Raw genomic sequence first — 144,179 nt, forward strand, 5'->3', positions numbered from 1 at the left:
GTCGCGGCTGACAGCTCCGCCCACACACGATCTCATTCAATGTAAATTCTGCACCTCATGAATATTAATCGCCAAACGTGGATGGGGTCAGGCTATTTACGTTTGATTACATACGTTTAGATTCTGAAATCACAGCATAGCGTCCGGTGAGGCATCACTGAAGTCATGAGAACAGGACGCATCTCTCTGTGTGAACTCTTCAGCTGCAGCGTGCGAGGCTGCGTGGACGGAGAAAAACTGTTCTGATTGGCTGTGTTTTGTGAATGATTGTCGCGTCCCGCCCCCTTTTCGTGTTCGGTATGAACAAACAAATTGCTTATCGCAGAAATCTCCTCGCGTCGTGTTTGTTTAGGATGCGGTGTAACATTTGCTCTGATCAGTCACTTTGGGTGAGGCTCACACTAATGAAACATTTCATTCAACTGCTCTGGAGTTTGTGTTTTTACATAATCCCATTTCTTTCTGTTTTATTATTCTGCCCTAAAACAGTTTGGTTGCCAGAGACCGTAAATCACAGAGACACCAAATCCCACTCAAGACGTCCAATCAAACATCTTCCTGATGTGAGGTTTCATGTCTGTCTGTAGTTACTGTATGGTTGTGGATGTAAAGTTTCTGGCCTTGGTGAGGTAATAACCCAAGTCCAATGGAAGAGAGATCATTGTACAATTTTTAAAAAAGTTAATAAAACTGTATAATGTAGCTTTAATTTTGATCAATCACCAGCTCATGAATAACAGAAGAATTTTCTTCGATTCTTTTAGGATGTGAATTTAATGTGACATGCATTAAATAAGAACGTTTGGCTGGCGAGCAGTCGGGTGAAATGTGTTGGAGAGTGTTTTTATCTGCGAGCGATGATATTAACATCGGAGCAACATTTGCGCAGAAGAGTGCAGAGATGAATACAAATTGATTATCATCTAAAGTCTCATTGTTCACATGAAGCGTTAGACATCATCGTCGAATTTAAAAACTACAGGTGAAAGATGATTTAGCCTACAGTATTAGGATGTGGTCAGATAATTTGACAATATTAACATAATTACAGAAATCATGTGAACCAACATTGATGCATTGTTATATCTGAAAAGCTTTTTTTTACACTTTTCATGAACAGGTTAGTGATGTCTCTAATGTACTGAGTCTTAAACAGACTAATCCTCAGTTTCTCTATTCTCTGAAGTGAGTGCATGGCTGTAATGCTCGACTTTTGTCTCTCCACCATCGTCTGTTTGAAACACAGGTTACTTCGTGTACATACTTTATCTTTACAAATAATCCTTCTGAAAGTCTTTCTGGGGAGTCTTGAGAAGACATTCCACACTTGCGGTGTTCAGTGCAGAGCTGAATGTGAACAAATAGAGTTTGATGACAACAACACTACTCAGAAACGAAGGGAAAACACCTCGCAGCAGTTTTTGTGGCTAATGTGTGTTATCAAGCACAGATACTGTGAGAACTGAATGTGTTTTAATAGAAGAATGACTTCAGAGTTGCTATAACATCATCTTCAGGCTGGGCGATATATCGTGCGATTCTTATGCTCTCAGTTTCTCAGTGAATTACGGTTAAACGCCGCCACATCCGAAAGCCAGAGGGCGCTCTTGCGCTGAAACTCTGAATATGGGAAACAGAAGAAGAACAATTAGTTCCAGGAAATGCCAATGGTGATATTCTTTCGCTGTTCTTCAAACCTTTTCAGGTATTTTCATGATAATGAAGTATATTTATAGTGATGATGTTTGACGAGTGTTGCTTTTTCAAATGTACGTTTTAAACGACTCAATCTCGTAGTGATTTTAGATCGAGCAGTACTTCCTGCTGATCAAAGAGCCGTAGTTCACGGAAGAGCTGTGCAGAAAACACAGAATCAGTTTGGACATGTATAATTAGAGTGAATCGCGATATATTGCCCAGTTAGATATTTTGACACAAAACATAGGACATGTATCACAAAAACCAAGCAAACTCTGGTATGGCCCGATGGGTTATTCTATTCAGTCATGTGCTGAATGTCCACCCTGTGTCAGCAAACATCTGCCTTTAGACCTCTGAGGACCACCAGACACTAAAATACTGATGTGATGAGAGACAATTCTATAGATCTCTATACGTGCTATATAAATATATATAAGAGGTTGTTCTAAATATCTGGGAGAATTTGTCTCAGTTCTTCTGTAAGTCCCTGACTGACTGTGATGTTGAGATCAGGGCTCTGCGGGGGTCTTACACCATCTGTTGAAGAACTTTTTGCTGACAGTAATTCTCTATGACTTGGAAAACCATAACTGACATTTCCTGCTGAAAAGACTCACTGAAGTGTCTTTAAATGTGCAGTTTTATTCAATGTGCCGATGTAATTTCCACTGAGACAGGAAGTTAGGGCGGGACATATTAAGTGGCCCCTCCCCCTTTTAACATAGCCAATGGTGTTTAGTTTACCTCACAGCCAGAAATCAGGGGCATGTTCAATCTCAAACCGGTGCGCAACGGTTTGCTACGGTTTCCGGGTTGAACGACACGTTTCCTTGAAACGGTTTTCAACGGTGTGCAACAGGGTTTGAGATACGTTTGCTCTTGTTTGGTGGGCGTGTCAAGAATGTCGGCCCAATCAGCAGCAACATGTATATAACCAACACGGTGTTAAAGAGACAGCTCGCACAATGGGTCCAAGTAAAGTCGTTTAAATGTGTCCGCTGCAGCTCGGTATACGCAACAATTTAAGATATTAAAAGAGATGTATTTTGCAGTATTAAACACATATTTATACCGATTTCATCAGGCTCCAAAAATTATTCAAAAAGAACTCAAAGAATGGCCTTCTCAGCTGCCATAGTTCAACTCTTGCGTCATCACAACAGGGTGTCTAATCGCACCACCGTTTCCGTTTAAAAAACGTTTTTTCGGGGCTGAACGCAGCCCTGATGAGAAGCTGAGGTGCAGAATGATGTCATAAACATCATCGATCTGTATTGGCCGAAGTGAGAGACTGTGAGTTTTGAAGTCTTTTGCCTTATAAATGTGAATTTTGTCGTATGTTTGTTTTAGAACAAACTCGTTTAGCCTATAGATTTTTTACAGACTAGTATATTTTACTAGAAGACACAAAACTTTCATTCTGATTTCACGAGGACTTGAACAAAAGTGTTTTTGTGGCTGTTTTCTCAGAACTGTAAATATATGATGAGAGGTTGAGAGATTAAGACATCGGGTGGTGAAGACGCCTCAAAATTTCTTAAAAATAAAGGTGCTTTATTGGTTCCATAAACAACCATTCAGTCAAAGGCAGTGTTGGGTGTAACTAGTTACTAAGTAATTAGTTACTGTAATTTAATTACTTTTCCCTTGAAAAAGTAAAGTAAGGGATTACTCTTATTTTTTTCTGTAATTTAATTACAGTTACTTCAGATGTAATTAAACTAAATGCTGTGTGTAATATGTGTGTGTGCAATAGTGGAATTGACATCAAAGTTCAAAGTTGAACTTTAAAATCTGTTCTTTAACGTATAATTCTCACATTTGTAATTAAGAATACTACTTTATGTCGTTTTGTTTTATTTATTTGAATGAATTAAAAGAGCCGTATCATGTCTATCCTTGAATCGCTTAACTAATCAAGGATATAGAAAGTAATTAGTAATACGTAATTAAATACTTTTTGGAGAGAGTAATTTGTACAGTAATCTAATTACACTTTTGAATATGTTATTAGTAACTAATAATTAATTACTTTTTTAGAGCCCAACACTGGTCAAAGGTTCTTTAAAGAACCATCTCTTTCTTACTTTTTTAATATCTGAATAACCTTTTTTCGCCACAAAGAACCTTTTGCGAAACAGGAAGGTTCTTCAGATGGTAAAGGTTCTTTATGGAACCAAAAGGTTATGGCATCGAAGAACCTTTTGAAGCACCTTTTTTAAGAGTGAAGGCACCACACAGTGAAGGAGTCTTACCATGAACTCTTTATCCCATCTAAGGTCTCTTTATCCCTGTCTAAATGTCCTGGGACCTCGTTCATGAAGATTTGAATAATCATCTTAAATATTAAAGAATAAATGCAAATATCGTAATGTGAGACTGTCACTATAAATGCATTCAACTCTGTCAACACCTACAGTTTGACTCAAATATAATTTCACTAATTATACTTGCTCATATAAATGAGATGATTTGTTTTTTCAATATATTCAGTTCTTTAATCAGCTGTTAAAAATCTCTTTAATGTCTTAATTATTTCTCCTAGACAATGAGATTACATAGAAACTTTATCTTAAGTCTCATGTGTGTCTCTTAGACATCAGTGACATTCAATGGAGAGAAAACGAGTTTCATGTGCATCTCAGATATTTCTCTTGAGAAAAAGAGTCATAAATCTGACAAATGTGTCCGTTATTAGAGTTTGAGAAGAGATGTCAACAGTGTGTCAAACTTAGCTCAGATTTGTCAAGTCTGCAATCAAAAGTCAATACTATTCAAGATCTCAATATCAACTCAAACATTTCTCATCACATTTACTCAAATCCAGATTATTTGACCTTTACAATCTACATTCATTTTACACCTCCACTCTCTTTGCAGATTTGTATTTCTTTTAAGCAGTTTTATAAGAAACTAAACTGATCTCTAAATAAGAAATCCACCGTGTCTCGTTAGCTCTGAAAGAAAAATCTCTGAGCAAGAGTATTTTATTCTGGTCAGCGGGATTCTTTTTCATTTATTGGAGCTGTGGTACAGTTTTATCATCACACAGATCGGTGTGGAGATGAATTGATTCATGTCTGTATAGTGATGATGGAGTAAATGGACAATGAAGTGTTGAATGACATGTGTTAATCTCTCAGTGTAGACATCAGATAAAGACCACAGTGATGTCATACAGTTTCTGAAGACATTGAAACACTGTTCAAGCCTGCATGAAGGTTCTTCAATCCACTTGTCCTTCATCTGGTTTTTATTCAGTTTTCAGATTCTCTATCATCTCGACCTGCAGACCTGATAGCCGTCTTTTATTCATACATTCAGACATCCTTGTTGATGTCGTTGTTATAATGTTGTTTAGCATGTTTTGCAGTTTAAATCACCACCCAATCATCTCATTGTATTAAAGACCGGCACTTTTATCTTTATGGTACCTTATAATTCAAAGAGAGAACACTCATTCATTTGTATTTATTTGTTTTCTTATTTATTTAGGCCTAACTGTATTTTGTTCTACATTTTGCTTTCAACCAAAAGTACAAACAACAGCAGGTGTATTTTCTCTCATTGAGGTTTGTGGGGATGGATCATTGAAACAGTAACTTATGTTGGTGAGGAATGATTTTGTTTCACAAATCTGGCAACCCTGCCAATCCGGTCCGTTAACACTCAAGCGCAAGTTGACTGTGTATGATTATGAAAACATATTTACTGTTGTGTAAACTCAAACATTATATTTGCTACACTAATGCATGACAACAACGAAAGGTTATCCCATTTTTCAGGAATTTTAGTCCCCGTGGTTTTCATAGCCATGGCTGCAGAGTGTTGTGGCATTCTAGCAAACTTTGAGTGACGTCAGTGGACCGTTCCAAGATGGCGGACACGTCTACGTGCCTGGAGTGCTTGAATGAGGCATTTAGTTATATATGAAGAGTTTGGTTCCAACTCTGTTTTTTAAAAAATCATGCTTTTTTATTGTGCATTCCAATTAATATCAATCAAACTGCAGTTGGTTTGTTTTGATTTATGCCATAATAACTCAAAAAATACAGCTAACTAACACAATAAAAACTAAAATATGATTTTTGATTTTTTTTAAAACAGAGTTTTGGAACCAAACTCTTCATATGTGGTCGCTACGGTGTTGTCTGTGGTTTCCAGTGTGTTGCCATGCTGTTACTAAGGTGCAAGTCATATGCAAGTTTTATGTTTTCTTGAGTTGTTGCTCACTGATTCTTGCCCAAGTGCATCATATTGCCCTTTACAAAAAACATGTATACTTCAAGTTCATTTGATTAAGTATTTAAGCAGTTTAAGGTTATGCATTCAGTTCTACTTGGGACTCAATTGAATCACAATGGCCCGGTTTCACAGACAAGGCTTAAAGCTAGTCCCAGACTAAAATGAATGTGTGACCTTAACTGAATATAACCTGCACAGAAATACCTTAAAATATAACAGTGCCTTTGTTTTGTCTCAAGATGCACACTAGTAATATATTCTTTTAAGGCATTAATACATAAAAGCGACATTAATATCTAAATTCAACTAAGGCATAGTCCTGGCTTAAACTAAGCCTTGTCTGTGAAACCGGGCCTAAGTGTATAAATGTGTACTTTGTACTCTAAGTGTAACAGTAGTAGTAGACTTTATTATTTTTTTGTTTAAAAGAAGTATACTAAATGCACTCTTGAATTAACTGCTTTTGTGTAAAGCTGTAAATTTCAACTTTCTCTGTTGCCAAGAGATAAAATCTCCAGTGAGTTGGGTTTTTTTTGAGGGAGTTTTCAGCTTTAAATTGAGTCTGGAGGTTTAATCTGGTCCAAGTCTTATAATGATAGCCGGACCTTGTAGACTTAATCATTTGGTGTTGGCTGTCAAACACACAGTGAACTTTAGCCGTGCTCTTTGACAGTCGAGGAGAAAGTGTGTGCCTGTTATTCCCGGAACAATTATTCAAAGTCTCTCTCTTTAGATCTGATCATCAGGGGCCCATTCATAAACGCAAAAATCCACGGCAACGTTCATATTTATAAAAACATTCTTTGACGTGGAAAAGTGCTTAGCGCCGCGTCAGGGTCTGAGCAGACGTACGCACTTTTGCTTCTGCGAGTGCTGAAGGTTTTTTGAAAAATAAGCCATTCCTGCCGCTTGTAAAATATTCGTTGATAGGCGCTCTTTCATATATCAATGACATTAATTAGACATCGTTAAAAGGCGGAGATCTGAAACTGTTCAGCTGCGAGCAACTTCACGATCATTTGCGATTTATAGACTTCACATCTGATAGAGAGGCGTACACGCGTATTCTGTGCGAATGGTCGTTCTATGAATCACACTTATGCGCTTTAATGAACGTAAAATCTAATTTAGGACGGTTTCTATGCAACATTTTATAAATAAGGTCCCTGATCGCCATTGATATCTGTGGGTGTAACAAAACCTGACGAGAACACAAGATTAAACACGACTGTTACACAGTGAGGAGAAATTCATCTTCAGAATTATTGACTGTCATTATGTAAAGTCTGGTCAAGAGCCGTCACAGTTTCTTCTGTTTCACTGTGATCATTACTACATTCAAAGCTATTACAAGTCATTCGCCGTGACATCACGATTAATACAACACTAGACCAATGCTGAAATGACATTGTGCACCATCACTGACACCTAGAAACATCTGTCAGCTTCTGATAATGAGTTTGGTTCTCAGGATTGAGCCTCATTATCGGGTGGATAAGCGTTTTGTGTCATTTCACATATTACAGCTATAAAGATATTACGGGCGGTCATAAGATTTTAATGACTACAAACATTAAGGGAAACGTGAATTGGAAATATCACAGGAGGGTTGATGTCGGCGTAACGGCATTAGGAGAATCTGTACAAGGGCTTTGATGTGATGGAAATAACGCCACCTAATTGATTTGGATATTGTAATTACATTTCTCCCGTATCTCATTAGCAAATGTAAAAATAGAGGGCGAGGAAACGTTGACTTTAATTCAAGAAATCTACCCACGGGATTGTGTAAAATCTCAGCAGCTTTAAACGGCTGACTCAGCTTTATCATGTTTACATCAATTAGCCTGAGCTCGCGCGTCTATCTCGCCCCGTGGGATTGTGTGTGGGTGTGGGAGGGGGTTAGGATGGCGTGTCGCGTCTGTGCAGATCAGTGACTGTTGACCGACCCTCGGGGATTGTGCACATGTCAAATCCACTGGTTTTTAAAGAGAAAATTAGAGACTGTGCTGTCAAATCTGACCTCACGATGACACGAGGAGATGACCAGCACTCAAGAGTGCACTCTTAAAAATAAAGGTGCTTAAAAGGTTCTTAACGGCGATGCCATAGAAGAACCATTCTTGGGTCCACAAAGAACCGTTCAGTCAAAGGTTCTTTAAAGAACCATCTCTTTCTTACCTTTTTATAATCTGAAGAACTTTTTTTAAAACAGAGATCCTTTTGTGAAACAGAAAGGTTCTTCGGATGTCCCCGTGAACTGGAAGTTGCGACCGTTTTTACTTCCGTATTCTGACGCATTTCCGAATGAAAAGGAATTTCAAAGGAGAAAATAAGTGGGCGTGGCTTGCGTTTTTCACTGCGAACTGATTGGATGTGTAAAAAGAGCCATTGCATTTTGAAATGAAACTGGCAGCAGACTGACAGTTGAAGGGGAGGAGTCAACGGCTGCTCCGCCCTTGCCGTCTCATTTACTTAATTTGAGATGGATGGTCATTTCAGGGCGGAAGTCCATTTTCAGATTTTAACTGAAGGTTATGAGGGCACATGAATTTTAAAACGAAAGTGACCCACATTGATAAGCTATTTACTATAAACTCTGCAATATTTCATGAAAATTAAGAAATTTCATTTTTGATTTCACTGAGACTTTAAAGGTTCTTTATGGAACCATTTAGACAAAAAAGGTCCTTCTATGGCATCGTGAAGCACCTGTAATGATGAGACAAAAATATCCCATTGAAACATGTATATGTACTGTATAATGCAGGACTTTAGTGCTTGTGTTAGCAGCTTCTCTGAAATAAAACATGTCTGTAGTTAAATATATTGTTATGAAGCTCGCGAGTCTTTCATATTAAACATCATTTGCTCGATTGATTCTCTCTACAGTCCGGTCCACATCCACATTCAATTTGTGCATCTGTACACATATTTTGTTTATGATAATGACGTTATCGGCTCGATTCCTCGAGACTCAAATCCTCATCCCATCCGCTGAGTCTGACGGTTAGTCGTGTTTGTTCGTCTGGTCCTCAGGGGATGCCGGATTATAGTTTAATTAATAATTTGGTCAGATTTGGAGAGAGCACAAACCCTCTATGGGTTTACTTTTTAACACAGATGTCCAGCTCCATCTAGAGGTTCAGCCGGTACCACATTGCTGATGTTAATATATGCAATGTTTGTGTGAGTGCTGTTTTGATATTCATAGAAATTCAAAACAAGGGCGGAGCGACAGCTCAAAGCATAAGGAAAACAAATTGCATTTACAGTGCGCGTGATGTGAGCCTTCCGCTGTATTCCAGACTCCAGCGTCTCATGCCAAATGATGTGTGTTATGTAGTTGGAAATGTCTGGCTGCTTTGATTCAGAGAGAAATTAAGTTCTCGTCTCTGAACACTGAACAGATCCGCTCGCTGTGATTTCGATTCAGTAGCTTCCTTAAATCATTCATGTTTTTATTCATGTGGCTACAGAGTTCCCCTAAACAAAAACAAGTATATTTCAAGTTCATTTTAATAAGGATACGTAAAAGCAAGATTGAAGTATACTTTATGTAGTAAGTACTAGTACGGTATACTTGAAATATATGGGACTTAGTTGAGACTTAAATGAAACGCAACAGAGAACTGAAAGAGAAAGATCTGAACATCTGTGTTGATGTCAAACATCATGTCTGTTGTATAAACAGAAGACACAGATGCTGATGTTGGTCGTCACAACGGTGACACACTTCATTCATGAACATCAATTAATGCTCTTAAAACTGTCATTTATTGATGTGGAGTTCACTTCTCCTGTTCCTCTCATGAACCGTCTGACAACCTGTCAACTGATCTCAGATCAGACTGTTTGCTCTTGTCTTGGTAGTACAATTTACACAGATTTCTGAATGTTCTGTGATTGAACAACGTCAATAAGAGCTCATAAGAGATGTGAACAGTGCTTAAAAACCATCTCGGGACGATCAGACCTCAAGAAACTGCTTGAGTCCAGAATGACAAAGAAAGACATTTCTGTAAAGTCACAACATTTCATACGTTTATGTTATTTTGTAGTGTTTTATGTACAAACATTACGGTAAATATTCTAAACGGAGTGTTTTTATGTCCACATGATGCTGTGTGATCAGATGACTAGCAGAGAAACACTCATCACTTTAACAGAATAACTAACAAACTCTCATAAGAAGGGCTGTAAAACTAAAGTCAATGTTCTCTAAATCTGTTATCATGATTTTCCTGAGAGGGTTTATTCAAATAATCCAGCATGAATGAAAGATGTTTTGGGATTAATTGAGGTGTTTTTGTTTGTTTGAAGGGGAAATAAACTCGTGATTTTACAAATCTTACAAATAAAACCGATGTATAGGGTTTGTTTCTGACACTCATTAAAATGAAACAGAAATAAATTACCATGAGATGGAGAGGGTTTTTTTGTTCTAGAAAACACAATCCAGCATTGCTATATGGTTGTCAATGTAAAAAAATCCATTAAAAATGGAAATATACCGTAAAATATATATATATTTTTATAGGATATAAGGATATATATTCAATTATTTACCCCATTTTTCTTGTAAATTAGTTGTCTTTTTCTGTTATTTTTCTAGTTTTTGACCGTATATCAAAAATAAACTGTAAAAAATGAAATCTTGTAAAAAAAAAGAAATTTTCTGCCGCAGGGCCCCCCTACAAAAACTGTAAAATAACATTTTTTCCCCCATTGTAATTTTACAGTTTTTTTTTACTCTATTTCAGACAAAAATCTGTAAAAAAAATCCGTTTTTTAATTTTATGTGGAAAATCTTTATAAAAAATAACAGGAAAATTCTGTTAAATTAAGGTTTAGGTTTCCTAAGCAATATTAATTGTGTTCTCGTTGGCTTTTAAGGGTGGTTTCTTTTGACTTGGGCTAGTAGGCCTAAAAAACACCTAGCAACACCTTGGCAACCAAGCACTGACCAGTTTTGCATGGTACTAAATAAATGAGAGAGACTATGGGATGGTCAGTGTAGCTGATGGTATGGCGTCGTTGCCGGTTTGACTCTTAAACATCTGTCTGTAATAATGACTTTAACATCACCCCCCCCCCTACATGACCCCTGAAAGACAATTTCACCACCTGCTACAGTACCATATCATCTCTTTCTGTTTCATTCTTTCAACATTTGCAGTTTATTTCAGTACCAAGCTTTGTGTTTATGTTTATGGGCACTTGCGATCATCAAGCGTGTGTCATCATAACACCTCAGTAATTGTTTTTCTTCTGTTCTCGTGTTATGGTGGAAATAAACCCCTTGACGTGTCATCACATTCCAAACATGAGGGCTATTCAAGAGATTTCATGGTGCAATTTCATTTCCATTTCATATGAACATTTCTTGCTAAACATGTCATTTGGTCTTTGATGTCTATGTTGCTGTCTGATGGAATATGTCTGTGGAATATTCCGATGTTTATTTTGCTCTTGGGAAGTGCAGAGATCATGATGATGTTGTCTGTCTGTTCTCGTTGAACTGTGAATCTTCACATTTATTTTGTTGCTTTTCCAACCTGTGCCCATGATCCTCATGAATATGTAAAAATAGTGTATATAATGTAGTGCCCTTATAAAATGAACCACAGTTTCACTACGAATACAAACAAAAACGATAGTTTTTATCATTTTACCATGGTATTTATAGTAAACCGTGATTATACAAATATTAGTCAATCTGCTAAAGAAAACGTGGTTGGTTTTCATAAGGCTGTCATGAACTCGTTAAATAAAAGCAAATGAATGCTATCTTTTCTTATTTCTGTTATTCTTGTTCTCATTTATTATCAGTAAATCTATATCTACACTGTATTTTCTGTACAGCTCCGTTACGACAATGCAAAACTGTGCAAAGCGCTATAGAAATCAACTTGAATGGAATAGAAAAGCTCTCTGACTTCTCTCCTTTCACACGCCTGCTGTTGTGTTTCTGCTATTGAAGTGTTTGAAGTTTCCTCAAAAGACAAATCGAAATGTAGAGCTTTATTTCTGTGACCTCCGTCCGTATCGTAACTGTAATACATCAGCCGGCGTCGAGCGATGTGTTTGTCTGTATTCACTGTCAGAACAGAAGATGGTTTATACAGTAGTTGAAGCAATCTGAAATGAAATTGCATGTGTCAATGAGACATCCTGCAGTTTTTCAGCCAGGTGTGAGACTTACATGTTTACTAAAGCACCTCGCGCAAGCCATGAAACTGTAAACACACGAGATGTTATCGTGAGAAAAATATAGAGCTGTCAAACACTGACATATGTGCTACATACGTATGCAAGATGGATGGATGGATAGTTTACACGTAAAATGCCTCATTGCACACATTGTACTGTGGGCTGGTTTGTTCTATTATGCCTTCTCTATGCATTTTTGATTCACAGTCATGTTTGTAGTGCTTCACAAACTGACAGGTCGTGACACACATGAGAAAAACAACGTAAGAATGGACTTGTGGAAAAAATATAGGCTACTTTATTGTCATGAAAATCATGTCAGAAGGCAAAACATGTCGTGGGTTTCATTAAAATGTGAACTTTTCTGAGATTTACTTGGAGACAGACGATTGTTTGGTTTGAATCAGTTCTGACTTTTTGCAATATCGCCATTTTATTTAAGTGAAATTTTACTAATGCAACAAATAATATATATTTTTTTGCCATTTAAATCATCTAAAGCTTTGCCATATGCACCCTTGGCACCAGTACAAAACTGTACGTTTGTTCAAGTTAAAGTAAAATGATTCAAATCTCAATAGTGTAAAAGATGACTGGTAAAATACTGCTCGTCTGGTTTTAGATGTGTTATTACAGTTTTAGCACAGTCCATTTTCTCACAACTATAAACACATTCTCAGAACAATACACCAACTTGTACAAACCCCACACAAAAACGTCCTCATTTTGCAAAGGTTTAACGCACAATATAATGAACTGCAGTGTCAAGGTGTAAACTCAAATAGCACACGTTTATCCATCAGTAAACATTCAGTAACAAAACTGACGACACACCAATCAGAATCTCAGGATACTATCAATAGGAGCACATCCTAGAATCATCTACAGGGCTTTACACTACTTAATACAGTATAATTACAGCACACACTTTATATGAGAGAAATCTCACTATTCCGTATCCAGTAAACTGAATTGTACGTGTACACCCTCAGATCTGTGATTGTCAAGTTTATTTGTTGCATTTTTTTTTTGCAGAACTACTACGCACAAAAAAATATTTTGACCAAATTGCTGTGTGTATCCTGGTGCACAGAATGCCATGTTTATCTATATATTTATGCTGCATTGTGTTGCATACCCAGTTTATAATGTTTTTTTTTTTCGTTTTTCAAACTTTTATTGTCTTTTATCTACTTTCATCTTACCATAACAGTAGTGTAATTTTTATTTTTTCCTAAAGCTCATTGTTGCATTTTGCTCTTTCTGCACTCTTTTAGGATGTATATTGTAATAGACACTGAGCTGACAAATTACTATTTTCTTGAATACCAATAAGAGGTTTTGGTAACAGTGTTTTGAATTGATCTCACCAGTGTCTACGACTATGTTGTAGTGTGAGTGTTTCTGAGGACTTGTGGGTCATGTTTGGGGGTAAAGTTTGCTTTTTCAGCAAGTCAGGTCAAGCATTTTGACCTGAAAATAGGATGTTGAGGGAATTGGGTGAAAAGTTATGGTTTCGAGAAAAGGAGCCATAATTTCAAGAAATGTGTTTAAGCAATCGAGAAAAACTGTAAACAGAATTGTAAAAGTCTGCTGATGTGCAGAGTTATTTCGCTAGATGGCGTCATTTCACGTTTACTGATGTGACTAAAGTGTCTAAACAGTACGAGTGTTTCATTGGAAATGGTTGAAAAGCATTTTATTAGAAATGCAACATGTAAACTTTGGAGCTGCTTCAAACTTATAGACATAAATACATTTTTAAGTGCTGTTGTGTAATCAGTGTCCATGTTGTGTGAAAATAGTCGGAACAACCTTTTTATTTATTTCATTTGTAACATTAACACAGTTTTATAAGGGTTATGGAAAAATATCTTTGAAAGGGAAAAAAGATCTTTCCAAAACAGCAGAATCGGACAATATACCGTAGAGTAGCCTTCAGTACATTTAAATTAAAGTATAAACGTTAAATATAATTTACTGGCGTTTATAAATATTTTTAATCGTTAAACGCCATGTTTTCTTTTAATACATGATTGTTGTTTTTTTCACGAAGTATTTGTTATATTAATATTTACTTTATTTGTCTTTGAAGAAGCGACCATTGTTACGTCAAAACAAAACGTCATTTCCTTAGTCACCTAAACACGGAAGTGGCGCGTGAATGAACTGAACTGAAAATAAAGGTTCGTCCGCAGGCTTCGAAACACAAACCTGTTCGACTGATTTAAAAACAATAAACTTCATTCTTTGTCAACGGGAGGGTTCCTCGTATTATCGGTAAGAAACTTGGTTTTCTTTACCTCCTGATCATATTTCTATTTAACGTTGAGTGTTTTCTGTAACGTTACGTTAACTTACATAACCTTTGGCACATTATTTAAGTACTAAAATATTCAAAGTAATGTCATATTGTAAGGTAAAATTAATTTATTTGAGCTTACCTTGCTCTTTGATCCCATAATTTATATATTTTTAAATTCAATTATTTTTGTATTTAAACGTCGCAAAATATCTGTAGCAGTAAGGGGAAATATGTAAGCCATTATCAGATTTAAAGTTTGCCACGTGGAAACACATAAAAACAGGTAACGCAACGGCAGAAGTAATCCAGATATATACTGTCTGCATAAAGAATCCTCACAAACTTTAACTATGTAAGTTTGTATTGTTTTGCATGCTCTTAAATGCTGATACATTTATTTTGAATGATTTGTCTATTAATGAATAATTATGCATATTAAAATGCATTGTCAGTCATTTATGCACAAATAAAACCCCCACATATTTTGATGTCTGTGCGTAGACACACGGTTTTTGCATTATGATGAATGTTTTTCCATTTCTTTCACCCACAGGACATTATTATTGTTGTAGGGTTGAAATGACTCGAGTGTTCGTGTACGGCACCCTGAAGAAGGGTCAGCCCAACAATTGCAGAATGGAGGACAACGGGACAGTAAAGCTCCTCGCGAGAGCTCAAACCGTGGACCCGTATCCCCTCGTGATCGCTACCGATGACAACATCCCCTTCATGCTCAACCTGCCCGGGAAGGGTCAACAGGTCAGAGGAGAAATCTATGAAGTGGATGATAACTTGCTGAAGTTCTTGGACGTGTTTGAAAGTTGCCCAGAATTGTACCAGCGTACTCTGGTCCAGCTGGAGGTGGAGGAGTGGGCCGGTGAGGATGAAGACAAACTGAAGACGGGCAGTATCGTTGAGAGCTTTGTCTACACCACGACTACATACAAACCTGAATGGCTTCAATACCCAACATATGAGAACTATGACACGTATGGAGACCACGGGCTGAAATATGTGTGTCGTGAAGACAGATGACCAGATGTGCAGTGATGTGTTGTAGAGTTATCAAATTAGCAAAATGTTATTTTTTCTAATTGTAGTTTCAGATGGAGAACATGGCAAACCATAGCCGTTCGACAGAGACATTCTTCTGGATTTAATGGTCATAAGAGGAATCGTATTGGTTTTAATGGGAATTATAATGGTTTTTATGGGAGTCTACTGGTAATGTGTTCGATTCTTTCTGAACCAATAGAACACCATTAAATCATACTGGAATAAGACCCAAAATGCACTACATAAAAAAAGCTGATGGTTCATAATGGCATTAGTAATGGAAACCATTAGAATTTATATTTTAATTTACATGGCATTAAAGTACTTGAAATACTACTGTACTGTATTCTCTTAGGAAATAGTCATTGAAAATGTTGATTTTATTGTATCTAATGAAATGGGAACAAGTTTACCTGTGAATTTTATTTTATGAGAAAATAATTGACCAACAACCTTAAATATGTACTGAAGTGCAATACCGTATATGTGTTAAACGCTCCAATATCTGTATGATTTCTGTATGTCTCTATAAATGCAAGTGATCAAACCTTTGCACTTTTGAAAAAAAAAGATTTCAAGTTGACAGCTTCAGTTTCATGGTTATTGTAAAATGACACAAAATGCAATGCATGACATATATACATATATATGAATTTATTCTGAAGATATTCAATTACCATCAAACATTTTTTGCTGACAATGCATGTTCTTTTATAGCTGTATTAATAAAGAAAAGAGAATAAAATGCTCCAAAATGCATCAATAACGTAAAAAAGATACAAAGATTCTCAAGAGAAACAAAATGTGAACGTGTTTGGCACTGGACCAGTTAGACAAAGGCAGCTGGGATCCGTCAGAAAATCTTCTGCACCATGACAGAATGATGACCACCTACTCACAGATCACAAAACCACTGAGGAGTGATTCACAGTTCAGTATCAAAATCGTATCAAAATCACGTCCTGGAAAAAGAAATAAATGTAGAAAGGCAGCGTCTGTCTGTCAGTCTCATGCCTGCAGAGAAACTTTTCTTAAAACAGTACAAATCCAGACTGCATAGACATCCGTCTGTTGATGCGGGTTCATTTCACGTGTCATTCACTTCACCCCAAAGTCAAACGCAAATAAGATATTATACTTTGCATATAACGCAGAACCCCATTTACGGAACAAAGGTTTTTTTACACTTTCAGACAATTAAGCACATTCACAATTCTGATTGCAGTGCTATAAAAAATCTCATCTGTTCGGAGTGTTTTTTATTGATTTATAACAACTATTACCATTGTGCATACAACTGTATATTACATTTTTTGCATTCCTGTAGTGGGTATTTTTCCACTAGAGGGTAAATGTGCTTAATTGTCACAGAAATGTCATATTTATTAAATAGTTTTGGAATAAAATGTACTCATGTTCCATGAGATTCAAACCAAAACACAGATGGAAGGGTTTATTCTTATACATTAAACATCCGACCTGGCTTCTCAGAAAAGTTTCTCCGTCTAATCTTTTGGTGTAAAAAGTCTATAAAAGCATTTTTACATGTCGTATTTCATTCACAAACTCCTACATACAGTAAATTGACGCATTGGTTTTCGACTTTCGACTGGCCTTAATAAAATTGTCATTCACAAATGTGACCCATGGTGTCTTTGCTAGGACAGTTTATCTTCTGTAGATGAAAAAAAAAACGGAAGCGTTTCATTTTGACCTGATGATGCTTACACCTCCGTTGTCAAATTTTGGAGCTTGGCATTGACGCGAACCTTTATTCTGTTATTTTATGACGTCACTTTACACTCCAACCCATTCGAAGTCTACTGAATCTTTTGATAAAGTGAAGCAAGAACGTAGCACACAAAACCGTTTCTGCTGTAATAAGATACATCTTGTAAGAACCTGATTGAGAACCTGATGTTTCTGCCCGTTGTGTGTGTGTGTGTGTGTGTGTGTGTGTGTGTGTGTTACGGGCGGTGTGTTTGTGTGTGTCATCTCTCTCTCGCTCTCTCTCTCTCTCGCTCTCTCTCTCGCTCTCTCTCCCTCGCTCTCTCTCTCCCTCGCTCTCTCGCTCGCGCTCTCTCTCTCTCGCTCGCTCTCTCGCTCGCGCTCTCTCTCTCTCGCTTGCTCTCTCTCTCTCTCGCTGGTCAGTAGATGTGTGGTTCTTTGCGGATGGTGCGCGTGTGGCTGGACGAGCAGGTGGCACTGCGAATCACCTCCATCCACCTGTGACATCAGACAGACGAGAGAAAACCGGTTTGAAATACAACTTCACATCTGAGTAAGTAAGCAAATAACATCTTGAAACTGGTGTGATGCGTCACATGCCTCTCAAATGTGTACTCGCTCTCTGATCTGAAGTAGTACACGTGCGATTTGAAATGAAGCTTGAAGACGTAATCTTTGTGAATGTTCTCAGATTCCGAAGGAATGGTGATGGAGTATCCCAGCAACGGAAGGCTGGCGAGAGGATATTCATCCTGCAGAGCGACACCGGACGTTCAGTAAACACTATTGAAAACGATGTCAAATGAACATGTTTGGTGGATTCGTCTCACCTGATGTGTTTTGTAGAAGAACAGACTGAAGTTGGTGAAAACCACCCAGAGTTTCTGCCATCCGTTGCTGTTTTTAAACTTTCTGAGCAGATTTCCAGACAACTGATTCTGAAGAAGAAAATACAATGAGAAAGACCCACGAGTCAAGTACAGATACAATAACCAGACTTCAAAACTCACAAAAACACTTACTGACATTATAACATCGGAAAGATACGTTTGAGGATCTGTTCGATTCCCTCACATTCTGACATTGATTTAATTACAATTTATAACTTTATCGTCTTTGTTTCAAGGCACACTTCACCCAAAAATGAAACTTCTGTCATCGAGTTGTTCCAAATTCTGTATAAATGTCTTTGTTCTGATGAACACAGAGAAAGATATTTGGAAGAATGCTTATAACCAGACAGATTTTGACTCCCATTGACTCCCATAGTAGGAAAAAAAACAATGGTCGTCAAAAGTGCCCCAGAACTGTTTGCTGTCCAACATTCTTCAAAATATCTTCTTTTGTGTTCAACATAACAAATAAGTGATCAAGTATGTTTTCCTACTATGGGAGTCAATGGGGGGCATGAACTGTTTGGTTATAAGCATTCTTCCAAATATCTTTCTCTGTGTTCATCAGAACAAAGACATTTATATAGAATTTGTAACAACTCGAAGGTGAGCAAATGATGACAGAATTTTATATAATTTTGGAGTGAAGTATCCCTTTAAGCAAGCAAGTTTCTCAAAGTGAGTTTTCGCTCATGTTTGGCTCACAAGTGTTAATGTTGGACCCTGGCTTCATTTACAGATCCCTGCGAATATTTAACCCTCGACAAACTGTTGATCTGAGTAGAACGTCTATGACGTCGTTCACACACGACGAGTTCAAGACGATAAAAAAAAGCTAAAAACATCTTGTGTGAAAGCCCTTAAATCCTTTTCAACCGGATTTCAGAGCTTAAAACTATGCCGTAACTTCATCTGTACTCTTGGTAAATATACCGTAACGGCGTGTCTACACCAGACGTGCAAGGCGTTGTGTTGCACCGCTCGAGCTTTGTGTAGACATCTCATCATCGGCACCAAAAGTTTACATGTAAACATGTTAGAAAGAATCATGACACTCAACAACACAGAGAGGAAGACACAGAACTGAAATGACACGACAAACCCAAATCACAGTCAGCATTCAGAGGTCTCTGACTTTACTACATTCTTGAATCTGTAAGACTAACTAGAATACATTTGTGGTTACTATGATTTTACTACGGTACAAATACAACCAAAAACTATGGTTACTGTAGTAAATGATTGTGAAGGTTTTACCTCTCTACTCCTGCAGGTGTCAGTAAAGGAGAGGCTTTTGACCCGGTACCAACACACCACAGACAGAGAGACGGGCCCTTGAGCCCTGACAGCCTCTGACACACTGACTGGACAACACTCGTCTACTGAACCACAACACACAACAACACACACACACACACAGAGCAGGAAAAAACAAGAAGAAGAGAGACACAGAGGAAACATGACAGAGACGCACACAGAGGGACAAGAACAGAAGTCACGATCTCAAGACAACCATGACAGAAAACAGCAGACAACCTGAACGCTGAGGTAAGAGAACACGAGTCCACCCGCACGGAATCTGTGTCAAACCTATTCCCCACAAACATCATCGTGAGAATATCAGGCTTGGTCTTGTTTTCAAAACATTACACATTCCCCTTCACCACATGCTTGATCTTTAGTAATAATTTGATCACGCTTTTAGCGACCAATAACGCCGTGTATATATCCCGGTTTAAAATCCAGAAAATGGAGATGGTCCTCACTGCAGAACACAAGTTCCTGGGGGCGAGGTTGGATCTAGATCCAACTCCTCCCACTTTATATACTTGGTAAGCGCTGAAGTACAGTTCCCTTTTTAAGCGTACGCGAGGGACAGCGTACAGTGCGCGTGACGCAAATTTCCTCATCAAAATAGTACGCGCGTACTGTCTTGTTACAAAGTACGCATATGTCGCGCATTCCATTTCTTGCAGTAATTAGTTTAACCACCAGGTGGCAACCGTGTCGATTCAAGGTAGTAGAGGGAAACCTGACCCCTGTAGGCCCGGAGAGGTATTGCTATTTGTCGCAATGCGCATGCGTCAATATCCTCGTACGATGTATGCCACAGGTTAAAGTTGCAACTCGTGGTCGCCAACGTTTGCACTTATCAATGTCATCATTTAAAGTACGCCTGTAAGTAATGATCATAGTTAAATATTTGTTAACCCAAACCCTTATTACCCTAAACCTAATAAAAAACGTTATTAAAAATACCCTAACACCGTGTCTACAACGGACGCGGCGCGACACGACACACGGCTTGTTCTAATGGGATTGTCACGTCGCACCGCATCCAGTGTGGATAAAATTTTAAATTCTAATGCGTCTTTTTGTCACATCGTGTAAACCTAAATCTAATAAAATACGTTGTTAAAAATATGTTAATGGATAAAGTTTGTCTTCAGCAAGTCTGTTTTCTGTCAAAAGAATAACTTTAGTTACGACTCGATGTGGAAACGGTAGAGCAACGACACGAGTGTGCCGTGTGTTGTGGGAAAACTGCTGCAGAAATCTGTCGACCAATAAAAACGCAGTGTAAAGAGCGTCGACCAATCATAATGCAATGGGAGGAGACTGGATCTGGACCCAACCTTGCCCCGTGGCTGTCGCGTTCTGCAGTGAGGAGCTACTGAGAAAATGTGAGCACAAATTCCGTGCGATCATCGTCTGGAGAAACGGCGGGAGGAGAGAGGAAAGTTAAAGACAGAAGACATGGACTACACGCTGGTGTACCTCTAAAGCTACGCTAAAATCCACCATAGACACGCTGGTGTTACGATGCCAGCACACGTGAACCGTGGTGTTACCACGGTGAGGTGCCTGTCGCTCCAGAGAAGTTCTTGAAGAGCTCAGATCGTCCTCGGATTCCTGATCTGCGCTAGACTCGTCAGGGCATTCTGGGAAATTTGGGAAGAACAGCCGTTTAACAATGAACAAAACAAATGGTGATTTTTGCCGCATTATAAAAAACGCAAGTATTGTGGGTAATGTGTGTTTCTACCGCATAAATACCATGGTAAATAAATGTCAGTACCCTGGTTTATATGATAGAAATCTACAGTACATCTCAAAGCACAGTACCACCACAGAACTATGATGTAAGTCCATTATTCCACAGAATACTCCATAGAAACAGGTTGGATGTGCAGTAACCAGAACATCAGACAAGACAAGAGAATCAAATCAAAACTTGAGATATATCTATTATCTATATTCAGTGCGGATGTTAGCTCCTGCGCTGATGCACAAACCCTTCAAATGTTGTTGTTGTTATTTTTTGATGGGCTGTTGATGTTTTATCATTCATTAGTAAAAAATCACACTTGAAGTGATCATAACCATATTATTCCTCGTTTTCTTTAATGTTATGGTTTTGGTGTTGACGACATTAAGAATGATGACTATATTTTTAATTTGTAAAACTTTAGAGTAAACGGTAAACATTAACATGACACAAATGAAGAAACATCTAACTTCTAACATTATAATAGTCCATCATAATCACAGTGTGTGTGTGTGTGTGTGTGTGTGAGATATAGTGCACTGGTTTGACCTACATTATAAGGACGCACAATCCTTACAATGAGGTGTGTATTCATTTGTTTGGTGACGCCCCCTACATTATGAGGACATGCCGATGTCCTTGTAATTCAAAACGTAAAATAAACATACTAAAAATGTTTTATTGAAAATGTAAAAGTTCAGAAACTTTTAATGATTCTTAATGTTAGGGGATAGAATATACAGTTTGTGCACTATAAAACGCATTACGTCTATGGAATGTCCCTCTATCCCACCAATACCAACATGTGTGTGTGTACTTGTACATCTATATTTGTGAGGACCCGTTTGAGTTGTAGACCAGCGGTGTGAGGACAAGGAGAGTAAAGTGAGGACATTTTGGCCGGTCCTCACTTCCAGAGACCCCTTTAAAGGGCTGTTTGAGGGTGAAGACTTGGTTTTAGGGTTTAGGTTATAATTATATGGTTAGGGTAACGGGCTAGAGATTGCATTTCGCCAATGTAGGTCCTCATAAAGATAGATAGGAAAACGGAGGTCCCCACGGGCATAAAAGCTTATGAATTGTACGGAACGATATTTTTAGAAAATTTAATAATGCAAAAAGTCTTCTATGATCTTAAGGTTTAGGGGTAGGGGATAAAATCTACTGTTTGTACAGTATAAAAATCATTACGCCTATGGAGTCTGTCCCCACGGAGATAATAAACCAGACGTCTGTGTGTGTGTGTGTGTGTGTGCGTGCGTGCGTGCGTGCGTGCGTGCGTGCGTGCGTGCGTGCGTGCGTGCGTGCGTGCGTGCGTGCGTGCGTGCGTGCGTGCGTGCGTGCGTGCGTGCGTGCGTGCGTGCGTGCGTGCGTGCGTGCGTGCGTGTGTGTGTATCAAATCACCATCTACACCTAAGGAAATAAAATCTGTTAAAGTGAACGAAGAGATCAACTTTATATCAGCTCTGGAACCCTGTGGAAAAAAACATCCGCAAACACTAAACCTCAAGACAAATCTGCTCCATTAAAGGGACAGTTCATCCAAAAATGGATGTCATCATTTACTCACCCTCAGGTGGTTTCAAACCTGTTTATGCATTTAAAATATTGTCTTTTTTTGTTCTGTTGAACACAATGAGATATTTGGAAGAATTTTGGAACACAAAGAGTTCTCGGGCACCTTTGACTACCGCTTAATTCTTCCTACGATGTCCCGGAACTGAAAATGACTTAACATTCTTCCAAATATCTTTCTTTGCGTTCATCAGAACAAAGTAATTTATACAGGTATGAAATGACACGAGCGTGAGTAAATGATGACAGAATTTTCATTTTTGGATGAACTATCCCTTTAAGACATGAAGTTATAACAGTACTAGTGTATTTTATTTGTATTGATTTACTCCGTGTTATTTATGAAGACTGGTCATTCCCGTACGTGATTTGTGTCAGATGAACGAAATCAGTTTTTGTCGTTGAAGCGGTTGAAAAGAGACAAATGAGTTTTTGTCTTACTGGTGTCAGTAAAACTGCTGGAGAGAATCTCGGCTGAAGATCCGTTACAGCCGTCTGACAGTTCAACGGCCATCTTAATGTCCTCCAACCACTTCTCCATCTCTGATTTGGAACTGCGGAAGACGAAAAGGGCTCTTCGATATATCCACACAGTACATCCCATCACCTCATTCTTCTGCACTCTTAATAAAAGTCAAGATTCAACTACCTTGCGGCCACGACAACAGACTGACGCTGTCCAAAAAGAGTGAAGGAATGAGGAACACCCCACTCCTCCTCGCTCTCACGGATCTACAGAAACACACAGATGACCGTGAATATACATCACAACTGTCACCGCCCGTGAATGCATTTGATTTACTTGTCGAAAAAAGTCTTTTTCTGAATAATTGTGTGATGATTGCACAATTATTCACAGGAGATGAATCAATAAACGCAGACACTGCTCACACACGTTCAGACATTAAAACAAACCTCACACTCGTCTGGAAGGTTTTATGAACGCAGATACATCTAATATATGCAAACGATGTCATTTCTATTCTCAGTAAACAGACTTTACAGTTGAGATGGTTGCACTCACTGTCATTCCATAGAGAGGAAGCTGCCCGTGAATCTTGAACTGATTTGAGGACGTCATGCCTCGACTCGTGTACATCAGAACATCATTGAACTTCAGTCGCATTGAGAAGACGAGAAAAGAAGACATGATTAGTGCGAAATAAAACGGTCGAGTAATGGATTAGGATGCGTGACGCGTGAAGGTATAATCATCTGACAGAATCACATACAGACACGTGAGAGCAGACGTCTCTTACCAGAAAGAACATTCTCTGCTGAAGACCTTTACCAGAGAGTTTACTCAGACATCCCAACCTGATGAACTCCTGACAAACAAAAAACAACAAAACCACATCAACACACATCTCGTACTAACATTTCAAATCTGAACTGTTAATAAATCATCCGAAACACAAACCCTTCCGGGAACGGCAAGATTCTGGATGCCAATGAGATCTTTCTTCAGCTCGAGAAGTTTCTGGAAGTTTTCCATCTTGACGAGGGTCCCCTGAAGCTGCGCGACCGTCTCGGAGACGTCTGCGAGCGCGGCTGGAGAAAGAGACGTGTGATTCGCAAGAACGTGAATCTCGGAAGAAAACGAATGTGGCTTGTTCTGCGGCGTACCTCGTGAGTCTCTGAAGTCGTCGTGTGTGGGTGGATAATGTTTACACAGCCGCTCCAGGATCTGTTTGTAATGCATGAGGCGATGCAGCGGTCGCAGGAAGATGATGTTGAGCGGCAGATAACAAACCTTCTGAAGCTCAAAGTCTCGACACAGAACCTCCAGCTTGCGGGAGGAGCGACACGTCTTCTCCAGCTCCAGTAACGCCTCAGAATGCTTCTGAAGATGAGCCGTCAGCAGCTGAGGAACACAACAACAACAACACAATGAGCTCATCGCAAACTCCACATAGAAACCACTCCACAGAGATGGTCGAACTCTGCCACTTTCATAAGAGTTTGGCTCCAAAATGAACAAAAATCATGTTTTTTTATTGTGCATTCCAATTAATATTAATCAAACTGCAGTTGGTTTGTTTTGATTTAAGCCATGATAACTCGAAAAATGCAGCTAACTAACACAATAAAAACATGATGACATTATAAAAAACATGATTTTAGAAAAAATCTCATTTTGGAACCAAACTCTTCACAAAAATAGAAAAATGATCTAAAACCGGCAGAATATCCATTCATATATTCGTATATATTCGATATAAATATGGTGTGTTTATAATTTATTTAAAATTACATGCTTCTTTCCTCCTACGTTTCTATACATATGTTTATTACTTTTTCAAAATATTGGGTTATTTTATATTATATAGGTTATAAACTATATTTATTTAAAATATATGAAGAGTTTGTTTCCAAAATGAGATAATGTTTTCAAAAATCATGTTTTGTATTATGCTATCATGTTTTTTTATTGTGTTTTATTGTGTTAGTTAGCTGCATTTTTTTGTGATTATGGCTTAAATCAAAAACCACCAACTGCAGTTTGATTGATATTAGTTGGAATGCACAATAAAAAAACCTGATTTTTGATTTTCTTTTTAAATGGAGTTATCTCATTTTGGAAATAAACTCTTCATATGTTTGTATGCGGTGCATTTATTTAAATTGACATGTTTTTTCCCCACATATTTATTTATTTATGCTATAAATAAAAAAAATAAGAGACCATTTTTTGTTTGTTTTTCTGAACTTACTATTTCTAGGTATGTGTTCATCATTTTTGTTTCGTTCTGTGAACTACTAACAATATATATATGTTACCATTTGCATTTATTTGCAGAAAATGAAAACTGGAGAATCAGGTGAAAATAACAGAAAAGATGCTCTGTGTTTTTCAAAACATCAAATACTGCAAACAAAACAAGTGATGAACAAGTAATTATAAAATAAAAACGTTTTTCTGCTTTCTTTCTTTCTCCCATCTTACCGGTACAGTATGTCTATAACGATTGTTGAATCACTGCATTGTAGTATTTATCATATTATTAGGACATGACAAGATGAATTGCTTTGTTGTTCTTCACTTTTCTATATAATTGAATAAAAACATCTGCTATATCTACAATATTTACTATATCTACAATATAGTAAACAACAGACATTTAAAACAAACATCTCCCAGCTGTGAGTGATATGATGATGTTCTGACCTTCAGACCCTGAATATTCTTCAGCATTACGTCTCCGACACGCTGGTAATCTCCTTTAATGTGTGCGTTCGATCTTCCTTCCCTGAAGACACACAAACACACAACACATTCACTGTGACATACACACATCATTTCTGTTCATCACACAACACCTTTCACACATGACTTCAGATAAATCACACCAGCCATTTTATTGTACTTTGTGAGGTCTTTTTGGTTTTGACAAGCCTCGAATACAATATTATTTATACTTGTATTGTGTTATTTTATGTTCCACAGAAAGTCTGCTAAATGACTAAATGTAAATGATGAAAGTGAAGCTGAAGTTCTCAAGCTTTCCACCAGATGTCTCTGTTGAACATCTACACAAACAGAACGTCATTTATCAGACACTTGAACTCTCACTCCAGACACAGCACAAAACACAAAATGAATTTATCTTGAACTCAAGCCGTCTCCCTGCAGGACACACTGAACATCAGAACGGTGCCGAGAATGGACCAGTGACTCTGAGAGAGGTCTAACAGAGAATGTGTGTGTGTAAAATCAGACATTCAGAATCAAAATAAAATCTTATTCTTTCTTTTCAGAGCAAATGTGAGCAATGCCGTCTGTTTCACCGCTAATATTAACACACTATACACCAACACTGCACTTCCTGTTTGACAAACAGTACGGGAGAGCACAACCAACAGAACATTTACAACTAAATCAAAATGTTAAACATCTTTAAAGTCCCAGTGAAATTAAAAATAACAATGCCTATTTTTTCATTAAATATTGCAGCGTTTATTGTCAACAGTTGATCAATGTGGGTCATTCTCTTTTTAAAATCGTGTGCCCTCATAATCTCCAGTTAAAATCTGAAAATGCACTTCCGCCCTCTAGTGACTATTTTATGTCAGACGTCTTGGGCGGGGCATCTGTTAACTCCTCCCCTTCAACTGTCAGTCTGCTCCCAGTTCCATTTCAAAAGGCAATGCTGTTTTTGTACATCCAATCAAATTGCAGGGAAAAGCAAGCCACGCCCACATTTTTTTCTCATTCGAAATTCCGTTTCACTCAGAAATACATCAGAATACGAAAGTAAACAAGTTCGCAACTTCCGGTTCACGGAGACTTTAAGGCTTTATTATATTATGTGACATGCAAAAATAGGCCTAATAATAATAATAATAATAAATACAAATGTGAAACAGGAAGTGCTTATGGATCAGTGTTTACATTCAGAAGAATGGTCTACAGCATTCAAACTGAACATGTTGAGCTTACTGTTTCTGTAAAAACATTCAACAAAATCTTTTGTCAAAGTTTGTATTACAGTACATACATTCAGCTCATGTCTTCAGTGCACACACACACTTGTCTGATGGACACACTATCACACACTATATTTGTCTGACACATACACACTAAATGCAAAGACACAGAACACACGTGTTTGTCTAAAGGACACAAATCTGAAGGCACACACACACACACAGAGGTTGAAATGTGTGAAGTACACACCACTGTGCCAGTCTCTGCTCCATGTCCTTCAGGAAGTTCTCGTGGAATTTGTAGACGGGTTCAAAGTTGGCAAATATGAGATTCCTCAATGACTGTGGCATGGCTTCATCTCTCCCCACATACTTCTGAAAGTGCTGTCAACACAACAACCAACAACATATCACAACACAGCTCAAGCATTCAATACAAACACACACTGGAATACGGCAGAACTCATCATAAGCACGTTTTTATCTGAATGCTAAAGGTGTGTTTTGGACTGAGGATTCACACAGAAGATGTTGAGCAGATGTAATAACACGATGGGTGTGGTGCTCTCGGACGCAGGAGCCAAAGAAAATATTTACAGAGCTGTAAACGTGTCACCCTGCTGCTCTTTTTCCTCTAGCCTGTAAAAATCAAACAGACCACTCGCGCCGTCAGACAGACTGAAGGAAGCGACCAAAACAGAGAAGAACAAACACGGTCTGAACCTTATCTGAACCTGTTAACCTTCATCAACCAAAAAAACATCTTTTAAATAATTCATTACTTTCCTTAACGCTACATTAAACACTCTACTCAAAACAGAAATCACACGGCACTTTCCTGTTAGCCATTAAAGTCCCAGTGAAATTAAAAATGACCATTCTTATTTTTTCATGAAATAATGCCTCTAAGTCCGTGTTCTTTTAAGTCAGAAGGCTACCTGTCTGGCAACCTTATGGCCGTTCAGACACGGTCCTTCGGATTCTCGCTGCGGAGAGTCCGCTCAGGTCACCACCTGACAGCTACATTCAGACCATCGCATTTATGGTGAACAGCTTATCAATGTGGGTCGTTTTCTATTTAAAATTCATGTGCCCTCAAAATCTTCAGTTAAAATCTGAAAATGTACTTCCGCCCTGAAATGACTCTCCATCTCAAATTAAGTAAATTAGACGGCTTGGGTGGAGCATCCGTTGACTCCTCCCCTTCAACTGTCAGTCTGCTGCCAGCTTCATTTAGTGAAAAAGTGAAGTGAAAGTGACCTATTAGTCAGATATGGTGACCCATACCCGAAATGTGACCTCTGCTTTTAACCCATCCAGAGAGAAGTGACCACACGTACACCCGGAGCAGTGGGCAGCTATCACTGCAGCGCCCGGGGAGCAAGTAGGGTGCCTTGCTCAAGGGCACCTCAGTCGTTACCCGCCGGCCCTGGGGATCGAACCGGCAACCTTCTGGTCACGAGTCCGACTCTCTAACCATTAGGCCACGACATCCAATCAATTTGCAGTAAAAAATGCAAGCCACGCCCACATATTTTCTCCTTTGAAATTCCTTTTCACTCGGAAATGTGTCAGAATACGGAAGTAAAAACAATCGCAACTTCGGGTTCACAAGGACTTTAAGAACACCTTAGCAACTGCCTAGCAACCACCCAAAAACATTAGAATGCTAAGAAACACAATCTGGCGATTTCTGCCAAATATTTTATGAGGTTGCCGACTCATATCTCATGCGCGTTCACCCCCTCATGACATGAAAGATTAGAGGCGGGGCTTAATTACCGCTCATTTTTATTAACAATACATCTTTGTAGGAATCACATCGTACAAATTCATATGCAAAATAATGAAGGATTCCCGTGACATCAGGCCAAAAATCTGTAGCAATCACACTCAATAAAATCCACACCTAATTTTATCAAATTAATGCACACGTGACAGCTGTAATGTCATAGATAATCCACACAAAACTTTGATATTTATAAGTATTTAGTGTAAACTCCCTGCTGACGTGACAGATCTGACAGACTGAAATGATGAGAGATAGTTACCACAGTGATGACCTCCAGATCCTTCAGATACGTCCTCTCTGTGGTCAGAAGCTCTTTGGCGATGAAGTAAGCTTTATCTGTGGGGAAGCGCTGTCAGGAGAGACAAACAAAACAAAACAAATGTATAAGAGACAAAAACAAAAGAAAAACATTTACGTTCATTACAAAACCCATAAAGTCAAACTTTTGTGGCCATTTGTTGCCCAGTTTTCTTTGGTCCATATTTGTAAGCTTTTGCCATGATATAAAACGCAACAAATGCATGTCATGTATGTAGATGTGTATCCGTGTTTACATCACATACGTGATGTAAACTCAGCCCAATGACACACATGACAACTATATGACACAACACGACCAATGAGATTCAATGTCATTGACGTGCCGCCATATTTAATCTTGCCAGGGTTTATTCAAACTGAAATATAAAGCAGGGAGTTACATGTTCATTTATTTTTTTAGGAGAAAATGTATGTTTAAAGTCCCAGTGAAATTAAAAATAAGGATGCCTATTTTTTCATGAAATATTGCAGCGTTTATTGTAAATAGTTGATCAATGTAGGTCACTCTCTGTTAAAAAATCGTGTGCCCTCAAAATCTTCAGTTAAAATCTGAAAATGCACTTCCGTCCTGTAATGACAATCCATCTTATGATGTATGTTGTATGTTAGACGGCTTGGGCGGAGCATCTGTTAACTCCTCCCCTTCAACTGTCAGTCTGCTGCCAGTTCCATTTCAAAATGCGAGGGCTGTTTTTATACATCCAATCAATTCGCAGACAAAAGACATAAGCCACGCCCACTGTTTTTTTTCATTAGAAAAACGGTCGCAGCTTCCGGCTCACGCGGACTTTAAGCACAAAGCATAAAGTTAATCTTGATGGATGAAATCGCAGTGAGGTGAAAACAGATGTGACTGAATCACATAATCTGCCCTAAATAGACTGGAATTGAGGTTGACTTTATCTAGGTCTCCTATTCTGAGACGTCCACAGAGACACTTGACCATAATACAGTGAAAACACATCTCTCTTCATTCCTCGGTCTGAGTTTATGAAATCTTCCATTCAAGAGCGATGAAATTCAGAAACACAAGAGGAGGTGATGGGAGAACAACAGTTGCTTTTGACACATGAACACAGACGATAAGACCCTTCAAATAAAACAAGTTTAAGTTCACTTAATAGAAGAGCATCACAGAAACACATGATCTCAGTGCACATCTAACCGTTTCCGTCCCTCCCTCCCCAAAAGACAAACCTTCCTGCGAACCTCGTCCTCGTCGTCCGTGCGGACGAATCCTCCGTCGGTCAGTAACGGGCTGGTGAGAGGAGACGGCTGTCGTCCATCTGGACTGTGACCGAGGCTGAGACTCTGTTTCTGTCCGTTCACCATCACCCTGATGGCCGATGGAGACTCGCTGCTGCTCACAGGACCTGAAGGAGAACAGGCACGTTACACTAAAGCCCCGGTGTTTCGTTGTTGAAGGGCAGTGAATTTGTTAGTCCTTTTGTAAACGTATCTAAAATCAAATATTATTTTATACTACGGCACGAAACGCACATGAACCCTGCTGAAGAGGCGAGCGTAGATGGAAATCGATTGCATCTACGCTTGAGTTTTCAGCAGGAGGTTTTAAAATCTCGTTCTCAAGACTATTGTCAGGGATGTGACGCTGAACATCGCACGGACAGACGGATGGACGACGGCTGACAGCATCACATTAGGATCCAGACATGAATGAGTCACTTTGTCCCGAGGACTGCGGGGCGGGACACGTTTCATCTCCCGTCCAGAAGATGACTACATCTACAACTGCACAATCACTACACAAGTACATTCACATACTTGCCCGACAAAGTCCCGCGACATTTCAAATGAACCGAAGATCCACAACGCAGGAGGATGGAAGAGTCGCAAAGCTGCTGATAAACACAAACTCATACGGACATGCAGGAACGTCTTCGTCATCAAACATGCCACACAAACCACTACAACTAGCTCTATTCTAACACACAACAACACGAACCGGGGGATCTAACACATCTAGGGGGACATCATAAGTCATCGACGCAAACATCTGGAACAACCAGTTTTTATTTCTAATAATACACATTCATGTACAATGTTAAAAAAGAGGAGGAGTATTGAGGGTGGAGTATTAAAATAACATCAGACATCCATCATACAGAAAATACCCCAAAAAAGACTTTGTTCAAAATTGCTACAGGATAATAAAAACATGAGAACTAAGGCTGTGATTGTTTGTCAGACGTGATGTGGTTGTGTAGTTTATATATATTATATAGCATACACTTTTGGGTTAGTTTTGCATACGTGCCACAGTCATGACACTGTTAACTAAGTATTTCAAATATTACATTTATCATATATCAGAAACATTCACACAGCTCAGAAATGTACAGTTCATACTGAAACAAACAGAAGATCACAAGGGTCAATCATTCAATATTCCCTTCATTATCAAATGTTATTAACAATTACATTTAGGCATAATTTAGTCAAATGTACAAAATGCTACACGAAAGGTCAAGACTCTACTTTGGTCACTGATGATAAATTACAAATGACTGGAAACTCTGGCTGGGTAAAAATGACATACATTCACATTAACAGTGACGTAAACACTCGATCTTTCTTCTTGTGAAATAACTGCGGTGGTCTTGTGAATGGCTTTAATAACACTTTCCAAAACTTTTCATTGACGTAGTTCTTGCCGTCATTAACGTAAACGGTCTTACTCTGGATTCACACCAACCGCGATTTAAGGATTTGCGCGAGTAAATTACATACAATGTCAATGCAAAGACGCATACAGACGCGAACTCGCGGTTAAAATATGTGTCAGATCGCGTCACTCACGCGAAAATAACGCACTTTTCCCGGTGAGTAATAAAGAGCGTGGAACGCGATTGTTCGCATTTGGTGTGAACCCAGAGTTAGGGGCGATTCACATTTCGCGTCTAAAAAATGTACACGAGCCGCACCGCTTTCTCTCGGAAACGGTCTAGGCACGCCACATCACTCCATATTTGCGCGCGCCCGCTAGGTGTAAGAGAATCTTACGGAGCGTGATAAGCTGTCAGCTGTTGTTTACAGATATCGACAACTCATTCAATTTACCAACCGTGTGATTCCAAAGCACCTGTGTTTATATACACTAAAAAAAGGTGCTTCAAAAGGTTCTTTGATGCAATAGAAGAAACGTTTGGTTCCATAAAGAACCATCTGAAGAACCTTTCTGTTTCAAAAAAGGTTCTTCCGATTATAAAAAAGTAAGAAAGAGATGATTCTTTAAAGAACCTTTAACTGAATGGTTCTTTGTGAACCCCAAAATGGTTCTTCTATGGCATCGCTGTGAGCAACCTTTTAAGCATTTTTAAGAGTGTAGAGTACATAGAGTTTCTTTCCAGATCCATAACTATTTGTATAAGTCTTACAACAAATACTTCGGATTTTATACTATGGTTACTGTCGCAAAACCATGGTTTAACTATAGTAATGTTTTTTTGTAGTAAACAAATACAAAACAAGCTAAAACGTGGATAGAAAAACATAATCAGTTAACAAGCATTTTTTGCACATGCCGAGTCTTAAAACAATATGTTCGTCAGTCTGTTCAAATCTCACCGATGTCTACTTCCACTTCAGAAGACCACTGCGTTATCAAAGACTCGTATACACATATGAGAGGGAAGAGACAGAGACCAGAAGAATAGAAACAGATGAAGCATTCCAGAGAAACACATGCTGTCATTGTGACTCGAGCACAGGTTCAGCGTTCATCGAGCGTCACCGCAAACAGATGACAGTGATGAGGAGTGCCAGACGAACAGAAAAAAGAAGCTGAGCAGCAAAGCAAAACAAAATCTGTATGATGCCACTTATGTTTTTAAAGGAGTGATGCATGCTGGGAAAACAAACAATGCCACCAGATCAAGCCCAAGTGAAGATATCAAAAGTAAACAGGTAAGAAAGCTCGCGTGAAGCCATCATGATCACAATAATAACCGGCCTGAATTAACCAAACTAACCATCAAATCAGCTGAAACGGTTTTGACTTTTGTCGACAATACTTTATGACAGATGAGCTCACTTGATCTGTTATAACACACAACGCAATCTTAGTTTAAGACAAATATCATCTAGCACCTGTCACATAAACTAGACTTCAACACAAATGACGATTACAAGTTTGAAATACCACACTACTTTTTCAAAAACATACCAAACATCTGCGTTCACCACCGTTTCAACAAAACTACTATTCTGAAAATTATAATATGAGCTAAAGCTATTGGCTATATGAAGGGTTTTTTTGTATTTACAGGTTATTTACAGTAAATGCCTGTCACCTTTCTTTATATTTTTGTAATTCCTCGTTGCTACAAAACTGACTAGAAAGTGATCGTTCACAGTAACATATATTTGGCAACATCTAATGTCTAGTCACTGCTCAAAATGGGTAAATAAACTTACATCCCATCTGCTTATCTTTCATTCTCTACCAGCGATTGCATTGACACACATGGCACTTTACAATACGACTTTCAATAGCTCTGAAGATCTGAGTTAATGTTGTGATGGAAATCATTCCGACAGAACACAGTTTTGTCGCCCTATAAGCATGAAAACAGCATTAGAGCATTCTTCTTCAGTTTCTACACCACTTGTGGCACCAAACAGAACTGCAATAATAACACTGTGCATCCACACACAGGGTGCAACTCAGATTGCGGCCACTAGTGGTGCTGAAATCCCAAGCTGCACATTGTAGTATCTCTCCTGAACCTCCAAATAACAAAACTGGACCCTCAGTCACACATCATCCTCTCTAACAGTTGAAGGATTGTGCCTCATCCTCATTGCTGATAGGATAAAGATATCCATCCTCTCCGCCCTGACCCTTATCCTCCAGCTGGAGAGTGCCAAATGAGAACTTGTTTCGAGGGACAGGAGAGGAACCGGCCGCTCCGGGGTTGCCGTACACTAGAGGCTGACTGTAAGAGTTGCTGCCTGCATCTGATTCAGTATCACTAGACTCTGTTCCACTGCTGGCAGAGCCATCAATCATATGAACTGGACTGTTGTGATCATTAGCACTCAGTCGACTTCCATACACTTGTTGGGGAGTGTTGGATCGAGCTTGACTAGACGCTCCGCGGCCATTAGCGGCTAGGCAGCGCTCCAGGGCGGCGATACGCTCGGCCCTCGACACCACCGGTCGCGGTTCATTGGCCGGAGTGGAATTGAGTTGGCTCAGAATCATGGGGTCAGTATCGGAGCGGTTACGCATACAGTTTTGTAATTTCTGCAAGTGCGGGGAGCGGCTGACAATCGGGGAGTAGCTCCCGTAATGTTGGGCATCTCCCCCAGAGCGGCCGTTAGGAAGATAACGTCCACCGTCATCCCACCGACGACGCCCACTATAACCCATCTGCTCTGTGTAACTGGCTTTGTGGAAACCGCTCAACACTGGACTGCAATTTGCACTTCTGCATGCTAAAACGTGAGCGGTGGGTGACTTGGGGCCGTGAAACATTTCATCAACCAGAGTACTGCTGAGCGGGAAAGCTCGCGGTGATCCGTTACCACAAAACGAGCCGTTAGACGACTGACTGACATTGAATGTGTCTGAACTCTGAGCCAACCGATGGCTGGTTAAAGGAGACTCCCTGAATCTCGACTTGCACGCTCCGCTGCCATTCTGTTGACCGTTTCCATTAACGTTACTTGCGGCCACTCTACGGCCGACTGGCTGGACCTCATCATTGTCATGTGTGCGGGAGCGAGATATGGTGATACGACCTTTAACCAAATCATATTCGCTATCTATATCACTGCAGTCGATGTAAGGTATGGAGGAGCTGCTGCCCTTGGCAGCGAGCGATGCTAGACCTGTGCTCAGCTGCTCGGCCTGATGCTTGGATGGGGACGGCTTGAATCGAGCATCCGCCTCGTCGTGGGTCCCGTTCCGACATCCGTTGCTTTGTGAAGTTGGGCTCCCCGCATAGCGCTGGAGAGACGGGTTCTCCACGGTCACTTGATTGCGGTGAGGTGAGTCCACCTGTTGACCTGAAGTACTGGCATTCCTCTGAAACACAGAGATAAATACAAGAGAAGATGAGACGGTCTTTACGTCTGAACAGAGTAGGCCATCTTAGGACTGACATGGTATACTAATACAGTTTATATTCACCTCTCCATGATCATCAGCACACAGCTTGGGTGGAAATGAAGGAAGGCCGCTGTTGGACTGGATTTTACTGTGTTTTCTGAAGACAGGAGATGTGAACGGAATGGAAAAGATTAGCCACGCAGCCATGTCTTGAATCGAGCATCCGATAGCAAAACCGAAGTGTGATTTTAACAGTGACTATAAAGCGTGTGTATTATGTATATTATTATATTGCATTCTGACAACAGATCCTCCTAAAAATGACACACTGGAGCTTTAAAGATCAAGAGCGGTATCTCACCTTTCAAATGGAATCTTCTTGAATTCTGAGTCTTTTACATAATCAATCACCTGCCGTTGTGTGCGACCACTACAAGACAAAACATGACAGATGACGAACAAATCGGTATACTTCTATCAATCCAGACACAACACACAGCAAACAACACATTTGTGTTGAGAATGAAGTGCTTGTCAACCTGAATCTGAAGGAGGAACCCCTGGTGAAGAGAACGGGCTTGGGTTTGGGTTTAGGCTCTTCAAAGAGTCGGAAGAAGGCGTGATATTCCACACAGATCTTCCAGAAGACTTTACAGCAGTCTCTGCTTCCCATCATAAACTCAAGAGTGTCCTGACAGTTACTCTGCTCAACACAATATTCCAATATTAATTGAAAACTCGCTTGCGGTTCCAAGGTTGGTAACTTATTCAAACGACGCCGTTACAAGTTTAAAAGTTCTGGCCAAAGTTAAAGTCATATGTTTGGGTTAAAACACTGTCTTGTTGTTTTAAAATGATCTCCAAAGCAAGCACTTACGTTTAAGTCGGGTCGTAGTTTTATGAGAAAGCGTTTGCGTTTGAAGCTCAGCTTGCGGACTTTAGACCAGTTGAAGGAATTGATTTTGGTGTGGCCCTTTAAACGAAGAAATAAAAGCACATTACAAGAGACAAATCTTACATGACACGTATGACATGCTTCACGCTGAGATTTAAAATTACCTGAAAGACCAGGATACCAGAATGAGCCACAGCGAGGTTGAGTTTAGTGCCCTCTCGGTCTTTAGCCGAATGAAGACGAACTCCATACATCTCCAGTCTTCTGCCGATCTCCAGGAGATGATGATCCGAGTCAGCCGGCGTCTGTCCGCTATACAAACATTACATTACTCAACATTTGACATTTCATTCACATTTCCAGACATGATAAGCAGAAGCGTCTCACTCACACGTGCTTCTGATGATATTCCATGATTCTGTCCATCAGAGCGTCCTGATCTGGAATGTACTTGTTGTTAAGCAGATGTTGTTTACACTGAACCTCATCAAAATCTCCAATCTCAGCTAGAAAAACACAATTATACAAGTCAGACACACAGACTCAAAAAAAAAAAACCACTGGTAAATACTCAAGTATATTACAGAGTACAATACCTAGATACAGATAGTCATGGTGTTTTTAGACCTTACCATAGTAAATACTCGAGTTTATCATTTCACTAAAGTTCATACTACAGAATACTGCAGTATACGCTAACAGAGTGTAGTGCTCTCTATAATACACTACAGTTTACTATAGTAAATACTAAAGTATAGTTCAGTGTTTTGGGGGAAATCGAGCATTTATTGAAATCAAACCCACATGATAAGCGACAAAGATTCATTAAACAGTTCTTTACTTAATTTTGGTGAATATTTTGTGTTTGTTTATTAATTGTGTGTTTGTATTCGTGTCGTGGTATTTTGTATTAAATGGTTTGTACCAGCGGTCAGTACATCAAGTCTCTTACTGATGCTACACCAGTCGTGAGAGCGGTTTCCACGGCAACTGAATATCCAGTGATTTTATGACGTGGAAGCAAAGCTTGTTGGACATGCACTGAACATGCTTTTTCATGAGCGACGACACCGAGTATAATCACATCCATCCACTCGGTCCGCTGACACGTCGGCTCCTTTAAATTCTCTATTAGTATCACACCACCAACGAAAACTAGGACAGGATTTACATACTAAACACACAATGCTGTTGTGATGGAGATCACTGGGAGCAAATCTGCACGTTTCTTAAATGTTCTTACACTGCACTATGTTTGACACCAGCAGGGCGGCGCTGCTCTCGTTGCAGGTCAAGTGGCCACAAGCCAGATCGTGTTTGATCTGCAGGGCAAAAAGATACCTGTGACCAGAGAATAGAGGGTTTTTAGTACAGACAATGACAATGAAAAGCCAACAGAAAAATGATGGACATTCACTGACTGCTTCCTGAGAAACAGAAAGAAAACATTTACATGCACCATTACTGTCACTGTAACATGGTCATAAAAATGAAACTGAAAAAAGAATTGAACCATTTACTGCAGGATACTGTAGTGTACATTAACAAAACACAGCAATTCATTACTACAGTACACTACAATTCACTACAATGTGCTTTAGTAAAAAATGTTCATGTGAGAATTTCTGAATGCTTAACTTATTAATACTTCTGGACATAACTTACTTGAATTGACAATATTAAATACATGGGCAATTTCACTTTTGTAAATGCAGAACTCATTTTTAAGAATAGCACTATGAGTTTTTATTTGAATGAGTTTGATGTCAGCAGGTCACGTGGCAGCGTTTGATTTTAAAGCGCTCATAAAAACACTATTAAAAGGTTATTGTACTGTGCACACATGGTTTTAGACACACACACCCTTGTTTTCATCTCTATTAACTCTAATCTGAGAACCACTGGTCTCCACTGAATAACTCCTGAATTCAACTGAAGAGCATCATAAAACTCAAAAAAGAAAGAAAGAAAGAAAGAAAGAAAGAAAGAAAGAAAGAAAGAAAGAAAGAAAGAAAGAAAGAAAGAAAGAAAGAAAGAAAGAAAGAAAGAAAGAAAGAAAAACTCAAAATAAGAAGATCATTAACGTGCACATGGTATCATCTAATTGCAGTGCATTCTGGGATTGACTTCTTACTATGAAGGACAAAAAGGTGTAGAAGACTAAGTTAGCCGTCACCAGCATGTCATCTTTACCCAGCGTGGGTCAAAAACAAGTGCATGATGACTCAAAATGATGTCTAGATAGACAGCTCAGTAGGGGACATGCAGACCAAACTTGAGTTACAATGAAGCACATTCTCCAGACAGCACATTCATGAAGATTCCAATTGAGTTTGGCAACAGTTCTGTCCGTCATACTACATCTAACCAAAACACTCTCTACTCAATGTCCTTTACATTTACAAAAATGCTTCATTACATAAAAATAAAAGCTGTATTCATTACATTATGTTTACTGCGTTTACTGTGTTCCTGTAGCTCAGTGGTAGAGTATAGGGAGCCTCAGAGATGACGTATGTTTGTATGCAAAACCCGGAAGCGAGTTAGCATTTTAAGACTTCCGGTTCCATCGCTCCAAAGTCTATGGGTTTTTCGAATGGGTTTTTGTTAATTTGCCTGAAATAAGGTCTGTGGTAAACAAAACCTCTCAAAATTTTGAGAGGTTTATTATAACACCAATTATAACCTGTTCGTGATTTTTTGAAAGCCTTATTGTGTCTTAAAAACGGCGGTTGCTAACAAGTTGCTAAAAGCGACTACTTCCTTTGGCTGGGATGTTAGACGTCATCACGCATATAAAGCTCACAAATAATGCAACATGGGCACAAATCTCTTAAAACGTAGATGCGGATTCATTCACAGAGTAATTACTTACAAGGAAACACATTTTAATCAAGTTTGAAAGAGTTGGTGGTGGTGACGTTGATATCGAGCGACCTTAAGTGTAGTCTGTTTATAGCATCGTGTTAGCTTTCTACTTCTGCCGATTGTATTTCGGCTTCAAAGGCAACAAATGTTGTGTTCATTTGTGAAGATTATCTTGATAGACAAAACGTGTAAACATCATGAACCTTTGTTAATCACAGAGCTTATATTTTGCGAGTCTACGGGAAAAATGCGTAGGCTTAGGCGCTGCGCTAACTTCCGGGTTAGCCTACAAAAATACGTCATCGCTGAACCTCTCCATTACAGAGTACATTAAGGTCATGGGTTTACTTCCCAAAATGTACACATTTTAATGCACCGAAAGTGCCTGCCAAATGCAGAAATCACGCTTAAAATGCGACTTAAAATGCTGCTCTACTCAGAACTATAAAACAGCTCGTGTAAAACTCCTCAGATCAGTTTGAGAAACACAATTTGAGTCCGTTTCTTTTTTATTTTTAACCACAAGTGCTGTTCACTATATTGAAGTAATCCATCAAACAGAGTTTCACAGGCCAAACAGAGTTTACTTGCAAGAGGGAAAAATATCTGTGGCTGAAATGGTTTGGGATTGGCAGAAATAAAACACGCAGCCATCTGAGGAAAAAACTTTAAAGCTACTCTGTCTTCTGGCTTGACTTTCAGTAGCGTAGCGACAAGAATCTACAGAAGAGTGTTTAACCATCTCACACAGAGCACAAACTGTTCCTGACATTGACATGTGCAACATCACTGGAGTCTTTCTGTCAGACACGACAACATCACGTGTCCACAAACAGCCAGAATATTCAAACATCATCTGACCATCACCAAGAAATCATTTGTGCCCGAAGGCCGTTTACCACTAAATTCACTTTTCTACAGGACAGACATTAAATTCAGACCTTGACAACAACTATAACCATGATGTCTATGAGGAGGCCTTGAAATCTCTCGGATGTCCCTAAAGTATCTTTATTTGTTTTCCGAAGACGCCGGGAGGTCTCAAAACATGTTGAACGTCACGTGGGCGAGTAAAAAATAACACCATTTTGATTTTGAGGTGGACTTTTCCTTTAAACTATTAGTATTAAAGCCATACAACTGATTATACACTTACATCTGATTAGAAGTTCAAAGGCATTATACCTTCACAAAACATTATTTACAAAAGCATTTAATGAAGAACACAAATGTGACCTGGTGTGTTCTTCTAACAGCTGCGTGTGATCTGGAGGAAAAAACTTCACCACGAATCGCAGGATTGTGTTCTTGGGCCCTGCAAAGAGACACAGACAACATGCATGTGCTCACAGACAGACCATCAACTCATATCAATGATATTTATATTTATATACATACGTCTGATTTGCTTTAGAATCGGCTTCAGCAGATCCAACCAAACCTGAAGAAAGAAACACAAAAATATATGTTTTTTTAATTCTGTATTTAATTTAGAATTTAGCATTAAAGACTGTAGTGTTTTGAGAACTTCATTTAATTTCTGTATATTTCCTGCCTGTGAGACATGATAGCTCTCAGTTATACTGTACTTCAGTGTTGAACGGCTATAATTCATGTTAAAATAAAGAAAAATCATCAATTTAATGGAGACGTCAGTTGCAGTACTAATATCAGACTGTTGCCTTTCATTCATAAAATGATGTCGTTAAAGAAATCTCTTGTTCCTACGTTAATTTGGAGATTAAATGTGAAATAATTAGAATGGTAAAGTATATTTTAAAACATTAATGTTACGTGTGCGAAAATTAATCCGATTATTTTTGTTAATCGATTGACAGCACTAGTCCTCTGACATCAGAATGTAAAACGCAGTGTTGCTCACCATCATTTTGCGGTGATCCTGAAACTCCAAACCAAAGTAATCTCCCTCGATGAGATTCAGATGAGTACACACCAGATCAAACAGAATCTTCCCTTGTGCACGTTGCTGTGAAAACAGAAGAAAACGCTCATGAAAACAACAAAACACACATTATAACATCATTAGCATCACAATTACTCACTTTTCCTGTTCTTAAACAAAGCAAAAGCATTATCTTAAGATGCAGAGTCGCACATAAACCTTCTCAAAAAAAGACTTGAGAGATGAAAGACTTCATTGAAATGTAGAATTACAGTAAACTGCGCGAGGTGACATCACTCATGTACACAATGATGGTTTTCCTTTGACTTCACAAGAGTTTGAAGAAGACACCCGGCACACGTGACCTATGACCTCACTCTTAAAACAACACAAACACAAGAGGACAACATGTGCCGCACAGCTGAAGACACACACCACACATCAGACGTGACAACACACAGACGTCAACACGATGAGTGCTGTCATAAGAAAATATACATTTCACACCTGCAGTCAAAATAAAACATAAATCATACTGGAATTTCAATATAAACATCTGGAATGCTAGAATTCCCAACAGGATTAAAGGGTTTGTTCAACAAAATAAATTTAAAAATCAGCCATCGTTTCTTCACCCTCATTTGACTCTTTCAAAAGAAGATATTTTGAGAAATGTCTCAGTGGTTTTGTTTTCATACCATGGAAGTCAATGGGATTCAGTGTTGTCTGTTTATCAACATTCTTCAAAATATCTTCTGATGCGTTCTGCAGAAGAAAGAAACATGGCGCTGTTGCGCTCAGGGCGACCCGAGTTCGAGTCCCGGCTCGTGGTCCTTTCCCGATACCACCCCCCCCCCTCACCCACTTCCTTTCCTGTCCTCTCATTGTACTGTACTATAAATAAAGGCAAAAAACGCCAAAAAGAAAAAGAAAGAAACTCGTACAGGTTTGGAATGACATGACAGAATTGTTATCTTTGACTGAACTGTCTTGATGTAGAAGCAAGAATACACACACTGCTTGACCTGGGATCCGCTCATATTCACAGAAATTGCAGACGCTTGATTTAATGGCATAAGCAAATGATTTTAAATTGCCGGAACTTGTGGAGGTTTGATTCTTTCAGATAAACACACTGTTAGTCTGTCCACAGCTCTTTAATACTCATGTGAACTTCATCACCTCGCGTGGGTGCCAATGAAAACATCTGCCAGCTGGCGTCCAGTAACACACGGTTAAATATGGCACATGATGGGCGGGCTGAGGTTAAAGAAAGAAGTGCTGGCGTTCATTTTGGGAAGAAGAAAATTCATGATATATGGAGAACTTCCAGGCACATCACGGTCCACGGACGCCGATATATCTGACTTCTTCAAGCGTACAGAAGACAGTTTACAGTAATGACTCTCACCACTCCCAATGACTAATAGTCTCACAGGACCACATGAAAGCGTGTTTACACGCAATATTCACTGCATGTTACGCTGCAATTTGTATGCATGATAAAAGTTGAACGTAGATCTAAAAAAAAACACAAATGAGATATTATGTGCGAGTAAAACTGCCCATTTCACTTTGTTTTTGAGTCACGTTGGTAAGATAATAATTAGCTGGAATTCTAAAAAATTCTCTTCGTGTCTAACAGGACGATTTTTGGGTTGAATAAGCTTCATTGTGGACTTCATGCCAATACTCATAGTTCAGCTTATGTGAAACTACTGTAGCAAAATAAACTTGCCCTGTCTGTCAGTAAGAGAAAAACAGAGAACGATGAAAATATTTGCCCAACGCTTCCATTCCATTCCAGCCAAAGTCAGTCAAACCTACATCATAAACCAGGAGAACTTGGAGGCGGTGTTAAAGTCCCAGTGAAATTAAAAATGACCATTTTTATTTTTCATGAAATATTGCAGCGTTTATAGTAAATAGCTTATTAATGTGGGTCATTTTCTTTTTAAAATCCATGTACCCTCATAATCTTCAGTTAAAATCTGAAAATGTACTTCCTCCCTGAAATGACCATCCATCTCAAATGACGTAAATTAGACGGCTTGGCCGGAGCATCCGTTGACTCCTCCCCTTCAACTGTCAGTCTGCTGCCAGCTTCATTTCAAAATCAATGCAACAGCTGTTTTTACACATCCAATCAATTTGCGGTGAAAAACGCAAGCCACGCCCACTTATATTCTCCTTTGAAATTCCTTTTCACTCGGAAATGTGTCAGAATACAGAAAAACGATGGCAACTTCCAGTCCAAGGGGATTTTCATAAAGCACGTTGCCATGGAGACCATCTATGTCAGTCATCCTCAATTGGCGGACCGCAGGCCAGACCTTTGCTTCGTTCCATCCGGTCCGTGAGACACAGCCTAATACTTTACTTTCGTTTTTTTGATTGTTTATTTAATTAAATAGTTGGTTAACGTTCGCCGGTTCCCGCCTCCTTCTTCCCGTTTACTTGGAACTTTGTTACAACAAATAACATCTGATGTGCAGGAAAGTTTCAGCAGATGATCTCCTTCAATGCGATTCAAGATCAAACATTTTATTACATTCACATACACAACCAGAAGTGAAACCTAATAAAAACGCAGTCTAATCAGAGCGACTAGAACGGCATCTGAACACAACGACACTATTTTGCATCATCATATAGAATGGGATTTGTTGCAGTGATAACACTGAAAACTATGTGAGAGGTCCATTGAGGACGCACTCGTAGAAGCACACAGGAGCATCTGTAGATGCAGTCTTGAGATCTACAGGGTACCAGCTGTTTCCATGTGTCGCCTGCCAAATCTCACACCCTCCATCTGCTGCCAATGCCAACTGCTGGCACACACGACCACACCACGTGCTTGACGTTTCCAGCGTGTGATAAGACTGCGGAATCACCGCGAGTCTCTGGAGCTGGAGGACGCTTCACGTGGGACGTAGAGTTGAGCGGGTCACACGGGGGTCGAGGGGAATCTAACCTCTAGTGTAAACAGATGAGCTCAGATCAAGACATCTCTCACATGAGCTCAGATAAAGACCCTCAGACTCTCATCACGAGCAGATAAAAATTAAACAGATTACTTACTGTAAATAACAGGACAAATGTTAACACGACTTTACTTTGTATTTAGTATTTTACAAACATTCAGTTCTGCTTCTGTTCTGGTCACTCATCGTGATCTTAACCAATTCCTGAAATTTCAACCATCCTGCATTTTTTCCTCATTGAACATTCGGTTTCATTTGGAAATGCGTCACATTCCAGATTCTCTTTCATGTCGACATAAAACACAGAGGAAACATTCAGAGCCACCGATCTTCTACAATAAAATAATAAATGAAGGAAATAAAACACTTGATGCCAACATGAGGAATCCTAACTGTGCGTTCAGACCGCTGTGTGTCGCTAGTCTCTCGCTACGAGGTCGTTAGAAGGCATTCCTAGCTTTGGTTGCTCTAGTAACATTTATTAAAAAACTGCAGTAACTGACGAGAGACGGATGACGTGAGCTCCGGCGCTTTACTCCTATTTTTTACTCGAATCAGCTATTTTTAATTTGAGTCCTAGTTTTACTCTCACGATAGATACACTTTTAGTTTTCATCTTATTTAGTCAGCCGTGTCCTGTTTTTGTTTAGTCAAGTTTAGTCGACTAAATGTCTATGCATTTCCATCTCGTTTTAGTCAATACAAACATTTTCGTCATGCTGTATAATGGTTAAAACGATACAAATAGTTATTTTGCTAAAAAATTATAATCACAGTGATTGTTGTCATTTGAGAAATGTGTTTTATATTTCATTATAAGTATCTCATACCAATAAGCACAAATCAATGGAATATCAAATCATGTGCATAGTTTATTCAACTTCATCTAGCTTCATCTACGAAGTATTTCCACAGAGGTTTGATAAATGCATATTCATAAGTTTTCCCGCAAATTACTAGCGTCTTCCTGATACTCGCAAAATATTGACAATTCCCCGGAAACAACGCGACTGACCGTGAAGGAGAACCCTCGGAACGTAGTCGCGAACGGTTTTCGCGAGGTGGGATGTCTTTATTCAGCAACCACAATCGCAAACAAACGATGTAGTGGAGATCAACGCGGCTCGAGCAGCTCATGAGAGAACACAGACTGGCTTGGGATCACTAAACTCTTGTTTATTAACTTGAGATCCTCAACGGCGCTTTCGCAGTGAGAGCATTTGCGTATGGTTGCCATGGCAGATTGCATAAGATTTATTTTATAACTACATTTTTTGTCATTGATATTGCGTGCTGATGTAGTCTTAGTTGTCCTTATATATGGCCTTACTTTTCGTCTCGTCGTCGTCTCGTCTTCGTCCTGGGAAAATAGTCGTTGACAAATATTTTTCATCATTATTTTCGATAACGAAATGAACACTACCTGAAAGTCGCTCGTCATTCGCATAAAGTTGAGCGTCGCTAGACACGCCCACTTCCTGTCGCCAACGATCACTGTCGCTCGTGTCGCCGGCTCTCCTTTGAAATGAATGACATCGCCTCGCTTTGTCGCTGGCGGTCTGAACGGGGCGTGATTCTGACCCAGACATCTGCACTTCACATGCAACCTGTCAGAATGTTCCTCTGATTAATGTGACATGTGGCAAATAGAGGCAGACCGTAAATAAATCCAGACTGAACTGAAGTCATGTTGTCTAATAAAACTTCGACACTAAAATGCCATTTTTGCATCATTTGACATCATGTCAACGTAAAGATAAAGTACAGCATCATCTCTTTGCTGTGACTGGGGCCAGTACTCCAGAGCAGCTTTAAACCGGCTGACCACCACGTGTCTATAACAAGAGGTCTCAGTGTTATATGAAGCACAGTAGCTCATTGAGTCTCAGCACGCTGCTTCAATCACATCCAGATGTTCCGATCATTCATATGGCTTGACTTCACCATCCCATAACACACTTTCACGCATTAACACTGTCATTTAACTTTACAGTCTTATCAGACTGAGAGAGAAATGATTCTCAAACTGTCCACAAAAAAACTCCTTTTTCATCGTAAACACAACTCACGAATGTAAAAAAAACCCACAATTCAGCAATGAATCTCTGGACGGCACAGAATTCCAGCCTGCAGGAGTCAGACGTGATCTCATTGAAATTCTGCTCAGCTCCAGCCAAACAAAAGATTCAGTGCCACAATAAAAACTTCCTCAAATCTTTCCACTTAAAGAGCAGAACTCTAAATGTTCATCAAAGTTGTTCAAATCCTAAACGAACACCTGTCTGGATGTTAACCCTCACAGCGGCCAAAACTAAAGAGCAACAGATTTCCAACCAAATCCTATTGGATTTTCAGTCAGATGGTTCTTTTTGCAAACATAGAACATCTTCCTCACACAACCACGTGACATCTCTCTTCATGCTGTTAAAGAATGTGTTTTGCTGTGGACGGTCAGCGACGATCTTTTATTTCATTGGCTGCTGGTGAGTCACAATGAGCATCATTCATCAGCTGTGAGATATGTGCCACCTCTTCATCAGACAAACACCGGCCTGTGGATCAGATTAACAGCGTTTGGGTGAAACACACACTGGGCTTCACAATGATTTCATTCATTCGGCTTCTCTCCCGCTGAACTCGCTTTATTTCTCATACCAAAAGAGAGATGCACAGGGCCTGACAAACACTCTCACATATCCCCCGTAATACAAGATGCTAAAAATATATAAACATGACAGAAAGCAGGAGTTTGCTTTTAAGCAAATAAAGATCATTGCGTTTACAGTTTATATGCATATCATTTGCATAATTCGGTCATAAACGTACAAAGATAACTTCATAAAAAACTCACTTAGGACAGTTTGCGGAGAAAAAGGAAACTAAAACAAACCACCTGCTTTGAAGCATCCGGCCTCTGAATCGAGACACAGATATTGATTTGTACCTCTGTACTAAAAGATACATCAAGAGGTGCGAATCATTTCTGCCACGTGTTTGATTTTTCAAACCAGCATTTTTGATTTATGAACTAAAATGTTAAATAGCAGAAAACGACACGTATATAACCAGCAGCCAGTCGCACTGGTCAAATAAAGTTCCAGTAACGATAAGATCTGACAAACCCCCCTCAGTCCCATCCCGTGAGAATGTGCGGGTGTACACACGGGTGAGCCGGGCGTTATTAAAAGTCACGCTCGGATCATTAAAATGCATCTCTGAGGTGATGCTAATGGTGTGAATGCTAATGAGAAACACAGAGGAAAGACCTGATCTCAACTAATGTAGACTTAAAGGATTAAACGTGGAAGAGACTCGTGGGAAATAACACACGATTGCTTCATTATTATTAAATCAAGTCCACGGGTGCTTTCAGAGGAGATCGAAGTGTACTGGTGTCTGCCAAAAAAGATTTTTAGGGTCTCTGGTTTGCTAGTTCAGCCTATTCCTCCTCACGTCCCGTCAAACCTGTATGAGTTTCTTTCTTCTTCTTCTTCTTCAGAACACAAAAGAAGATATTTTGAAGAATGTTGATAACCGTACAACACTGAACCTCATTGACTTCCAAAACCAATGAAACATTTTTCAAAATATCTTCTTCTATGTTACACTGAAGATAGTCTCGCATACCGATTTAAAAAAAATGACGACAGAATTTTTTGGGGTGAACTATCACTTTAAAGAATCACAATGGACCTTTGAGCTCTCATGATGCAGATGGGACAGTTATCTTTGTTCATGGTGATGTAAATGTATGGACAGCAGAAGAATACGCAGTGTGGAGTGTGAAATAAGAGCTGGAGAAGAGAAGATGCAGGAGATATGTGAGAATACTCAAACACATTCAACAGTAACAAGATATATTATACCAAAAGACATCCAGGGGAATGAGAAGTTCATTACAGGGTCAAGCATTCCAGAAACTCATCTCACCTAAATCTAGAGCAGAGGAGTATTCAGAAACCACCAGCCACATTACACAGAAATCCATCGTATCCATATATCATCATATGTAATAGAATGATATTTTGCAATTTATTCAATTAGACATTTTCTGTAAACTGGAAAAACAGAAATATACCGTAAAATATTTGTTTCCTGTAAAATTATAGGATATTAGGATATATATTCAATTGCTTTCTCCATTTGTCTTGTAAATTTGTTGTGCTTTTCTGTAATCTTATAGTTTCTGACCGTATTTCAAAAATAAACTGTAAATGTTAAAAAACGGAAATTTTATGGCAGCTGGGGCGCCAGAAATAAACTGTAAAATAAAGTTTTTTCCCTGTAAACTTAAATTCCCCTGTTTTCTTGTAAATTTGCGGTCTTTTTCAGTAATTTTACGGGTTTTGACTGTATTTCAAAAATGTATGTAAAAATAACAGAAAATTTATATAAAATTACAGTTTTTTACTGTGAATCTTTAGGACCATTAGACGCACATTACTGTCATTTTTACTGTAAAAGTTTTTTAAAGCAAAATACGGTTAAGCTTTTCAAAAAAGATTTTTTTAACTGTCAAACTCTTTAGTTTTTAGTAAACTGTAGTCTCCTCAAATGCAGATGTTTTATGTTTAGGAAAGGGTTTTTTTTATGTGACTTTAGCGAAGGTTATCACATCTCTGCAGGGATTAAAGCATCAACACAACTGATCTTATACTTCCTTCAATCCCTGTTTAGAAAACAAACGCAGGTGACACAACCTCACATCCGACCTACAACTTAATCTTCTTATGCCAGGACGTTTGTCACGAGAGACTTACTGAGTCCTGCTTTCTTTAACTGATCAAACAAGCAAACATAAAGGGGTAGTTCACCCAAAAATGAAAATTCTGTCATATATGCCTTATAACCAGACAGATTTTGCCCCCCATTGACTCCCATATTTTTTTTGTTCTGTTGACCACTAAAGAAGACATTTTGAAGAATGTAGGACAGCAAACAGTTCTGGGGCACTTTTGACGACCATTGTATTTATTCCTACTATGGGAGTCAATGGGAGTCAAAATCTGTCTGGTTATAAGCATTCTTCCAAATATCTTTCTCTGTGTTCATCAAAACAAAGACATTTATACAGATTTGGAACAACTCGAAGGTGAGGAAATGATGACAGAATTTTCATTTTTGGGTGAACTGTCCCTTTAAACCTTATATTGTTTTTCATAAAACAAGACTAAATAACTTGTCTTGTCAAGTAATTGTATTTTGATATAAGAAGTTTTAGATATTTTTACTAAAAACAAGACAAAATGCTTAGTAAGAATGTCGTTTTTGCAGTTTAACCAAACACACAGAATATAAGCAGTTATAGGCCCAGTTCACAGACCAGGCTTAAGGCTAGTCCCAGACTAAAATGAATGTGTGACCTGTCTTAAAGGAATATAACTTGGCCAGAAATGTCTTAAAATATATCAGTGCCATAGTTTTGTTTCGAGATGCACACCAGAAATGTATTCTTCTAAGGCATTTTTATAAAAGTGACATAAATATCTAAATTCAACTAAGGCATAGTCCTGGCTTAAACTAAGCCGTGTCTGTGAAACCGGGACTTAATGTCTTAAAGGGTCATGTGACCAGCAGTCTCATTATTATTATTATTATTAGTTCAACTTAACAGAGCAGTTTCTCATCTACTTCCATAAGTACTAAATGAGGTTAAGAGTTGAGGTTAAATTCTTCTTTAGGTTTCATAGCAATGGTTAATGAAGCGCTTGCGCAACGTCTCCTCGGTTCTCAGAAGAACCCTAAAGATCGGAACGGATGTTCTCTCTTTACCCCTAAAACAAACGTCCCATCAGAGGGTCATTCATTCATTCAGGATCCGGGCACAGACACGGCAACATTGTGCCAAGTGAGATTTTTCAGCTTCACTTCACAGCTTCACACAATTAACTCTTTATCTTATATAACGCTCTCATTTCCCATCTGCTGTACAGAAGCCAAATGTGTTCTAAAAATCAAAATACTACAGTATAGAGTATTGACACCACACTTCTGGTTGAATATATAAAAACAAGATCCTTCTATGAATAAACTCAAAAACCAAGATCCAAATGCAATGTTTTCAGCTCATAAATCATTCATGAAGTCTTGAGAATAATAAGAAAGTAAATCAGTTGGTGGTTGAACTCGTCAGGAGTCTGTGAATACAGCTTTGTCAAGCTATCAGCTCAGTTTTCACGCTCGCATGTTTAGTTTGAGAGATTTTTGGCTGGTATGACGGTGGAGACCCTTCACACGGCCGTCCTGACACTGAACAGATGCTTTGACTGACACCTAAAACCACATTCCTCAGGTAAAACAACTTCAGTCATCATCTATACAGGCCAAAAACATTCACCACACACCCACTGGACCGTAAGTGGTACCCGGACGTTTATCAAAAGAGGATTGTGCTTACGTGAGTGTGTGTTTATATACATTCATTTATATAGATTCTGTTACCCAAAGCCGTTTATAAATGAGACAGAATTCAACATTTTGCCTTTCGGAATAGTGTTGAAGGATGAAGATAGAAGTAAACAGCTCACATTTCGCGGCTAAAACCGCGCGGAAAACGCGGGCCGCGCAGTTTTCTCGAGTCAAATAACCCTTTCCATCTCAATGTGGTTTTCACAGCCATGGCTGCGCAGTGCAGTGTTGGGGCATTCTTGTCAACTGTGAGTGACGTCAGTGGACCATTCCAAGATGGCGGACACGTCTACGTGCCTGGAGCGCTTGAATGCGGCATCTAGTTACACACGTATATCTATGGTCTGAAGCATTTAGCAGTGATAACGGCAAGTAAACAGTCACTTTTGCAGCTTGAGTTGTTATACAGAAGAATCTGTCATTTATTTATACAATTCGCTCAGAAATGCGTAAGAGTAAACCCGACGCTATCACTGAGTTTTTTTACCTGAAGGGAGGGGCTTCAATTCGATTTATAAATCCGTCTCGAAAGCGTTTCGGAGGGCATTTACACCCCTGATAGCACACATACATTTGGCTTACGTCTATGTGACGTCTGCATTTACATCTGCAAGACGTCTGCAATACATAGTTTGCTCATCTGCAATTCGTCTCAGAGACGTCTGTAATACGTCTGCTAAAGATTTGGAGATCTGGAAAACATCTGCTGTGTTAAAACATCTTAGAAAGAGCAGTTTTACATCCACTCTAAATCATAAACATCTTACAGACATCTTTATGATGTCTGATAGCAGACGTCTCCGAGACGTATTGCAGATGAGCAAACTATGTCTTGCAGAATGTGTTGCAGATGTTATGCAGACGTCAAATAGACGTAAGCCAGATGTTTGTGTGCTATCAGCTGGTCTTTTCACTAGTTATCCGATCAGAGAAAACGCCTGAAGCGACCAGGTGTAAATAGGCTCAGAGTTAACTCATAACATCAGACCGAGTCAACAGAAAGACGCTGTACACCTGCCGCCGAATTCGGCTCATCAGATGTTAAAGCTGAAGGTTAAAAGTGAACGGGGCAACATGCCAACACGCTGCTTTTCATCAACATCTCTGACATATGGCAGTCATTTGCTTTCTCATTAGTCAACCTGACTTCAAAGACGCCAGAAAGAATTCAAGTCCTGTGAGAAGCATCTTTGACATTGTCATGCAGACGTGCTGTAAATGTGAATATTAATATCCTCCCCGCCGGCTGGTGAGCACACAGGTAGTCTGGCACGCTGAATACATTCATGATTCCTCCAATACTGTCAGCCGGCCTCATCAGAAGACAGGGAATATCTCTTGCGTTTCCATAGAAACAGCTAAACTGAGCGTCCGCACGGATACAGCCACCACAGTGAGCCCTTGCAAAAACTAACCACAGTTTTACTACAGCAACCATTGGCTTTGGGATTGATTTGTAGTGAAACCATAGTAACCACAAATTTACCATAGTCTCACTATAGTAACTACAGTTTACAATGATATTAAGAGTTAAACTGTGGTAATATAACTGGTAATTAAGCTGGCAAAATCAGAAAGAAATATGCTGTGAAATGCCACTTCATATTGACTGAGTGTCACAATTTAGTGACTTCTCAAACAAGCCTTTGTGAGCTCTGGTTCGGGATTTTAATGAGACCCCCGAGACCCTATAACCGACTGTCTGCAGTGTTTTACAGCCACCCTACATCTCGCACACATATATCTCCTGTACGTCCTCGGGTCACGGCTTTACAGCCATACGGCATCTTTACAGACTCATAAATGAGAAACACTTCATCTAATGTTGTAAAATCTGCAAGACAGCAAGAAGAACTTAAGAAAAGCAACATAAAATGCTTTTGCGCAATCATGTGTGACAAAAACTCTGAAAAATGATGGCAATAAAAAGAGCATTTGATTCACAACAGGAACATCGGAAAGACTCGGCTTGAAGACAGAAAGCAAGAGAGAATGACAAACACATGACAAAATTTAAAAAAGTTAATTTACGTTCAGCCTCAGGAAACATTGAGCTCTGGGTGTTCTATATTCTGATGAATAACCATACTGATCAACATTACTTTATTCTTGAGATAATAACATGTACCAATGAATTATTCCAGTAAGACCAGGGGCCTAATATATAAACATTTCATTATGATTTTAAAAATATGTAAAAATGATGTGCATACTGTATCGACTGCATACGCATATTTCAGGGAGGAAATCAATTTTTAAAAAAACTTTTATACACGAGACCTCAGAAATGTAAATTTAGCCTGCGTTTCGAAGTAAACCAGAGTGTTTCCGGCCGCTACATTCATTTCGCCGTGGCGGGCCACCGCGCCAAAAATCCTCCCCGCCATGACTACAGTGACGTACTCTTTCCCATTCATTCATAATTTGTCCGGCCATTGTTGCCAAGTTTGCAACTCTTTCACTAGATTTAGCGACTTTTTCGACCCCTTTAGCAGCTTTTGTTAAGAATACCCGTATTACGACAAACCTAGCATCTTTTTGGATAAACCGTTCATTCAGTCGTCAGTACTGCCGTGCTTGCGCGAGGTGCAGGAAACGCGTCTGAGTGAGCGGCAGACGGCAGGGAGAAGCCAAAGACGCTAAATTGAAAGCCTACAACCTATAGCCACGGCTAATGCCCCGATTTCCGCTCTTTAAGGTATGTGTGGTGATTTTATCAGACGATGTGTCTTGGTTATAAAACAGAGATGTAACGGTATGAAAATTTCACATCACGACTATAGTGAACAAAACTGTCACGATTACCAGTATTATCGTGTTTTTATTACAATGTGCTGGAACTATCCAAAAAAGTACAAATATCAAGTTTTATATTGATGCAACTTGCTAAAAGCACTTTTTGTTGTCATTAACATCAAATAAATAGCATTAATATTCATTCTGGCACAATGGGGACAAAGAAACAGATAACGGAGCTTCAAAATCATCAGTCTGTCTAAAGTAATATGGAGTAAACGTGTATCAGTCTACATTTCCATCAATATGCACATTTTGGACAAAAAGCCCTGTGATCGCAAATAAACGGGAGCAGACGAGGATGAATATGTACGTCTCGTATCAATAACATTATTTTTTGCTCGTTTATTTTGCACTCCTAAACATAAATGAACAAAACCCGCGTTTTATAATGCGCCTCTGTTACACTGTTGCTAACTTTGGCTGACGCTGGACAGTATTTACTATTATTTATAAGTTGGTACTAATGATAACTCAAATATGGCATGTTATTACTAACCGTTGGACATTTTTATCGTGGTTTATCATAAAACCGGTAATCGTTACATCCCTAGAACTGACAACAGAAAATATGTAAATTACAACGGCTTTATTGCGCAATACGCTGTATGTAATGTTCAGAGAGTAAAATCAAAACGGGTCTGAAGTTGCTGTTGTTGCTGCCTTCACACGCTCTCTGAAATTCGATAATTCCCACTTCAACTCGGAAATAATTCATGGAACTGGTGCTTTTTTAATGTTAAAAGATACAATGTTTTAATGCTACTAAATTATTTATGTTACTAAATACTTTTAATGTTAGTAAATCCAGATGTTACTTTCGGGTTTGTGGTGGGAAATATCCCACTTCCGAGGTGTCTTGTACGCAGTATTAAAACTATGTGATGACATCATCAAGCGTCACAGTTTCACAAAATCCTAGCGGAAACACTGACACCGCCATGTTTTCCCCCTTTACTGTATTGTAGCTCTCCTTCTGCGACAAGCATCCACAGACAGACCCACCCACCCAAAGCCACTCATGCGGTCTCATGGAAGAGATAACATCAGTCCAGCAGAGATGTGCTTTCCTCTACATAAACAAAACACCAGCATCGGGTCTCATTTCAAGAAAACCACTACCGCCATGAGATGAATTCCCCAACTCATACTGTAACCGTCCAACCTGAAATACAGTTCATCGGAGATATTTTCAGCAACCACCAATCACAGCACATTTTGATTGAAATCAGAGGCTTGAGGAGCTGGGCTGGACCACTTGCTAGTGTTTAATAGTCCACATGATGTTTCCTGTGGTGTTTAAATGAAAGATGAAAGATTTGAGGAGGAGAGGCGAGTCACTGCGGTCAGACTGCCGGAAAACAGCCGTTACAAAGCCAACCGTTCAACAGCGTGAGGTGAACACGTCTGATTTAACCCTGCAGTCATGGAAATGTTTCACTGCACGTGTTCTGATGATAAAACAACAGAACGCTGAGGAAATACTGCGTGAAGCCGCTGTCCTTAAATAGAAAATTATTTATAAGGGTCAGAAAAACATTGGCACTAAACCAGCATATTGTTCTCTCTGGAATGGATGTGGTGTGGACAACAAAACGCACGCATGTGAAGATTATTCCTGTCAATCCACAGACTCGAACTCACAATCCAAAAACACCAAGACGCCACAATAATTGACCTCAGTTTCCACCAAAATCAGACAGTTCTCTCTACAGATTACCACAGAGTACCAATCTGAGGAGAATCTTTCTGAACACACCCTTACAACCTTTCCCACATGACCAAATATAGTATCTACCATCACAAACTGCAGTAAAATGTATGGATACTAAAATGTTTTTTTACTTTACTAAAATACGTATTTAAGTATTTACTACATCTTATCAAAATACTCTTTTCCTGTTTGTATAGTATTATAGTAGCTATAATTTACTATAGTAGACTACAGTACGTTTTATGCGGTTTCAAAGACTATCAATGGCTTTACTATAGTAAAAGTTTAGTTAGTAGCCATATTTCATTTAGTGTATCAATTAGCATTTGCATTATCATATTTTCTTACTACCCAGATAGCATAGGTACAGTACGTCTGTAATATGTCTGCTAAAGATCTGGAAAACATCTGCCAGATAAACGTGTTAGAAACGGCAGTTTTACATACATTCTAAATCATAAACATCTTACAGGCATCTTCTAGACAGATATGACATCTGACAGTAGACGTTTCAGAGATGAATTTTTTGATTGTTTGCACATCTGCAATACATCTTGCAGATGTAAATACAGACATCAAATAGATGTTTCCTAGATCCCAGCTAGCACACGTACGTCTAAGACATCTGCTAAAGATCTGGAAAACATCTGCTGTGTTAAAACATCTGCTAAACATCTTAGTAAGAGCTGTTTTACATCCATTCTAAATCATAAACATCTTCTTAGAGATGTCTTCTAGATGTCTATATGACATCTGAAAGCAGACGTCTCCGAGACGTATTGCAGATGATCAAACTATACTGTATATTGTAGATGTCTTCCAGATGTAAATGCAAATAGACGTCAAATAGATGTCTGCCAGATGTAGTGTGCTATCAGGGATGTATGTGCTATTAGAGAAATATCACACTTAAACTATGGTTACTATAGTAAAACCGTTGCTAATTTTCTAAAGTTTTTCTTTTTTGTGTTAGTAACTTTTTCAAAACAAATCTCACAGACTACTGCAAACACTCCCACAGCCGTGACCCTTCATGAGGATGTGTTTATAAATGCATGAGCACTATTAAAGCACATTCCATCCAGAGTCAACACGGACCCGTCTCCAGTGATCCTGTTAGAGGAAATACAGGAGGAGCAGGAAGCAGAAGGGATTGTGGGATTGTTGAGAGGATTAGCTGGTGTATGCTGAAGCCTCAGGCTGAATGATGAGTGAATTCATGAAACCACACTTCTGCATTATGCATCAAAGATTCACCCAAAGAAGAGGATTTTCCATCATTATCCGCAGCTAAGCAACATGCATTATGCTAGCTTTAGCCTAATGAGGTAGCGGCTTTGGCACAGGTACGATTTTTGAGAGAAAAGACGAAACGATTAGAGTTAAGCTGGAAATGTGTGCCATGATAGCAGTACTTATTTCTTACCTCGCGTGGAACAACTTAATCGCTGACAGTTAGCTAACAGATCCTCTGTTACCGCTGTACGACTTCTGCACTCCACTACACATGAAAAAACATCAATATCACTCAAAATGTTCAGAATATTATACTGCCCTTACTGCGCTTTGTTTCATGTGCTATTTTTAGCAGACAGTATACTATAAAGTCTGAAGTGTTTAGTAAAAAAGTTAAACACATGCAGAACAAATTTTTGTAAAACACTTGCAAAGTTATTCTCACCTAAATCATTTACAAAAGCTATTAAAAATGCAACATTGGGGTCTTTTAGTACCATTGCATTCTAATGGTTGAAATGTATATCGCTTTCATACTACTTTAAAAAAACGCAAGCATTATTTTACAATACAGCATAGTATGCAACAACCAAGCTAGTGTTCAACGTCCCGGAAAAAGGCCTCGGTTTTAAGATGCACAAATTACACAGATATACATTATGTAAACACAAACGTCTATTCAGGATGCGATTAATTGCAATTAGTTAGTAATTAGGCCCTAGTTAATCCTACAGAATACTATAGCATGCATTAACAAAGTTTAGTAATTACTAATTACTAAATATTATATTACAATATACAGAAATTTACTCAAATTTCCCATAGTAAATATTAAAGTATACTACAGTATTTACTAGAGTTTATTAATTCACTATAGTTAATACTACAGAATACTATAGTATACGTTAACAAAGTGTATTAAATCACTATAATATACTACAGCATCCTACAATTTACTAAAGTTTACTGTACTACAGTTAAAGTGCAGATTGTTAGATTATTAATGATAATCTTAAACTATAATTTATTTTATTATTTAGTTTATTTATTTTATTTAGCCTTGTTGTGCAAGTTCTCTGGAGCTTGTGCAGAGGCAGCAGCTTTTGCCAGAGGGGAACTGGAATCCCCTGGTTGGGCCTGGGTTCTCCTGAGGTTTTTTTTCTCGATTAGAGTTTTGGGTTCCTCGCCACCGTTTGCATACTGTTTTTGCACTATCTGCCTGACCGGGGGGGCTGCTTTAGAATCTTAAAGTTTTACTTAATTAATATTGCATATAGGAATTTATTATCTGTTATATTTGACCTGTGCTTCTCTCTCCTTTATCCTAAATGTGTGCTCTCACTGAGCGTGTGTGTGTGTGCGTACTTGTCTGTGTACGTACGTGTGTGTGTGTGTGTGTGTGTGTGTGTGTGTGTTGTGTGTGTGTGCGTGCGCATCCGTGTGTGTGTGTGTCTCTGTGTCTGTGTGTGTTGGTGCGTGTTGTGTGTGTGGAGTGTTTTGTGTGTGGGTGTGTCTGTCTTCTGTGTTTCAACCTTTTCTTGTTTTTGCAGGTACAACTTTGATTGTTTTGCTTGTAGTCAATGTGTCTCATGTGCAGCTGCTTTGTAACAATGAAAATTGTAAAAGCGCTATATAAATAAAGTTGAGTTGAGTTGAGTAAAGTATGCTACCGTATTTTTGTGGGACGAGCTAAATTTTATGGATTTGTCACTTTGTTAGACAAAGACTCATCAACCCAAAAAGTTTGGTGATGAGGTTTTAACTTTTAAGTATCTACGTAGTTCTCGTTCAGCTAGGTACATTCTTTAACATGTCAGACACTAATTAAAGTAAAGGATGAAGAGATATGACCCAGAGAGTAAGAGCAGGTTTACACGTTGAAAAATGGAAAAATTAATCCTTTGCGTTTTTGAAAAGTTTCACGTACACACGACAGCGTTATCAAAACAATCTGCATGTACATGAATTTGGGAAAACGAGTAAATACGCTGTATTATCCATGCCAGGCCAGTGGATGGCGCTATAAAGAAACCCTACGTGCCTGCGCACATTACCCTTTTTTAAGCTAAAAGCGCTTTTAATACACTTTGTCGGCGTGTATGCGTGTTTATAGTAGTGTGCATATAAATACTATGCCTCCGCTGATCGTAGTGGTGCAGTAAATCTACTTTTTGCTGTATAAATTGTAAGTATGTCACGTGGTACAAACATTATCATTATCATTATTGTTTGGGGAATACTCGCGCATGCCTACAGACTGAAGGATTGACACGCTTGCGTATGATGTCATAGTTTCTGGAAAACGCCGCCCTCAGAGTTGACACGGAAACGATAATGCAGTCGTTTTCACTTCGAGACCCATTTGCATTTTCAGTCCCCCACAACGCATAAAAACTTACGCATAAACGCATAAAAGCGGTCCGTTTCAGGATATTTTCATTAACACACACGACATTTGGTCACGTCTCTCCTTTATGTCCTCAGGGGTTAATGCGGATGACGTCACATGTGGGGGTCTAGCTCCGCGGGGTGTTGGGCGGGGGGGGCTGCATTGACTGATTCATGTATAACAGCCCCACCTCCAGCTGAAGAGCATTCAGACAGCGGCATGTAGAAGCGTGACGCCTTTCTTATCTGTCTGAAGGGTTCTTTTGGAAAAGTGTGTACTGACAGCCTCAGTAAATGATGTCGTGTGTTGGGATGTGACCCGTGACTCTGAACATCAGATGTACCTTTGCATGTGTGAATTATTTAAAGTGCCGGTACAGGAGATTTCTCTCAGCGTCTGCGGTCTACAAAACCACAACCAAACACACACACCTATCCACTTACACTACTGAGAGAGAGAGAGAGAAATAGAGAGGTAGAGTGAGTGAGCGACCGAGAGAGGGAGAGGGAGAGGGAGAGACATAACATAAAGACTAAATGGAACGAAGTTATTCTCTGATGAATTCTTTGAATAATAAATAAGTCTTGACAAAAGAACCAGAAGCAATGTGAAGCTTCAGAGCTTTTGAAAGGACGCTTGCTGAAAAATCTCAAATTAAAAACCAGTGAAGTAAAACATACGCTACGCTCACTGGAGGTAAATAATGTCGACACTACAACACGTTCAGATAGCATGACAATCTGAATATGCAAATAACTCAAAACTCATTTGGGACAAACAATGCGAGTCTGTGAGGTAACCGAGAATCTGAAAACAGCTCGACATGTTGAGTCTCATGAAGAAATGCACTGTTTCTATTCTACTGTCTGTAACCTTAAAGGGATACTTCACCCACAAATGGAAATTCTGTCATCATTACTCTCACCTTCCAGTTGCTCCAGGGCTCTAGACTAACACTTGAGAGAGGTGGCACTGGTGGCACCAGCCCTTAATTGTTGCCCTTCATCGATACACGTTTGGCTTCTATCAATAGCGACTCACAAATAAATAGGATTTAACATGATGTATAAGGTACCATGTTGTATGCTTTGCAGTATTGTTAGAGATCTTTATACAATAGTTCAGTGTTTAAAGTTTAAACGCATGTTTCCTGCATTAGCTTCACGGGCATACAATACTCGTAACACATTTCCTTTGCTGTTTTGTACCTTAGCCGGGAAATTCTTGTATTCTGCAGGCGGCAAAACATATTTATTTCAGTTGCAAGATTGAGCTCTTCACTCGTTTGCTGTGTTGGTCCTTCCGCCTCATCATAGCATTAAATGCGCCACTTACACCTGCACATTAGCAACGTCTTTGGGGGCGGGGCCACTGATAGATGAGTGAATGATCGAAGGACGGGAGACGAAAATGAGTGACTGAATGTGCCGCTTGCGCAATATAACATTTCTGCGCATTAAATTTACTACACGCAAAAATTAATTATTGATCAGTTTGGTAGTCGCACAAGAAAAACTTGGCAGTTTTTGCACTGGCAGTTAAAATGGTTGCATTTTGCGACCATTTAGTCGCAGTCTAGAGCCCGGTGTTCCAAATCTGTATAAATGTAGGAAATTTCCCATAGTAGGAAAATATACTTGATCTTTTTTTTGTTCTGTTGAACACAAAATAAGATATTTTGAAGAATGTAGGACAGCAAACAGTTCTGGGGCACTTTTGACGACCATTGTATTTTTTCCTATTATGGGAGTCAATGGGGTGCAAGATCTGTCTGGTTATACGCATTCTTCCAAATATCTTTCTCTGTGTTCATCAGAACAAAGACATTTATACAGATTTGGAACAACTCGAAGGAGAGTAAATGATGACTGAACTTTCATTTTTGGGTGAAGTATCCCTTGAAACATCACACAATCACTTCTTTCTTCAGATTAATATCTTGTGTCTTGTATGTTGTTTAAAGGCCAACGTGAGTCTTTTTTTGACTCTAAATGACAGTCTTGCATTGAGAGGGAAACCACAGACTCCAGGCATCCAAACACATCCCAAAAACATTATAACACACCCTTCATTATAGGAATACTTCACATTTTCTGTCTTTCTCAACGAACCAAAGCTTTCACTAAATGCTAACGAATGCACACCCATAGAAAATTAACCATGCTTTTATTATAGCAAAAGTGTACTCGTCATATATATATATACAGTATATATATATATATATATATACAGTATATATGTTTACTTCAGTAAGACCATGGTAGATTTGTGGTTACTATCATTTTACTATTAAATATAACCAAAAACTATAGTTACTATACTGACAAATGTAATGTTTCTACGTGTAATCATAAGGTCCGCTTAAGTCGAGTTTCATATGATTAAAGCTGCTACGCAAGCAGAGTTCATGTTTATTTATATAAATAAATGTTCAGTTCTGTCATAAACTCCCATTACACCCATTTAGACAATAAGCAGTTGCTCTGCTGTGGGCTTTTAACTGCCAGCATGAACAAAAATAGAGATTTAAACAGAGAAACTACGAAACAGGAACAAGGTTCAGTGAGATGCCATAAAAAATAATTTAAAGTCTTTGCTTTCCATTTTTGTCTTTAAGAAAAGCAATTAAAGTAAATGTTGCAGCCGTACACACTTCACTGAGATACACACACACACACACACACACACACACGCACACACATGTCTGGTTTACTATCCCCGTGGGGACAGTCCATAGGCGTAATGTTTTTTATACTGTACAAACTGTATATTCTATCCCCTATCCCTAACCCTATCTCTAAACCTAAAGATCATAGAACACTTTTTGCATTTTTAGATTAAAAAAAAATATTGTTCTGTACAATTTATTAGCTTTTTTGCCCATGGGGACCTCAATTTTGGTCCCCACGGTGACACGAGTCCCCATGTGTTGGTGTGTATTCAGGTTTAGGTCCCCACCGGGATATACAAACATGAACACACGCACGCACACACGCACACGCACAGTCCAGAAAAACTTCACATGTCCATCTGGGAGCAATTCTGAGAATTAAATAAACACTACTCACAGAAATGAGGAGCACATGACATTCAAACGACAATTTCTATTCACTTTTCCATTAATATTTTTACTGCACTTGTCGTTTTACACTTTTCATGTTTTTTTATATTTTGTATTGTCTTTCAAAGGCCTAACCAAGGACTGGGATTCATAATCAGCCATTGGCTAGAAGTCTGTATGTAGAGCATCTGTAACATTATTCTGCATCATCCCTGTTAAATAAACAATTCAATCAAATATATTTTTTATTTCATTCTTTATTTCTCACAGACAGTTCCATTCCACCAGCATCAGTGCACAAAAACAGCAGTGCCAGTGTCAGATACAGTGTACAGCTATCATGTGAGTCCACATTCTGTCAAATTATACAGTTCAGAGAAATCAAACCCGGCCCGGTTTTCTGAGCAAATAAAGAGTTTTAAAGAGTAACTATTACAATGTCCTTAAAATGACATTTCATGCAGTGTGTAATGTTGCTGTGTGTGAATGTGAGCAGTCTGCCAAGTTGTAAAGTGAACGAATAACAAAGTTCTGGGCTTGGGGAAAAAGGAGTCGACTCTGAATCACGTGAACGAGTCGCCTGTTGTTCGAATTTTAGTTCCTGGTCAGATTTGCGTCACTGCGTGTAATGCCCGCCTACGTTCAATTTGCGACACGGCACGCGGTAGACCAATCACAGCAGACTAGAGCATCTGACCAATCAGATCAGAGTAGACTGACAGAATTAGACCGAACGAATCATTTGAGAGTCAGTCAAGAAGTGAGGTAATAATAACTGCCTATTATTAGAAAATGAAAGTGTTTTTACACCGTGTATGCACGTGAACTTGTCGTTGGACACTCCATAAACCAAAGTAAGACCTTAAAAATCACCACATATTTATTACTCTTTAAATTTTTTTTAAAATCATGTTTTTATTGTGTTACTTCAGATCAAAAACATCCTTAAAAGTGTCCACGCTGATTTCCAGCCCTCTTTCATCCATTATTTATCAATTTCACGATTTCTCTGTCAGATTGAGTTTGAAGAGATCTGGATGTCAGGGCACATGATCTAAAGCTCTTTCAGTCTTTCACTGAGAAAAGAGGCTCATTCTTCACTTATCAACCTGACCATTAATCAGCGACTGTTGAACGCTTAAGTTAATTACATCTTTAACTTCAATAAATCAAAGCACATCAAGACAACAGTCAAACAATACAACCACTGAAAACAAACACAACAGCAGATGTGAGATGTGACGGCTGGAAGGATGGAGAGAGACCTCAGGAAACCTAAAATCAACTTAAGTGAGACTGACAGTGTTTGCCGAGTTCCCTGCAGGCCTTTTACAACACTTACGCTCACAGAACACACCCACACTGCTTTAACAATCCTCATCTTTCTATTGAAACACTTCAATCTGTGTCAGGTGGTGTCTGACAGTCAACATTCAGTCCTCAGGGCATCACACAGTAACGGGTGGGACTCCAAAAAACCCTTAACAATCAGCCCGGTAACAGAAGCCGTCCCCTGCGTTCTTCAGTTTGTCTCTCAGAAGGGCACTTACTAAAGAGCAGGAATCTGAGACGCTTTTTTCTTCCCAACATGCCTGCAGCTTTGGGCTCCCCTGGTGCCGTTCAATGAGGGCATTTTCTCATTAGTGAACAAGACTTTCATTCCCCAGTGAACTGAACACAATCCAGTCGAAACGCTCACCGGTCTACACATTACATGCAGAGTCACTTACCGACACATCGAAGACCTCCTGAGTATCGTCCAGCATCTGAACGCGGATGGACATGTGTCTGCCAGGGGTCATGATGGGGGGCCGGCGACCGGGCTCAAGAGTGCTGATGCCCATACTGTCTGGAGCTCCGAGTCTCTGACCTGCCGCTGAGGGACGCTCCTCTGGCTCCACCATACTGACACAAACACACCTGAACACAACACAAACGTTCCATTACACTTCAAGCACAATACTTTAAAGACAGGATTAAAGACAAACAACACGTCCTATGGTACTAAGATAGTTTATGGGTATGAAATCATTGATAAGGTTAAGAGGGAATTACATCTAGAGATTAAACCCTAAAGTCATTTTAATCTAAAAAATTGGCTTAGCCTATGTTTGAGCGAGCGAGCGAAAGTGTGTGAGTGAGCGAGTGAGAGATAGAGAGAGAACGAGTGAGCGAGCGAGAGAGAACGAGTGAGCGAGCGAGAGAGAACGAGCAAGCGAGCGAGCGAGCGAGTGAGTGAGCGAATGAGTGAGTGAGTGAGTGACAGAGCGAGCGAGCGAGCGAGCGAGCGAGAGAGAGAGAAAGAGTGAGTGACAGAGCGAGCGAGAGAGTGACAGAGCGAGCGAGTGACAGAGTGAGCGAGTGACAGAGTGAGCGAGTGAGTGACAGAGAGTGAGTGAGCAAGCGAGTGACAGAGAGTGAGTGAGCAAGCGAGTGACCGAGAGTGAGCGAGTGACCGAGAGTGAGCGAGAGAGTGACAGAGAGTGAGCGAGAGAGTGACAGAGAGTGAGTGAGTGAGTGGCAGAGTGTGAGTAAGCGTGCGAGTGGCAGAGAGTGAGCGAGTGGCAGAGAGTGAGCAAGCGAGTGACAGAGTGAGCGAGGTTTCAGATCTTCAAAACCAATTAGCAACTAAAGAGCTACTGCTATAACAAAATAAAGTGGTTGCCATGGAGATGACACTTTCAATTCCTCAAAAGAGACCTCAGAAGCACACTACAAAGATGACATGAAGGTGTACGGTAGAGTTTCTCTCATTTTCCTCAAAACACACACACACCTACAGAGATTTAGAGTTTGATCTCATGTGAATTCAAAAGTCTGACATCATACACCAATAGACATTTCATCAGCTGGATAGAAAAACACATGAATCCAACACTTAAAGCAACAGCGCACCTTCCTGTCGTCATTCACATGTGTAGAACACAAACATCACGCATGATTCCTCCAGCACATCTCTAATCTCAGACCCATCAGACACTGGCTGAGCATTCCTCAAGAACTTCCTTCATCACCTGAGACGAGTCTCAACAGGTCATGCGAGAGTCAGAGGGGATTTCTACATTATTCTGTCACATATTTCCACTGTTAACTTCTGTGCCGTGAGATTATTGTACATACAGTTAGTGAAGTGTGCTATTGAAACAGTATAGATAACCCTCTAAAAGCTCTTGTGTCTCATCCTGGTGCATTATGGGAGATAATAGAGATCAATAGAGCTTATCATCTATCAGTCAAGCTTTAATGATCAGAAGAACTGACACGACACTGATCTGATCTGACTTCTGATGAAACAGGATGATAAAACAATAACACTGACACATCTGCTCTTTGATGTTTTGTGTGAAAGAGCCCATAATGCGATCATGAAAGCAGAAGCCAATCGTTTCTGTTCTTGAAACAGATCACATAAAAAATAAACTTCTGTCATCATTCGTTCATCCTCATGTGATTGAAATAATAATATTATATTTAATATAAAATGTAGTGGTTTGTGTTCAGCTGAAGAAATGAAGTCATGCATCTGAGAGGACATGAGCATGAGTAAATAATGAGAGAGAAGTTTTATTTTTAACAAAATAAATAAGTGTGAGAGAACAAACGTAAATGAAGATTGCGTGGTTTAATGGTCAGTGAGAGAGCAGAGAATGAGCAGCCGTGTCTTTAAGTGAGGTTCACACGCACAAACACATGAAGAAAGAGACCCATTCTGTCCTGTCCAGAGCTGAAGTTACTGCTAACACACATTTAACCTCACTGAGGAAGTGAGAAACGGCCCCTCGAGGGTCTTTAATCCCCCCGGCTGCTGGCACTTTCATTACACACCCAGAGCCATTGAGAGAGAGAGTCGCGTCAACTCCGTTGACTCCAATGGAACAGTTTTTTCACATCAATGGAGGCTCTCAATAGTTCCTGGAAGTTACAAGTAACGCATGGAGCTGCAGCTAAACAGACCAACTGAGGTCAACCTTGAACCCATTTAAAGACGCAAGTCATTTTGTAATGTACCCATTCTTTATTGTGTCCTTTTCCCTTATTCCTGTATTATTATATTTCCGACGTTTATTGAGTTCGGTTCACAGCATGTTTGCTGTACAGTAGCTAGTTTGCAACAACGCAAAATTGTGAAAAGGTCTATAGAAATCAACTTGAAATGAATTGAATAGGTTTGTGTTCATGATGTCCTAACACTGGATTATGGCTGGAAAACAAACTCAGTTCTGCAGGTTACAGGTTGAGCAGGTTCAGCGGCCCGAAGATCCAACACAACTAATCACACACACATATATCCTCTTTTGATCTCATCTGAGAGAGACATACTGGAGGGTGTAAAAGCATCCTATAGACAGAAACTGACTGGATGGTCGTCAGGGTGTTACTAAGCAGTTGTTATGAGGGATTTCATTTTTAGCACGTTGCTATGTGGTTGCTAGGCTGTTCTGCTTACTGTCTTCGGTGTCTATTATAATGTATGTTCAGACACCCACTATAGCAGGGCTAGTTGACTTTTATTAATTTGACTTTCATTAATTCAACAAAATATCTTCATAAACATCTTGAAAAAACAATGCCACCCACATCTTGGATGCAGGCTACTGTGAGTAACATCTATTTCACTTTTGGGTAAGCTAACGCATTCAGGAATATGAAATATAATTAAAAAGACAATATCCCTTTGAATTAAATTTACTGAAAGGCACAAATACTGGATGCAATATTTGTGTGCATGTTTTAATATATGACCTATAAGTAACAGCAACAAAAACAGTATAAAAGGAATTAAATGCAGTAAATAACAGCAATACAAAATAACAGAAGAAATGATGATATGGGAAAAACTGGCCCGCATCCTATTTATACTTTTGGAATCTGGGCCTCAAAGAAAAGTAGTTGAAGACCCCTGCACTATAGTGTCAAATCTTTATATACACTGCAAAAAATCACATTCTTACTAAGCATGTTTGTCTTGCTTTTAGTAAAAATATCTCAAACTTATTAAATCAATATACAATTACTTGACAAGAAAAGTGACCCAAGATATTTTGTCTTGTTTTAGCAAAATATTATATAAGAATGAAGTAAGTTTAAGGTAAAAACAAGCTTAAAACATCTGCCAATGGGGTGAGAAAAATAAACTTGAATTTAGTTTCTCAAGTTCCTAATTCAAGTATATTTTTCTCACCCCATTGAGCTTTTACCATAAACTTACTCAATTCTTATATTATTTTTCATAAAACAAGACTAAATATCTTAGGTCACTTTTCTTGTCAAGAAAGTGCATCTTGATTTCAGAATGTTCCGATATTTGTACTACAAAACAAGACAAAAATGTCACTTTTTGCAGTTTATTTGGTCATCATATGATGTTCCTCGTGCAGATCTGTCAGTGAGTGATACTGATATAAGTCTAAACTGAAAACAGCAGAACAACGCCAGGTAACATGCAAATACAGAAAACAACATAACAAACAAGTCACAGGAGCAACACAACAGGAAGTCGACTCTCAACTAACTCATTTCACCAACAAAAATCATTTTCACATTCCCCTGTTGTTGCAGTGTGTATGGCGTTCTTTAAACTACAATGATCTAATGTTTCTTTCTAAACAGTTATGATGTTGAACAACAAACATCACGCAAACATCTTTTTCCATGTTATACGCACACACCCATGACAGAGAATAAAGGCGAGTGAGGAAGAGCACAATAGATGTCGTGTTGTGTTCCCACTGAACCAGCTCACCTGCCTTTAACCTGTCTGACTGAAATTTCTCATGGATGTGTTTGCACACACACACACACACACGCACGCACGCACGCACGCACGCATGCACGCACGCACGCACGCACGCACACGCACACACACACGCACACACACACGCACACACACACACACGCACACACACACACGTCTGGTTTACTATCTCCGTGGGGACAGTCCATAGGCGTAATGTTTTTATACTGTACAAACTGTATATTCTATCCCCTATCCCTAACCCTATCCCTAATCCTAAAGATCATAGAACACTTTTTGCATTTTTAGATTTTTAAAAAATATTGTTCTGTACAATTTATTAGCTTTTTTGCCCATGAGGACCTCAATTTTGGTCCCCACGGTGACACGAGTCCCCATGTGTTGTGTGCATTCAGGTTTAGGTCCCCACCGGGATATACAAACATGAACACACACACACACACTTTACTCAGCTGAACGCATGCGTCAACACTGCTGCCCCGGTGCATCATGGGAAGGGTGATTTTAAATACACAACACTACACTTTCAAAACACTGGAAGCTTTATTTTATAAACCCATGTAAACCAACTCTGACACACTGAAACTGTTGTCAAGCATCATAATTATTCATGTTTAAGTGATTTCAACTACTCTCATATCATGGGGGTTACTTCACCAAACCATCACACTCATGAATGACTTACAGCACAGACAGCAACATCAAGGTCACGGGTTCAGTCTCAGAAAAACATTCTCGTACGGATTAAATGTTGTCCTGAAATGTGGCTTTGAATAAACTTGTGTGTGAAACGTGTATCAGTGTAAATGTAAAGGTTTGAGTAGAAGATATTGTGTTGCGCTTACAGAAGAACAGCAGAAGTGGGTTAGTCGAGTAATCCCTGAGCTTCACATGTTAATAGGTTAAACCGGAGTGAAGTCACGCGACACATAAATCCATCCAAACATCTGCCACCACGACCGCTTCAAATAAAACAACTGCAGAGAATTCGCACAATTACCAACTGACCTCCTTCCTAAGCAACTATATAGACGAATATATCAATGCACAGACGTCATTTCACATTTACACTGTACACGTGACAGGAGAATTCCATCCAAACCGCAAGAATTCGTGATGGTTTGCCAGCGTAGTTTTATTATAGTAGAAGTGGAGTGACCTTCTTTTGTGGCGGACCGGACATCATTTGTATAATCACGGTTTTACGCCAAACACCGTGGTAAAACTATGGTCGCTCAGGAAAACCACGGTTCAGTTGTGTTTAGCACGATTTAGCTACAGTAACCACAGTTTTATTTGTAGCAAAACCACCCTTGATTTCCATAAGGGACAGGCTGGTGGGAAATCCACGTGACCCTCCCAGACCTTTACCGTGGTGCAGTGATGTTATCAGACAGAAATACCATGGTTCTTCGAGGTACTAAAAAGTTCTCGATATTATCGCGCAAACCCAGTGCGGTACAGCTGCACGAGAGTACCGTGATACTTCTGTGTTATTAATAAAAGGTTCGCATGGAACTACGGCAGCAACAGTGTGAAACGCTCCAGTAAAGGTAAGCAGTGAAACATTGTAACACTCCGCGTTCCATATGACGCGTGGCAACAGCAGATCGAATCACGTAACCATGGAGACCGCTACAATGTAACATCGTAACCGCGATCGCGGAATTTGTGTGAACTCGTATTTACTCGGTAACTTGTTTAAACCGGCACTGCGATCCGAGCAAATGAGCCAATGCACTTACCGTTCTTCTGGAAGAATGCGATTTAAGTCCGTGATTTGCGCGTATTAAAAACGATATTCCGTGAGTATAAGCTGCTGTGCACGAACTGAATCCGCGATTTGTCGATATATCGCTGGTTATACGCGGGAAGCGCTGCGGTATTCCGCCCTCCCGGTCGCCATGACTGAGCGATTGATCCCGGACTGAAAGCACAGACTCGCTTCAGAGTTTAAAACACCGCCTACAACCTCAAGGATACTGCACTACAGCACACACTTCAGTCACAACAGCGCCACCCAGCGGTACCTTTACCACTGTAAAATAGGCGACACCTAAAATAGCAACAATGTCCCGCCCAGTGTTGGGTGTAACTAGTTACTAAGTAATTAGTTACTGTAATTTAATTACTTTTCCCTTAAAAATGTGAAGTAAGGATTGCTCTTATTTTTTCTGTAATTTAACTACAGTTACTTCGGATGTAATTATTCTTTAATGTCAATTCCACTATTGTATACATTACACAGTATTTAGTTAAAAGTCTAACTTTAAAATGCATGCATTAATGTATCTTTCCCACACTTGTAATACTTCAGTCAGTTAATAAGAGCACTTTATATTTATTTGTATGAATTAAAAGAGTCGTTTCATGTCTATCCTTGAATCACTTAACCAATCAAGGTAAGGTGTAGGATATAGAAAGTAACAAGTAATAAAACACTTTTTGGAGTAATATGTAATTAGACATATTAATAGTAATTTCAATATGTAATTAGTAACTAGTAATTAATTACTTTTTCAGAGTAACTTACCCAACACTGGTCCCGCCCTTCAGTAATTATTCTAGATATTTATAGATTATTATTATAGATAATTATCCATAGACCTGGAAAAATGTCTGTTCATTAAGAATCAACCAAACGCTTAGTAATGCCTTGCTTTATCAGTTGTTTTAATTTTAACGATATCTGGTCTTATTTTAATCATTTCAGTAGAGGCCCCTACATGACAAAAGATATAATCTACTTTATTATTTGCCATAGTAAAATGTAGTATCCAAGTACGTAATAGTAATACTCTTCGTTAATGTATAATTAATGTAATATTCCCCGGGCGCTGCAGTGATAGCTGCCCACTGCTCCGGGGGTACGTGTGTTCACTACTCTCTGGATGGGTTAAATGCAGAGGTCACATTTCGTTGCCTTGTACCTTCGTACATGTGCAATGACAATAAATTGAATCTAAATCTAAAAAAAAAAAAAAAAATCTAAAAATAATGTAGTGCTAACTATCGTAAATTAATACATTTGTAAATACTGTAGTATACGTTAACATATAGCCTACTATAATAGTAAGGCTGAAAAACACTACAGTATCTAGGAACTAAAGTCAACGCAATATTGTACTGTAGTACAATCGTTTTTCAACACTCCTGGGTGAGAGACACTGCCCTCAAGGAATAAGTGGAATTTGATCATTCTAACATTAAAAAAAAAGTTTCCATAAGATTCTAATATGAGACAGATTAAAAACGACATCGCATGGCATCTACAGGGCAACTTTAATTCCCAGTAGCACAAAATGTCTATTTCATTATTTTGAACACCATGTAAAGACCTCAGCAGATTAAGAATATGGTATTTCCCCCAACATCAGATCATCTCAGGTAAATAGACCATTTATCAACAGGGACTGTAATAACTCAACATATACCATACGGTCCTATACAACAATGTACCACTGAACCTTTCTGAGGGCTCAAAAGTATTAGAAAGACATTTTAAGGAAATTTCTGTTTTCTGATGGATAACAGAATAATTGATTCATCCATTTTTTTACCAAACACCCCATGGTAAAAAAGTTACTGTGTGTTTTTATAATGAAATTCTGTAATGACAACCGCCTCTTGAAACCAATCCTGAGAGATCCTAACAGAAATTAATCAACAGAATTACATGTACATCTCCGGGGATATTTTCTCATGTACAGCTTACAAAAAGAGCAATCAATTACTACCAAATAACTTAAGTGTAACAAAAACACTATTTAGAAAAAAATCCAATCCAAACCCAACACCTTTAGGATCAAAACTATTTTTTCTTGTAGTTAAAAATCACCCGCAGGCAACAAAAACCTCATACAAGTGTCTTAAAGGAATCCGTTTATTCAGCAGGATCTTAGATCTGATCACACTAGAAGAATCTGCTCCTGTAGGATTTCTGACCGGAGACACCAGCAGCATCTTTAAACTTTTAGCTTGAAAATCTCCATTAACAGCGAAATACTTCTGATCTGAAAGTACATTTGACCAAGTTAAGTTCATGTGCTCCTAAAATTTGGGCATTTTTCACAAAGCGTTTGGAATATGAAGAAAAGCTGTTGAATGATGAGGCTTATTCGCAGATGTGACAAAAACAAACTGGACAGCAGAGCTACAGTTCCTCAGCATATGCAGTTTAATGAAACATTGTGAAACTGTAGATCATGTTTTGCAGTTTTAATACTGAAAGTGTTGTAAAATGATTTACCCGGGACAGATTTCATATCATACAAACAAGTGATGACCTATAAACCAAACGGCTTAAGACGCCCAAAAATCCTTGATATCCGAGTCAGTTTTCCTATATTTATTTCACTTCACTGAGCCAGTGACCGATCACAGATATCAGCAGCAAACATACGGCCTTCATTCCCAAACATCATACCCGGCTACTGAGAGCAGTGCTAAACAAAAACAAACCTAACCTGGAAAGAGAAAAACATTGATGTGACCGCCGCCTGCTTGACGCTTTATTCCAGTCCATCAGTCTGATCCGTCTCCTAAACTGGATGAAAGGCCCGACGACAGGTTGGACCGATTCCTAAATCAGTTTCACTAGGACTGACAAACATTAAACTGTGACAAAACCGACTGAGATCAACAAACCTCGTAAGGGAGAAAAAAGCACAATTTCTACACCAGAATGTCTTGGATCTAAAATGGATGACTGTTTATTTCATTTCCTACTCCCCCTCCCACATTCATTCAACATGAGGGTTTGTTATGAAAGTCATCGACCGGCTTTTTTTGAGGTGAGACACACAGATACACACGCCGGATCCTCGCCCCCGACGTTGGGTGCATGGAGAAGATTTGATGATGTTGTAAAGAGGCCAGAAACAAACTGAGTCACATGACAGTTCTTCGCTCAGAAACGGGGAAAGGGCCAAAATCTAGATGTGGAATTCCAGGTGTCAAGTTTTTAAATCCGCAGTAGATGGGCTGTTCTACAGAGTTAAGGCGTCACTCGTGGACTCAAGCCGTGTTCAGAAGGTCCTGGATGGCCTTCTGTTGGGCTTCATTGAGAGCGGATACACACTGCGTCCACAATCCTCCAGATACCTGAAAACACCACCAGGAAAACCATTGTCAACACAAAACCTTAAACACATAATGAACTGTCAAAATCAAGTAGTAGTGGAATTTTAATACAAAGTTGTGCTAAAATCGAATGATGAGACACCATGACAGACCACAAAGTAACGCAAAACTTACTTGTACTTGACGGATAACGTTAGCCAATCGTTTGCTGCAGTCGTCTTCACTTTTAATCGACTCACTGGCGACGCCATCAGCAATGATGGTGAAAATCTTGGGAAGGTTTGCGTTGTCCGGTCCAAGAACGATGGGATTGTTGCTGTTGGAGAAACGTTCACGTTAAATTCTCAACGAATCCAAAGTCTCCGGGTTTATACCAGCGGAAGATTCTCACCTTTCGATGAGGTCACAGAGATAGTTAAACGTATGGACCGCCTCCTCTTTATCCTCATTGAGCGGCAGCCAGGACAGCCAATGGGGAAGCACCTCACTGACGTTCACACACTCCGGCCGGTACTTCATGACTTTACCCACAGCCGAGATGCAGTTCTCTGTAGCGTTGACGTTTTCTTTTGCCCTCGAGTCTGTTGCTTGGATCACACTCACCAGAAGAGGGACGGCCTCTGAAAGCACACGCGCGACCGCGTTAAGAAACTTGACCACAAACACGTTACGGCTTGAGCCACAACAGTTGAAAGCGTCATGCCGTACATCTCACCTGTAAAAGCAGGCCGGTAGTTTTCTCCACCAAACTGAGCCATGACACCGACACCATACGCAGCTGCTTGTCTGACCTCTGGGCTGGTGTCACACAGGGACTGCATCATGGGCCGCAGGAAGTACTCGGCGAATTTAAAGGAAGAGGGGCTGCAGTGCTCGATGACATCATCAAAAATACACAAACCCCACTGTCTGTCTGCCCAAGGTCTGTGCGGACTCTGTCAGAAACACAAGATGAATATAGACACTACGTTTACTGACAGAAAAAAGAAACCAAGCTGTATCCAAAATCGCACCTTAAGCCCTATGATTTCCGCGATGCGGAAAACGCAGACAGAATCGTGGAATCCAGGCATAAAAACAGAATTTGCTGTATGGCACGGAATCTGGCAAATGTATCACTTCTTTGACAAAGTAGCGCGAAACAGCTAACAAAATGCAAATTGTGCTATGAATAACGTTAGAATTATTAAGATGCGGGTTAAATAATCTGCTTGTTTTGCACGTCTGTATTAAAAGTGGTTAGATTGCATGTAGTTCACGCGTAATGTTCATGTGGCGCTTTCAACTGCATTGAATCTACTGTCAAACAACATTTTACTTAGTACAGTATTTACTTTAGTAAATGGAAGTTAATGTGCTAGTAATATAACAAAAATAGTACTTGTATTTAGGTAGACCTGAAAACAAAAGAAAAACGTACTGGTTTTTTAACAGTTAAGTACATTATACCCTATTTTTTTTCCTTGTATGGTTCAAAGTATCCACTGTAGGTTTTTAAATATAGTTTATAAGTGAATACTACAGTTTTTTTCATGTGGGCAAATATATCACTTTGTACAGTAAAAAAACGGAAAACACCGAATCCAAAAAACCCCCGAAAAAATTAAACCGAATTTGGGGAAAAAATAAAACTGATTTCATAGGGCCCTACACACCCTAGGTGAACATGGGACTGTTATAGCCGTTAGAAACCACGATTGGTTCATCAAATTTAGTCAGTTAGGCTTACCAATTAATCAACGGCATTTGTTTGAAGCTCACCATATGTGTTTTGTGGCAATAATTAATCGATAAATTGATTTGTATTTTTAATAACGAATTCATTTTTCTGAAAATATTCATCTGTACCTGTGATTGTGGTTAGGGATGCAGTGTTAAGTACATTTTTGCCGGTAACGATAACCGATAATTCTTCAACATTGGAAGCCGATAACCGATATATTGGCCGATATACGGTTTCTAAATATTAATAACATTTTCTGAGACTGAAACAAAAAGCAAAAAGTGGACAAGTGCTATTATTTGAAAACGTTTACTGCAGAAAACAAGGTAACCTTTAGTTCTACCTTTAGATTTTCAGACGTATCTGTGAAAATCAATATGTTAGTGCAGTCACACTCACGATCAGATTAACGATGAGCTGCATCAGCTGCTCAAACCACAGAAGAATGTTCTCTCCATAGCTGCTGAAGATTGAGTGCAGGATGTCAGACACTTTGGTCAAGATGTAGACATCATTTTCATCCTGAGACACAAACAAACACAGACCATTAAAACTAAGATTCCAAACACCAGAACAAACGGCACTGGATGTGTGACTCACTTCATCCTGTAACGTTTCCTCCACCTGCTCATCGTAATCTTCATCTTGACGTTTGGCTGCAAACAACAAACACAACAAGTGTTAAAAAAATGTTGTGTCCATGAACAAATATCACCTTAGACATGCCAAATGCGCTCACCCTGTCTGAGCTCCTGGTTTTTAAAGTGCTCCTCTAGTTTAGCTTTTAAAATGCCTCCCAGTTCTTCAAAATGTTCATTGTTCAGACAGCCGTCTCCCATCAGCTCAATACACTAAAAGAGACATTTCATTAGTTCAATGCACAACTTATACTGGGAAACATCACAGTTAAACATTTCTCAAACTGGAAAATGTGTATTTCGTAGAGGTCCTAAAACGCTAATGTTCAAGCTGACGTTTCATCTTTTGTATGATACAGAATGCACAGAATTACGAATCCATCTCTCTCTCCGTCTGCACGTTCAGTAGTTCATGAAGCGAGTTACCTTGGCAAATGAATGCATGATTTCGGACAGCACATCAGAGTCTGGTTCAGTCCCGATGGCTTTGATGAGCGCGTCACACATGAAGTGCCACATCTGTGTGAGATACTCCGGACCTCTTACACGAGCACACTCCAACAGAAGAGGCATGGACTCCGCAGCCGCCACACGCACGCGTGAAGATCACGTTAAAGAACACATCGATTAACGTTTGACACATTTACTTCAGGACTAGATGTTGATCGAGACAGAGATTGTATGTAGGATGACTTTCACTGGGCATGATTTGTTGTTCGTGGAAGGATATCATCGTGGAAGTAGAACTTCAGCAGAGGAACCATCAGCTTGACAACTTGCTCTGTGTACTCGACAAAACCTTCCTTCAGCTCTTTAGCGTAACACACCTGAAGATGAAAATATAAACACAATCACAGACTAAAATCATTCAAAATAATGACGGCTGGGGTTCGTACTTCATTATTTAAACAAGTATGTGCGTCTTGTTTTCTAATTGGGCCTCATTCATGAAACATTGGTACATTCAGAGTAATCGGCGCGTAAAACAGACCATCACGAAAACTTTCCTCCAAATTCAAATACTTCGTAAAGGTCTAAGATTTGATAGTAAAACGTGTTAATGAATTCCAATCACTCGTAAACAGCGCGCATGCACGCTCATTCATAATTAGCATAATCCCCGCCTATGACGCTACGCAAAGCATAGCTGGAATCCTCTGGACTTCATTCTCAGGTTTGGCTACATTATATTGCATAAATGCAGAAGAGACTAATAGGCTATATGATTACCAATAAATTAATCAATTAAACCGTGTGACTAGCTCTGCGTTTTAGTTCAAAAGTAAAAAATGATAAAAGAGGGCCAAGAACTCGTGAAATATCGTCAGCTTGTCTAAAATAACACAGAACGTTACATGCAGTTTTACACACTATTTACACGTGGTAGGGAGCAGGTGTACATTTCTTTCGTACCAACTAACATTTTGAAAATACGAACATTTTCATGAATCCGAACGATCTACACAAAAATTTGTTCTGCTCGTGTTTCATGAATGAGACCCATTGAGTGTTAATACTGATGAGCATTACGATGGGATGTTCTCACCAGCATCTGGCATGCGGTGGCTTTCTCCTCTAGTCCTGCAGTTTTGATGCCAAAACTCTGCTGATCTCCGAGATTCACAAACTCCCAACCATCATCTTCAGACATGTTCTCCATGTCCTGAGCTAAAGACAGTAAGACCGTGTTAAACCAGGACAGAAAACAAGCATGAATCATACGAAACAAAACAAGCTAATGGAATAACATTCGCATCAAGCTTGAACAAGAAAGTGTCTTACTGTCCAGAAGAGCCACTTCAGGTTTGATGGAGGCCGTCTTCATCAGGGGTCCCATCACCACAGGCAGGTACTGCTGAAACTCCTTGCCCAGAATCTTACACATGCGAGCCCAGGCTGAGATCATGTATGAGATCTGATGACGAAACGGATGAATGAGTCTCCGCGGCTCACGCGCAAACATGAAGTCACATGATCAATCTGATGGGTTACCTGTGGATCATCGTCCTCCAGATCATTGAAATCTGTCTGTGTCTTCAGAAGCAACTGCATTACAACTGAAGCGTCGGGCATGAACTACAGACAGACAAACAAATGTCACAAAGTACAGAGGCAAACACGAGAGTTCAGAGATTTAAATAGTAGGGGTGGGTTTTGAGGCCATTTTGGAGATTCGATTCGATTCTACTCTATTCGATATCTATTAGTTATCAGTATTTCATTAAAAATATTCGTTTTGCAGACATGGAATCCATATTTAAATATATAGGCTGGTAACTGAACCCCCTCCCTAACACAGCTAAATGAATGAAATGCACATTCACGTTAATAGCAGAGCCCACACAACTATTTTGAATTACTTTTTACTTTAACTGAGTATCCAAAAATGACAAACATTGTAAATGTGCAACAGTGAAATCATGAAACATGTTTAAGAAATGAACCAGATTTCCAAATTCAACTTGAATAATGGCGCCATCCTCTGGACGAGAGGTGAAATACGGATAACATTCTCTGAGGCACCCGAATCTACAGTTTCTTAAAATTGAAGATAGATAAAAATCGAAGAATCATTAAATAGTTAATATCATGACATTAAAACACTATGCTTGTCACACTATCATTTAAGTTTTTGGTATAGTAAGTTTATCCATTTTGGCAACTAGAATTACACATTAATGTGTAACGTAAATATGGACCATATCCAAAACTCTATTGTCACAAAAGTTAGGATGAGTCATCATTGCAGTTCAGCTTCAATATTCAAATTTGACGTTTAAGGCTGTGTTCACACTTTACTTCTTTTTTTGAAGTTGCCAGCATCTGTTTTACATTATAATCCTATGGAGTAAACAGTGATTTCGAAAAAAGTCCCGAGCACTTTTTTTTTAAACGCCGTCGCCAGCACTTTTTTCTGCAGCTCAGAGCGTCTTTTGAGGTTGAAAAAAGATCAACTTTTCTGAAAAAACGCCCAACGTCAAGCACCTTTTTCACAGCTAACCAATGACAGAGACCTGTTGTTTCCATAACAACATGCGAGGAACGTGATTGGTCAAGAAGGCTCAAGCTCGAAAAAATAAAATGGCAGCCGAAACGCCCATTGGAGCATGGCTTTGTACAAATGTTCAAAGTTTAATTTTCACTTTCAACAACTTCTGATTGCATTTCTAGCGAGAAATTAGTATTGTAGTTTTTAAAATATGTGATTGGTTATTGCAAAGACGCTCTTGTTTATAATTCAAATAGACTTCTGTTACGCTGCGCCTATGAAGCCTGTCTCTCTTAAGCTGCCTTTTATTTCTTTTTTACTAAAAAAAGCCAGTCAACTTTTTCTTGTCAAAAAAAGAAGTCAAGTGTGAACACAGCCTAAGACTCACTTTCTCTTTTCCCACAGCCAGACCAATCAGACTGATGCATTCGATGGTTTTTCCTCGGAGTAGGCGGAGCTCTTTTTGAACCGCGTTCTCGACGATGTGCTTGAGGGAAGGCATGAAGTGGTCATAGTACGGGACAAACTTCTCCTCTGCGGTGTCGGCCACTGAGGCAATGGACGTCACCACCTGCTCCAGCACCAGTTTAGTACCTTTCTGTATCAGCTAGAAGAGGAGATCCAAAATCAACTCATCATCAAACCTCACGATTCCAAACCAACATCAAAAAGACTCTTCACATGCATTATATGATGAGCACACCAACGGCACATCTGAAGCCAGGGTCAAGTCGATTTCAACACTAAGAGAATGAAAACTCCAAATTGAATTCAAAGAGACCCCAACTCAGATCAAACTAAACCTCACCACATTTACTTTGCGCACCTGACAGAAGAAAAAACAGAAAATAATTTGACACAGTAACCGAAAGCTACTCATAGCAGAGCATTATGGGATGCAAACACTCAATAGATGAAGTCAAGATGGCACCTCCTGGAGTTTGGCCACCATGATGTCGTGCAGATGTTTGACCAGGTCGTCCAGATACGGGATGAGCAGTGTTTTGGGACAGTCCTCTGTGAAGTTAATGAGAGCGGCAGCGGCGTGGGCCTGAACCCGAGGGTTCGACTGATCCTCCATAGTCTGCAAGAGCGCAGAGATCACCTTATCGTGAAATTTCTTCTGGAAGGTGGCTGCGAAGTCTGTGGCCATCTGTCCAATAGCGTTACAGGCGGCGTAACGAACTCGCGGGTGCTTTGAAATGAGAGCAGATTTAGCATGCTTGTTTGTATGAGTGTGAGAGATTTACGAGTGAAATTCAAACAAGATTCTCACAGGATCCTGACAGAAGAGCAGCACGAAGCTCACGATCTCACTGAGAATAGCCTCCATCTGCTGATGACAGCCTTCACCGATAGCGGACAGAGCCATCAGACCAGCGTGCCTGTACTTCCAATCCGCTACACAAGAAATATCACATCAGGTTTAGGACTCCAAGCATTTGCCAGTATCAAATACTCGTATCACGATAATTCATAGAGCTCTAAACACAAATACTCAGTCCCTGCAGGATTTTGCGATCGCAGAATTTAACGCATAATCAAACAAACTCCGCAAAGTTTGCAGAAGAACCTTATTTGCCAATTCAAGTAGTATTTGTAACTTTTTCGGCCGCAATTTTTATCGCAAAATTTGAATAAAGCTGCTGCATTAAGCATTTTTGGTCGCAGAAAATCACAAAAAAATCTCAGCAAAATCCTGTGGGGACTGAATACTGTGTGTGTGTGATCTCTTGAAACACAGTTTGTTCCTTACGATTCTGTAACATCTGCATGATGTGGTGTTTGATCATGGGCAGCACAATTTTTCCTCCGAGACCACAAGCGATTCTGTCCAGAGCGCTCTCACCCGCCACCGAGTTACTGAACATGAGGACAAATGTTAAATCTACATCACAAGCGTGCCACAATCATACATCATTAGTGATCACACGTGTATAAAATCGCTAGAATAAAAGTAATTGACAAATAAAGTCCGATGAGCAGACTGTACCAAAAACAGCTGGCAGGGACATCAGAATACTTTCAAATAGAGCCAAAATGAATCATGACACCGAACAGACCTGTCAAAGTCATCATCCTCCAGTTCATCAGCAAGAGCCCAGTCTTCATCCTCCTCCAGATCCACCATCATACTCAACATCTGCGGCACTGCAAACCAACATCCACCAGAGCGTTACAAACACATCAGCTCACGGGCAAAAACTAATCTCCATTTTATATTCAGCTAATCGTGCAGCATGTTTGAAGCACATGAACGCGTCTCACCGCTCTGAGCGATGATGTTGGTGTGTTTTCTCAGCATGGCCGCAGCCGTCTCTGACAGCGTCACAATGACCTCCAGCGCCAGCTGCCTCTGCATGTTTGACAGGTTCGTATCTGCACACAACTGAATCAAGACAACACACAAAATAATTCTGTAAAAACCAAACGTTCTGATTGGCTGACTCTAACTTCAGTCTTTAAGGATAAAACGACTAGACTTTTGTCTACATTCATCAGGGCTCCAGACAAAACAATCAGTTCAGGAGCCATTGGCTCCTATAGGGGAAAAACAGGCGCCAAATTATTTTTCAAGAGCCACATAACATGAACTTAATTCTTTAACTCACGTTTAATACACAGTTATACTGTTGTGTGTTTATTTTCCCGCTCATTTGTTTTAACGTTTTTTCAAGCTATTTTGAAGAATGTAGGACAGCAAACAGTTCTGGGGCACTTTTGACTACCATTGTTTTTTTCCTACTATGGGTGTCGAGATCTGTTTTGTTATAAGCATTCTTCCAAATATCTTTCTCCGTGTTCATCAGAACAAAGACATTTATACCGATTTGGAACAATTGGAGTGAGGAAATGATGACAGAATTGTCATTTTTGGGTGAAGTATCCCTTTAAGTAATTAACAAATAAATGACGTTACCTGAACAACTTCGTGGTTAGTTTCGTTTTAAACGTCTCAAAATATCCATTTTTTCTTCCTCAGGCGCATTAAAATACGTCACAGCAAACAGCGCATCCTAGTAGGCTAATGGCTCATGTTGTGTGCATGTATAGGCCACATGTCAATGACCAGCGCTAAAATCCGCGCAAGTATTCTGCGGGGATCTGCGGCTCTTATTCCGTGCTGCCTCATCGAGCATTGGTACACTGAGCGTGGGGAAAAAAGGCGCTTCTGTTGGAAACACTTTAAAAAGAAGTACATCTGGATGGTCGCCAGTGACGATCTCTGCAAAAATATCACTCGCAAATGAATATTTTTGGTCGCAGATGCGACCGTTTTGGGCGCAGTCTGGAGCCCTGTGCAGACCGTGTCTCTGCAACCGGGCTGTGGAAGGAGCACAGAAACATCAACTTCCAAGCATGAAATCGCAGAGATCAATGTGCGCCTGTCAAACACAACCTCGAGGTCCAGCATGAATGGGCCGTCTCAAGGAACCACCAGGCACAGCGCGAGGAAATCACATCATGAGATGTCTGGACGTACCTTTAGGCTGAGCTGAAGCGTGGCCTCCAGATTGGGTCTCAGGTATTTGGGGGCGGTGTCTGCTATCTCCACCAATGATTTCAGCACAGAGTCATCACCGCTGTAACAGCTTTCATTGACCGCCTTATGAAAAAAGAAAAATGGTTCACATATATAATCAAAAACAATCACGAGTGAGATATTACGATCACTGCAGTTTAGAAGGTCTGAAGATGGTCACCTGCAGAATGCCGGGCAGAAGATCTGAGAAGTGTTTTAACAGGGCTGTGTTACCCTCATTGGACAGAATGAAGGACGCCGCTGCGCGTGCAGACAGAGCTCGAATCTGAAACAGAACATTCATGCGTGTTCATAAACCTCTCTTCTCATGACAGTCACTCAAGTTTAAAAGAGACCGGTGTGTGCCGACCTGTGGGTTGTCCTGATCTTGCATGCACTGCACTAACATGCGTTTGATGACCTCCAGATAATGCTGCTGCTGGTTACCAAAGATGCCTGGAAAATTCCTGAACACAACACAAACAATACATTTCCCTGAATGACAATCACAGAAAATGAACGAAACTTTATCGTCTTGAGTCGGAAAAACAGAAGAAAACCATTAGCTAGACCAGGGGCCGGAATCACAAAACTGTTCTTAAGATAAATTATAGGATGCTCATTAGAATGTCCTTTCTTAAGAAGTTCTCAAATATTTTCTTAAGAACATCTTCATTTTTTTTTCACAAGAATTAAATGACATGCGCTTTGTAAATCAATCTTGAGAAGAAAAAAAACATAGGAACTGTTTTTTCAGAAATACAAAACTTTCCTGATTTTTTTCTTAAATTAGAATTTAAGAATAAATATGGCAGTTAAGAATGTTTTGTGAATCCACCAGACTAATTATAGTTTTGACTTTAGTTTTATTCACATTTTAAATTAGCCTTTATTTTTATATTTTTGTGTTCATTTTAGTTAAAGTTTTAGCATTTTTTTATACATGCTTTTGTAATTTTATAATTTATTGGTTTATTTTTTTATGTTGCTATACAAGATTAATTCCTTTTTTTATTATAAAAATTTTAGTGCTTTAAACTTATTTCCGTTTATTTTTGAGGCAACATTTCAATTTTTATTTTAATTAAGTTTTTCTAATAATTTTTAGATCAATATCGTATTTGATTCCATGAACAGAAACATTTTCAAAGTTCTAATGTGAGTAAACTAAAATAACCCCGGAATCCACCCCCAGGACTGTCACAATATCACAAACTGAATCTTAAACACGGATGCTCAGTTACCAGAAAATATGCAGCGCTGCTTCTCGTTGGCAGACGTCCTGCGAGTTCACCGAATCAAAGAGAAACTTCAGGATCTCCGGCCACTGATTGTTCCCGTCATCATCTTGAGAAGAATCATAAAACATTAGTTCATCATTAAGCACGTCTAATCAGAACAGCACCGTTTATCGACCGATGAAGCGCAAACCCACCGATGAGATTGCGAGAGAGCTCGGCAGCGATGTCAGAGATCTTCTTGCGGATGTTGGAGGAAGTTTCAGACTGGATTCCAGCGAGCAGCTCTGTCTTGACAGCGGTCTGTATGTCGAGGGTCATGCTGGGATAGACCTCCTCGAAAGATGACGACAGCAGCCGCCGCAACAACACGGCCGCCATCTGCTTAACCTGAGAGGAAGACACAGAACGTGTGAGATGATGTCATCACAACAACACGGCTCTGTTTCTGAGCATTCGCGCTTTAAAGTGAAAACATGAGTTTGTGACAAACGACAAGCATGCTAAACTGTCCTCACACATTTCAATGACCAGTTTGTGTGTACACGTTTTTTTAATCAAGTTGAAATATGTGTACACCGTACACACTCTTAAAGTCCCAGTGAAATTAAAAAGGACAATTCTTATTTTATTCATGAAATATTTAAGCGTTTATAGTAAATTGCTTAAAGAAATGTATACACGTTTGAAACAACTTGAGGGCGAGTAAACGATGACAGAATTTTCATTTTTGGGTGAAGTGTCCCTTTAATAAGCAACAGATATTATGCAACGGTGTGTTTGAATGAATGAATGAATGATCCTAATCAAACACACCTCCTCAGCAGCAGATGCATCACGGACGGCCTGCAGTAAAAACGTGATCTTCGTCTGTCCAGGGATGCTCTCGTATGTTTCCTAAACAAAGACAAACAATAATGTAACAGTTGTATTCTACAAGACACTTCCATACTCGTAAAAACACATTTCAGTCATACCGGCTAGAGATTTTAAGAGCACGAAACCAATTCCATCTGTTTTCGACGGAGAGAATAACTTTGGTGAACTTCTCACCAGATTCTTGGAGTGACAAATGGTTCCGCATAACACGTCTGGAATGCAAAACCAATGACGAGACAGCGATCACATTTCCCTGAAATTTACCTCATGCATGCGTTCAGGTTTAGCTCCGTAGAGACACGTGAAGAAATATCTTCCTAAGATATTTTGAGAAATGTGTTCAGTCAATGGAAGTGAGTAGAGTTCAGTGTTGTTTGACTATTGACATTCTTCAAAATATCTTCTTTTGTGTTCTGAAGAAACTCGCACAGGTTTGAAAGGGCACAAGGATAAAAGTTGTTTTTGACTTTAACTTGTTATACTTCAGTACGTTTCACGGACTTAACAAGAAACACAGATTTCGGGGGGGGGGGGGGGTAAAGCGGGCCCTCATCATCATCACCACAGTGAATGAGTCAGATTCCACTGAGCATTAGTGATGTGTTGCTCATGTATTGTCTATAATAAAGAAAGTGCTGACCCTCGAATGTGCTAAAAAACCCAATGACCCCTCCTGAGCCTGGCTCTACCACAGATAATGAAGCTGGCAACAAAAGATTCAGTCAACACTGCCACCGGGATACAAGATTTGTGGGAAACTCGCCGCGAAACCTTGGAAACAGGTGACCTTTCGTGCGAAAATGGGACCATAATTCATAACACAGATACTACAGAACCTCAGAGGGTCACAAGAGTTCATCCTGATGTGAACACGTATCCTTCACCCAAATCCAAAGTATTTCCATGACATGACAGTGAGAATGAGCATGTTTTGTCATAAGCTGCCCTCATCGTGTAAAGACGGGTGTGACGTTACCTTTTAATGACTGTAATACAAGACAGAGTTTTTAAATATTTATCATCATTCTTAGAAATGCTGTTTTATCGCGATGCTTGTCGTGGAAAGCGATGCCATAGTATACAATGTCTGACTGAGATGTATACAAACTACGACCAGTAGCGATTTAACTAATGTAACTTGCACCGCTTTCAAAACATAAGCAGCAGTTGTGAGGCATTCGGAGTTTAAAATGACACAAAGGTTAAAAAGTGTCACGGCAACAGCGATAATCGACTCGCCCGAGCAGCTTAAACCGCGTTTAGCAACACCTGCACACGGCTAGCTGCGTCGCGCGCACACAAGGAAATAGAAATAAAAGCCGCCAAACGATGCTGTTCCAACAATTAGCTTTACAAACAAATTAATCAACCGTTTATTTTTAGAAAATAACGACAACAGCTAAATATATATAATGTACGTTAGTAAGGTTTCCAAAGATCGTTAGGCCACGTTGATACGCAGCTAGCGCAAATGACTCGTTCGACTCGGATCTTTTAAAAGATTCGATCGAACCGACTCGCAAAGCGATTTAAAACTTCTTGGCTTGCAGTAGTAGAATTACGTGTGTAGTCTTTATACAAATAACGTTAAATCAAAGAAACACTATAATCTCGGGAATAACGCAATTCTAGAATCAACCGTGCCATTTCATCAAAAAACGCATTCGGTATGACCTAACGGAAAAAATTATTTAAAGAAATGAACAAACACAGCGTAAAGTACAACACAATTACAGCAACGGAGTTGTACAAGAGCTCTAAAGTTTTCGAAACCGCTTCGTTCACGTGAACCGTTCGAAAGAATCGATTCGCCTAAATGATCCGGAGCCGAATAGCAGCAGCAACGCGCGCTTCACACGTGCTGGGCCAGTGCGAGGCTGAGCGGCCCGCGCTAAACTCCACGCGAACACGTCACGTTTGCCGTCAATAATCCACTCAGAAACGACAGTGAACCGAATTTCATACCTCCGACTGCTTCCTGACGGTGTTGTCAGGGCTCATCAGGTTGCTCAGCAAGAGGTAGAACTGCTGCTGCTCCGCCATGGCTGTTCGGTTCAGAAAGAGAGACCTGCGGCGGAGAAACGAGCGAATGAAAGCCGGCAGGGGAAGCGACCTCTGACACCAGACTGCACGAATGGAGCGACGTGATTGGCTCGTAGTGTCTTGTCACGGCGTGGCTGATTCGGTGACTGCTGTGAATGAGATTATACGATGGCGTTGGTTGGTGATCTTGGATGTCAATCATTATGACGTGTGAATAATTCCGTTCCTCGTCGTTTCATTGGCGGACGTTTCCTGAGGGACGCGGGTGAAGTCACGGTGGGCGTGCGATGATGTCATTGCAAAATAACGAGAAACGCGGGAAATAATTGGGTTTCCACAGTCAATGAAATATTTTCTGGTAAAATAAAGAAAATAAAGTTTAGCATTGAATATATACATTTTCATCAACAAGAATGTTTAAAGCCAGAATGTTGACAATTCTGATCATGTACGCAAAATAAAGTGCAATTGTTTAAATGTAATAATTTCAAAGAATGGCATGCAAATGGAAATCCAACCTATATAGTTGTGAAATGTCATTTTTAAACACAATTAAATGTCATGAATGAAAACAACAATATAAATTATTTTTCGTTTTTTTATTATAAATACGAACCGTCGGTTTCCCGTCAAAACCACTACAAAATGTCTTCATGTAACCCGACACATTGCCAGTAGAGGTCACCAGAGACCATTACACGGATAATTTCCATTAAAACGAATAGATTTCCCACTATAACCATTACAATCAGGGTATAATCAGGGTATATTCCATAACCCATTAAGATCTGTAGTGGTTTTATTGTTTTAGTGGGATATATATTTTACGATTAATATTATCCTCCGTTTACCACTAGAGGGCACTAGAGACTCTTTTATAATGTGAAGACCAGACATACAATCCACAGTTAACCAAAGTAGAATTTGGACACATTTAAAATAATAATAAAGTATTATTATGTAAGGCTAATGTATGGTGTTTAAAACATTTGAAAGAAAATCCCATCATCACAGTTCAAGCTCAAAGGCCACGAGATTCTGTTTGTAAACCCTACAGAGTGAGTTTTGTGCTCTTTAATAACGAAATCAAAGTGAAAAATGAACGATTTACTATAGTTGTTTTTAAGAAACAACCAACAATTGTAAACGAAATTCACAGATAGTTTGCGATGTGTATGTGTATGAGATGAAATTCTCTCTGGAGATAAAGGGGAATGGGGGGATTTAGAGCTGGGAGAAAGTGAGGGTCTCCCACGACCCTTTACGGTGAGAAATGAGATGTGGAAATAGCACTCAGGATTTTGGCAGACGCCGAGTCCCTCTGGGGTGTTTTGGAGAGCGACCAGAACTGAGTGAAAATAGCAGCACTGGAAAAGAAAGACAAGAGAGAGAGAATCTGCAGATACAGAATAATAATGGCAAAAACCACCATCATATTCTGTTCATAATGACATCAGTCAGCTCTGTGAACTATAGGAAAGATCCCAGATGACATCTCTTTAATATCCCCGTTGTTTCTGAGACATTAGACAGAAAGTCACATTAGTGAGATTAAATGAAGAGCAAATGGAAACATCTCGTGTGCCTCAGATATTTCTCAGGAGAAAAAGAGTCAGAAATGTCACAAATGTAATGTTGTAAATGTGCTGGTGTCTGAAATCTGCCTTATGGCTATTATATAAATTGTGTGTGTGTGTGTGTGTGTGTGTGTGTGTGTGTGTGTGTGTGTGTGTGTGTGTGTGTGTGTGTGTGTGTGTGTGTGTGTGTGTGTGTGTGTGTGTGTGTGTGTGTGTGTGTGTGTGTGTGTGTGTGTGTGTGTGAGTGTATTTTGAAGAACAGGATGTGATGTATTTATATACGTGCGGCGGTTATTGTAAAAATAATTTATTCAAATATTCGACAAGTCTGAGGTCTGCTACATAGTCTCTCACAAACAGATTATTTATGTACACTCTTAAAAATAAAGGTGCTTAAAAGGTTGTTCACAGCGAAGCCATAGAAGAAACATTTTTGGTTCCACAAAGAAGCGTTCAGTCCAAGGTTCTTGGACTGAACTTTTTTATCATCTGAAGAATCTTCTTTTTTTCGTCACAAAGAACATTTTATGGGCACATCCAAACCTTGATATTCTCTAATATATAACACAAGACGGTAACACTTTATTTTACGGTTCCCTTGTTACACATTACATGTATTTGCTATAGTATTTACTATACATTATGCATAATTACATGTTAACTACCCTAAACCACACCCTAATCCTAACCCTGACCCTATAGTAATTACATGTAGTTAATTATTATTACTCAGTACTTAAATGTTTAATTACACTGTAACATGGGCACTGTAAAATAAAGTGTAACCCACAAGACTATTGATCATTTCTAGATTGTTTTTGTCACATCTGGAAGATGCATATTCTCATAGAGCGCAGTGATGTAGGTGAAGAACTGCTTTTCTCTCCATCCAAAGCAAACAAAGCCATGTACAGACTTATAAATGAGGAAAATGGATCACACTGAAAATGCCAAAAAAAGGAATACTGTGATGTAAAAAAGATCCCTCGCACGCTTCTATAACTACACCCAAGCACACATATGCCCAAAGTATTTTATGTCTGTGGGTGATTTTCGGATGCCTTCATCTCTGATGTTTTGGTATTCTTCACGTGTGTAAAGGAGAACGCACATCAGTTTGATCTGTTCTACATCTTTGCTTTCCAGGATTGTTTGTCAATGTCAGTGTTATCAATTGGCCAGACTGTGATCAAGAAGTCTAGATTTGTTTTTTTCTCGAAGAGCACCAAGATCACCGGTCTTTGTTCCACCCTTCATTCGCCTGTTACCTCAAAGACCAACAGACAGTCAAGTCAAGATACACTTGGTTTCATTTGAAAATGCACATCACATCACAAACGTAAAACAGGTTGTGAATGCCAATTCATAACTTCAGAGGAATGCAGTTGTGCAAGTATCGACCATGTTTCTGCTTTAATTTCTTCTTTGCCATAAATACACAGATACACACAGACAGCATGTAATGTTATCGCACTGTTGCCATGACATCAAGCGATGTCGCCTCCAGCCAATCTCGTCCTCTGTAGATCTGCTTTTCACATGCGCTTCCATCAATCCAGAGTCTCAGAGAAGCCTGTAGTGGGTGGTGTGAAATCTCCTGTGAAACATCTCACTCACACACACGAAAAACACACAACTCAATCCACCAATACAACAGTAATGTGGACGAGAACATTCAGTTCTGGAGATCAAACACATCTTAATCATCGCTATACTCAAATGTTCATTTCTTATTGTAAACTTGCATTACACGTGGCTCTAAATGCATGAAACGCAATGTTTTTAGCTTCAAGCTTTTTTGGTTCAAATCTGTTTTCTCCGTTTCCAAAATGAAGAAGAAATAACATTACATTTATAACACACAACCAGTCATTCCAGAAATATAGATAAGACACGGCGAGGGTGGCGTCCATGATGTTGTCCAATAAAATGCTTTGTAAATTGAGAGTATTGCTCTCTTAGCATCTACATCTGACTATAGAAATGAACAAATTACACGGTGAAAACTTGAAAAATGTCAAGTTGCCAAAACACCAAGGTCATGGGTTGGCTCCCAGCGATTGCACATACTCAGAAACAAATGTCTGCCAAATGCATAAATGTAATGTAAATGGTATAAACAGACTGGTAAAATTGTTGAAATTTATTCACTGGTACAATTCAAGAGAGACAGTTAATAGCCATACTCAAGCCACATCTGTGAATAAGATTGTTTTTTATTGTTGTGTCAAATGAAACCATATTCACAATCCATTTACCGTGTGGAAGAGTTGTTCACTTAAAAAAATATAAGATTAAAGATGAAAGTTCAAAAGGCAAACGGCAGGTCTGCATGGCAAAGATTCACCCATAAATGACCATCCAGAGAGACGTGTTCATGTGTTCACAAACAGTAATGTTTAGCCATGCACGTGACCGCTAAATCAACATGTTGTACGTTCGGCCTCTGTTTTTATGAACTACTCAGCAACTGCTTTCCTATACACATTTATACACATTTTTACATTTCTGGATGATTGAACACACATGAAAGTTTGAAAATGAATTGTTCCGTAATACCAAATAACTTTAATACCAAAATACCTAAGACAATACAGCTGAAGAATATTATTATTGTATATTCCAATGATCAAAGAAATACAACAAACAAAAAACCTCTAAAAACAGATTATCTTTAACAACGGATTTGGTAGCCTGTAACTCTCCTGAGAAAGGTGTGAGAAAATGAATCTGTTTTGTTATTCTTGTCACAGATGCATCAAGACCGACGCTGTATTTGTTTCTCTTGTGTTTGCCTGTACAACCTCAACAAAGCTCAAAGTGTTAAGAATACTCCGTTCCGAGGGTCAAAACCAGAGCATTCGTGGAATAAAAAGGTGGTCTACATTTAGTTTGAAAGTGTGAAATCAACATACAATTAAATTTCGTTTGACTCACTTAAAACGAAAATAAGAATATTACGCCAGAGTAGTAAGCTGTAATAGGTAAATACTAATATTACATAGAAAAAAAACCTTTACAATAATAAAAATGATCAAATAGAACATTAAGGATTTGAGCATTTATTGCTTTAAAAAGTGATGTGAAACCAGTTTGCATCCCGTCTGTGGAAGGACGAGAAATTCTGCCACCGGATTAAAAATCTCTATACTACAGCAAATCTGGTGATTGTTTTACTACGTTATCAAAATACACCATTCAGTTTATGTAACATTCTGTATCGAGCTGCTTATTAAAAACAAATCACAACAATCACAATCAAAAAAGAATATTTCCAGGAGTTTCGGAAATCAACCTGGACACAACAATTAATAGCAAAGTGCTTTCTGGCATCCTATTTGGTTTTCTCAAAAGAAAAAGTCCCCTGAACGCACCAGTAACGGGACGCCTGCACACTCATGAAGATCTGAAAGCCGCAGGAAACTTCACCTTCACTGTGGGTCACATGACAGTGGGCCATTTGGAAGAACAAAACAAATTCATTCTGCCTATTCCAGAGTCTAGTGGCAGTTTAAGACATCAGGTTCTATATGTGCAAACTAAACAGCGAAATAAAAGCAATCCTATCTAAGAAGTGTCAAAAGTACATTTAACGTGTGAATACGTGCAGGTAAAAGAAACAGTGCATTCCTATAACCTCTCTGTTTTAGATTTCATATTTTGATGATTTTTTTACCTTTTTAAGATCAGTGGTTCTCAACTGGAGGAACGTGACTGTTTGGATAATGTCGCAGACAACAGCGAGACAAAGTTCATGAAATTCAACTAATCATATAGGCGCGTTTGCAAACACATCATCTTTTGTTGTTGATGTCAAAAGTTTGCGTCTGATGAAACTTTATGATATCAATTGCTACTTTGTAAAAGGCCTACGTCATATTGAAGATGTCAACATGAACAGGTCAAAAAGGTAGAAGCAAAATACCCAACGTGTGCAGTGAATTAAAGACTCAAGAGAGCATTTACAGCTACACTTTAAAGTGACCATTAAAATAAAGTTAACATCTAAAGCTGACCAAAACGAGCGTCATCTGTCTGCCGTGTTGTCATGAAATGACATTTGACCGTTCGATGAATAAAAATGTGAGTTTGTTTTACAGCAGTGTGTGTACTTTTTACACGGTCCCTTACCCACCATTTTTCTAATTTCCACTTAAAATTGCAATTAAAAACGACACGGCTGGTGTGGTCTGCTTAAATGACTTCACCATCAGACCGGTTTAAATAACAAGACAAGTCCGGATGCAGAATTGCATTCTTCAATCCACGGCATGATAACTCTTTTGCATTATTCCTGATTATCAAGCAGATGAAACCCAACACTGCATTAATCTGAACGTGTCTGAGTTTAGGGTTTAACACTTTGAGAAGCGAATCTATATGGTTGTGTGAGTTAAAGGACGTTGAATGTGTGATGAAAGCAAAGCAGTTGAGAACCATTGAGCTGTAGTGTGTTCGGTTTGTCTTCTATGGTCTGTGTCTGACGCTGAAGTGTACTCGTGCGTTCCACCCCTGTGAAAAGCCTCATCGCTGTGGGTCGGGGGGTTATTGTATATTGCAGGAGGAACAGCACGGGTCTTCTTTATCAGGCTGAGAAGCGTAATCCATCTGTCTAACAATCTCTGAGAACAGTTCGTCCACCATAGTCTTACTCTTAGCCGAGGTCTCCATGAAAGGACATCCCCATTCTTCAGCCAGAGCCTGACCCTCGCTCGACGAAACCTCACGCTCGTTGTCCAGATCCACTTTATTTCCCACTAATATCACCGGCACGCGCTCGTACCTGTGAGGAAACATCAGCAGAAACTCAAAACCATCAGCATCCGCCCGTCTGTCACTGCACACGATCACAGAGATCCCAGACATTCAATAACAGGTTTGGGAATGATGTGATGTGTCGGAACTATTGATCATAAAAAACTGCTTCTGTTTCAAGTAGGGATGCACCGAATGTTCGGTATTCGGCCGAATATGTGAAATGGCCGAATAATTTTACCGAACATGACTCGAGAAACGATCAACTAGCAACCAGCGGAGAGAGAGAGAGAGAGAGAGAGAGAGAGAGAGAGAGAGAGAGAGAGAGAGAGAGAGAGAGAGAGAGAGAGAGAGAGAGAGAGAGAGAGAGAGAGACGAGAGAGAGAGAGAGAAAGAGAGAGACAAGAGAGAGAGAAAGAGAGAAGAGAGAGAGAGAAAGAGAGAGAGAGAGAGACGAGAGAAAGAGAGACAGAGAGCAGAGAGAGCGAGAGAGAGAGAGAGTAGAGAGAGAGAGAGAGAGAGAGAGAGAGAGAGGAGAGAGAGAGAGAGAGAGAGAGAGAGAGAGAGAGAGAGAGAGAGAGAGAGAGAGAGAGAGAGAGAGGGAGAGAGAGAGAGAGAGAGAGAGAGAGAGAGAGGAGAGAGAGAGAGAGAGAGAGAGAGAGAGGAGAGAGAGAGAGAGAGAGAGAGAGAGAGAGAGAGAGAGAGAGAGAGAGAGAGAGAGAGAGAGAGAGAGAGAGAGAGAGAGAGAGAGAGAGAGAGAGAGAGAGAGAGAGAGAGAGAGAGAGAGAGAGAGAGAGGGAGAGAGAGAGAGAGAGAGGAGAGAGAGAGAGAGAGAGAGAGAGAGAGAGAGAGAGAGACAGAGACAGAGACATGTGTGCGCTTTATTACTTCCGCAAACATTTTGGCTGTGTGCGTGTGTGTGGAGCATTTTAAAGTGTCAGAGAAAGACACACGGGACTTGCCGCACGGAAGTAAATATCCGAATGAAAGCGTATTTACCGGTCGGTAACTTTACTTCAGACGGAGGGCTGTCTGACAGTAGCCCCGCCGCTCGCGACATCCTTTGACATCATACAGTGGTCGCGCGCACACAGTTCCCTGTACTAAACAACTTGTCAAAGTATGTTCTGTGCATCCCGGCCACGAGTGCACCAGAGAACAGTCAGCTTTTGTGGGCGGAGTTTGCAGGAGAGACGTGAACTGATATGGTTGTCAGTCAGCATCAGTCAGAATAGCTTGCGTTCGATGTTTTTTTTTCTTACAATCATTTTGCAACGTAGCCTATAATAATCCAACAGTTTTAGTTTATTCGTATTTTTAGTTTATAGGCCTAATGTGGAATGACACTTTTTAATGAACTGTTTTGTTGTAGGGGTACAGAGTAACTTACATTACATTCTTTTACCAGTCAGTTATAGGCCTAATTAATATAGGCTATTAAATTTTTGTTTTAATGTATTTTGTTTTGCTCAATTTTATATTAAGTTGTATTGTATTTTATTGAAAAGCAAGACAAATTTTTAAAAGCAAATTTTGACTATTCAGTTTGTGCAATAGTGAAAAAATAGCTTAATAAATAGAAGAAATGCAAAAACCATATTCGGTGTTCGGTATTATTCGGCCTTCGGCCAAGTGTTTCACATCATGTTCGGCTTCGGCTTCGGCCAAGAATGTTAGATTCGGTGCATCCCTAGTTTCAAGAGTTCATCAGACAGAATCTATTCCACAAGAGCCGAAAACTCCTGCTACACATTCACAACCTGTTAAACTGAGCACGAGAGAGCCGAGCTTCAGTAAAACTGATGGACATATTTAGTGTTTGTTCCAGCGGCGTGTGAAGAGATAATGAATGAGAATTCTTCCCTCATTTATTCACCTTCATGTCATTTCAAACAGTTTCTTTCTTCCGCAGAACACAAAAGAAGATATTTTGAAGAACAACACTGAACTCCATTGACTTCCGCTGAATGAACACAACACCACTGAGACATTTCTCAAAATATCTTCCGTCGTGTGCCACGGAAGAAAGACTCACATACAGATTTATAACCACATGAGAGAGAATAAATGACGACAATATTTACTTTTGAGTTCATTATCCTATTTGTGACAGCAGGAATAATTCTATTGCTCAGGGCCCGTATTCACAAAACATTTCATCTTACCACTAAGAGCTCTCCTAAACCGCTGTAAAAGTATTACAATAATTTAAAAATAAATACAGCTAACAAATACAATAAAACACAATAAAACCATGATAACACAATAAACATGATTGTAGTTATCTTTTGCAAAAAAACTATACTATGTTCAGCTAATTGTAAGCATTTTGCCTGTCTCATAAACACAGTTAGCACATAGTCTTCATGGCTAAGCTCATTGTCATGAAATCTTGGTCTTAGTGACTTAGGAGTCGTCTTCACTATTCCTAACGTCTCACAGGTTTAGGAGCTAGTTTTAGCGCTAAAACGCTTTGTGAAATACTCTTAGCACAAAAATTTAGGAGTCCTAATATTAGGACTGACACGGCCATTATTTTTAAAAGTTTCTCCTAAATCAGCAAGTTAGGAGGAGCTACTTTCAGCCTTAAGATGTTTCGTGAATACGGGCCCTGAAATAATGTCTCTCTGTGATGTTTCTTTTCTATGATGTTTCACTGAAAATGTTTACATACTAAATATTGTTTAATAAAAGTGCAGATGGACATAAGAAGAAGTCATGTGTGACATGTAAACATTTACACTGCGTTCCAAATTATTATGCAAATTGGATTTAAGTGTCGTAAACATTTAATTTTATATTGTTCAATTAAACTTATGGATGGTATTGTGTCTCAGTGCTCTTTGGATCACTGAAATCAATCTCAGACACCTGTGATAAGTAGTTTGCCAGGTGAGCCCAATTAAAGGAAAACTACTTAAGAAGGACGTTCCACATTATTAAGCAGGCCACAGGTTTCAAGCAATATGGGAAAGAAAAAGGATCTGTCTGCTGCCGAAAAGCGTCAAATAGTGCAATGTCTTGGACAAGGTATGAAAACATTAGATATTTCACGAAAACTTAAGCGAGATCATCGTACTGTGAAGAGATTTGTGGCTGATTCAGAGCACAGAAGGGTTCGTGCAGATAAAGGCAGAATGAGGAAGGTTTCTTCCAGACAAATTCATCGGATTAAGAGAGCAGCTGCAAAAATGCCATTGCAAAGCAGCAAACAGGTATTTGAAGCTGCTGGTGCCTCGGGAGTCCCGAAAACCTCAAGGTGTAGGATCCTCCAGATGCTTGCAGTTGTGCATAAACCTACTATTCGGCCACCCCTAACCAATGCTCACAAGCAGAAACGGTTGCAGTGGGCCCACACATACATGAAGACTAATTTTCAAACAGTCTTGTTTACTGATGAGTGCCGTGCAACCCTGGATGGTCCAGATGGATGGAGTAGTGGATGGCCACCATGTCCCAACAAGGCTGCGACGTCAGCAAGGAGGTGGCGGAGTCATGTTTTGGGCTGGAATCATGGGGAGACAGCTGGTGGGCCCCTTTAGGGTCCCTGAAGGTGTGAAAATGAACTCTGCAAGGTATGTAGAGTTTCTGACTGAGCACTTTCTTCCATGGTACAAAAAGAAGAACCATGCCTTCCGTAGCAAAATCATCTTCATGCATGACAATGCACCATCTCATGCTGCAAAGAATACCTCTGTGTCATTGGCTGCTATGGGCATAAAAGGAGAGAAACTCATGGTGTGGCCACCATCCTCCCCTGACCTCAACCCTATTGAGAACCTTTGGAGCATCCTCAAGCGAAAGATCTATGATGGTGGGAGGCAGTTAGCATCAAAACAGCAGCTCTGGGAGGCTATTCTGACATCCTGCAAAGAAATTCAATCAGAAACTATCCAAAAACTCACAAGTTCAATGGATGCAAGAATTGTGAAGGTGATATCAAAGAAGGGGTCCTATGTTAACATGTAACTTGCCCTGTTAGGATGTTTTTGATTGAAATAGCTTTTGATTTCAGTAAATATGACCTCCTAATGCTGCAAATTCAACAAATGACCATTTTCAGTTTTTTACAACCTATGAAATGTTTTCAAACTCTGTTGTGCATAATAATTTGGAACAGTGCATTTTGAGTTTTTCATTTTTTAAATAAATACTGTTGTCAGTGGGAGGTTTGTTCAATAAAATTCCAAATGTACCCTAACTGTTGATTACTTGAAAATTATACTGACTGTCATTTGCATCGACAAATTAGGAAAACCAGAGAAAGATATCATTTGCATAATAATTTGGAACGCAGTGTAAAGAAGGTCAACTTTGACAAACCTCTCGCTCTCTTTCACGTCTGTTCTCTGTTACAGTTGGTTACATTCAGATGTGTTTTTAATGTGACTCTTCAGACATTTATGAAGCGTGTTATTATTCTAAATAACAGACAATAACAACCTGCTGTTCTTTCTCAAGCCTCAATTTAGCCGATGTTCTTCATCACATAAACCCAGAGATAATTTACAGTGCATTCAAGAAAGTCTTTTTTCGTTTTTAATCGGTGTCTGTGATTCTTGTATGGTTGTGTATGTATATCATGGAAATATGAACCATTTTTATTGGATTTACAGCTGGGACGATATATTGTGCAATTCTTATGCGGCTTTCACATAGGACGCCGAATGCGCTGCATAATGCGGCTTTCAAATAGGACGCGGAATGCGCTGCGTAATGTGGCTTTCAAATAGGACGCGGAATGCGCTGCGTAATGCGGCTTTCACATAGGACACAGAATGTGCTGCGTAATGCGGCTTTCAAATAAGATGTGAAATGCGCTGCGTAATGTGGCTTTCAAATAGGACGCGGAATGCGTGCGTAATGTGGCTTTCAAATAAGATGTGAAATGCGCTGCGTAATGTGGCTTTCAAATAGGACGCGGAATGCGTGCGTAATGCGGCTTTCATATAGGACGCGCAATGCGCTGCATAATACTGCTTTCAAATAGGATGCGGAATGCGCTGCGTAATGCGGCTTTCACATAGGACACAGAATGCGCTGTGTAATGCGGCTTTCAAATAGGACGCAAAATGCGCTGTGCTTTGAAACCAATTAATTTCAATGGCTTGCGCAGCACATGGGTGGTTTGTTGCTGCATCAACCAAAGTGCACGCACAGCGCACCGCTGTCGAGCTTGTGTGCACGCCACGGTCAAAGTTCAAAATAGTTCAACTTTTGCCGCTGCGCTCTGTGACGATTACCCGCGCGGCCAATAGAAACGAGGCATCCATGCGCAGAAAACAAAATGGATGAACAGCTACTGTGTGTGTCGGAATTTTGGAACTGCACAACACAATTTGCACTTGAATAGGGACATCAGGAGAAACGTTGTGTCATGGAGACATATGTCAATTCAAGTTGGCATTCCGTGCCCTATTTGAAAGCCGCATTAGGGACGATTCACATTTCGCATCTTTTGCGTGTGAATATTCGTTATTTTAAATGTAGACGCGTGGCAAGCGCGCTCAAATAGGGGACAACGCGGTCGCGATGCACACGCGGTGCGATGCTCACCATTTTTCTAGGCGCGCAGGGACTGCATCGAGATGAAAATATTACAACTTTTCAGAATGCCGCAAGCGCATCGCAGGTCATGTGACAAGAACCAACCAGCCAATATAGACAAGCTCAGTGAAGATGGAGACACAGATGATAACAGCATAAATAAATCTTGTAGCAGACTTATTGCAAGGTATTTTCAGTGCATATAATCAATATATCCTTTGTTTATACCTCCTCGTCTTAACGGCTTATGTAGCCCATGGTTGCTTAACGACGACAGACGCCAAGAGAGCACAAACACCTAGGCGCTTTGAAAAAAGGAGAAAGCAGTGCGACTCACATTTTCCGCACGGTTTTAGATGCTAACTGTGAATCGCCCCTTATGCTCCGTTTCCTCGATGAATTACGGTTAAATGCCGCAACATCCGAAAGCCAGAGGGCACTCTCGCGCAGAAACTCCAAATATGGGATACAGAAGATGAACGATTTACACGCGAGCACGCACACACACAGGTCGTTTGTCAATTCCAAGAACGCAAAGAACGGACTTGTGTTCTTGTGGAGACCGGTCTTGCGAGGCGCACCACAGTGACTTCTGGGACTTCAAGAGGATTCCGTAGGAAGAACGCATATTGAGAAACGGCCACACACACACACACATGCTGCGTCCCAATCGGCATACTATCCGGCCTAAATAGTATTCGAAAGTAGACTTAGTATGTCCACAAATCGTAGTATGTTGAAAAGAGTATTCGAAAGATTCCCGGATGGTCTACTACTTACAGTTACAACATGATATATGACTTAGTTGTTATCAAATGTCTTATTCTGGGTTCTTCACAGCAGTTGAGAGTTATTATTAATGAAGGCACAAAAAACTGATGTCATGCACAGATCAGTGAGTTTCTGGTGTTTAATTCAGCGATGCTGTTGGGTGTCATCTCACGTAGTCTATTATCATATTAATGTCTGGACAATTAAAATAATCGAGTGCAGTGATGTGATGATAAATGCTTAAGTGAATGTAATTCTCCTCCAGGTCTAATGACCCAAAACATCTCTTAGAAAATCATTAAAGCGTGAACGCTCTCTCTTCATGTAGCGACAGACGGACGCTGCATTTATTCATTTAACTTGTGTGAGGTTATTGCTCGATGGTGAATTATTCTTCTGTGTTTAATACCTGAATCGCAACACAACACAAGCACATTCCCACAGATAAAAATCACACACTCACACACAATCTATCAATATCAAACTAATCATTTAAATACAATTCAACTTCAATGCATTTCTGTCATGAACCCGCCTTCCTAGCAGCTGTTTCTCTTGTTCTGGCCAACCAGATCATGACAGCCCCATTTCTTGTGGTTGTTTTGGAAGCACATGGCCTTTGATCGTGCCATGTGCTCTCCCGTCCTCCGCCATAGCCCCACCCCCTCGTTTCCTTATTCATTATCCCGTCACTAGTTTATACCCTTCACCTGTTGCCGTGGTTACCTTCCCCTAGTTTCTTCCCTATTTAAAGCCTGTGTGTTTTCCGTCTTGTGTTGGACCATTTTGTTATTCCCCTGCCACGTCATGTCTGCCCTGCAAGTCCTTTAGTTAAAAGTTGAATCTTGTGTTCATGGTTTTGGTCCGGTTTTTCCCCCTCGAGGGATTTTTCTGTTCAGGTTTTGTTAATAAAGGTTTTTGTTTAAAGAGCTGTCTGCAATTGGGTTCTGTCCTATCAATTCATGACATTATAATTCAGCATTGTTGCAAAGAGGCAGCGTGACAGTAAATACATCATGGAACTGACAAGCACGTACAGCACACATCCGTAACGTTCGCCAGGACAATCTGCATGCCACTGTTAGCGCTGAATTTCTGAATTCAATGATGTTTGCAGAGACAGTGGCAGTGAAGTTTGTGCTAAAAACTAAAGAACGATTTCATGTGAATGTAAGACAGCAGGTGATTCATGAATAAAATGCATTAGTGAATGACTTCACCACACTAGAAATGCTGAAATGAGTCTCACGTGTGATGTATGACTGATGGATGAAACACTAGTTTGATTTTGTTGTTTGTCTGTCAGAAAGTGAGGGTTCTATCGCTCTGTCCAGCGCTTTAAAGCTTCACGGACGAGTTGCTCGGTAACGCTTCAACCCTCAGAGTCTAGAAACATAAAAACAGATGTGTGTCTACAGGGAGCCTGCTGGAAGCAAGGCATGCTGGGATGCTTTTGGCTGTAAATGCTGGTGCGGACCACACGCTGATACAGCCTGGAACAAAAACAAAATAGAGAAACGTCTTCCAAACTTTCCTGAAAGAAAAGATCTCTTGGAAATGAAAAGCAGAAGTGCCTGAATGAGAATCAACAGAAAGTTGCAAGACTTTTTATAAAACACACGAAACTAACTGTTGTCAAACATTTACATTGACATCACATTACATTTATTCATTTGGCAGACGCTTTTATCCAAAGCGACTTACAAGTAGGAGAGCATATAAACACTTTGTCAAACATGATTCGTGTGGATGCACAACTGAACCTAAAGAGCAAATGAATCTAATGAGTGAATAATGTACTTCATTTTCAGTCTGTTCCTAACGCAAAGCTCCTCAAAACACATATACTGTGATATCTAGACCAAAAGACCTATAAATACTGTATACATACAGACGGACATATACAGTAGATATACAGTCAAACCAAAATGTATTCAGACACTTTGAACAATTCTCACACAGTTTATTCGCTATAGTTTAGAAAACGGTAATAAAATATGCGTCAGAAAAAATTCATCTTGATAATGTCAGATAACTTTGATAGAAAGGGATGTAATGGATTAGGTTGTATAGCTGTCAGCTGGTATATTTAAAGAGTACATATTTTGTGATTTTTAAGGTCTTACTTTGGTTTATGGAGTGTCCGACAACAAGTACACGTACACACACGGTGTAAAAACACTTTCATTTTCTAATAATAGGCAGTTATTTTTACTTTAATTCTTGACTGACTCTCAAATGATTCGTTCGGTCTAATCCCCTCCTTTCTGTCAGCCTACTCTGATCTGATTGGTCAGATGGTCTAGTCTGCTGTGATTGGTCTACCGCGTGCCGTGTCGCAAATGGAACGTAGGCGGGCATTACACGGAGTGACGCAAATCTGACCCGGAACTGAAGTTAGAACGACAGACGACTAGTTCGCGTGATTCAGAGTCGACTCCTTTTTCCCCAAGCCAAGAACTTTGTTATTCGTTCACTTTACAACTTGGCAGACTGCTCACATTCACACACAGCAACATTACACACTGCATGAAATGTCTTTTTAAGGAGATTGCAATAGTTACTCTAAGTACACAATTTAATACCAATTTAGGGCGACCAAGCAATGCTTCATTTTGTTCTGTCTGTGGTGTAAAAAGGTCACATTAGCAATTAAAGACAAAAACACTTCAGCAAAACATGTCAAAGTGTCTGAATAATTTCAATTTTACTAGTAGTCCGCTGTATGAAGGATTGTTGGGTACAATATGTCACAATTTACTTTATTCTGTGATCCTCACTTACAAAAATGAACTACAGTGTCCTGTAAAAATATAAAAAAATATATCTGGTGGGTTTTTTTGTTAAGACTGTAGATTTAAAAAGATTTATATTAATATACAGACGTAGATATAGAACAGATTACTAAATATATTGATTATACAGAGATTCGCTTTGTTGACTTCTCCATTCTTTTTCAACTCTAAAAATTTCTGTTCCAATCTACTTTTGCGTTATACAGAAGAAAGAATTTTTTTTGTTGTTGTGAATTTTTTGTTGCTCTGAACAAAAAGTACACCAGGCAAAAGTAATATGTAAAATAAATGACACTGCAAATGCTTGACAATATAAAACTGACCTGTGAACTGACTTATAAAGCACACGAGCTGCATGTATGTACTGTATGTATGTCTGATGATGCTAAAGGTCACCACATGTACAAGCATCAGACAAAAGCCAATATCACAGCCAACAATAATCACATTCTGTAAATGAAAAAACAATCTCTTCAGAGTCAAACACAAATGAAGATAAAACAACTTCATGTTAAAGGGATACTTAACCAAAAAAATGAAAATTCTGTCATTTACTCTCCTTCGAGTTGTTTTAAATCTGTATAAATGTCTTAGTTCTGATGAACACACAGAAAGATATTTGGAAGAATGCTTATACCCAGACAGATCTTGCAACCAATGACTCGCATAGTAGGAAAAAATACTTCATCACTTATTTTGTTCTGTTGAACACAAAAGAAGATATTTTGAAGAATGTCGGACAGCAAACAGTTCTGGAGCATTTCTGACGACCGTTGTATTTTTCCTACTGTGGGAGTCAATGGTTGCCAAGAACTGTTTGGTTTTAAGCATTATTCCAAATATCTTTCTCTGTGTTCATCAGAACAAAGACATTTATACAGATTTGGAACAACTCGAAGGAGAGTAAATGATGACAGAACTTTCATTTTTGGGTGAAGCATCCCTTTAAATGTTCGTTATAAATTGAATGTTTTAGGGACCTTTACTTTTAAAAGTGACTTTACTCCAGAGTGCAGACAACAAAAGACTCGAAGACTAACTAATGATCTAACTGCGCCAAAACCAAATTGGCCCGATTAAAGTTGACATTTTCATGAAAATGTGCCGTGATGACTGTGATAATGTGGCCAATGACTATTGTGACGTCACGTCAACAGGTGACCGTATACATCTCCATTGTTAACGAAACGACATTACAGTACAAATATACACGCTGAAAAAAAAGTCATAAGATCCTTCAGTGGACAGCTTTTCCGTTCGACGTCATGACAGCGTGATTCTCTGAATCTTCCGTTTATGTCTGTGTTTCTGTTTAAAGTGGTTGTGTAGGTTATGTCCGTGAAAGCCGACATGGAAAAAGCAAATTTTGTAAGCCTGACGTGAAATGATGTGAAGATTACAATAGAAGCTATTGCACAGTACACTAAAGCAGAAGCAATAGCAAACATTTCTGTAAGTCTACCATATGAAAGGATCTGTGCGTCTTTATTATGGCTACTCCACGCGCGTTTTATGTCTGTCCGTTATCGTGACGCTTGTGTTTAATCAAAAAAACGACGAACAAACCTCTTGACTCTGATGATCTGATCTCGCATGGGTTTGATATCTTGGAAGCTCTGCTGGTTGACCAGACTGTACACCAGAATGAAGCCCTGGCCGTTCTTGATGTACAGATCCCGCATCGACGCGAACTGCTCGGTGCCGGCGGTGTCCAGGATCTCCAGCACCGACGGGGACGAATCCACCTCGATCTCCTTGCGGTAGAAGTCTTCAATGGTCGGGTCGTACTTCTCGATGAAGGTCCCGGTCACGAACTGAACCGTGAGAGCGGACTTCCCGACGCCACCGCTGCCGAGCACCACCACCTTGTACTCGCGCATTGCGCACCGACGTAACGCGCGTCCGATTGAGCCAGCTAACAGAGTCCGATCCGATCAGATACAACGAGGAACTTGCGTTGAATATTGCAGATGTCGAGAGCACACCGAGCGAGCCATGGCCACACCGGCCGTGTTGCAATGCTCACCGAGACGCACAAAGAACCGATGCGCGGACTTCATGACATCTCCAACTGAACGCGAGCGCGTGTACGGCCCAACATCTGCTTAAAGAAACGACTCTGCGCGCATGTTATAGGTCAAAGTAAAGTCTCGCATCGCGTAAAGAACAACACATGAGGCATTACGCGTTCTTCCCAAGGGGTGTCATCGTGTGGAGGTCCTTAAAGATGCTGCTGCGTTTCACGACAGAAGGCGCAAAAGCGCGACCTGACGCGTTATTTCAGCCACCCTGTCTTAAATATCCCCGCATCCACATCTCACGGCGTCTCCGACCGCCATACTCTCGGGTGGAGACCTACTGAAGCCGAACCACGCAGTCTGGCCTCCAAGATAGGTGTGCTTCTGCATCGTTGATGGCCGGGGCGTCCAATGGGCAGCGAGGATTGCCGTAAGCCACGCCCGTGAGTTTCTATACGGCGACGTTCACTCCGTTGGGCGGGGTTTTTGCCCTTAGCTCTGTTGGAATTGGTTACGTGTCTTGGCAAGCGACTAATCAGAGGCGGTTGCCAGAAACGTGTCAACAAGGGATGGCTGGGGATGCTGTTCCTATGGCAACAGCGCCCGCATCAGTCCCTGAAATAGAAATCACCAGGGATGCGGCCATTGTGCGCACTGATGGAGGTGCAGATTCTGATTTGTTGTTCGCACAGTGATGACAGCAGAATGTATTCTGTCCTCCAACACGATGTTTACTTTGGGTATGGATTAAATAAGATTGAAGCAAGCACCTGGTTACTAATGCGTTTTTTGTGGATGTATGAAGCGAGTTCCCGTTAAACTCACACAGGTGTCCTAGAAGAGCGTAGAGCAGCACATTACATTGACACGTTTTACTAACATTCAACAATCGCATACCGTAGTATAACTACGCAATCGTTGTATTGATCATTTTATAGTTGAAAACCAAACGTATTTTGAATGTGCTACGTCATTTACTTTCATGCTATTTCATTTAATGACGTTCATAAATATTTGGTGTAAATATCTGTAAGATCCTCCGTGCAAACGCTTATCCAATAATATAGATAGATAGAAACTGGGCTTTAATTGTTAATTGTACAAAGTTAAATAAAGACCAAAAGAAATATGGCCAGAAACTATAAACAGTCATTCTGATATATACAGTATACATATTTATAAGATAAATATTAATTCTTATTAAATAATCCACTATTAACGTTTCAGGTTGTAAAGATGCGATATAAAAACAAACGCACAAACAACAGACACTCGCGTTTTTTATTTTGTATTTATTGGTTTTGTCTCAATAGATTTTACACTATTTTTCAGGAACCAAAAACATTTTTGACTATATGACATAAAATAGCACATAATATATATGCACAAATAAAACATTTTAAATGGTTACATGAAAACTAATATTTTCCAAAGAGGGCTTGCTTAATAATTTTCTCTTCTCATATTAATCAGTGAACGTGTGTGTGTGTGGATGGGCTTCTGCATTACTGATGGAAGTCAAGCAGCACAGCGTAAATACCCACAATCCTTTGAGTCTGACGTGACATCTCAAGAGCATCAAACCTCTCGCTGAAAATGTTGAGAAACAATAAACTCTTACATTTGTTAGTTATAGGTCCAGTATACTGGTATCTGAATGAAGATGTGAAGTAAATTCTGTTGACACAGGAGAACACAAGAGAACAATGGACTAAAGGTAAGGCAAAGTGTTTGGATACGCTGTGTCTGCTCAGTTTACAAAAAGTGCTTCTTCACACCATCAGTCAACAGTGTTTCTCCTGCATGAGAAATCCCAAATGAAAAACAACCCTTACTTTCAACAAATGTGCAGATGTTTTTTACTTCTGTAGTGTAGATAGAAACATTCAATATTTTCTTTTCTTAGATTAAATTAAATTGAAAATAACTTCTTATTTGACATAAAATACCATGCAAGATGCTTACAGAATATTTAGTTGTCTGGTGTAACAAAACTGATAAAAGAATCATCATGTTTGATTTGTGTTTCACTGTGCATCTGTTTGAATGATCATCTTACAGTTACATGAAATCAAAGTGCAGTCATTAGATGTTGAACAAACCAGGACAATTTTCATAAATAATATAAAACCAATCTTCAGCACTACTTGAGATCCTTTACATCACCATCATCATCAAAAAGAAAAGGCTAGTCGATTGGACTGATATAATATTGTGGGACTGTTTCTTAAGTTACGTCACACTATTTGTAACCGGTGAGTATTTATTAATACATCTTAAACGTTACACCATTAAAGAGGCCGATAAATGCTACTGAAAATCTCCCGGTTATATAATCTTGACAAAAAAATAAGAAATGTTCCAATATCTGCTTTACAATCTAACATTGTACAGTGCTCTAGAAAAACAAAAAGAAACAAAAATCAACTTAACAATTACATCATTTACAAAAATACCAAAAATGTAGTATTTGCAACTGCAGGTTGCCACGGCAACAACTTAATATTATTATTATGAAAGAACTATTATACTACAGAGATTTTTCTATTATATTTTTTTCCTTTTTTTGTTCAATTTTAATCATTTTTTGGTAAAACATTACCTATATAATAAACATCTTTACATAACACAAGCAGATCTATAGCCCGGCTTACGCTGCGGCGCCATGTCCGATTGCGTCACAATTTGAAAAGCCGGCTCCTGATTGGCTGAGCTTACGGCAGAAGCCGCCGTCGTAACCGAGGACGAGCGCACGTAGCTAAACCGGGCTTAATAAATTACATTCATTTTAAAATAGGTTACACCGTTGTTCTGTGACTAGTACTTAACAAAACAATACAATAAAATGAATGACAACTAAAATCGTTTTAAATCACTTTCCACCTCAAAAATTACATTAAAACTGTAACTTTTGCAAAAAAGAAAACTTTCGTGACTTAAAAACAACAAAGTTGTAAGACCAGTGCCACATTCCCGCTAAAGCAAATGTTTGTGTGGATTGTCGTTGTTAATCGAGCACCATGAAACACATGATGATTCTGATTGGATAGCGCATGCACACGCACACACGCATTCATGCATGCACACACACACACGCACGCACGCACGCACGCACACGCGTCGCCGTCCATCACAAAGAGGGAGAGATACAGAAGGCCGTGTGTATTCATTCATCCAGATTCCAGGTGTAAATAAAACAGATTAAAGAACGCTGTTAGAAGGAAACGACAGTCCAGACTTAAAAACAAAACAAAAACCTCCAATCTTCTCTCTGTGTAAAACACACTGCAATGACAATCATCATGTTACAGACATTGAGCTCGTCCTGACCAAACCAATTACATTTCCAATGTAAACTACTTGAATAAACAACACAAACATTCAGACTACGACGCCAACTTATTCCATCTTCAGGAGAAAATGATGTTGAACATTTTCAAAAGCATGTGATGATCGTTTTTTTTTTTTCAAATTGGCCAGGATTTTTTGGGAGCGTTGCTTTCGTCACCATACAGTTTTTTTTACACCCGACCGCACATAGTCGATCTTTTCAAGACGCTTGCTGTGTAAAATATATTTTTGAGGCACTTCTACTGTTTATCAAATAAAACAGGTTTAGCGGCGAGGGTGCACTGCCCTCCGTTCACCACGTGTCGAGTCTACGGTGACGTCACGTGTCCTGCGCCTCGTCCTCGTTCATTTCGTCCAGACGCCGGGTTAGTCCGTCCGTCAGGACTTGTGTGAGATTACAGCAGCTCTCCAGTTTAAAATGAAGCCCTTGGCACGGTACAGAAGCCACCGTCGACTCCCGGATGGCCAGTGTTTCCACACAGACGCATCAAAATCATTCACCGCCCATTAAAAACAAAAACAAAAATAGCATCAAGTAGGCATTAAACGCAGTCCTTCGTTGAGACGTTTTCATGGCACGAGGTTCGCCACATTCACACTTCCCAAACTGATGAAGTTTGTCGGTTGACGTCGAATGCGCACTATTGAGTTGTAAACCGTTCTTTGGCCGTTGGGAATGAAGAGTCGCAGGTGAACTTCCGGAAAGGAGACACGCGAGCGCATTTCCACCAGTAGACATTCAATCGATCTGCAGACATCTCTTCGTCTGCCCCGTCACATTCAGCTTTATTTTTGTTTGTGTTTGTTTGTTTTTCAAATGAAATCAATCCCGTGTCCTCTGCGCTGAGGATGGTTAAGACAAACTCTTCAGAAAGCGTCCTACGATTCAAGACGATCCAGCACTTGAGCACTACTCCCAACAGTGCAAACGTCTTTTGCTTTTCGCCCGTTTTTGGGTGTGCGTTGTGCATTTGATTTGATTGAAACAAATATGGGAGAAAAGTACACATTATCTGACATCAAGTCATTGAAATGAATTCTCACGTACTGTATGTCTCTATGAAACGTGCTGTACATCAACATACATCTATACATCCATATATATTTATATTTATATTTTATACTGTGTGTTTTTTTGTTTATAATCTATTCAGCAGCCGGATGTTTGTGAAGAATAACAGGTATACTGTGTTTGTGTGTGTGTGCTTGGTTTGGTGTACTCTTTAGCATGCAGGTTGCTGTAGTTCTATAGGGGAGGGCAGGTTGTATTTACACTGGGATGTTTTGGGGTATCTCCGAGCGCTTTCCTGACAGCCCAGTCCTCTTCTGTGGTTTATTTCAGGATGATCTGCACAAACACAAGCAGAGAACAACGAACAGCCGTTAGCCATGAAGCACACGCGTCTGGAGTGTTTCTATGTGACGTCTGGATGGTGTTCATGTGTCGCGTCACGTATGCAGTGCAGTCAACATCTTATACTCGTGTTTTCTCTTCCCACAATCCAACATTTCATCTGTGCAGTATATCAGATGTAAAGGTTGTGTTTGGATACGAATACTGCCATACTACACCCCACATCCTTTTAAAACCATCACGTGAAAGAATACATAAGATACGACCATGTGCATTTCAAACACTCCGGTCACATCATTCAGCGAGCGGTATCCAATCTTATACAGGATAACGGTTGAGCGCATTGCATTGTGGGATAGAGAGGTTAATACGCGTGTAGTATGGCAGTAGGATATGACAAACATCATTCATGTCTGTAAATGTTCTTAGAGATTTTATTAAAGATGGGACTCGGCAAGGTCTTGTGATCCCAGTCACGTCATTCCTGTTGTGTTGTGCTACATTATTATCGACTGTGAACACAACACTGATTCAACATTTTCTTAAAAACACCGTTTTTGTGCAATATCACACCATTGTATATGTCTTTCCTTCATCTCTAATAACCGTTTTATATTAGCTTAGATTTCCAACCCTATGACATGTCACATAAATTGCGTTGTTTTAATTCCTGAATTCATTTGTAAATTAAAACATGAGAGAGGAGCAGGCAGCGCGACACCCAGCAAACGTATTTAATGAAAGAGTAAAATCAGAATGAACAGCAGGAGCGCTGACATCAGGCCAGATGATGATGTGGCGAGTGACAGCTTGAGACACCGCGGCATGATGGGAAAGCAATGCGAAAGAGAGAGAGACAGAGAGAAGACATGCAGGACAACAGAAACTGTGTGTAACTAATCTGCGTGTGTGTTGAATCAGAAAGAGTTATGTGATGTCAGTCAAAAGAACAAAAACTATTCAATAGAGTCACGTAGAGTTATGATGTGTCCAGCGGGGGGCGCTGCTCCCCTACTTCTCACATTAACAACTCGACTGGCTCCACCCTTAAACACACAGACTCACAAGGTCAAAGGTCAAACACTGACTGCTGCATATCACCTTAAACGGACAGTTCACTCAAAAATGAAAAATCTGTCATCATTTACTCACCCTCGGGTTGTTTCAAACCTGTATACATTTATTTGTTCTGTTAGACACAAAGAAAGATAGTTGTTAGAATGTTAGCAATTTTCAGTTCTGGGACATCATCCACTACCATAGTAGGAAAAAAAACATTGTATATTTTTTTGTTCTGTTGAACACAAACAGTTCTTCGGCACATTTGACTACTATGGCAGTCAATGATGCCACAGAATTGAAAATTGCTAACATTCCTCTAAATATCTTTAAAAAGTAAGTCATACAGGCATGAAATGAGATGAGGGTGAGCAAATGATTTTTGGTGAACTATCACTTTAATTCAGCTTAATTATCTCTCCTGTGTAATACACAGCTCTCTCTATCATTTCTTTCTCTCCCTGTCAGTCTTTATTCTTTTTCAGTCTCATTTTTCTTTTTGTCTTTGTTTTTTTGTCTCTCTCTCTATTATTCAAGTCATGTGTCTGCAGTGATGCCTCGTGTCTGTCTGTCTGGACCTGACGCAAGCAAACACAAGATGAAGAAAGCCTCTGTAGATCTGTGTCTCTCAAGAGTGTTGATGTCTTCTTTTATTTCTGTCACCGATTAACCTTCAGAATAAGACACATGATTGACTAAAATTCTGTTTCGTTTTGTTTACATGTTAAAGGGGTCATATGACACGGCTAAAAGGAATATTATGGTTTGTTTTAGATGTAATGTAATGTGTATACAGGATTTAAGGTTTTAAAAACGCTGTATTTTCCACACACCGTGCATGTTTGTATCTCCTCTTTGCTCCGCCTCTCTGAAAAGCACAGATTTTTTGACAAAGCTCATTGCTCTGAAAAGCGAGGTGTGCTGTGATTGGCCAGTTAACCAGTGCGTAGTGATTGGTGGAATACTCCAAGCGTGTGACGGAAATGTAACGCCTCTTACCATATTTGGAACATCAGGTTCCTCTTCAATTGTGCTGACAGGTACGCCCACCTTACTTGCGTATACATTTGGGCGGTCTCAGTCAAATCAGACCACCAACTGATGTAGATTTTTACGTGTCTAATACATGCATGGGCAACTTACAACACACCAAAGACACAGAAAAACACGTATTCGCGCCATATGACCCCTTTAATGTTCAGGGTTGAGTTGTTGTGCTCTGTATTGTCGGTAGGGGGCGCTGATGACCCCCGACGTATTTGGCTGGAGAGAGACCCTCAGGAAACAGGTTTTGATTTCACGTGACAAGTCTACAAATAACCCTGAATGTCCCAGATCCTGACTCCAGAGAATATTCTCTGCAACAACAGGAAACGTCCGTTCGCTGACAGGAAGAGTCCGGTTAAAAGCCCTTCGAGTCTCCTTACTCCACCCCTGATGAACAACACTGAAGCGAGGGAGCGGTCCGAGCGGTACCCCAAACCAACCCAGAAACAGCGTGGCGACGTATGAAAGAAACCAATGGGAATTACATGTGTGAAGTCTGTCATAAACATGTGCGGATGAGGAGAATCTCTCCGCATCAAAATAAAGCAAGGACATGCGGATCAAAACAAGAAATAATGCAACACAACACAACTACTGTTTGCCAATGTGTGAGCTCTGAATAAGCACCCATCCGTCCCCAAACGATTCTTTCCTGGCAACTGAATTTAGAGACACAATGATGGGTCGCCATGGCGACGGCGGGAGAGTGCTTGTTCAGAGCTCGGGGATTCATGAAAGAAAGCTTTTAAAAGGAGCAAACCTGATTGGCTGGTGCTGTTGTTGCGTAGGGGACACTTGTGGCAGGAGTTGTTGCGCCAGAGACAGTAGCAGGCGTAGCACTGTACATCATGGGGACTTTTTCAGGAAGGGTACCATGGAAGCAATGAACAGGTAGGTGGAGCATTATGGAAACCGTGGCAACAGGTGTTTGGCAGGGTTGTTTGTTTGTTTTTGGTTTAGTTTGTTTGCATGGCGTGTATAAACGGAGCAGCGAGCCACCGTTCGGTTACACCAGCAGATGGCATGCAACCACAATGCAAAAGCGAGAGCAGCATGAGGGGAAAAATACAAACAAAAAGAAGCCGGATTATAATCACATATGCATTAGCATAATCACCTGTGCCTACACATGAAACTATTACACGCTGCACGCTTTCTGGTGTCAAACTATAAAGAATAAAAATGACGATTTGTGATACAAGACAATGGCTGTGTGCTTTTAATAGAAATAATGAACCGTTATTATGCATCATCAAATAAACACAGACTTTCGTGTACTTTCCACTGTAAATCATTTCTAATGAATGTCAAAAAAGGAAATACTGTAAATGGCAAAAACCCCAAAAAGAGAGAGAGAGAGAGAGAGAGAGAGAGAGAGAGAGAGTCTTGCAGGTGAACAGAAGCTCTGACAACTCAATCAACAGGTGTTATGACATCATCATCGTCGTCCAATGAGCTTCGGGTTCACCTGTAAGAGCGACTGAGGTGAGGCAGAACACACACAGACACACAGATCGAGGAGGAACCTACCAATGCTGCTAGCAGGAGCCATGCACAGAACTGACCCTGTGAGCATGCAGTCAAGAGTGAAGAGAAGTTAATAAAGAAAAACAAAAACACATTAGACACACAGCCACAGAACGCCATAGAAATCCAGATCACCATCGTTCCCATAAAAAGAACGAAACAACTGCAGGGAAGTATTCTGTGACGATCGATACCGGGCCGCGCAGTGAGAGGACAGAAGCTTAGCGTTGTGAAATTAGAGCAGAAGAAGAGGTCATGCGCCTCGAGAGAAAACAACAACGACCGCTTGTGGGTGCGAGATCAGAAAACACAGAGATTATACAGCCGGACCGAGAAACACTGCGGTGCATATATATACGGCCGGGCGCATGATATAACATGCGAATGTTGCCGCCTTTCCCAAAGATCAATGTGTATTCTCAAATGATCTTAACTAACTAAAGAGCTGGCATGTTTGAAAGAAAATCATCTTTAGAAACAATGTAATAATATGCTCGAGTGGCTTCTGTAACTGGAGTTTTAGGGCGTCTTAAAGGGACAGCTCACCTAAAAATGTTGACGTATAACCCGTGCGAGTTTCTTTCTTCTGCAGAACGCAAAAGAAGATATTTTGAAGAATGTCGATCATCGCTGTATCATACCGCTAAGACGAAGTAAATGTAGTATGTAGAAATATAGTATTTCTATATAAAAATAAAATAAATAAAGTTGAGTTGAGTAGTCAGTCTGCTTTTTCTGCCAAAGCTGCACGAGAATGGAACACTATAAGAGATTTAAATACATATGCTTTATTTAGGGTTCAATTGAAGAATTGGTGAATTAGTTCTCAGATTTGTCAACACTAGAATCTTATATCTGCTAGCTATCCTATTATTGTTTGCATTGTTTTTAATTGATCCTACATTGTTTTCAAAAGACTACTGTATGATTTGTATTGTGTAATCATTACATTTTCTAGTATGTATTTTGAATTAAATTTTCTTTAGGGTGACTTCTTGAAAAACAGCCTTTGGCTTATTCTGGTACATTTACAGGGATGTTTTATTCATGTACCATGTCCCTGTCAACTAAATAAATCAAACAAAACTGAACCACCGAGACATTTCTCGAAATATCTTCTTTTGAAAGACTCGTATACTCGCATACAAAAAGATGCCTTTTTCAAGTTCATCGACGCCTCGACTCCAGATTTACACTGGCGAGGTGTTGGTTGTGCATTAATGCGACACATGCAGGAGGGCGGAACAGCTTCGGTAAAGACGCCACACCGGGAGGGAGAGGGTGCGTGACGTTCAGGGATTAATGGAAAGCGGTGAGGGGCGTGTGGTGTGTTTACCTGTAGGAAAGAAGGCGGGCTGTTGGAGCTGAGCGCTGGCCAGGGCCTGTTGATAGTGAAGGATGCTGGGATTGTAGAAAGTGCTCACCCCGTTACTCTTCTCCAGCGCCTGTCTCTTTGGTAGAGGCTGCAGGACTCCGTGAGGAAACGCCTGGACGTGAAAACACACGTGAGGAGCGCGTTAAAGCACGCACGCGTCGTGTTTTTTACGTCACTAAATACGTCACAAAAGTTTAGACTTTACACAGTAAAGCTACTTTAGCACACACACATACAGTATGCGTATATATACAGTATATATATATATATATTGAGTGATGCTCATTTCTACATACATGTAGTTTGTGACGTTTACTGTTTTCGTACAACAACACACAAAGAAGCCAAATTAAATTCTGTGAGTGGCTACAGTACATTAAAAAGCTACATGCAAAGCAAAAGGTGAAAGGTCATAGTACCAGATCTACAGATGCCTCGAAGGGTCGCTTCATTGCTTTGGCAGTCGACTGAGTCTTTAAATAGCAGGCAGCGAGCACATGATGGCAGTGGGCCAATGGGATTCAAGCGTATTAACATACAGGTAACAGCAAGCAGAGGTGCATCATGGGACAGCATTGCATTGTGGATAGGTGAGAAGGAAAAAACAAAACAAAAATAATCTGAATGCAGTATACCACATACGAAACAATAGGCATGCACATAAACGCAGAAAACTCCCGTCAAAGAAACGCTATCATACATCACTACCATCTAAATTAGTACGGAAGCAAAAAAGCATCTACGGTACCTTTGTTAAAAGCGTCAGAAATAAACATTTACCGATCAAAAACAAAACACACTAATGGGGTCGTAGAGATTAGTATGAAGTATGCGCTCGGAATCCTCTTGATTACACACCGACAACCTCCGGACAACCTTTGGCACTCAATAGAGTGTGTGAGTTTGTTCTGTGGTCAATTTCAATGTCATGGTGGTCGGCGCTTTTAAACAGAGCAGAATGTACGGCAGGCATTTCTTTGCATTCGACCCTCACGGCCACACAAAGCTTTAATGGCTCGAGCGGGTCAATACCGACGCAACGTTAACATCTCTGTCTCAGCGTCGTGAGTTTGACTTCCACACACAGTGACATTTAACATCACTTACTGAAAAACACCAGCGTGATGCCAAATGCCTTCCGTCACATTCGTTTCTGATTTCATCAACACGACATCAAATGTAAAGGTCAGCACAAAAAAACACCAACAACAACTGTTTTGAGTGACGACAGAATGTGGAGCGCTGTTTATTATTATATTCCGATAGACGTTCACTTTCGGCTGTGATATTGACGGTTTGTGACCCATCATCTGCTCGTTTGTTTCTTAACTTTTCTTATTAGATGTACTGTAAATGTCATGTATTGGGGTGTTTCAGACTACACCTGATTTAAAGGCATACTTCACCCAAAAATGAACGTTCTGTCATCATTTACTCGCCTTCGAGTTGTTCCAAATTGTTCTGATGAACACAGAGAAAGATATTTGGAAGAATGCTTGTAACCAGACAGATCTTGCCCCCCATTGACTCCCATAGTAGGAAAATCACTTATTTGTTCTGTTGAACACTACAGAAGACATTTTGAAGAATGTAGGACAGCAAACAGTTCTGGGGCACTTTTGACTGCCATTGTGTTTTTTTCCTACTATGGGAGTCAATGGGGGGAAAGATCTGTCTGTTTATGAGCATTCTTCCAAATATCTTTCTCTGTGTTCATCAGAACAAAGACATTTATACAGATTTGAAACAACCCGAAGGTGAGGAAATGATGGCAGAATTTTCATTTTTTGGCTGAAGTATCACTTTAAATATTTTTCTGGCTTCAGGTTTTATTAATCACAAATAAAACGCCATGCAAAAAACATGACTGATGATATGGAAAAGAACCCGAATGGGCAGCAAAATATTAAGAGGGCCATGCAAAACACTTCAAGTCAGAAAACTCAAATAAAATCTTGAATGAAAAAGGACAAAAGACCGTTTTGATCTAGTAGTGACAGATGACATATGGACTGATGAAAGATAGCGCAAGTCTTCAGGACAGATGGAATATATTTTAGTGACGATTAAAACATCTACACTTCAACTCAGACCTGACTGTCGACTGCCTACTAAAAACATCAACAACCCTACATGACGTTACTAAAGCTAACGACACAATCGAAATATACAATAAACGAATAATAAATATCAAGTCATTACACAGAATACTATAATAGTGTTCACAACGTCACACCGGTGCTGCAGTTTCACATCCGAACCGCGTGAGCCCTTTACATTGATTGGATTTTGATTGGCTGTCACTGTTTTATCACTCATCAGCTCATTCGTCACCATTATTGTTGTAGTTGTGATATAGACTCGATACCTCTTCAAAATAAATTATTCTCTATAACAAAACTATTTTGTAAACTTTGTTATAGTTGGACTTTAATCTTGGAAATCATTCTGGAATTTTAGGAAATCAAAATGATTTTACGTTCAATACGTAAGGGATAATCCACATTAAAGGCCGTGCATTAAAGGGTTTTATAAAACGGTCAGTTCTGGTCCTTGATTCTGATTGGCTGAGCCGAGTTCTAAGCCGTTATAAAATACCCCGATTTATAACGACTGATCGCGTCACATAGCCTAAACATCACTTTATTTACTTTGTTTTACTTCATGTACTTTCATGAACGGTTTCAGATCCGTTCACGAAAATACCCGATCAATAATTATCATTAAAACGATCTTTAAAGTCAACTTCCGTCTTTTTTTCCAGAGCATTGTGGGGTTGACATCTCTACACCAGACACAATGAAGGATCTGGCCAGAACTACCTTCTGAAATAATGTCCGAGTAAGGAGAAGGAAGGTTGTTTCTAGGTTGCGTAATCTACACGATGACGATGGGGTGAAACGGGAGGATTTGATACGGAAAGTGTTCCTCCCACCGCCGACATAAAGAAGCATTCAAATAAAAACACCATCCACCCACCCACAGTGTCTTTATCATACACAATTACATAACCTTCCGCTGAGAGAAAACAAACACAACATCTCTATCTTCTGACTTTTAAAGCCTTTTCTCTGGGTCTCTGGATGGATGCTTCTGCATCTCAAACTCCTGCTCTGTTATCTGTGCTGTTATAACAGAGACGTTCTGCCTACGGTCCAGCGGCTTATTTTCATCTGTGTGTTTCTGGTTACGACCGGTGAGCCGTCCTCAAGTCTTGCTCTCATCAGAATAAAAAATAAAGCAGCAGTTACAGGTAAAAACAAAAGGCAAAATAAAGCACAAAGCAAAACCAAGCGGGTGAGTAAAGCACACTAGCGTAACCTACACTGCGGGAGCTGAACACACTCTCATTATCAATAATAAAGAAACACACAACAGCTCACAACGTTGTGCTTCAACACATGAGATCGACATCTGTAAATGATAACATCATCTCATCTGCCGTCTCTCATTTAATCTTGTCCAGTTACTTGTGTCGATTATATTAAGAGTGATCCAGGTCAGTCGCACAAGAGAACTAGATCACGCTAGTCCTGTTCACACGTATGATCTAGTTTTAGTGTGAACGCATGTCTGGAGTCATGGATGAACGTGAACACCCATGTCAGTTTGACATGAACATCTCATCCATCTCCTTAATTTAATCTTCAGTGATTTTCAGGAATCCGAGCTTCTATTGGTCAGACAGATGAGCAGTCCGTGACCTTGTCCGGTCAAGGGTGCGAGCTAAAAGCTTTTAAGCCATCACGCTTATTAGATTAATATTCTACTGCTAATAATTATAGCATCCATAATACCAGACGCAGATTTATATCAGAACTCTCTCTCTCTTCGCCCGGTTTAATAGGCCTAAAATCCTCCCGGGACGAGATCGGGGATTCCACATAGATTTGGCCCACAACCCCGCCCAGACTCTGAAGATGGGTCGTGGCGATATAATAATAAAGCAGTGCTCCACATTTAATGTGTTAACATCATCTGAAGGTTTGACGGTTCTAAGCACTGCTCTGTTTATCGTTCTATTACTCACGATCGCTTCACGTCAGGATGAGTTTTTGTGCGATTTGCGAATCTCACCATAGCTGCAGCGGCGGCCTGTGCTGCGACGGCCGTCTGGTTGGCCTGATGCTGCGCTGCTTTGATCTTGGCCTGCAGGTGCGCAGGTGGATGGAAATACTTGCACTTCTCACGTGAACATCGGCTCTTGATGAAGTCCATGCAGACGGTGACCGTGTTGTCGCTCGTGTCGATCATGGGGCTGTCGCTGGGATGAGCGAAGCGACAGTCGGTCTCGCCTCGGGCGCAGTTACCCCGCTGAAACTCACGACACACCTGCACACGCATGTAAGAGAACAAACACACACGTGACTGAAACTCCTCATGCTTTTCTTCAATCCCACATAAAAAATCCTGTAGATTTATAGACGCTATAATGAATGGTGAAGTACACTACAGTACTTACAACGTGATTTTACTGCTGTTTACTATGGTAAATACTAACTTTAAATCTATTTTATTTGTTTATGTTGAATAATGCTGCTGTTGATCTATTTCTGACTTTCATATATGACAGAGAAAGTTCTGGCATGAACCTCTAGATGGCGCTGTCATATATTCTACACCAATCTGACATCATAACTTTACCACACGGCACAGCTGATTGGTTACTTCTGTATCAGCAGCCTATGAGCTTGCTGCTCAACGTTTAAATCTTGGCTAGTGATTGTCGTAGCAAGCAGCGCGCTTCAGAAACCCTCCTCCTTCCCCAGCTCCACCCGTATAGATCTGCTTCAAGGTCATTATGTACGCTATACTGGGTTTATTCACATATGCTGTATGTGCAGCAGCAGCATTCCTTACATGCACACCGCAGCATGTTGCGGATGTATTGGCAGTAGCAAGTCGCCGCATCAGCAGCAGCGTCGCAGATCTATTCCGCCAAATACATTTATGTGTCATGTATGCTACCATGCTAAACCCTCCGAGAGTTGTCATGACCGAAATCTGTATTGCAAGAAACAATATATCTCTATTTTGATGTCAAACCAGTTTAGGATTTTTAGACACCCCTTAAAAGTGTGAAAGGGGTTTGACTTCAGATAAATCATTATTATTGATATTCCTTCACTGCATCTGACATTTCACATCATGTGGATTTAAATGCGCTTTAATAATACAATGAGATTCAAACAGCTCTGTAGATCTCCGGGTCAGACTGGATTTGGTTCATCTCAAGAGAAACCTGATTGGCTACCTCGAGTTTGTCAGTACGCAGGAGTTTCTGTGTAGAGGAGGAGCTCTGCATGTTGACGGGCGGGCTGCCCGGGACGATGACGGGGGTGCTGGGGAGCATCTCAGTGGGGACGAGACCCATGCTGTGACTCATGGGAGTCAGATACTGTGCGTAACTGAGACCAGGATTCGAGCCCAGAGCTTGACTGACGGGAAACGTAGGCTGTGAAAGAAGAATTAATACCATTTTATAAACAATTTGTCACGTTAAACTCAGATCAAATGAGAGCGCGCGTGCAGTCAGTCTTTTTCTTACCACTGGTTGCATGGTTGTGCCGGGGATCATGAACTGCATCTGTTGGGCGAGCATGGCCGCTGCTGTCTTCTGCTGGATCAGATTATTGCGTCCATTGATCTCAAGCTGAGTCTTCAGATGAGCCGGCGGGTGAAGATACTTACAGTTCTCCCGCGTGCACCGACCCTAAAACAGGAAAAAACACACACACATAAGACAACAATTCATCTCTTTAATATCTCAGTTATTTTTACTAGATTTAAAAATGAAGTCATAATAATGTTCATGTATGAGTTAATCACGGTCCTCGTTCTAAGGGTGTGTTCACATATGCCGTGTTTGCTTCGATTGAAACGAACTCTGATGCGATTGCTCTGTTAGTGCGGTTTATTTTTTATTATTATTTTTTCATCCTTTATTTAGCCAGGAAAATCCCATTGAGACTTTACAGTCTCTTCTTCCAGGGAGACCCGGTCAGGTAAGTGTAAGTGTGAACGGTGCCATCCGAACCCTGGTGCGCACCAAACAAGCGGACCAAGACGGCTAAAAGATGGGTCTCGGTCCACTTTCAAACGAACTCTTGCGCAGTTCGATTGAAATATGAACGCAACACGGACCAAAGGCATCGAACCGAACCAAAACCAGGAAGTGATAACAATATACGACCCGAAAATCAAGTGATTTGGTCATATGCAAGGAGTGTTTAATAGATCTGTGCTTGCGCATGTAACGGAGGAATTCCTGGCGCCGTTTTGACTGCTTTAAACACTTCATGAGGTCTTCGCGAGTTAGCGGCTTGCTAAAAATACCCTCATATGTGCAGTCACACACTGAGCATGTATAACCCAGCACACAGCATTGTTTTGAATATCAGGTAAGTTCCGTTTTAAAATAAGATCATCATAAAAGCTGTCCAATCACGTTGCTACTTTACACGTAAGCTGTTAGGTTCGATATATTTAGGTTCGCTTTTAAAATGCCAGTCTGAACGCTAACCGAACCAGGACTAAATTTATTTTTGTATTTTTTGGTCCAGACCAAAACAACCAAAAGAACCGAACTACAAATATGAACGCACCCTAAGATGCTGTCTACACTAGTGCGTTTTCATTTAAAAAAACAAGAGTTTTCGATTTCAAACGCTCTTCGTCCTCGCTAACGTTTTCGAGCGTTTCTCGTCTAAAACGTCTGAAAACGCTCACATCCATGTACTGCGCATGAGTAAAACCTAAGACACGTCAGCATGTGTAATTTCTGTCAGACGTCTATTTACTTTCTGCCTTATTACGTCGTGGCAATATGGAGCAAAGACACTGTTTTTTTAAATAGACGGGCCACGAGGTAACTTAGATGTTGCTGCGGGTAAAACAAGACTATAAAGCTGCAAAAGCGAAAGTGAGACGTAACTCGCGCTCCACTGCCAAGCAGAGTAATTAAATGCTACGTCTACTAAAATGCAATCTAAAGTATGTATGAACTTACATTAACGCTTTCAAACAGGAGAGCAGCCGAAACAACTGCGGCACATGACGAAAAACGCGTCATCGGTTTTTAAACCCCATGTTTTCCACTTTCGATTGCGTTTTCGAAAAGCTCCGTTTTCGTTGACAAAAACGCCGTCTCAGTGTGGACGAAAAGCCAAAACGGGGGGAGAGAAAAAGATGCAGACAGGGTATAAGTGTCCTGAGCTATAAAAGAGCAATCCCTGAGCAATAAGAGATGTCACGAGACAGATGGCTTCTTCAACCTGAAATATTCATTATGGAGGCCAAAGTTAGAAGTGTGTTCTGCAAGGTCAAATGTGTGTGTTGACTGCAGGAAGAGACGTGAGAATCACAGGAGGTGGACGAGTGAGACCACACATACTGCACACATACAGAGAGAGAGAGAGACTCTGCACATGATGATGATCCACCTCGAACACAAATACACGTACAAAACAGGTGACGCATAATACCATCCCAAGTATTCAAATAATCTGCTATTATAATGAAGAACATCACTGACATTATTTCAATATCAACACAAAAAAACATATATTTATTGTGATTTTTTACATTTGGTTTATTAAAAGCACATGTACTAGATCAGAATTTTTTTAAATATAATTCAAATATATTCGTTTGGCAGATGCTTTTATCCAAAGTGACTTAAGATCCAATCTACGCATTTTAAACTGAAGCAATGCTCTAGCAATCCAACTACATGAACACTTTATGTTCTGAATGAGCATCTTTCATATAAACTGAATCCTTTTACAAGAATCAAATGGCATCATTTCTTTGGACTGAAATTGAAGAAAGTCAGATGCTGTTAAAGGCACGTGTGAGATAAACATTCATTCTTATGGTTTCACTGCATTGTTGCAGACGAGTCTTCAGAAGCGTTTGCAGAATCTGCGCAGTCAGCACATTTGAGGTTTTACTTGCTTACTGCATGCTGGTTTATGACAGCGAGGATAAGAACACGAGGCTTTGTCCCGGTAGTGTTCCCTACTCAGATAACAACATCGGATGATAATGTGAAACTGAATCTAAACCTCACATCACCGTCATCTTCAATGAGCTCAGAAAACACATCATCACACATTTACACCACTTCACTGAGCTTTCCTTAATAAACCATAATATCTGAGTTTTGTTCATGAATTAAAAATCAGCTGATTCTTTCTCTTTGAGAATCCAACACATCGTTCATTGTTAATAATAATTAAAGCGCTGCGTTATAAAAAGAAACAAAAACCTCTGCTTTATCATGAGCTTCAACCAGGATTATTATTATTAACTACAAACTATTGAAACATTTCTGTTGAAATCAAATATAACATAGGCCTAAATGTTATTTGACAAATGTAAACTAAATGAAAATGAGAAATGTTTGCTCTGGCAATAAAACAAAATAAGTTTAAGTTCAGGCATTAAAAGAATGGTAACACTTTACAATAAGGTGCCATTAGTTGCATGTTAGCTCATGGTGCATTAACTAATGTTAACAGTGACAACGATTGATTTTAATTATGTATTTGTAAATGCTTACATTAACATGAATTAATATTAATAAATGCTGTAGAAGTATTGTTCATTGTTAGTTCATGTTGGCTAATGCTTTAACTAATTGTTAACAAATAACACCTCAGGATTAGGGGTTACACTTTAAAAAAAAAGTAATTCTACAGAATAGAATTCCATCGAAAACAGTAAAATTACAGAAAAACACTGCAAATTTACAAGGAAAACAGTAGGAATGTAATTTTACAGAGAAAAAACGTTATTTTACAGTTTATTTACGGCGTTTCAGCTGCCAGAAAATGAAAATCTCTTAACAAGATTTATTTTTTACAGTTAATTTTTGAAATACAGTCAAAAGCTATAAAATTAAAGAAAAATGTGTAAAACAATTTAATATATATCCTTATATCCTATAATTTTACAGAACAACAATGATGGTATATTTCTGTTTTTCCAGTTTACAGAACATTTCCGTTTTATACAGATTTTTTTACAGTGTAAGGTTAGAATAATTATCGCTAAAATAATTAACTGAAAATAAATAGAAACTAAACTAAAACAAAATAAAACTAGAAACTAAATAGCATCATTAAAACTAAATAATTAAATATGAAAATAACAAAATTGTTAAAAATGAAAACAAAATTAACATGAAAATTAAAAATATAAAAGAAGCTAAAAAAGTTAAATAACAAAGAAATTAATAATATCATTATTACAAATAATTAATCATAAATTAACAGAATTGAGTGACTGAAGCATCAGTCCAACATGTTGACATCCGTTTTGTAAATTCTCAAACATTCAGTGCTTTAATCTACAGGATCAGAGATCTACTGTATCAATAACAGTGATGCCAAAACCTGACAGGTGTTAAAACCAGTCAGTCCATCTGACTCTCTCTCTCTATAATATAATATATAATTGATTGACATTCAGAGCTCCAGTGGTTCAGAGATACTGGGAGTTTTAGGGATGTGTATATACTCTCATTAAGAGGAGAGTGCTGATTGAATAACGAGAGATGAGAGGATCTATTTTTATCGGTGAACACGACAGGATTGGCTCTGATCGAGGACCACAGGAAGCTTTGCCTATAGGCTGTATCAGATGACCTATCCCTGTCATGATACACAATACTGCAGACACACGCACGCGCGCAAAATGAGACGTGATAACAAGCTCAACCATTACTGAAGGAAAACGAGAGTTTGTGTGATGCTAAAAAAGAGGTGTGAGGATCTATAATGACACGGATCGCTCTGTGTGATAAACGCTGTGTTTCACGCTATCACTTACAGCCCTGGATAATCATCAGTCAGGGGTTTTATTCGGTGCATGTCTTAAAAAAGAATCTTTCTGTGTAGATCTCATTCTTAAATTGCATCTGGTTATTTTTACAAGAAAAACTGCATGCACATGTATTCATGTGTTTACACATCAGACTCTTGGTTTGTTTCTGCACGCACGGCTCACAGGATCATTAACCTCTTGAGACGCACCCGTGCGTGGGTGGTATTTACTGTACGTCACTTTTTTTAGTCTGCTTACAATGTCTATATAGATTTATATCTAATAATAGCATGTAATGCGTAAAATATTGATATATAAAATCCATTGTTTACATCACATTTCATCAGTACATCCGCTTATGTCTGACGCGTGACCTTTCCAACGTGATTACTTATTACAGGAAGTTGTGACCGTGCAACACGGTTGGGTGAAAGCCATGTATTTGTGGTTAAAAAGTACAAAAGTAGAATTTTTCTTAGAAAATGACTGAGAAAAAGAATAATTGTTTTGCTAGAAAACACCCTAATTCATCGGCTGGGGCTGCGTTTTGTCATTTAAAGCTGCGAAGAAACGGATATTTGGACCTTAAATCAGGTTACCCTGATATGGAGGAAGATCCGGACATGTTTTTCTCAACAATGGACGTCTTGGATGACATGAGGGAAAGTTAAAAAGCATTCAAATTTTATTCTAAAGTGAACTATTCTTTTAAATACTGAACAATTCAAATGTGACTGAGCGGATAAATCTGTGACACTGCACTTTTTTATGCTTCAAATCAGCTGTGAGCATCATTCTGCTATCAGGTAACCAAAAGCTTTTAGACAACAACTTAACAGCACTTACTGTGAACCCTGAGAAACATTCAGCCCTTCACCACCCGATTCATTTCAAATTAAACACGAGAGCTCAAATCAATCCCAAAGAGAGTTGGGAACAATGTCAGTAATATCACAGAGAGACGTAACCCAATTCATATTTCTGCTTCAGAATTCCCATTCCTCATCCATGTTAACTCGTTAATGAGAGTTTAAGTGAGGTCAAACTCAAGTTTACTTTATTATCAATGGAGAATTTATTTCTCATAAACTCTAAGAATAGATTTACAATGTGATTTTCCCTGCAGAATAAATTCTCCACACATTATTATTATCCATCTAAACGCGGTTTCATTGTCATTTATAGAACAACAGTTGATTTAAAGGCGTTCATAATTGTTTTATTTTAGTTTCTTTCAACTGAACTATATGTATAAACTATATCTAACATATTTTACACATTATCTTACCTGTCCTGAATGTACAGTATGGGGGGGCACCAGTTTTTTAAATGGGTTTACAGGGTTTACAAATTTCATGTTGACGTTAAGATGTGATGTAATTTTTAATGACTTTTGTTTTGAGACTAAAGAAAATACACAAGAAATTGAGAGCATGAAGGGAAATCATCCAAGAAAAGAGTCCCAGAATGAGTATCACGTGTGGACTCAACATCAACCGACACTCATAGATAGAACCGCTTGGAATCTGCATTCCCATAATTCCACACAATCCAAACCACCTTCATTCAAACACTACAAAAGCATGTTTGTTTTATAGTTTAGGATATGACAATGCCTTCAGCAACCAATACTCTCAGCTCCATTTAACACGCTTTCCTATATTCTACCTAAAAATGAAAACATTATCATCATTTACTACCCCAACGTATCATTGAGAACCCAAAGAATGGTGTTTCAAATCTGATAAAGATGAATGAGGACGGGACTGTAACACCGTGTCTACACCAGACGCGGCACAATGCGACAAAAGACATTCAAAACGCATTAGAACCCAAAATCATTTTAAATTTTGTCCACACTGGATGTGGTGCAATCCCATTAGAACAAGCCATGTCACGTGTCGTCCGGTGTAGACACGGTGTAAACCTCAAACAATGACAAAATAAGAAAGTCCATGCAGCAGAATGTTTATTTTTGAGTGAGCTGTTTCTTTTAAGTCCCCGTGAACCAGAAGTTGCGATCATTTTTACTTCCGTATTTTGACACATTTCCGAGTGAAATGGAAATTCGAATGAGAAAAATAGTGGGTGTGGCTTTCGTCTTTCTCTGCGATTTGATTGGTTGTATAAAAACCACCGTAGCATTTTGAAATGGAAATGGCAGCAGACAGACAGTTGAAGTTAAAGGATGCTCCGCCCAAGCCGTCTAAAATACATACACATTTGTGATGGATAGTCATTACAGGACGGAAGTGCATTTTCAGAATATAACTGAAGATTACGAGGCCACAAGAATTTTTAAAAGAAAATGACCCACATTGATAAACTATTTACAATAAACGCTGCAATATTTCATGAAAAAATAGGCATTGTAATTTTTTATTTCACTGGGACTTTAAATCTGTTTCAGAGATGTTGGCGTATGATGATGATGTAGGTTGAGTTCAGATCTGCTCATGGCCCGTGTAGGAGTTGAAGAGCAAATGGAACAAAAGAGAGCGAGAAACATCCTCACTCGTATACATGTTGCTTTACAGACATTCAGACACCCAACATTCAAGGTGTGTGTGCGTTTCTGATGATGCTCGAGCTTCAATAGAGAGCAGCAGATCAACTCTAAACACAACCATTCATCTATTCAAACCACTGTCATTCCTCACACATCTAGACATCACACGTATAAATGCAAATAATCGGTACATTTACATTCAGTGAGGGCTGAAGTACACAGAACATTATCACCTACAAGGCTTTATAATGCTATTCACTATAAATGCAGTACTTTCAGTATAAATTTTTAATAAATTTTAATAAATGCAGTATGTTTTGAACAATAGCATCATTTGTCATATCGCTGGTGTCATAGCTGCAGTATTTAGTAGTTCACCTTCAAAATGAAACTTCTGTCATCATTTACACACCCTCTTGTCATTTCAAACCCTTTCTTAGTCATACATCTTAGTCTTTTTATTTTACGTGGAAATATTCTGTAAAATTACAGTTTTTTTACAGAAAACATCAGATATACTTCATCATCATCACAGCAAATTGTGGAGGTGAGACGTCATTACATTTTCAATGTTAACACATTTTCACATCTCTACGGCAGTTAATGCATTCACGTAACGTCCGTCCCACGCACTTCTGCTCCACGCTTCATACGTGCTTCTGACCGACTCATCGCAATAAAAGCATCGGCAGCGCAACAAAGCACACTTGTGCTCCACCCCTGACCTTCATCAGAATATTCTCCTGCATGCGTTCAGAAGATGACGTCACATCACATCACATCACAAGAGACGGTGGTCTCTTAACACCACTGAAGCGCTCACAGATGATAGCGAGCGCATGACTCATTTCGCTTCTTTACAGAATTGCACACATGATGACGTCAATAATCCCCCCTCGCTGACGATCAGTGATCAGCCCTGGTGTCAATGGGCCTTTATTCCTTTCAAACAACATTATTTTCTTTCATTTCCAGTGATAATAACGCATACTGTTAGTATAATATAAAAGTCTATCTCATATCAACAATCCCAAAATAAACACATAGTTGAACAGTCACAGATGTCCGATGATTTCTCTCTCGATCACACAGACGTTCGGTCCGTCTGTATGTCAGTGTGAGTGTCTGGTGCACCTGTGGTGTCAGTTCAGACGAGAAGACATCTGCTGGGTGCGAAATTCACTTTCAATCCCATGAACCATGCCAGACCCCTGCTGCGTCCCACCATCCACCGGCCGTGACCTCTGCCAGACGAGAGAGAGATGGGCGATCAAACCACACCTACTCTCAACGGACAAAATCCCTTCCTGTCTCTGTCTGATGATGTGTGATATGAAGTTTGTGGAACGCTGCTGTGCCGCTCAAGAACCAAACGCGTTCTCAAACCAGATCAAACATGTAACACACACACAGATCATTTTAGATATTCATATAAAACATTAAACCTATAATATCTCTCTGACCAATAAACTGCTGCGATAAAATAAAACAAGATTTATACTGTCAGACGGGCCCGCTTTGTTATTTTTAAACTGCATCTGTCTGTGTTTGTAATAATTCTTCAATGGCCGTGACTTCTGATGAATGAACGAAATGAGCGAATGTTTCACCGTTTTTAGAAAGGGCAGATATGCTAGAGACCTCTCATCTCATGCAGGTCCTAATTTTAGAGTTTGCTTTGTTTTCTAAACATCTTCTCCAGAAGCAAGCCTGAGGTTTTATTTGACTATTTTTCCAGAGACGGAATGAGGATATTAGTCTGCTCGTGCTGACAGCTATCATTGCTGTGTGAAATAAGCCTATAAAAGCGCTCGGTCCGGCAATGAACTACTCAAAGACTTCCAGTCATCTCTCACATGAGCGTTCATGTGACAAGCTTGTTTTCTCATTTGAGCTTTGCTTTCTCAAGAGGAAGAAGACATTTTCATCTGTGTCAAGAACACCACATTACATCTGACAGATATCTGAGGCTGATCACTTCACACATATGACATCATAAACAACAGAAATAATCGAGTGAAAATCTGATATTGTTATAATGCTATCTGTCTTTAGTTTGAGTATGAAGGAGTATTATTAACGTAGGGTTTTTCCTGGCTCAAAATGAGGCGGAGCCATCCTTATCTTGTACACACACACACGTGTAGGCCTACCGTTCCTTTAAGTGGCGTAACCAAACACTTTACATATTAAAACAAAAATGAGATGAAAATGACAATTATGTAAGGGATAACGTATCCCTAAGTGATCTTGTATCACACGGAAGAGGCTTATTTCGCGATAACATCCGGCTGCTTGTACATTATCCCGCCACGGCTACTTGCCACATGAGAAAAAAACTGGACATAAAATGTGAATTTGAAATATTTTATTAGCTCATTTTTACCAAATGCAGACCTTCGGCGAGGAAGTTTTAATGTAAGAAACGATGTTCAAATGTTTAATCATTTGTAAATATAATGTCATATATGTTATTAAAAGACATATTTATATTTAATTTGTCAAAAAAACTGTCAAAATGATTTGCTGCATCCATGTTACCGTGTGTTATTAGTTTCGAGAGGTTGTTATCTGGGAATAACGAACCTGCAAATGTCGCGACTGGCCAATCAGAATCAAGCATTCCAACGAGCTGTGTAATAATAAGTTATATAAAACAATACTTTGATTCAACCAAACAGAAATGTTTTTAAATCAAATAAAGCTTTTTATGCTTTTCAACGAACTTTTCAGCCCGCAATAGCTAACTAAATTAACCAGGCTTACTAAATTTGCAAAGCTCATTCACATCTGGCGTTCTCTTGTGGTTTACTGAGCTTTGAATGATTCACTGATTTTGTTTATATTCGCTAGTGAATAAAACATTTTTCAACAACTTAAACGAATCGGTTCAAAGGAGTCACTTGTTTGCGAGTCGTTCTGATCGCAATGTGCGTTCACACTGGCGAACTCGCTGTGTACAGTAGAGCGCTGATTCAACGAGCCAACTGCGCAGCTTAAAACATTATACAATGATGTACAGCAGGTTAATTTAAGAAACCTTTTAAGAAACTGAACGTACTTGGATGCAAAACAAACAATATTCAACTGAAAAGCCGTGAAACACAGCTAATACAGCTCATATTAGACCTTGTAATGCGACTCTTCAGCGCCTCACTGTGCTGATAACGAAACAGCGCCTCCCTTGAGGCGAAATGCCGCAACTGCAGTTACAAATGACAGTCTGTTGACAGAACACACGCAGTGTTTTGTGTGAAGACACTTGGCATAATTTTGCCGAGAGACTGAGGCGGCACGAAATTTGATGGAGGCGGCCGCCTCCAATACTTCTATGCAGGAAAAACCCTGTAATGACATCACAGTACTGTACGCTCACCTGCATCAGCCAATGAAAGAGACGCTTGAACACTGTCACTCATATCGCAGCACTCCAGTTGAGAGTAATATAAAGGTTACAGTCTAATTAGAGAAACCTCTCAGCTCATTAAAACATCTCGGCCTTCCAAGCCCAGCTGTGTCCTCCCTGTCTATCCCTGCTCATCTCTTATCTCTGGAGGTGGAACTCATCGTCACGGGAACCATCGCTGGAATATTCTAATCTACCACACAGCCTCTGCTCTGTGTCATTATGATTGCTAAATAAACCGGGCCAAACAGTGAGAAATCAATAGTGATGCAGATTTCACTGGGAGGGTTGGGAATATTCTGGAAAATCTGGTGATTCGGTTCCATTTTAGCATCGCTGCTGGGAAATTCAGCATTAGTATTTTACTAATATCCCAGTATTTTAAAAGTATTTTAAAGTCCCAGTGAAATAAAAAATTACGATGCCTATTTTTTCATGAAATATTGCAGCGTTTATTGTAAACAGGTTATCAATGTGGGTCATTCTCTTTTTTAAATCCATGTGCCCTCAAAATCTTTAGTTAAAATCTGAAAATGCACTTCCTTCCTGTAATGACTATCCATCTTAGAAGACGTATGTTAGACGGCTTGGGGGGAGCATCCGTTAACTCCACCCCTTCAACGGTCAGTCTACTGCCAGTTCCATTTCAAAATGCACTGGCTGTTTTTATACATACAATCAAATCGCAGAGAAAGACAAAAGCCACGCCCACTATTTGTCTCATTCGAAATTCCATTTTACTCGGAAATGCGTCAAAATATAGAAGTAAAAAACGCAACTTCCGGTTCACGGGGACTTAAGTTATGTTTTTAACTTTTATTTGACATGTTTATATTATTATCATTTAAAAATCACATCTCATTGGCTGTCAGGTCGAGTATGTTTGTGTTTCTGTACCCATCTGAAGGAACGCTGACGCGGTAGCCAGAGCTCTGTTTCGTCACAGGTCAGTCTGCATGTTTGAGTATCTCATGCAGGTGCTCTGCAGCAGCTGACAGCGAGCATAACGCTAACCATCTGCAGCTGACATACCGACAGAAAAAAACACACACTACTTCCTATTAACCCCGTGATCCAGAGGAAGAGCGAAGTCACATGAACAAAATCAAGAGTGACTTGTAGTGTTGGGAGGCCCTGGTGAAGAATAAGAGAGAGAGAGAGAGCGGGCGAGACATGAAATTGACTGGTGGTCAGCAGTGATGTGATCTGAAGCTCAAGTCAGTGTCTCATTGGTTTGTGAATGAGCGGCGGGGGGCGGGGCACACATTTCCTCTCATGTTTGCTCTGGTGAGGGTGTGGTTTTTGCTGTGGGACATTACACATGACCAAATGTCCAACATCGCCGTCCTGACTGAGCTTAGAAAACTTTGAACACATAATCATCAAATCATTACATTCAAAAATGCTTCTGGAGTCTTAATGACATCATCTCAAAAAAAAAAAAAACTTAGCTCTGTATACTGTGGCTATATGAGACCAGTTTTTTATTGCACTTATGCTTTTTGTTGTCCTTATGTTGTTCCAATTGCTTCCATTGTTTCCCTCATCTGTAAGTCGCTTTGGATAAAAGCATCTGCTAAATGACTAAATGTAAATGTAATCATCTACAACACTATAAACAAAAAATATAAACAAATGACATCATTAACAAACATTCACACTCAATGCAACGCAATGTTCAGTTGTCTTCTGTGTTGGCAACAGAGAACAAAAGAGATATTGTAGATCTATTTTTGTAAAATAAAAACATACATACAGCTGCATCATTTCTAGAAATCATCATTTCTAGATGTACTGTGGTCATTCCAGTCCAGTGTAATAATGTCAAATAGAAACTAAAATATATATATATATATATATATATACTTGAACACGTACCTATAAATAATCAATTCTAAGATCAGAAAAACGGTCTCTTAATTTTTCCACGGCTGTATATAAATTCAACAAACGTGAGTGTGGACAGGCATGGAAAACAACTTTAGCAACAGCAGGGGTGTTTTGTTAATTGTGTACAGGTTACAGTTTCATTGGGCCTGAGATAAAAAATGAAAAATTTTGCTACTTTCTTACAACACAAGTGCTCAACACAGTAAACAAACTAAAAAACAAAAGTGTGTATTTAACGACTTCAATAAGGAAAACAAAATAACAATCCCATAAACATTTACATTTATGCATTTCCCAGAAGCTTTAATCCAAAATGACTTACAGTGAAATCAAGTCATATATTGTTTCAGTATGTATGTGTTACCTGGAAATCAAATGTTATCTAACACAACGCTTTACCAATGCTCTTACCTTGTAGAAAATGTAACCCATTAAAAACAACAGAAAATACACAAATATTTATTTGTTTACTATCAATATCAGTTAGGTCAGATCAGCTAAATGAGTGAGTGGTTTGTAAAGTTTAGGGGTACTGACTCGATTACATTCTTAAACAAGTTTTAATTTGTTGACATATTGTTATACTGACAGTATTACACACACCAGTAATAACCACAACAATCTCACATTAAAACTTTAATTAAAAATCTCTTTACATGTAGAGAAAATAACAAGATTACAATTTCCTAAACACAATATCTGAGCTGTTAAGTGTTGCTGTATATCAAGCTACAGAATAAACCTGAACAAACACAACACCATTACTGTACATCAAACTGACCAAACCAGCCCAACAGCTGAATAGACAAAACCTGTGTGTGTGAGAGAGCTGACATACGTGTCGTGTGGATTTCTGCATGTATGTGACGGCTGAAAGTCACAGTGTGTTGTCAAGTGCAGGCATCACTTGAGAGTAAAGACAGAGTGACAGAAACACAGCGAGCTATTCAGTGTCTCACAAACCAGCTCATGACATTTCTATATTATCTCAGAACACTAGAACGTTTCTTCTTTCCCTCCTCCACACTCTCTCTCTCTCTCTCTCTCTCTCTCTCTCTCTCTCTCTCTAAGTAAAACCACCACCAGCATACAAGAGTGAAGCTTTGACACTATTTAAAAAACGGCAACCTACAAAAGACTCATTTAAAGTCACTGATCTGATTTGAAAAAACAATTAGCTAAACTATGACTTTGACTACGTTCAAGAGATTTGTTAAGAGAATTATTAAACTATTTCATCATTTATTTAAAAAGCACAGCAGTATTTATCTGACATGACAATCAAAAATCTCAATTGGGTACCTCAGAGACGATGTATTTTTGTATGCAAACCCCATTTGCATTTATGGGTTTTTTTAATGAGTTTTTGGTAAATCGCCTGAAATAATGTCTGTGGTAAACAAAACTTCTCAATATTTTCCACGTTTTATTCTATGACATAAAACACACCAGTTATAACCCGCTCTTTTTGAAAGCCTTATTGTGTCTTAAAAACTGCGGTTGCTAACAAGTTGCTAAAAGCGACTACTTCCTTTGGCGGGGACGTTAGACGTCATAGCACATATAAAGCTCACAAATAATGCAACATGAGCACAAATCTCTTCAAACGTAGATGCGGATTCATTAAGTGTAGTCTGTTTATAGCATCGTGTTAGCTTTCTACTTTTTCGGCTTCAAAAATAACAAATGTCGTGTTAATTTGTAAAGATTATTTTGATAGACAAAACGTGTAAACATCATAAACCTTTGTTAATCACAGAGCTTATATTTTGTGATCTTCCAAAAGTCTATGGGAAAAATGTATATGGCTTTCGGTCGAGGGAACCAGCGCGGCGCTAACTTCCGGGTTAGCCTACAAAAATACGTCATCTCTGAGGTACTGGATTACAGAAACACACATATATATATATATATATATATACAGTATATGAAGAGTTTGGTTCAAAAATGAGATGACTCATGTTTTTTATTATGTTAACGTGTTTTAATTGTGTTTTATTGTGTTAGTTAGCTGTATTTTTTTTAGTTATTATGGCTTAAATTAAAACAAACCAACTGCAGTTTGATTGATATTAATTGGAATGCACAATAAAAAAAAAAAATTAAAACACCAAACTCTTCATATATATATTTCAATATGAGTATTTTGTGACACCTCTAGTCTGAATGAAGTAGTTTTGTCAAATAAACTGTGCTAGTTTAAATGCCATGGTCTTGAGAATTTCTCACTGCAGTAAAGTAGAACTGTGTGTGTGCTGCACTCACTGCATATCTCATCTGAACAGGAAGTGCAGCACAATGCAGCACACACACACATACCTGCGTGTGTAACAGGACAAACACAGGCAGATTCTCATGGATGATGTGGTGTGTGTGTAAACGCTGAGAGCAGCATTACGACACAATGAAACAGTGAAGGTTATAAATGAGGCCGCTGACCATATTTCATTATGTTTTATTTCAGAGCGCACGGACGATTGAAAAACAACTCGGGCTTTTGTGTGTCTTCACAAGGTCAGAGCGACTCGAGTCTCAGCAGAACCTCGGGCCGCTCGAGTCCCCTCAGTAGTGAAGAGAAAATCTGATGACTAGTGTCCCAGAAGGCCAAAGACAACTCAACTCAATGAGCTCCTGTGTTCTACACCAGGACCTGAATGAAAACACCACATCCTCAACATTCACCATGGTCTACAGGACCAGATTATACAGATCACCAGTCTTTCAGATCTTTTAGCAGAATTCACTTTAACTTCACTTACACTTGTGACAAATGGAGAAGAGTCTGAAAACTGAGAGTTAAGTGCAGTTTATAGTCGTGTGTCGTGTGTTCGTGGTTGGTACGGCGTAGACTACGCAGAAAACGTGTACCCTATGCTGTAGCCTGATGCGCATCTCTCCAAAAATGTAACATTGTGCGTCAATGTGACGCGGAACGCAAGCGCTGTGATTGGTCTACTTGAACCCCCTCCCTTCAGGTAAAAAAACTCAGCAATAGCGTCGGGTTTACTCATACGCATTTCCGAATTAATTGTCTAAATAAATTACGTGTTTTTCTGTATTTAACAACTCAAGCTGCAAAAGTGACTGTGCGATGTTTCACTGTAGGCATCGTCCGATGCAAATTTGTTAGACATCGCCCAACCCTAGTGGACACTGACACCACGACGCTTCTATAAGCGAAGTATAAGCAAAAATCGGCGCGTTACCTATGGCGTAGAGTAATAAAAATATGGCGCATAAGTAAAAAAAAAGACTTTAAGCTGCAGTGATGTTAAATGTGTTAGCCGATGAAGACCTGAAACAGACAGATGGTCAATGTTCTCTTAACCAACCATTAAACACCATGACTAACACCTGCATTACACCAATGACTGTAATTCTGTTTACCTTTGACAACACAACACAAACATTACAAAACCTCATGACAAAAATAGTTTCGTGGCACGGGGGATTGACGTTGCCAAAATAAATGAAAGAACTCTGAAAGCCTCAGCAAGCCAGGTCAAATATAAATATGATTTTATTGAAATGCTAATAGAACAAGACTGTAAATCCTGTTAAACGGTCACATATCACCTTTAGGCCAGCGATAAACAAACACTGACACTTCATGACAGACAGAGATGAAGCATGATGAACTCACAGGTTCAGTGTATTGATATGTGTGGCGTGCTTCTCGTAACAATCTTCTGACAATGACCTCTCCTAATCCGTCAGATAAACACAAGAGATAGCGCTGCATGAAGGCGAGAATCACCTCAAGTCTTTTATTCCCATGCGAGACGTGAGCTGCTCCACTTTAACTGCACATTTGTCAATGTCACCGGCGCTGCGTTTCAGGACACAACTCCACATTAAAACACGCGGCTAATTCTATGACCATCTGTGTTTTAAAAATGTCACGTGACCCTGATGGTTCGAGAAACAATCACCAACCGCACTTTAAATATACGATGATTTGATAGAAGTAATAGTGTTATTTTACTCTGGCTCATAATGTAATTTATACACAATAACTGTAATGAACTCCTCAAGATTACTGCTTTTATAAGTAAGAGATAATCCACGGCTAGCCGTGCATTAAACGATTTTAATGCACGACGTGGAGGCGAAGAACCACCCGACGCAAAGAGGAAATCCTTTAATGCACGGCTAGCCGTTGTTTATCCCTCTTATACCATGGTAATTTGCCAAGTTTAAAACAAGTTAAAGCTGTTATTGATGTTTACAGTACAATTTTTGATCAGACGGGTGAAAATGAAGGTTATTTTCCTCAGTCACGGCTCGTTAGTTCTAACACTTTGTACGCTTTTAAAGCGACACAGATAAAGTAGAACCACAGGATTGCATTTATTTGAATTAATTTTAGCGTTTAATGAAAGGTCAATAACCGCGATTTTTTACTCCCTCATTGCTTAAGAATAAAGTGATTCGAACTGTGATCAAACTGACTGGAACTACCTGTGCATTAAACGGCTTTAATGCGCACCTTCCAGCCAATCAGAAGCCAGTATTCAGACAGACCATGGTATAACACGGATAAAAGAGCGATGTTTAATAAATCATGACATACATCATCAAATTATCACTATAAAAATATGATTTAGTATTTATGTAGTATGTAACCGATGTGCAGTCACAAAGGCTTATTTGCGGTATTTAAAGCTGCAATGCGTAACTTTTGTCTCTCTGTCATCATCTCTGCTTGAAACATAAATTTGCAGTTTACTTTTGTTTTGTTTTTTTAACTCAAAGTTTGCAGATTGCAGCATTATTGACTTGTGTCTGGGCTAATATAGCGGATGGCCAAGTTTTAATTGTTGTTTACTGCATGAGTCTTATCTGTGTGATTTGGTTTGAACACGGTCAAGGTTTCTTATCCATCCAAAAACAGGCAGACATATAAATGATGGACGTGGTATGGTAACATTAGAGGGAGAGATATAAAGACGTGTGATCCTCTCTGGCCTTTCACTCTATAGGTCAGCTGTATTTGAAGTGTGCAGTATGCAGTGTGGTCAAGCTGACGCATGCACTCTAATTTAAGAGTGCTGCACTAACACAACTCATTTGCCAGCAACACAAAAAGTATCTGGTAAAAAAAATCTGTCGTCGCATTAGTTCACCCACTCCATTACTGAGTCCAGTGATCTGCCACGCTTTATATACACAATTATTATTGACTTTAGACTTTATTATGTGACCACAACACATAATACAACAGAATGTCCTGACACTGACATCTGATTGGATGAGCCATGTTTAAAGTCAGTGACTGCACATGAGCTGAATTAATATCAGGGCCTTTGTAATACAGCCAAGCATTTAACAATGAGAATTTCACAGATCTGAGATGTTTAATTCACTCGTTCACAACGTACACTTTCTGATTTATTCTGGCAACACCTTAAAATTAGACGACTGAAGTCTATGTTTGGAGGAAGTTAAATGTTTTTTTTTTGTGATTACTGTTATTAATAATTATTTTAAAATATTGCAAACACTGTTAAAAAGTGCTCCTTTACCCCAAGTCATAGTAATGATTTAATGAAGTTGAGCTGTCCAGTCGAAACACAAAGTAAAGTACCCTGCCATTTTCATTTCAAACAGAGATGGCGACAGAGAGGCAAAAGTTACGAATTGCCCCTCAAACATCTGGGGCCAGATTCACAAAACAGTTTTAAGATAATTCTTCTTTAGTGCCATATTTTTTCTAAATTCTAATTTAAGAAAAAAGTTAGGAACGTTATGTATTCCCGAAAAAAACGCAAAAGAATTCTAAACAAAAGCTGTTGTAAATATCATCTTAAAATTACGACAGCCTCACGGTTGTTTTCAATCTCAAAACTAAGGTAAGATGTTTAATACATGTATTTGGTTGTTTCACATGTGACGTGATATTATAATGATAAGGTCTAGCTACATTACTTTAGCTTTCATGATTAAAAACTGAGTGCTTTTTACATTATTCTGGGACAAAGTGACTCGAAACGAAGAGGATCACAAACATTATGCCATAGCAACATACAAAAGGAATTATAATAAGTATAATCTTTTAACGCTTGCTAACATTTTATCGTAAATGCCATTTAACACAACACATGCTAATATATATAGGCTATATAAGAATGCGAGGTGCTTGTTACACACAAGGTTTATTGTATAGATAAACATATACAGTTACCACACAAGCAAGCGAGTGTAATCATTGACAAAGCATATTGTTTTATTATTACGACAAAAATTTACAAAAAGATGTTCTTACGAAAATATTTGAGAACGTTTAAGAAATGTTTGAGAATCGCACTTACGAACATTCTTACGAACTTCCTACAATTTATTTTAAGAACAATCTTATACTTTGTCTTAAGAACAGTTTCGTGAATCCGGCCCCTGTTTCTTTTATTATCTTGCAGTTGTTTTATAAAAGCAACATGGCACTCGAAGCTTAAATGTACATCGTGCCAGATTTGAGGCAGTTCATAAACAAGGACATACATCAAAAGTTTGAAAGAATTGCTGATATGAAACAATCATCACGCTAGGTGTGGCTTACCTTCAGCGAGTCAAAGCATGCGATCACCCTTCCATTCTCCACCTGGCAGCTTTTGGGCGGGTGCGCGAATTTGCATTCCTCGTCGCTCCTCGAGCACGTCCCCCTCTGAAACTGCCGGCACACCTCCAGCGTCAGCCATTTTGTGTCTCTCATGGAAGCGATGTTTAACGCCATATCAAAGCTGTGTTGAACCAGAACCTTTGGCTGCTTCAGTAAAAGGAATTGCTTTGATTTGTCTCTAATAATCTACGAACGTGCGCTGTTTTTATACGTGGCTTGCTGCCGTTTGTTGATGGGGCTCTTTAAACAGAGATGTGACATTCAGAGCCCCGCTGGCAGGAGCATGGGAGATGGCCGCTATCAGTAAAGCTGTCAATCTCTGACGAGTCACTCGTCAGTCATTTAGTCTCAGGTGCACAACATGGACATAACAATAAGAACATGCTCCAGGACATCCGTCTCCTCTTAAGTGAGTGTGCTGATGCTGGATAACTCTATTTGAAGGCAATGGCTCTCTTCGGAATAATGTAATATCGCTCTGTGAATGAACGTGGCGTGCCGTTTCCTTGTGCTTTGGCAAGACTGAGGAGATGAGATGTGTTCCACGTGATGTTTCACTCTTGGGAGTCGTGTGGACACTACGTGGAGCCAGAAGCGATTGAGGACAGTCTTGGCTTAAGGGATGTGAGCAGCTTCAAGTAGGAACATCGTCAGAGAAGGCACTTCTGTCGGGGATCTAGAAAAGAGCACAGGCCAAAGTTTAATGAGGGATAGAAAGAATTCTGATATAAACACGAATAGAGGTGGACGACACTGGTTGATAAAAGTGATAAAACAGTAGAACAATTTCAAACAAGACTTTGTATTGTCAGTCATACATAGACAATCAAAGAGACTTATTCCAGAAAAAAACCTGTCCATATAAGTATTGTTGTTATATTCAGACATTTAAAATGTTAAGTCATTCTGTCTCCACATGAAAACTATCTGTCAGATCCCACACAGAAGAACAGAACATGAGAGGGAGAAAAAGCAGACACACAGTGGCACAGATGGAGAGCACACCCCACACATTAATTTAAAGACCTGGTGAGTAATGCCATCCTTTAACCAACAGAAAACCAGCAGTGTCGATATTCCTGCCAGCCACCAAACACCCAGTAACAGACAGAAACAGATGCGTTTTCCAGACGTGATGACCTCAGTCAACGTGTGCCGCAAGACCTCCACCCAACATCACGCTTCAACTTAAACCCCAGATACACAGACAGACAGACAGACACACACACACAGACAAAGAGAACCACACAGACAGGAAGACACACAGACAGACACACACACACACACACACACACACACACACACACACACAGACAGACAGACAAAAACACACAGACAGACAGACACACAGACACACACACACACACACACAGACAAAACCACGCAGACAGACAGACATACACACACACACACACACTGAGAGACAGAACCACACACACAGACAGACAGACAGACAGACAGACAGACACACACACACACACACACACACAAACAAACAGACAAAGAGAACCACACAGACAGACACACACACACACACAGACAAAGAGAACCACACAGACAGAAAGACATACACAGACAGACACACACACACACACACACACACACACAGACAAAACCACGCAGACAGACAGACATACACACACACACACACTGAGAGACAGAACCACACAGATTGACAGAACCACACACACAGACAGACAGACAGACAGACAGACAGACACACACACACAAACAAACAGACAAAGAGAACCACACAGACAGAAAGACATACACAGACAGACACACACACACACACACACACACACACACACACACACACACAGAGAGAGAGAGAGACAGAACCACACAGGCAGACAGACAAGTGAAATGATGAAGATGATATGCAGTAGTACTGCTAGACTCAACAGTGAAATAGCACACGTCCTATGTCATGACTTCTGAACCATGCTGCTGAATAAAGCTCTTTCCTCTCAACATCTGGAAATATTTTCTTGTGCAAACTAAAGGAGGGAAGAGTAAGCGGAGGGACGGGTGGACAGGTGGGGGTGGTGCAGTCAGATGAAACAGGGCTGTAAAAACCTGCAGCTGGCCCCTCCAGATTCTCATTGCTGTGTAATGACAGACACGTCCCATGTCTTCTGGACACAGGCACTATGATTGATTCACTTCATTATTAGACGAGTGGTCATCCGCATCCTTCTTTTGTCTTTCACCATTAACACACAGCGAGCATCAGAGAAATCTAATGAACTTGAGTGCGTCTTTCACTTCCCACTCCTGTTGCTAAGGGTCTTTTTCCTCCATCTATTTCCCATAATGCCTAGCAACCACAAGAGTGCAGACGCAAAAAGATCTAATTGAGCCGTAATGAGAGAAATCGAACACCCTTTAAGAAGAAAGCCACAGGTGTAGCTCAACAGACACACAAGCTTATGTATATAACGCAGAAAGAACGACTGTACATGTAAATCTGTGTGCGAGTCTTTCTTCAGTGGAACACAAAAGAAGATATTTTGAGAAACGTCTCGGTGGTTTTGTGTTCATACAATGGAAGTCAATGGGGTTCAGTGTTGTTCTTCAAAATATTTTCTTTTGTGTTCTGAAGAAGAAACTTGTGTACAGGTTTGTCATGACATGAGATGAAATGAAAGAATGTTCATTTTTAAGTGAATTACACCAAAAGATAAGCCAAGATAACCACAACCAGTCAAGTGATCCAGGTCTAAACTGTCACATAGCAGTTTCTTCATGACATAAAGCTTTATGGTGTGACTGTAATGTGAGAATCATTATTTCAGCTCTTGAAGAACACATTCGTAAAGCTTTCACTTTGGCAAAACTTTAAAGGAGAGACTGGTTTCACTCACGCTCAGACTGAAAGCGAGCAGGAACACTTGAAAAGGAAAAAGCCCAGTGTTTTCAATCGCCGCTCATCCGTCACATGTGCCCGCTGGTCTATTATAGTTTCACTATTATAAAATTAAATGGCCTGCCATACTCGTCGCTCACCGAGTCTCTACGGAAAGATTTAATTTCATAGCTGTCCCCCGGAGAGTCACCCATAAAAAAATGGGATAGAAATCATGTCAGACGTGACCTCGTGCAATTAATCCTCTTGTATTTTTAGAAGTCAGAAAGACGATGGTCTAATTTATGAGGTGAATGACAGTTAAATGATTTTTCAGTAATACAATCTGTCAGACAGAAGTGCTTTAAAGCTTGTAAACTGACATAATAGAACACCAAAGTCTTGAGTTTTACAGGCCGCTTTCTATCAGCTCTCCGTTCAATGTGAAACCATGTGAACAGAAGTCCGGTACTCATAAAAAAAATCATGAAAACCAAACTGTGTTTTATTGGTTGGAGCTGCTGTAGTAGTTCAAGGCAAATGAATGCAAATGTGTTCATGTCATCTGATGGGTTAACTCAGGTCAACACAGAAGAAAAACATGACATTAGGGCCGGGGCGATTAATCGAAAAGTAACCGAAACCGACATTCAGGACGTCTAATCGACGTAATTTTCCCGTTGCTATTGTTATTTCGATTACTTTCCTTTTAACATCCATGTCGACGGGTGCCGCTACCTCACTTTTTTCTTATAAAAGCAAAAGAGACTTAAAATACTGCATTATTTCTGGACGTACACACATGTAAGACTTTGAAACTGTAAGTGGTCTTTTTGTACGTGTGTACACTCACAATAACATCAAAACGTAAAATAAAGAAAATTAATGATCAGTCGTCTCTGTCTCCACTCCCATATTTCTGAAACGCATCACTAAACTGATCCAATACTCTGCAAATACTTATCACACAAACATAACACGTATGTCTAAAGAAAGCTTAAAATGTCTAAGATTCAGATTGAAATCAAATATTCCATGTTTATGTAATATGCATGGAAGACAGGTACAGTTGAGAAATATTCTTCCTCTCGTTTTTGCTAATGTTTATTGATCACAGGACTTTTAGTCCAAAAATGTGCATATTGAGGGAAATATAGATATACTGAAACACGTTTACTTCATATTTCTTTAGGCAGACCGTTGAGTTTTAAGCTCTGTTCAACTATAAAAACTCAGTTCAAATTCATCTGTTCCTTTCATGCGACAGCTCTTATGACTGCAGGACGTGTCTCCAGGGTCCTAAAGTACACCCCATTTCACAGAGCACGTGCATACAGATGAATTGCTGATTTGTGTTGCATTTGTTCTCCTGTCTTCAGCTGCATCAAAGGCAACGTTTCCAAAAAATAACACAAAGATGTGTATTGTTCAAAATGTTCAATAAATAACCATAAATAGTTCGTATTTCCTTATTTTAAAATAATATGAGATAAGAAATTTAATTAGAAAAAATATATTTACTGTACAAACCATGTCAGTGAACTACGTCAGTGAACTACAGTAAAAAAACTAAGAAAAACAAATAAATAAACAAAAACAAAATAATCGTTCAATAATCGTAATCGAGAGAAAATGTTCAATTAATCGAGATTTCGATTTTAGGCCAAATCGTACAGCCCTACATGACATGATCATTATCTCACGTTTAACTTCTCTTTTATTTCATAGCTGCCACAAGACTCTTTTTAGTATTTAACTACACCAAAAACTGAAATTCGTTAATTTTGTCTCTCGGTTTCAAACATAAAATTGCAGGTTCTTTTACGTACTCTTATGACGTCAAACTGACATTTACCATATCGTACCCAACAGCTCAACTTATAAATTATAATTATTAGCAAGGTGAATCGTGATAAAGAGACACTTACTTTTAACATACTTGCTCAATTTTTTATGAAATCAAAAAATGTGCATCTTCAATAAACTAAGAGGCAGAAATGTGTACGAGTTTGTGAATGGCACGTTTGAACCGTGTTGAAATTCTAGACTTCAGGTCATGCCTAAACGTTTGTAGCAGTGAGTGATTATAGAGTTTTGACAGACAGACAGTTGTAATGATGCAGGTATGAGCGTAGTTGAGGGCAGACAGGTGGTGTTCAGGTAGGAAGGTGTCGGTGTTATCCTTGTTATGACCTGCAGAGATTAGCGGTGTCTGTGAGCTCCGCCTCTCTCACAATGAATAGCGCTTCCAGGCTTTTTTTATAGGACAACACATTCCACAGATCTATTAAAAAATAAAAATAAATCTGACTGAGACCCAGACTTTACATGCATGACATCAAAACTCACCCGACAGTACTCACTTTTGTAATACATGTAGTGAAACATTGTTTGCAAGAAATAAATGTTTGTCAAAACTTGTTCAAATTTTGGAACAATACAAGAACAACTGTTCACAATCCAATCAATTCCCAGTGGTTAAAATCACACCCTTTCAACATTTTGTTTAACTCAGGAATATGTTACATTAATGTAGAGAAATAGAATTTAAGAAAGTTAAATGTCGAATTAACGTCGAGCACTGGGTGCTGAAAGTAGCTTAGCCGCTAATACAAAGAGTGCAGAAGGACTGATCCATGTACAGATTGAATGAGTGAGATCCTCTTGAGCAGATCATCGAGCCCTTCGTTAAAACTGCAAGCTAACCAACAGATCTGAACATCCAAAACAACAAATACACAACATAACTTCATCTGTACACACTCTGAATGAAAACAAAACATGCACTTGAGCTTTCTAAACTGAAACCATCCATCAGGTCCTGAAGATGAATGTGAAGTAATCCAGCCTCACACCAGACTTTACGTAATCCACCTGCCATTACATCACATCACCCATGTCTTCATTAGAGGTTAGACATTTTCACGTAACTTCCGGACTCCACAGAATCTAATGAGTTGTCTCATATACCAACCCGTTCTCACTCCCGACTCGTCACATATTGACGCTCGATCAGCGCCCCTTGGCATCACTTTTTAATGTGCAGGGTACCCCTTTGGCATCGTTTTTCGATGAGCGGGGAACTGCATTGCTGTTTGCTAAATGCTCCACACCGAGACACGTGCAATTCTTAGCATTTCATAATTATTTGTGGTCTTAAAATTTTGTAGCACCTAACACCACCTTACCGCTTCTCAAACATGCAAAACACAACACGCAAATGAAAGTACAGTCGACAGATATTTATTGCACAAACTGACCAAAATCAATGTTAAAGTATTACAAACAACTCATGTCACACACCTTTTTTCACCGAAGCCGTACGATAACTTTATATGAAGATGCATTGTCTGTGAATGCACACAGTTCATTCAAAAATAAACCGGAACATTAGCTAGATGCAGTCGATCGCGGGAGCCAATACCGTTTCACGTTCAAAGCCAACGAGACACGGGAGAGCCAATGGTATCGAAGCTGACATAACTCTTCTTCTGGAGGCAATTTTTGAACGTCTGTTGTTTGGCTCACCAGATCTGAGATTTACGGTGGACGTGATCGCTTTCGCATCTGTTCCTCGTACAAATCGATCGTTTCGCGTTGGTACCCATGGAATATCTGTATTTTTGAACAACATTGTGACTGCTTATATCTTGCGTTTTATATTACGATAAATAAACTGTTTCATTACTTGCTTAAACTGCCTGAATAGCGTCATTTAAATGCAATTATACTGTCCGTTAAACTAAAATCAAACCCCGAAACATCATCATTGCAAATGATATACAATTTCACGTCTAAAAATGATGCCAAAGGAGTAGCCTGCGTGTTAAAAAGTGATGCCGAGGGGCGCTGACCGAGCGTAAATATGTGACGAGTCTGGAGTGAGAATGTGTTACATATACTGACTCACAAGCAAGCAATAAGGTACGAGAGGCTAGTGGTTTATTGTGAATAAATCACAACTGAAGGGTGTTGTTAGTACGACACGGAGCCTTGTAATACAGCACTAGCCTTGACAACTTATTGCTTTCATAATATAGTTACCACACAATACAAACATTAAAGCCAAAAAATATGTATCAATGTCAAATTTCATGAAGTAAAATCACTTAAAGCCTTCCTTCAGCTGGGAAAAATAGTCCCTGATCGACTGTAACCAGCAACAGAATGTTTTGCTTACGTTGGTAAGGGTGCGTGGTAATACCAAAGAGAACATAACAAGATGCACCACAGTCATTACAATGAATGGAGAGGAATGCGACGCTCAATATGGCCGCCCTAGCGAAGAAAGTCACGCCTTACAGTAAAAAGATTAAAGATCCAATCGTCAATCGATAAAGACTGACGATTCTCAGGGGCAGAGCTCTGACTTAGAAAAAGGTGATTTTTAGCTCAATTTA

General features: G+C 39.5%; 5 protein-coding genes and 1 non-coding gene across 15 annotated transcripts in view; 1 reads left to right on the plus strand and 5 right to left on the minus strand.

The window, feature by feature from the left end:
• Window positions 1–14,307: 14,307 nt before the first annotated feature.
• On the plus strand, window positions 14,308–16,056 carry ggact.3 (gamma-glutamylamine cyclotransferase, tandem duplicate 3). Its single transcript, XM_057331095.1, has 2 exons — window positions 14,308–14,439; window positions 15,018–16,056. The coding sequence occupies exon 2, from the start codon at window positions 15,044–15,046 to the stop codon at window positions 15,497–15,499; it is 456 nt and encodes a 151-aa protein (XP_057187078.1). The 5' UTR covers window positions 14,308–14,439; window positions 15,018–15,043; the 3' UTR covers window positions 15,500–16,056.
• A 103-nt stretch (window positions 16,057–16,159) lies between these two features.
• On the minus strand, window positions 16,160–69,339 carry farp1 (FERM, RhoGEF (ARHGEF) and pleckstrin domain protein 1 (chondrocyte-derived)). 2 transcript variants are annotated; one of them, XM_057331094.1, is made up of 27 exons: window positions 69,137–69,339; window positions 63,367–63,556; window positions 41,028–41,132; window positions 40,544–40,586; window positions 40,382–40,460; window positions 37,521–37,618; window positions 36,669–36,783; window positions 36,442–36,589; window positions 36,260–36,355; window positions 35,922–36,085; window positions 35,744–35,812; window positions 35,464–35,539; window positions 35,163–35,358; window positions 30,516–30,679; window positions 29,245–29,334; window positions 27,444–27,577; window positions 25,935–26,016; window positions 24,392–24,629; window positions 24,186–24,316; window positions 24,025–24,093; window positions 23,790–23,879; window positions 23,415–23,497; window positions 23,207–23,319; window positions 20,920–21,083; window positions 18,079–18,186; window positions 17,849–18,000; window positions 16,160–17,746 (listed from the first exon to the last, which is right to left on the minus strand). In XM_057331094.1, the coding sequence occupies exons 2-27, from the start codon at window positions 63,538–63,540 to the stop codon at window positions 17,668–17,670; spliced, it is 3,060 nt and encodes a 1,019-aa protein (XP_057187077.1). In that variant the 5' UTR covers window positions 63,541–63,556; window positions 69,137–69,339; the 3' UTR covers window positions 16,160–17,667. The 2 variants fall into 2 exon arrangements, with proteins under 2 accessions (XP_057187077.1, XP_057187076.1); XM_057331093.1 differs by having other exon boundaries at window positions 30,504–30,679.
• Window positions 69,340–71,248: 1,909 nt separating this feature from the next.
• Window positions 71,249–85,566, minus strand: kpnb3 (karyopherin (importin) beta 3). Of its 2 annotated transcripts, none has more exons than XM_057331927.1 (25): window positions 85,429–85,566; window positions 83,401–83,481; window positions 82,782–82,974; window positions 82,591–82,693; window positions 81,717–81,813; window positions 81,528–81,632; window positions 81,308–81,430; window positions 80,092–80,212; window positions 79,887–79,974; window positions 79,580–79,686; window positions 79,100–79,224; window positions 78,755–79,018; window positions 78,212–78,430; window positions 76,827–76,910; window positions 76,617–76,749; window positions 76,381–76,502; window positions 75,565–75,661; window positions 75,261–75,433; window positions 74,936–75,047; window positions 74,797–74,852; window positions 74,596–74,718; window positions 73,189–73,408; window positions 72,865–73,093; window positions 72,648–72,789; window positions 71,249–72,494 (listed from the first exon to the last, which is right to left on the minus strand). In XM_057331927.1, exons 1-25 carry the CDS (start codon window positions 85,504–85,506, stop codon window positions 72,408–72,410), a joined length of 3,282 nt encoding a protein of 1,093 aa, XP_057187910.1. In that variant the 5' UTR covers window positions 85,507–85,566; the 3' UTR covers window positions 71,249–72,407. The 2 variants fall into 2 exon arrangements, with proteins under 2 accessions (XP_057187910.1, XP_057187911.1); XM_057331928.1 differs by lacking the exon at window positions 85,429–85,566 and adding an exon at window positions 83,562–83,971 and having other exon boundaries at window positions 71,250–72,494.
• LOC130553737 (small nucleolar RNA SNORA84) lies at window positions 81,130–81,267 on the minus strand. The gene has a single exon (XR_008962901.1). It is a non-coding gene; the product is annotated as a small nucleolar RNA SNORA84 (small nucleolar RNA).
• Window positions 85,567–89,283: 3,717 nt separating the features above from the next.
• Window positions 89,284–103,395, minus strand: rap2ab (RAP2A, member of RAS oncogene family b). The gene is made up of 2 exons (XM_057331937.1): window positions 102,518–103,395; window positions 89,284–91,866 (listed from the first exon to the last, which is right to left on the minus strand). Exons 1-2 carry the CDS (start codon window positions 102,829–102,831, stop codon window positions 91,629–91,631), a joined length of 552 nt encoding a protein of 183 aa, XP_057187920.1. The 5' UTR covers window positions 102,832–103,395; the 3' UTR covers window positions 89,284–91,628.
• An 849-nt stretch (window positions 103,396–104,244) lies between these two features.
• Window positions 104,245–144,179, minus strand: part of mbnl2 (muscleblind-like splicing regulator 2) — a 45,962-nt gene continuing 6,027 nt past the window's right edge. Inside the window, exons 2-10 of one of the 8 annotated variants that reach the window (XM_057330773.1) lie at window positions 136,872–137,607; window positions 118,231–118,395; window positions 117,937–118,137; window positions 116,760–117,014; window positions 113,102–113,155; window positions 112,644–112,794; window positions 111,311–111,346; window positions 110,541–110,635; window positions 107,532–107,668 (exon numbers count right to left, since the gene is read on the minus strand). In XM_057330773.1, the coding sequence (XP_057186756.1) occupies window positions 107,654–107,668; window positions 110,541–110,635; window positions 111,311–111,346; window positions 112,644–112,794; window positions 113,102–113,155; window positions 116,760–117,014; window positions 117,937–118,137; window positions 118,231–118,395; window positions 136,872–137,045 (1,146 nt within the window). In that variant the 5' untranslated portion in view covers window positions 137,046–137,607 and the 3' untranslated portion in view covers window positions 107,532–107,653. Of the gene's footprint in view, window positions 107,669–110,540; window positions 110,636–111,310; window positions 111,347–112,643; window positions 112,795–113,101; window positions 113,156–116,759; window positions 117,015–117,936; window positions 118,138–118,230; window positions 118,396–136,871; window positions 137,608–144,179 lie in introns of all 8 variants that reach the window. The other 7 variants (XM_057330772.1, XM_057330775.1, XM_057330778.1 and 4 more) reach the window with 7 other exon arrangements.

The sequence above is a fragment of the Triplophysa rosa genome, linkage group LG4 (genome assembly GCF_024868665.1).
Source record: "Triplophysa rosa linkage group LG4, Trosa_1v2, whole genome shotgun sequence".
Classification (NCBI taxonomy): domain Eukaryota; kingdom Metazoa; phylum Chordata; class Actinopteri; order Cypriniformes; family Nemacheilidae; genus Triplophysa; species Triplophysa rosa.

What these genes read in the sequence shown, in the direction of transcription:
- ggact.3 (XM_057331095.1), top strand. Translation starts at nt 15,044, where the DNA reads ATGACTCGAGTGTTCGTGTACGGCACCCTGAAGAAGGGTCAGCCCAAC.
- farp1 (XM_057331093.1), bottom strand. Translation starts at nt 63,540, where the DNA reads ATGGTGGAGCCAGAGGAGCGTCCCTCAGCGGCAGGTCAGAGACTCGGA. An exon ending in CTGTTAGAAGAACACACCAG is followed by an intron (nt 37,619 to 40,381) that starts GTCACATTTGTG and finishes CTCTGGTCACAG; the next exon opens with GTATCTTTTTGCCCTGCAGA. An exon ending in GAGCAGAGACTGGCACAGTG is followed by an intron (nt 26,017 to 27,443) that starts GTGTGTACTTCA and finishes GTGTGTCTTCAG; the next exon opens with GGAAGGAAGATCGAACGCAC.
- kpnb3 (XM_057331927.1), bottom strand. Translation starts at nt 85,506, where the DNA reads ATGGCGGAGCAGCAGCAGTTCTACCTCTTGCTGAGCAACCTGATGAGC. An exon ending in CCGTCAGGAAGCAGTCGGAG is followed by an intron (nt 83,482 to 85,428) that starts GTATGAAATTCG and finishes GTCTTTGTTTAG; the next exon opens with GAAACATACGAGAGCATCCC. An exon ending in CTCTGTGACCTCATCGAAAG is followed by an intron (nt 72,790 to 72,864) that starts GTGAGAATCTTC and finishes TTTCTCCAACAG; the next exon opens with CAACAATCCCATCGTTCTTG.
- rap2ab (XM_057331937.1), bottom strand. Translation starts at nt 102,831, where the DNA reads ATGCGCGAGTACAAGGTGGTGGTGCTCGGCAGCGGTGGCGTCGGGAAG. An exon ending in CAGATCATCAGAGTCAAGAG is followed by an intron (nt 91,867 to 102,517) that starts GTTTGTTCGTCG and finishes GTTTCCTCACAG; the next exon opens with GTACGAGCGCGTGCCGGTGA.